The 133,764-nt window shown below is 59.1% G+C and overlaps 10 protein-coding genes across 17 annotated transcripts in view; 5 read left to right on the top strand and 5 right to left on the bottom strand.

Annotated features, from left to right (window-relative positions):
* The window catches only part of LOC106495080 (keratin, type II cytoskeletal 6A-like), a 13,464-nt gene extending 1,041 nt beyond the window's left edge, over positions 1-12,423 (bottom strand). The window contains exons 1-16 of the mRNA XM_067313941.1: positions 11,851-12,423; positions 10,804-11,018; positions 10,548-10,608; positions 10,266-10,361; positions 9,937-10,101; positions 9,309-9,434; positions 8,863-9,083; positions 8,516-8,550; positions 8,331-8,408; positions 2,815-2,954; positions 1,768-1,982; positions 1,512-1,572; positions 1,231-1,326; positions 902-1,066; positions 274-399; positions 1-48 (exon numbers count right to left, since the gene is read on the bottom strand). The exon at positions 1-48 is cut by the window's left edge and continues 173 nt beyond it. Of these exons, the coding sequence (XP_067170042.1) occupies positions 1-48; positions 274-399; positions 902-1,066; positions 1,231-1,326; positions 1,512-1,572; positions 1,768-1,982; positions 2,815-2,954; positions 8,331-8,408; positions 8,516-8,550; positions 8,863-9,083; positions 9,309-9,434; positions 9,937-10,101; positions 10,266-10,361; positions 10,548-10,608; positions 10,804-11,018; positions 11,851-12,423 (2,421 nt within the window). The remainder of the gene's footprint in view (positions 49-273; positions 400-901; positions 1,067-1,230; positions 1,327-1,511; positions 1,573-1,767; positions 1,983-2,814; positions 2,955-8,330; positions 8,409-8,515; positions 8,551-8,862; positions 9,084-9,308; positions 9,435-9,936; positions 10,102-10,265; positions 10,362-10,547; positions 10,609-10,803; positions 11,019-11,850) is intronic.
* A 4,549-nt stretch (positions 12,424-16,972) lies between these two features.
* On the bottom strand, positions 16,973-30,401 carry LOC106495078 (keratin, type II cytoskeletal 5-like). Its single transcript, XM_067313940.1, has 20 exons — positions 30,251-30,401; positions 29,787-30,205; positions 28,904-29,118; positions 28,636-28,696; positions 28,295-28,390; positions 27,966-28,130; positions 27,338-27,463; positions 26,919-27,139; positions 26,572-26,606; positions 26,284-26,463; positions 26,212-26,247; positions 20,887-21,179; positions 19,840-20,054; positions 19,584-19,644; positions 19,303-19,398; positions 18,974-19,138; positions 18,346-18,471; positions 17,900-18,120; positions 17,553-17,587; positions 16,973-17,324 (listed from the first exon to the last, which is right to left on the bottom strand). Exons 1-20 carry the CDS (start codon positions 30,399-30,401, stop codon positions 17,002-17,004), a joined length of 3,240 nt encoding a protein of 1,079 aa, XP_067170041.1. The 3' UTR covers positions 16,973-17,001.
* Positions 30,402-34,974: 4,573 nt separating this feature from the next.
* Positions 34,975-41,317, bottom strand: LOC106495081 (keratin, type II cytoskeletal 4-like). Its single transcript, XM_067313918.1, has 9 exons — positions 40,660-41,317; positions 39,793-40,013; positions 38,549-38,609; positions 37,984-38,079; positions 37,450-37,614; positions 36,865-36,990; positions 36,398-36,618; positions 36,137-36,171; positions 34,975-36,028 (listed from the first exon to the last, which is right to left on the bottom strand). Exons 1-9 carry the CDS (start codon positions 41,200-41,202, stop codon positions 35,745-35,747), a joined length of 1,752 nt encoding a protein of 583 aa, XP_067170019.1. The 5' UTR covers positions 41,203-41,317; the 3' UTR covers positions 34,975-35,744.
* Positions 41,318-55,064: 13,747 nt separating this feature from the next.
* On the bottom strand, positions 55,065-59,969 carry KRT8 (keratin 8). Its single transcript, XM_067314210.1, has 9 exons — positions 59,613-59,969; positions 58,191-58,399; positions 57,492-57,552; positions 57,307-57,402; positions 57,036-57,200; positions 56,508-56,633; positions 55,881-56,101; positions 55,524-55,579; positions 55,065-55,405 (listed from the first exon to the last, which is right to left on the bottom strand). The coding sequence occupies exons 1-9, from the start codon at positions 59,943-59,945 to the stop codon at positions 55,176-55,178; spliced, it is 1,497 nt and encodes a 498-aa protein (XP_067170311.1). The 5' UTR covers positions 59,946-59,969; the 3' UTR covers positions 55,065-55,175.
* Positions 59,970-67,534: 7,565 nt separating this feature from the next.
* On the top strand, positions 67,535-71,332 carry KRT18 (keratin 18). Its single transcript, XM_067314093.1, has 7 exons — positions 67,535-68,111; positions 69,007-69,089; positions 69,469-69,625; positions 69,715-69,879; positions 70,265-70,390; positions 70,628-70,851; positions 71,089-71,332. The coding sequence occupies exons 1-7, from the start codon at positions 67,650-67,652 to the stop codon at positions 71,201-71,203; spliced, it is 1,332 nt and encodes a 443-aa protein (XP_067170194.1). The 5' UTR covers positions 67,535-67,649; the 3' UTR covers positions 71,204-71,332.
* Positions 71,333-74,388: 3,056 nt separating this feature from the next.
* Positions 74,389-95,066, top strand: EIF4B (eukaryotic translation initiation factor 4B). Of its 2 annotated transcripts, none has more exons than XM_067313917.1 (15): positions 74,389-74,437; positions 83,143-83,280; positions 84,361-84,569; positions 87,156-87,272; positions 87,594-87,648; positions 88,246-88,389; positions 89,120-89,230; positions 89,600-89,779; positions 89,897-90,131; positions 90,522-90,640; positions 90,888-91,101; positions 91,326-91,393; positions 91,952-92,039; positions 92,472-92,544; positions 93,039-95,066. In XM_067313917.1, exons 1-15 carry the CDS (start codon positions 74,425-74,427, stop codon positions 93,114-93,116), a joined length of 1,842 nt encoding a protein of 613 aa, XP_067170018.1. In that variant the 5' UTR covers positions 74,389-74,424; the 3' UTR covers positions 93,117-95,066. The 2 variants fall into 2 exon arrangements, with proteins under 2 accessions (XP_067170018.1, XP_067170016.1); XM_067313915.1 differs by having other exon boundaries at positions 93,036-95,066.
* A 4,130-nt stretch (positions 95,067-99,196) lies between these two features.
* TNS2 (tensin 2) lies at positions 99,197-117,447 on the top strand. 4 transcript variants are annotated; one of them, XM_067314211.1, is made up of 27 exons: positions 99,197-99,326; positions 103,908-104,019; positions 104,254-104,291; positions 106,434-106,472; positions 106,663-106,701; positions 106,823-106,872; positions 108,025-108,196; positions 108,337-108,387; positions 108,474-108,596; positions 109,093-109,157; positions 109,930-110,013; positions 110,320-110,432; positions 111,110-111,170; positions 111,254-111,329; positions 111,427-111,556; positions 111,692-111,757; positions 111,846-111,962; positions 112,102-113,049; positions 113,695-114,249; positions 114,342-114,470; positions 114,988-115,080; positions 115,193-115,270; positions 115,586-115,663; positions 115,955-116,123; positions 116,772-116,840; positions 116,939-116,968; positions 117,106-117,447. In XM_067314211.1, exons 1-27 carry the CDS (start codon positions 99,234-99,236, stop codon positions 117,245-117,247), a joined length of 3,720 nt encoding a protein of 1,239 aa, XP_067170312.1. In that variant the 5' UTR covers positions 99,197-99,233; the 3' UTR covers positions 117,248-117,447. The 4 variants fall into 4 exon arrangements, with proteins under 4 accessions (XP_067170312.1, XP_067170314.1, XP_067170315.1 ...); XM_067314214.1 differs by lacking the exon at positions 99,197-99,326 and adding an exon at positions 102,069-102,147; XM_067314212.1 differs by lacking the exon at positions 99,197-99,326 and adding an exon at positions 102,634-102,705.
* Positions 117,448-117,947: 500 nt separating this feature from the next.
* Positions 117,948-127,466, bottom strand: SPRYD3 (SPRY domain containing 3). 4 transcript variants are annotated; one of them, XM_067314215.1, is made up of 11 exons: positions 127,374-127,433; positions 126,247-126,393; positions 125,992-126,067; positions 125,673-125,797; positions 125,262-125,397; positions 124,900-125,088; positions 119,655-119,804; positions 119,493-119,550; positions 118,833-118,952; positions 118,582-118,728; positions 117,948-118,439 (listed from the first exon to the last, which is right to left on the bottom strand). In XM_067314215.1, the coding sequence occupies exons 2-11, from the start codon at positions 126,372-126,374 to the stop codon at positions 118,042-118,044; spliced, it is 1,527 nt and encodes a 508-aa protein (XP_067170316.1). In that variant the 5' UTR covers positions 126,375-126,393; positions 127,374-127,433; the 3' UTR covers positions 117,948-118,041. The 4 variants fall into 4 exon arrangements, with proteins under 4 accessions (XP_067170316.1, XP_067170317.1, XP_067170318.1 ...); XM_067314217.1 differs by lacking the exon at positions 127,374-127,433 and adding an exon at positions 127,448-127,466 and having other exon boundaries at positions 118,249-118,439; positions 118,568-118,728; XM_067314219.1 differs by lacking the exon at positions 127,374-127,433 and adding an exon at positions 127,448-127,466 and having other exon boundaries at positions 118,249-118,439; positions 118,574-118,728.
* Positions 127,467-128,495: 1,029 nt separating this feature from the next.
* On the top strand, positions 128,496-130,958 carry IGFBP6 (insulin like growth factor binding protein 6). Its single transcript, XM_067313939.1, has 4 exons — positions 128,496-128,766; positions 129,868-129,989; positions 130,096-130,215; positions 130,617-130,958. Exons 1-4 carry the CDS (start codon positions 128,496-128,498, stop codon positions 130,737-130,739), a joined length of 636 nt encoding a protein of 211 aa, XP_067170040.1. The 3' UTR covers positions 130,740-130,958.
* Positions 130,959-131,642: 684 nt separating this feature from the next.
* On the top strand, positions 131,643-133,469 carry LOC136994857 (FAS-associated death domain protein-like). Its single transcript, XM_067314223.1, has 3 exons — positions 131,643-131,707; positions 132,599-132,925; positions 133,025-133,469. The coding sequence occupies exons 2-3, from the start codon at positions 132,607-132,609 to the stop codon at positions 133,309-133,311; spliced, it is 606 nt and encodes a 201-aa protein (XP_067170324.1). The 5' UTR covers positions 131,643-131,707; positions 132,599-132,606; the 3' UTR covers positions 133,312-133,469.
* Positions 133,470-133,764: the final 295 nt, after the last annotated feature.

Here is a 133,764-nt window from a genome sequence, read left to right as displayed (position 1 = left end):
CTCACCCCGTTCCTCTGCCTCAGCAATAGCTGCCTGCAGCTGCTGGTTCTGTGAAGGAAGGAAGGCAGTTTCTCAGTTCCCTTCCACACCCCCTCCACTGGAGCAGTCCCCAAGGCACAAACTGGGTGGAGAAGAGGCAGGAACAAGCAAGGTCCTCCAAAAGCATTGCATTTTGGTGACTACGCTTCCATCATGCCATCCTGGCCCCCCGAGGCTGCTCCTCTGGGACACAACCTGATGCCAGTACCCAGTGAGGTGCTCATGAAGCCTTACCTGCTTCTTCACACTCTCGATTTCAGTCCGCAGCCTCTGGACGTTCCTGGTCAGCTCTTGGATCTCTATCTTGGTGTTGCGGAGGTTGTCCCCATGCCTTCCAGCAGTGCTCTGCAGCTGTTCATACTGATGGCACCAAGACAAAGCACAACTTCAGTGAAACATTCCTGGTGCCTAGACAAGATTTGTCAACAGTTTCACTGCTCACATGCTACTACCAGCACTTATGACAGTGGTCAGTATGATGTTGATGCCCAGCTCAATGTAAAAAATGGTTGTGAGACTCAAATATTGCTTACTGCTATGTTTTTGAACTGTGAGATGGGCCTTAATTATACTAATATGCATCCTTTGGCTTCAGAAGAGCTATTTTGGGCTGGCATTTTCCAGTTAGGGTAAGTCTTTGGCCATCTTTATTGAGTATTGTACCTTGCACAAAGCAAGATCCTGGACTCCTTGAAAAATCAGTCAGGTCCCTCAAAAGCAACACACTTCCTTTTGAGACTTCCTTGCATGGATGCCTGTACCACTAGCTTAAAGGGATTCCCTTTAAGATCTCTCATTTTGTCCTAAACCATCTGCAAACTCTAGCCATCAGCCAGACTTCCTTAACTGCTTCAGAACTCACCTGGCTCTGGTACCAAGCCTCAGCCTCAGCTCTGCTGCTCTGAGCAATCTGTTCGTACTGGCGTCGCACTTCCTCAATGATGCTGTCGAGATCCAGGTGCCGGTTGTTATCCATAGACACCACCACGGACAAGTCCCGGCTGATTGTCTGCATCTGAGACAGCTCCTGCAGAGCACCAAAATAAGAAGAGGCACAAATTGGCGATTACAAAACCCTCTATTGCTCCCCGAGTAAACCCACCCAAGGACCCAAATCAGCCTCAAGGTTCCCTTGAAGGAAATTACATTGCCAGAGTCCCAGCTACCTAAGGGGAAGGGAAAGCTCCTTACCTCCTCGTACATGGCCCTCAGGAAGTTGATTTCTTCAGTCAGAGCTCCCACCTTTGCTTCCAACTCTACTTTAGTCATGTAGGCACAGTCCACATCCTAAAGGAAAGATCACACAGGTAAAGAACCTTTTCCTCCGATCCCTGGAGAGCTGCTGGCAGCCAGTGCCTCCTGTTGGAAGCTGCCCTTCCTCATGCTGCCTCCTTCCAGTGCCTTTCCAACCTGTCCCCCCCCACATACACATACACACACACACACTCTCTCGTGGTGCCTCTGTGTCTCACCTTCTTGAGCACCACAAACTCATTCTCGGCGGCGGTGCGCCTGTTGATTTCTTCTTCATACCTGTTGAAGGGGAAAAGACAAGCTGAGTCAGGTGGCGTGCTCACCAGTCAACCAGTCGAACCGCCCACCCTAGAAACCTCTGTCCCTGTTCTGCGGCGCTCCCGAGCAAAGGGAAGAGAATGCTGAAATCTCAGAGCTGGCTTAGCTCTCCTTGCCTTGGTGGTTACTTCTTCCATATTAGATCACTGCACTTACTTGGTTTTGTAATCCTCAACGTACTGCTGCATGCTCTGCAGTTCAGACTCCAGCTCTCCCCTCTGTCCCACAAGAGACTCTAGCTTCCTCCTCAGGTTCTGGATGTAATCTTCAAAGATGACATCGAGGTTCTTCCTTGGCCCAGAAGGCCCTTGCTGTTGCAGGAGCTCCCACTTGGTGGAGAGGACCTTGTTCTGTTGCTCCAGGAAGCGAACCTGAAAGCCCACAAAGGGGAGTTTAAGCTATTCACCCTGGGATCCTGGGAGACGTGACAGTCCTCAAGCATCATGCTTATCTGGGCAGCTAAGAGAATCATTTCTCAAATGGCCACCAGAACTGTGGCTGATTCAAATGTTTATCCAAGGTCCTGAAGTGGATAAGTTTCACAAACATTATTAAAGGTCAAGTTATTCTGAACTTTTCACTTTGGTACATTTAGCAATTGCCAGTAGGAAAGCTGCACCCCCAGTTTCCATGACACAGGTTTTTTTGGGGGTTTTTTTTGTTTTTTCCTGACATGGCTATTTCTTTACAGTCCTGGCGTGAAGAAAACAACGAAATCTTTGTCTAACTGCACATGTATTTTCCTACAAGGGAATCCATGTTTCTTTGGTTTCTCTTTGAAATGAAAGTAATTTGGGACTGCTAGAAAGATATTTAACAGAATGTTTATAGGATCAATTCCGTGAGAAGAAAGTTTTATCAAAAAGGAAAGTACAGTAGCGAGACCTGAGTAGGATAACTAAATATACCAGGATGACTTAACCCTGAATCACTGGAACTTCCACACATTAAGCTGAAGAGATGCCTGGGCAAGAGAATCTTCAGAATGTCCTCCGGATATTGCCTTTGATCTTCTATTAACACGAAACCTTGTCCATTGTTCAGTAGTACTTAATAAGACCTTAATAATAACCTCTTACTAAGGCATCAGTCTTGCTAACTTTAACAAGTACCTGCTGTTGGTGAGAAAAAAATTCCCTTTCCACGGCACAGGAAAGTTGACTCAGGGCCCACCTGCAGGCCAGCATGGTCCTAAATTCTCACCTTATCAATGAAGGAGGCAAACTGATTGTTAAGAGTCTTGATCTGTTCCTTCTCCTGGTTTTTCACTTGCTGGATCTGGGGGTCGATCTCGACATGGACTGGCCGCAGCAGGGCTGAGTCAACCTGCACCGGGTGGATGCCTCCAGGGAATCCAGGGCCACCAAAGCCACCCATTCCTCCGCCACCCATTCCTCCACCAAAGCCACCCATTCCTCCTCCACCACCCATTCCTCCTCCACCAAAGCCACCCATTCCTCCACCATAGCCACCCATTCCTCCTCCGCCACCCATTCCTCCAAAGCCACCACCAAGGCCAGTTCTGCTTCCATATCCTCCACCTCCGTAACATCCACCCATGGCCATCCTTCCGCTGCTGCCTGTATTATGGAGGCTCCTGCTGCTAAACCCTCCGCTACGTCCACCACCTCCAGATCCCCTGGACATGGAGTATGAACTGTAGCTGGTCCTGCTTCTGCTGCCACCTCCTCCAAAGCCACCACCGATGGCAGAGCAAGAGCTGTAGCCCCTTCTACTCCCGCCTCCAAAGCTTCTACAGGCAGACTGCCGAGACATGGTTGTTTCTTCTAAGCAGAGTCAAAACCAAGAAGAGAAGAAAGATCAACAGAGCTGAACAGCAAGGAGATGAGTGCAGAGAGAAGTGTGCACAGTCTTCTCTGGCTCCACAGCTTCAGGCATTCCCTTTTATCCTCTTCAGGAGGTGGGCTGGGACTGCATGGGCGTGAAGGTGGAAACCAATTATTTATTATTTTCATCAGCACGATGTTGCAGACAGATTTTCAATGTAGCTTTACCATATTTGGGCCTGCCTAGTGACACACGCCCTGCAATACAGAAGGGAATAAAAGAACAAGAGCATTGAAACAGGTCTCAATGACTAAGTGGACTCTTGTATCTTTATGACATCTTGGAAACCATCTTTTACAATGATGCACTTCCCTGCAGCCCCTCACTGGCTTCCCAGCCTTTATTAATGGTTCCCAATAATTCCAGATCTAGACCTTTCTATTCAAAGCTCCACTGAAGGGAGAAGTTTTGATGAAATCCCAGCCATAATATGGCTTTCACAATTCCTTACACACACCCTAAATCTCCTCTCTGTGCGTAAAATTGCCTTTGGCACTTTAGAAGAGGTTTCCCAATCTTGAATGGGGATTCATGACAACAAAGTTTGAAGAAAATCAGCATATTCTTCTCCTAGAAAGGAATTACCACTCCTTGGAGCGTGCGTAGCGTCACTTTGGATGGGAGTGTCTTCTCCCAGTGGATTAAATTCCCTCCAACTGTATCTCCCAGATTCTTTGATAACTGACTGCCGGGGACCTTGGACGACACTGGAGCAGAATGAACAAGGCAACATGAACGCTCCTGCTCCTGCTCTGTGCTTTTGCGATGGCAATGGGGAATGACTACCTGCAGAAGATGGAAAGGATACTTCGGACAACTGCTATGGTGATGATGATGGGGACAGAGAGACAAGAAGTGGAAAGATAGTTGAATAATTTGGGGCATGGGGAGTTCCTACTGCTCAGAGGAATGTTGCTGACTGCATATTTACCTGGTTATTTCTAAAGATGAGACAACTAAAGAGCAAAAGAATGTTAAGAAATGGAACGATTTCAGCTTCTAAGGCATTGTATATTTCCTTATTTTCAAATGCTGTGCTGCGTTGTAGAACTGTATTCCGTAGGAAGTCTCTGACATGAAAGAATCCCGTTTTTTTGATTGCATGTGTTTGAACTTTTAAATAATTATTCATAAGGCACCAGCTTAGGGTCCAAAGCACAGAATGATAGCGATGTACAATGTTCTGAAAAAACTAGATGATAGGCACCATTTAAAGACAGAGGTCTGTGAACTCTATTTAAAAGGCATTCTGCAGGTATCCTCCAGCTGAATATTATTCATCAAGCATATCTTTAAGTTAAATATATGAACCAAGGAGTAACTTCCTTTACATTTCCTGTAGTACTTAGCAAGCCCTAAAAACCAGTAAGTGATAGAGGAAATATACATTACAGCCCTTCAAAAGACTTAAAGCAATAAAAAACAGGTACGTAAGGGTATTCAAAAAAAGTACATATGAACATATATGTTCATTAGGAATTTTCAGAATCTCCCATGAGACTGAGGCAACTAAGTGCTGCTTGAAAATACCACAAGGTATCATCCTTTAGCCACAGATGTTTAAAGTCTTGGAAACCCTAGCCCAGAGAACCACTTGCAAAAGCCATTGGAGCAATCAGAAACGTAAACACCACTGACTGTCAGTGAGCCAGAGGCTGCTAGATACCACAGTCGCTTCAAAGAAAGGGGTACAGGAGAGCAGAGCATGGTACCCTTGAGGGTTATCCAGATGCAGGTGGCATGCCCTCTGTGACAGGCTGCAGCTGGGGAATGGGCAGCCGTCTCTACAGCAGGAAGGAGACTCCATCCCTTTCAAAAGCACCTTAAATTAAGAGGTCTTATTTGGTGGTGGTTATCGCCAGCACAGACGATGAAGTGTGCCAGTTCATTCTGCAGTCCAGTGCACCCCCTCCAAAGGTGCAGTCCCTGGGAGGCGCAGGGTAGCTCAGAGTTTTCAGCAGAAAAACCAGGCTGCCTCTTCTCTTGGCCTCCCTCCAGACTGCCAAACACACGGTGGCTGCTTTCCTCAGTAGGCAACGTGAGTTGGTTGTAACATCCCACATGGCAGCTCCACGACCAGGGGAAAGATTTGTTGAGTCAGCCAGATACCTAGGTGCTGACCATGTTCTACACACACAGATTGAGTCACTGTGACATCTTCAGAGAAGATTAGCGGATTATTGCAAACGTGGAGTCGCATCAGCCTCCTCCAGGTAAAACTCGATAGACAGCCTGGGCTCCAGCCATCCCTTCAGATCTCTTATGCAAGGAGCTGTGCACAGCGAAAGCATCGACACTGGGCAAAAGAAACCCTGCAGAAAAAGCAGCTTTAGCAGACCAAGCCAGGTTGCAACTTCGGGTCACACACAGCACAGCGAATCGAGCAAGAAACTCAAAGGACGCCTAGATGAGGGCGCCACAGTGATTCCTCACAGCAATCCCACAAGAGTGTGTTTCAGATTTCAAGGCTAAATATCAGGCCTATGTTTCTTTTAAGAACCAGAGTAGTTGACTCTTCCCCTGAGCCAAACCCCAAAGCACTCTTGGCACACACCCCCTCTTCTGAAGGGCACTGCCTTCTCGTCCTTGCCTGCTCTGGCCAAACAAAGCCGTGCTTCCCAGCTCTGGCACTGCTCTGCTGCCCTCAGAAGCGAGTAGAAGGCCCTCTTCCACGAGCCCCAGCACCATTCCCCTTTGCAAATGCATGCAGCCTTGCCTGCACCTCTTCCTAAGTCCACAGCCTCCTGAGCTGTTACAGGGACACTGGCAATTCACAGCAGGTTGCTGTGGGAGTCCTGAACCACTGCTGAAAGTGGTTTGTGTCTCTTTGATCTCGTCTTGTGGTGGAAGAACTGAAGCAGAGCACAGATCAAACACGTCGGTGCTCCGCTCACATCCTGCTCCCAGGCACCCCCCCCTGGAGCCGGACCAAAACTCTCTCTCACTTGCTCTCAATGTAAAGAAAAACCTTCTGGAGACTTAGGTGACTTTTCAGAGAGCGGATGGGTTCCTGAGCGGGGATGCTGAGACGACCTGTCCCCCCCCCAGTCCCTCGTGTTCCCACTGCCAGTCAATGCAGGGGAGGATGAGTCAGTGCTCCTCAAGCACTCCGGGAGCTCGTAGCATGCTGGGCTTTGCAGCCTGCCCGGCCAAAGCCTTCCTGTGTACCTGCGGAAGGCTGCTTGGCCTACATCCGTACCAATGCCTAGAGGTAGCTGCAGTAAAGGTGCCCTGCCACCACTGCCCACGAGACTTCTGCCACTGCCACCGTCTCCTGACACTAAGCAAAGTCCGCCCTGATGCAGGAAGCTCAGAAGAACTAACAAGAGCAGACTGCTCTGTTGCCTGCTCCCTCCCTAGCCCTGCCAACTTCCATCATCAACATCTCTGGCTCTCCACTGGTGTAGCCCTGACACATTGAAAGTGCTCCTGCACAAGGGCCATAATTTTCTGCATTTGGGCACTAACATGACTGGTAAGAGTCAAGAGGCATCATCAATGCCTAGGCGCTTGCCTAGCTCACCCCACACACCCTTTCCGCTCCCTCCTAACACCATCACAACATGACGGTGTTGAACAGAAGAACAACCCAGAGTTTGCCCTCAAGCGTCTTCCCCAAGGCAAAATCATCTTGCGTAGCAGTGACTTTTAAAACAACGACACATAGGCATGACGTATGTTCTCTGCAATTTATTGAGAATGGCAACATCCCGAGGAAGTAGGACATACCATGAACAGAAGAGGAAGGGAGGTGGGGACAGTACATCCTGCTCCATGTCACAGAGAGCCTAACGCTGAAGAGCATGCTTGAGAAAGAGCATGCTAGAGAAAGGCCATGCATGCATCAGGTGTCACAGAGCAAGGAGAGGTGGAAGTGGTAGCCACTAGTCTAGAGCAAGCTCCTGGAGCTACCAGGTGAGTAAACCTGCCCAGTCGCTCCACCCCAGGGCAATTAATCCCTCTGGCCATCTGCAGAGAAGCTGCTCGCTCCCCAGCTCTGCCGGGACGGAGACCCACTTTCCCCACACCTGCCACGGCTCCTAAGGCTAGCAAATGGAAGAAGCAGGATGTACTACCTGCTGAAGCACCCCAGAGATATGGCCATCTAGGAAGCAACATGAGGGAAAAGGAGCAAAGAGGACTTTTATACACGTTTGCCACTAGGCAGCCAGAAATGTACAACACAGCAAGAAAGGCAGAGCGTTTCCCTCCTTTAAATCAGCTCTCCGTTCTGGGTATCCACAAGTGAGACTTTTCTTTGCTCGGACTTATTTCGTCACTGGGCTTGGGGCTAGCCAGCAGCTTGCCAGGACTCTTAAGAGGGCATGGCCTCACCACGAGACTGCCTTTCTGGGAACAAGCCAGGAAGACAAGCTGGTGTGTGGAGGGCCATGGGGGACACAGTTCGTTTCATGGCAGGATACCAGAGGTGGATTTAAGGAGGCTGTGCTACTGCCAGGAGAAGATAGGAGATGCTTCTTTCATTTTCTGAACTGGCTTCAGGGCTCAGAATCTTACTCCTGAAGATTTGACAGAGGTGGTTGTGACACATCTCCGTACAGAGGAGGATCCCCCACTGGAGCCAAAGTTGCCACCTCCTCCAGAGCTGCACATTCTTCCACTTCCAGAAGAGAAGCCACCGCTGTGCATTCCTCCTCCTATTCCACTGCTGCCTCCGAAGCTTCCACCTCCGTAGCCTCCTCCTATTCCACATACACCTCCTCCCATGCTGCTTCCACCTCCGAAGCCTCCTCCCATGCCGCTGCCACCTCCAAAGCCTCCTCCCATGCCGCTGCTGCCTCCAAAGCCTCCTCCCATGCCGCTGCTGCCTCCGAAGCCGCCTCCCATGCCGCTGCTGCCTCCGAAGCCGCCTCCCATGCCGCTGCTGCCTCCGAAGCCGCCTCCCATGCCTCCTCTGCCTCCAGAGACAGTGGTTCTGCCGACCACAGCTGGAAGAGAAGCACGGGTTACATGTTGTCCAATGAAAAACCTAAAAGAAACTCCTAAAAGACAGAGCTCACCACTACCTCACGATGGAATGAATGCAGATACTTACAGACATTCACGTTGGACATGCCCTCTCCGTACAGCCTGTGAGGGGAAACAGTACCGGTTAATCTTGGAGAAAGTGCAGGCTTCTTCAGCTGAGAATGCCACCTTTTTTTGCTAAGTGTATTTTCTCTATTCTTTCCCCAAATTTCCCAAATTTTGGGGGACCCAGTTAGCAACGCTGAACTATACATTTTTTATAACAGAGATGGGCCAACATTTATAGTGAAGGCAAAGAAGTATATCATGAGGGATTAGGAATAACTCCTCAGAAGTATATGCCAAAGTTTACTCACAGAAACTTAGTATAATCACTTAAGGCTCGATCAAGAAGATACAAAGAAAGAAGGGCACCTGCTCTCCTCTCCTTCCAGCAGCTTCCTGTACATGGCAATCTCAACGTCCAGGGCAATCTTGATGTTCAGCAGCTCCTGGTATTCCTTCAGCAAGCGAGCCAGCTCCTCCTTGTCTTTCTGCAGGGCACATTCCAGCTCTTCCAGTTTCTTCCTAGCATCCTTGAGGGCCATCTCACCCCGCTCCTCTGCCTCAGCAATAGCTGCCTGCAGCTGCTGGTTCTGTGAAGGAAGGAAGGCAGTTTCTCAGTTCCCTTCCACACCCCCTCCACTGGAGCAGTCCCCAAGGCACAAACTGGGTGGAGAAGAGGCAGGAACAAGCAAGGTCCTCCAAAAGCATTGCATTTCGGTGACTACGCTTCCATCATGCCATCCTGGCCCCCCGAGGCTGCTCCTCTGGGACACAACCTGATGCCAGTACCCAGTGAGGTGCTCACGAAGCCTTACCTGCTTCTTCACACTCTCGATTTCAGTCCGCAGCCTCTGCACGTTCCTGGTCAGCTCTTGGATCTCTATCTTGGTGTTGCGGAGGTTGTCCCCATGCCTTCCAGCAGTGCTCTGCAGCTGTTCATACTGATGGCACCAAGACAAAGCACAACTTCAGTGAAACATTCCTGGTGCCTAGACAAGATTTGTCAACAGTTTCACTGCTCACATGCTACTACCAGCACTTATGACAGTGGTCAGTATGATGTTGATGCCCAGCTCAATGTAAAAAATGGTTGTGAGACTCAAATATTGCTTACTGCTATGTTTTTGAACTGTGAGATGGGCCTTAATTATACTAATATGCATCCTTTGGCTTCAGAAGAGCTATTTTGGGCTGGCATTTTCCAGTTAGGGTAAGTCTTTGGCCATCTTTATTGAGTATTGTACCTTGCACAAAGCAAGATCCTGGACTCCTTGAAAAATCAGTCAGGTCCCTCAAAAGCAACACACTTCCTTTTGAGACTTCCTTGCATGGATGCCTGTACCACTAGCTTAAAGGGATTCCCTTTGAGATCTCTCATTTTGTCCTAAACCATCTGCAAACTCTAGCCATCAGCCAGACTTCCTTAACTGCTTCAGAACTCACCTGGCTCTGGTACCAAGCCTCAGCCTCAGCTCTGCTGCTCTGAGCAATCTGTTCGTACTGGCGTCGCACTTCCTCAATGATGCTGTCGAGATCCAGGTGCCGGTTGTTATCCATAGACACCACCACGGACAAGTCCCGGCTGATTGTCTGCATCTGAGACAGCTCCTGCAGAGCACCAAAATAAGAAGAGGCACAAATTGGCGATTACAAAACCCTCTATTGCTCCCCGAGTAAACCCACCCAAGGACCCAAATCAGCCTCAAGGTTCCCTTGAAGGAAATTACATTGCCAGAGTCCCAGCTACCTAAGGGGAAGGGAAAGCTCCTTACCTCCTCGTACATGGCCCTCAGGAAGTTGATTTCTTCAGTCAGAGCTCCCACCTTTGCTTCCAACTCTACTTTAGTCATGTAGGCACAGTCCACATCCTAAAGGAAAGATCACACAGGTAAAGAACCTTTTCCTCCGATCCCTGGAGAGCTGCTGGCAGCCAGTGCCTCCTGTTGGAAGCTGCCCTTCCTCATGCTGCCTCCTTCCAATGCCTTTCCAACCTGTCCCCCCCCCCCACATACACATACACACACACACTCTCTCGTGGTGCCTCTGTGTCTCACCTTCTTGAGCACCACAAACTCATTCTCAGCAGCAGTGCGCCTGTTGATTTCTTCTTCATACCTGTTGAAGGGGAAAAGACAAGCTGAGTCAGGTGGCGTGCTCACCAGTCAACCAGTCGAACCGCCCACCCTAGAAACCTCTGTCCCTGTTCTGCGACGCTCCCGAGCAAAGGGAAGAGAATGCTGAAATCTCAGAGCTGGCTTAGCTCTCCTTGCCTTGGTGGTTACTTCTTCCATATTAGATCACTGCACTTACTTGGTTTTGTAATCCTCAACGTACTGCTGCATGCTCTGCAGTTCAGACTCCAGCTCTCCCCTCTGTCCCACAAGAGACTCTAGCTTCCTCCTCAGGTTCTGGATGTAATCTTCAAAGATGACATCGAGGTTCTTCCTTGGCCCAGAAGGCCCTTGCTGTTGCAGGAGCTCCCACTTGGTGGAGAGGACCTTGTTCTGTTGCTCCAGGAAGCGAACCTGAAAGCCCACAAAGGGGAGTTTAAGCTATTCACCCTGGGATCCTGGGAGACGTGACAGTCCTCAAGCATCATGCTTATCTGGGCAGCTAAGAGAATCATTTCTCAAATGGCCACCAGAACTGTGGCTGATTCAAATGTTTATCCAAGGTCCTGAAGTGGATAAGTTTCACAAGCATTATTAAAGGTCAAGTTATTCTGAACTTTTCACTTTGGTACATTTAGCAATTGCCAGTAGGAAAGCTGCACCCCCAGTTTCCATGACACAGGTTTTTTTGGGGGGTTTTTTTGTTTTTTCCTGACATGGCTATTTCTTTACAGTCCTGGCGTGAAGAAAACAACGAAATCTTTGTCTAACTGCACATGTATTTTCCTACAAGGGAATCCATGTTTCTTTGGTTTCTCTTTGAAATGAAAGTAATTTGGGACTGCTAGAAAGATATTTAACAGAATGTTTATAGGATCAATTCCGTGAGAAGAAAGTTTTATCAAAAAGGAAAGTACAGTAGCGAGACCTGAGTAGGATAACTAAATATACCAGGATGACTTAACCCTGAATCACTGGAACTTCCACACATTAAGCTGAAGAGATGCCTGGGCAAGAGAATCTTCAGAATGTCCTCCGGATATTGCCTTTGATCTTCTATTAACACGAAACCTTGTCCATTGTTCAGTAGTACTTAATAAGACCTTAATAATAACCTCTTACTAAGGCATCAGTCTTGCTAACTTTAACAAGTACCTGCTGTTGGTGAGAAAAAAATTCCCTTTCCACGGCACAGGAAAGTTGACTCAGGGCCCACCTGCAGGCCAGCATGGTCCTAAATTCTCACCTTATCAATGAAGGAGGCAAACTGATTGTTAAGAGTCTTGATCTGTTCCTTCTCCTGGTTTTTCACTTGCTGGATCTGGGGGTCGATCTCGACATGGACTGGCCGCAGCAGGGCTGAGTCAACCTGCACCGGGTGGATGCCTCCAGGGAATCCAGGGCCACCAAAGCCACCCATTCCTCCGCCACCCATTCCTCCACCAAAGCCACCCATTCCTCCTCCACCACCCATTCCTCCTCCACCAAAGCCACCCATTCCTCCACCATAGCCACCCATTCCTCCTCCGCCACCCATTCCTCCAAAGCCACCACCAAGGCCAGTTCTGCTTCCATATCCTCCACCTCCGTAACATCCACCCATGGCCATCCTTCCGCTGCTGCCTGTATTATGGAGGCTCCTGCTGCTAAACCCTCCGCTACGTCCACCACCTCCAGATCCCCTGGACATGGAGTATGAACTGTAGCTGGTCCTGCTTCTGCTGCCACCTCCTCCAAAGCCACCACCGATGGCAGAGCAAGAGCTGTAGCCCCTTCTACTCCCGCCTCCAAAGCTTCTACAGGCAGACTGCCGAGACATGGTTGTTTCTTCTAAGCAGAGTCAAAACCAAGAAGAGAAGAAAGATCAACAGAGCTGAACAGCAAGGAGATGAGTGCAGAGAGAAGTGTGCACAGTCTTCTCTGGCTCCACAGCTTCAGGCATTCCCTTTTATCCTCTTCAGGAGGTGGGCTGGGACTGCATGGGCGTGAAGGTGGAAACCAATTATTTATTATTTTCATCAGCACGATGTTGCAGACAGATTTTCAATGTAGCTTTACCATATTTGGGCCTGCCTAGTGACACACGCCCTGCAATACAGAAGGGAATAAAAGAACAAGAGCATTGAAACAGGTCTCAATGACTAAGTGGACTCTTGTATCTTTATGACATCTTGGAAACCATCTTTTACAATGATGCACTTCCCTGCAGCCCCTCACTGGCTTCCCAGCCTTTATTAATGGTTCCCAATAATTCCAGATCTAGACCTTTCTATTCAAAGCTCCACTGAAGGGAGAAGTTTTGATGAAATCCCAGCCATAATATGGCTTTCACAATTCCTTACACACACCCTAAATCTCCTCTCTGTGCGTAAAATTGCCTTTGGCACTTTAGAAGAGGTTTCCCAATCTTGAATGGGGATTCATGACAACAAAGTTTGAAGAAAATCAGCATATTCTTCTCCTAGAAAGGAATTACCACTCCTTGGAGCGTGCGTAGCGTCACTTTGGATGGGAGTGTCTTCTCCCAGTGGATTAAATTCCCTCCAACTGTATCTCCCAGATTCTTTGATAACTGACTGCCGGGGACCTTGGACGACACTGGAGCAGAATGAACAAGGCAACATGAACGCTCCTGCTCCTGCTCTGTGCTTTTGCGATGGCAATGGGGAATGACTACCTGCAGAAGATGGAAAGGATACTTCGGACAACTGCTATGGTGATGATGATGGGGACAGAGAGACAAGAAGTGGAAAGATAGTTGAATAATTTGGGGCATGGGGAGTTCCTACTGCTCAGAGGAATGTTGCTGACTGCATATTTACCTGGTTATTTCTAAAGATGAGACAACTAAAGAGCAAAAGAATGTTAAGAAATGGAACGATTTCAGCTTCTAAGGCATTGTATATTTCCTTATTTTCAAATGCTGTGCTGCGTTGTAGAACTGTATTCCGTAGGAAGTCTCTGACATGAAAGAATCCCGTTTTTTTGATTGCATGTGTATGAACTTTTAAATAATTATTCATAAGGCACCAGCTTAGGGTCCAAAGCACAGAATGATAGCGATGTACAATGTTCTGAAAAAACTAGATGATAGGCACCATTTAAAGACAGAGGTCTGTGAACTCTATTTAAAAGGCATTCTGCAGGTATCCTCCAGCTGAATATTATTCATCAAGCATATCTTTAAGTTAAATATATGAACCAAGGAGTAACTTCCTTTACATTTCCTGTAGTACTTAGCAAGCCCTAAAAACCAGTAAGTGATAGAGGAAATATACATTACAGCCCTTCAAAAGACTTAAAGCAATAAAAAACAGGTATGTAAGGGTATTCAAAAAAAGTACATATGAACATATATGTTCATTAGGAATTTTCAGAATCTCCCATGAGACTGAGGCAACTAAGTGCTGCTTGAAAATACCACAAGGTATCATCCTTTAGCCACAGATGTTTAAAGTCTTGGAAACCCTAGCCCAGAGAACCACTTGCAAAAGCCATTGGAGCAATCAGAAACGTAAACACCACTGACTGTCAGTGAGCCAGAGGCTGCTAGATACCACAGTCGCTTCAAAGAAAGGGGTACAGGAGAGCAGAGCATGGTACCCTTGAGGGTTATCCAGATGCAGGTGGCATGCCCTCTGTGACAGGCTGCAGCTGGGGAACGGGCAGCCGTCTCTACAGCAGGAAGGAGACTCCATCCCTTTCAAAAGCACCTTAAATTAAGAGGTCTTATTTGGTGGTGGTTATCGCCAGCACAGACGATGAAGTGTGCCAGTTCATTCTGCAGTCCAGTGCACCCCCTCCAAAGGTGCAGTCCCTGGGAGGCGCAGGGTAGCTCAGAGTTTTCAGCAGAAAAACCAGGCTGCCTCTTCTCTTGGCCTCCCTCCAGACTGCCAAACACACGGTGGCTGCTTTCCTCAGTAGGCAACGTGAGTTGGTTGTAACATCCCACATGGCAGCTCCACGACCAGGGGAAAGATTTGTTGAGTCAGCCAGATACCTAGGTGCTGACCATGTTCTACACACACAGATTGAGTCACTGTGACATCTTCAGAGAAGATTAGCGGATTATTGCAAACGTGGAGTCGCATCAGCCTCCTCCAGGTAAAACTCGATAGACAGCCTGGGCTCCAGCCGTCCCTTCAGATCTCTTATGCAAGGAGCTGTGCACAGCGAAAGCATCGACACTGGGCAAAAGAAACCCTGCAGAAAAAGCAGCTTTAGCAGACCAAGCCAGGTTGCAACTTCGGGTCACACACAGCACAGCGAATCGAGCAAGAAACTCAAAGGACGCCTAGATGAGGGCGCCACAGTGATTCCTCACAGCAATCCCACAAGAGTGTGTTTCAGATTTCAAGGCTAAATATCAGGCCTATGTTTCTTTTAAGAACCAGAGTAGTTGACTCTTCCCCTGAGCCAAACCCCAAAGCACTCTTGGCACATACCCCCTCTTCTGAAGGGCACTGCCTTCTCGTCCTTGCCTGCTCTGGCCAAACAAAGCCGTGCTTCCCAGCTCTGGCACTGCTCTGCTGCCCTCAGAAGCGAGTAGAAGGCCCTCTTCCACGAGCCCCAGCACCATTCCCCTTTGCAAATGCATGCAGCCTTGCCTGCACCTCTTCCTAAGTCCACTGCCCCCTGAGCTGTTACAGGGACACTGGCAACTCGCAGCAGGTTGCTGTGGGAGTCCTGAACCACTGTTGAAAGTGGTTTGTGTCTCTTTGATCTCGTCTTGTGGTGGAAGAACTGAAGCAGAGCACAGATCAAACACGTCGGTGCTCCGCTCACATCCTGCTCCCAGGCACCCCCCCCCGGAGCCGGACCAAAACTCTCTCTCACTTGCTCTCAACGTAAAGAAAAACCTTCTGGAGACTTAGGTGACTTTTCAGAGAGCGGATGGGTTCCTGAGCATGGATGCTGAGACGACCTGTCCCCTCCCAGTCCCTCGTGTTCCCACTGCCAGTCAATGCAGGGGAGGATGAGTCAGTGCTCCTCAAGCACTCCGGGAGCTCGTAGCATGCTGGGCTTTGCAGCCTGCCCGGCCAAAGCCTTCCTGTGTACCTGCGGAAGGCTGCTTGGCCTACATCCGTACCAATGCCTAGAGGTAGCTGCAGTAAAGGTGCCCTGCCACCACTGCCCACAAGACTTCTGCCACTGCCACCTTCTCCTGACACTAAGCAAAGTCCGCCCTGATGCAGGAAGCTCAGAAGAACTAACAAGAGCAGACTGATCTGTTGCCTGCTCCCTCCCTAGCCCTGCCAACTTCCATCATCAACATCTCTGGCTCTCCACTGGTGTAGCTCTGACACATTGAAAGTGCTCCTGCACAAGGGCCATAATTTTCTGCATTTGGGCACTAACATGACTGGTAAGAGTCAAGAGGCATCATCAATGCCTAGGCGCTTGCCTAGCTCACCCCACACACCCTTTCCGCTCCCTCCTAACACCATCACAACATGACGGTGTTGAACAGAAGAACAACCCAGAGTTTGCCCTCAAGCGTCTTCCCCAAGGCAAAATCATCTTGCGTAGCAGTGACTTTTAAAACAACGACACATAGGCATGACGTATGTTCTCTGCAATTTATTGAGAATGGCAACATCCCGAGGAAGTAGGACATACCATGAACAGAAGAGGAAGGGAGGTGGGGACAGTACATCCTGCTCCATGTCACAGAGAGCCTAACGCTGAAGAGCATGCTTGAGAAAGAGCATGCTAGAGAAAGGCCATGCATGCATCAGGTGTCACAGAGCAAGGAGAGGTGGAAGTGGTAGCCACTAGTCTAGAGCAAGCTCCTGGAGCTACCAGGTGAGTAAACCTGCCCAGTCGCTCCACCCCAGGGCAATTAATCCCTCTGGCCATCTGCAGAGAAGCTGCTCGCTCCCCAGCTCTGCCGGGGATGGAGACCCACTTTCCCCACACCTGCCACGGCTCCTAAGGCTAGCAAATGGAAGAAGCAGGATGTACTACCTGCTGAAGCACCCCAGAGATATGGCCATCTAGGAAGCAACATGAGGGAAAAGGAGCAAAGAGGACTTTTATACACGTTTGCCACTAGGCAGCCAGAAATGTACAACACAGCAAGAAAGGCAGAGCGTTTCCCTCCTTTAAATCAGCTCTCCGTTCTGGGTATCCACAAGTGAGACTTTTCTTTGCTCGGACTTATTTCGTCACTGGGCTTGGGGCTAGCCAGCAGCTTGCCAGGACTCTTAAGAGGGCATGGCCTTGCCACGAGACTGCCTTTCTGGGAACAAGCCAGGAAGACAAGCTGGTGTGTGGAGGGCCATGGGGGACGCAGTTCGTTTCATGGCAGGATACCAGAGGTGGATTTAAGGAGGCTGTGCTACTGCCAGGAGAAGATAGGAGATGCTTCTTTCATTTTCTGAACTGGCTTCAGGGCTCAGAATCTTACTCCTGAAGATTTGACAGAGGTGGTTGTGACACATCTCCGTACAGAGGAGGATCCCCCACTGGAGCCAAAGTTGCCACCTCCTCCAGAGCTGCACATTCTTCCACTTCCAGAAGAGAAGCCACCGCTGTGCATTCCTCCTCCTATTCCACTGCTGCCTCCGAAGCTTCCACCTCCGTAGCCTCCTCCTATTCCACATACACCTCCTCCCATGCTGCTTCCACCTCCGAAGCCTCCTCCCATGCTGCTTCCGCCTCCAAAGCCTCCTCCCATGCCGCTGCCGCCTCCGAAGCCTCCTCCCATGCCGCTGCTGCCTCCGAAGCCTCCTCCCATGCCGCTGCTGCCTCCGAAGCCGCCTCCCATGCCGCTGCTGCCTCCGAAGCCGCCTCCCATGCCTCCTCTGCCTCCAGAGACAGTGGTCCTGCCGACCACAGCTGGAAGAGAAGCACGGGTTACATGTTGTCCAATGAAAAACCTAAAAGAAACTCCTAAAAGGACAGAGCTCACCACTACCTCACGATGGAATGAATGCAGATACTTACAGACATTCACGTTGGACATGCCCTCTCCGTACAGCCTGTGAGGGGAAACAGTACCGGTTAATCTTAGAGAAAGTGCAGGCTTCTTCAGCTGAGAATGCCACCTTTTTTTGCTAAGTGTATTTTCTCTATTCTTTCCCCAAATTTCCCAAATTTTGGGGGACCCAGTTAGCAACGCTGAACTATACATTTTTTATAACAGAGATGGGCCAACATTTATAGTGAAGGCAAAGAAGTATATCATGAGGGATTAGGAATAAATCCTCAGAAGTATATGCCAAAGTTTACTCACAGAAACTTAGTATAATCACTTAAGGCTCGATCAAGAAGATACAAAGAAAGAAGGGCACCTGCTCTCCTCTCCTTCCAGCAGCTTCCTGTACATGGCAATCTCAACGTCCAGGGCAATCTTGATGTTCAGCAGCTCCTGGTATTCCTTCAGCAAGCGAGCCAGCTCCTCCTTGTCTTTCTGCAGGGCACATTCCAGCTCTTCCAGTTTCTTCCTAGCATCCTTGAGGGCCATCTCACCCCGTTCCTCTGCCTCAGCAATAGCTGCCTGCAGCTGCTGGTTCTGTGAAGGAAGGAAGGCAGTTTCTCAGTTCCCTTCCACACCCCCTCCACTGGAGCAGTCCCCAAGGCACAAACTGGGTGGAGAAGAGGCAGGAACAAGCAAGGTCCTCCAAAAGCATTGCATTTTGGTGACTACGCTTCCATCATGCCATCCTGGCCCCCCGAGGCTGCTCCTCTGGGACACAACCTGATGCCAGTACCCAGTGAGGTGCTCATGAAGCCTTACCTGCTTCTTCACACTCTCGATTTCAGTCCGCAGCCTCTGGACGTTCCTGGTCAGCTCTTGGATCTCTATCTTGGTGTTGCGGAGGTTGTCCCCATGCCTTCCAGCAGTGCTCTGCAGCTGTTCATACTGATGGCACCAAGACAAAGCACAACTTCAGTGAAACATTCCTGGTGCCTAGACAAGATTTGTCAACAGTTTCACTGCTCACATGCTACTACCAGCACTTATGACAGTGGTCAGTATGATGTTGATGCCCAGCTCAATGTAAAAAATGGTTGTGAGACTCAAATATTGCTTACTGCTATGTTTTTGAACTGTGAGATGGGCCTTAATTATACTAATATGCATCCTTTGGCTTCAGAAGAGCTATTTTGGGCTGGCATTTTCCAGTTAGGGTAAGTCTTTGGCCATCTTTATTGAGTATTGTACCTTGCACAAAGCAAGATCCTGGACTCCTTGAAAAATCAGTCAGGTCCCTCAAAAGCAACACACTTCCTTTTGAGACTTCCTTGCATGGATGCCTGTACCACTAGCTTAAAGGGATTCCCTTTGAGATCTCTCATTTTGTCCTAAACCATCTGCAAACTCTAGCCATCAGCCAGACTGCCTTAACTGCTTCAGAACTCACCTGGCTCTGGTACCAAGCCTCAGCCTCAGCTCTGCTGCTCTGAGCAATCTGTTCGTACTGGCGTCGCACTTCCTCAATGATGCTGTCGAGATCCAGGTGCCGGTTGTTATCCATAGACACCACCACGGACAAGTCCCGGCTGATTGTCTGCATCTGAGACAGCTCCTGCAGAGCACCAAAATAAGAAGAGGCACAAATTGGCGATTACAAAACCCTCTATTGCTCCCCGAGTAAACCCACACAAGGACCCAAATCAGCCTCAAGGTTCCCTTGAAGGAAATTACATTGCCAGAGTCCCAGCTACCTAAGGGGAAGGGAAAGCTCCTTACCTCCTCGTACATGGCCCTCAGGAAGTTGATTTCTTCAGTCAGAGCTCCCACCTTTGCTTCCAACTCTACTTTAGTCATGTAGGCACAGTCCACATCCTAAAGGAAAGATCACACAGGTAAAGAACCTTTTCCTCCGATCCCTGGAGAGCTGCTGGCAGCCAGTGCCTCCTGTTGGAAGCTGCCCTTCCTCATGCTGCCTCCTTCCAGTGCCTTTCCAACCTGTCCCCCCCCACATACACATACACACACACACACTCTCTCGTGGTGCCTCTGTGTCTCACCTTCTTGAGCACCACAAACTCATTCTCGGCGGCGGTGCGCCTGTTGATTTCTTCTTCATACCTGTTGAAGGGGAAAAGACAAGCTGAGTCAGGTGGCGTGCTCACCAGTCAACCAGTCGAACCGCCCACCCTAGAAACCTCTGTCCCTGTTCTGCGGCGCTCCCGAGCAAAGGGAAGAGAATGCTGAAATCTCAGAGCTGGCTTAGCTCTCCTTGCCTTGGTGGTTACTTCTTCCATATTAGATCACTGCACTTACTTGGTTTTGTAATCCTCAACGTACTGCTGCATGCTCTGCAGTTCAGACTCCAGCTCTCCCCTCTGTCCCACAAGAGACTCTAGCTTCCTCCTCAGGTTCTGGATGTAATCTTCAAAGATGACATCGAGGTTCTTCCTTGGCCCAGAAGGCCCTTGCTGTTGCAGGAGCTCCCACTTGGTGGAGAGGACCTTGTTCTGTTGCTCCAGGAAGCGAACCTGAAAGCCCACAAAGGGGAGTTTAAGCTATTCACCCTGGGATCCTGGGAGACGTGACAGTCCTCAAGCATCATGCTTATCTGGGCAGCTAAGAGAATCATTTCTCAAATGGCCACCAGAACTGTGGCTGATTCAAATGTTTATCCAAGGTCCTGAAGTGGATAAGTTTCACAAACATTATTAAAGGTCAAGTTATTCTGAACTTTTCACTTTGGTACATTTAGCAATTGCCAGTAGGAAAGCTGCACCCCCAGTTTCCATGACACAGTTTTTTTTGTTTTTTTTTTTGTTTTTTTCCTGACATGGCTATTTCTTTACAGTCCTGGCGTGAAGAAAACAACGAAATCTTTGTCTAACTGCACATGTATTTTCCTACAAGGGAATCCATGTTTCTTTGGTTTCTCTTTGAAATGAAAGTAATTTGGGACTGCTAGAAAGATATTTAACAGAATGTTTATAGGATCAATTCCGTGAGAAGAAAGTTTTATCAAAAAGGAAAGTACAGTAGCGAGACCTGAGTAGGATAACTAAATATACCAGGATGACTTAACCCTGAATCACTGGAACTTCCACACATTAAGCTGAAGAGATGCCTGGGCAAGAGAATCTTCAGAATGTCCTCCGGATATTGCCTTTGATCTTCTATTAACACGAAACCTTGTCCATTGTTCAGTAGTACTTAATAAGACCTTAATAATAACCTCTTACTAAGGCATCAGTCTTGCTAACTTTAACAAGTACCTGCTGTTGGTGAGAAAAAAATTCCCTTTCCACGGCACAGGAAAGTTGACTCAGGGCCCACCTGCAGGCCAGCATGGTCCTAAATTCTCACCTTATCAATGAAGGAGGCAAACTGATTGTTAAGAGTCTTGATCTGTTCCTTCTCCTGGTTTTTCACTTGCTGGATCTGGGGGTCGATCTCGACATGGACCGGCCGCAGCAGGGCTGAGTCAACCTGCACCGGGTGGATGCCTCCAGGGAATCCAGGGCCACCAAAGCCACCCATTCCTCCGCCACCCATTCCTCCACCAAAGCCACCCATTCCTCCTCCACCACCCATTCCTCCTCCACCAAAGCCACCCATTCCTCCACCATAGCCACCCATTCCTCCTCCGCCACCCATTCCTCCAAAGCCACCACCAAGGCCAGTTCTGCTTCCATATCCTCCACCTCCGTAACATCCACCCATGGCCATCCTTCCGCTGCTGCCTGTATTATGGAGGCTCCTGCTGCTAAACCCTCCGCTACGTCCACCACCTCCAGATCCCCTGGACATGGAGTATGAACTGTAGCTGGTCCTGCTTCTGCTGCCACCTCCTCCAAAGCCACCACCGATGGCAGAGCAAGAGCTGTAGCCCCTTCTACTCCCGCCTCCAAAGCTTCTACAGGCAGACTGCCGAGACATGGTTGTTTCTTCTAAGCAGAGTCAAAACCAAGAAGAGAAGAAAGATCAACAGAGCTGAACAGCAAGGAGATGAGTGCAGAGAGAAGTGTGCACAGTCTTCTCTGGCTCCACAGCTTCAGGCATTCCCTTTTATCCTCTTCAGGAGGTGGGCTGGGACTGCATGGGCGTGAAGGTGGAAACCAATTATTTATTATTTTCATCAGCACGATGTTGCAGACAGATTTTCAATGTAGCTTTACCATATTTGGGCCTGCCTAGTGACACACGCCCTGCAATACAGAAGGGAATAAAAGAACAAGAGCATTGAAACAGGTCTCAATGACTAAGTGGACTCTTGTATCTTTATGACATCTTGGAAACCATCTTTTACAATGATGCACTTCCCTGCAGCCCCTCACTGGCTTCCCAGCCTTTATTAATGGTTCCCAATAATTCCAGATCTAGACCTTTCTATTCAAAGCTCCACTGAAGGGAGAAGTTTTGATGAAATCCCAGCCATAATATGGCTTTCACAATTCCTTACACACACCCTAAATCTCCTCTCTGTGCGTAAAATTGCCTTTGGCACTTTAGAAGAGGTTTCCCAATCTTGAATGGGGATTCATGACAACAAAGTTTGAAGAAAATCAGCATATTCTTCTCCTAGAAAGGAATTACCACTCCTTGGAGCGTGCGTAGCGTCACTTTGGATGGGAGTGTCTTCTCCCAGTGGATTAAATTCCCTCCAACTGTATCTCCCAGATTCTTTGATAACTGACTGCCGGGGACCTTGGACGACACTGGAGCAGAATGAACAAGGCAACATGAACGCTCCTGCTCCTGCTCTGTGCTTTTGCGATGGCAATGGGGAATGACTACCTGCAGAAGATGGAAAGGATACTTCGGACAACTGCTATGGTGATGATGATGGGGACAGAGAGACAAGAAGTGGAAAGATAGTTGAATAATTTGGGGCATGGGGAGTTCCTACTGCTCAGAGGAATGTTGCTGACTGCATATTTACCTGGTTATTTCTAAAGATGAGACAACTAAAGAGCAAAAGAATGTTAAGAAATGGAACGATTTCAGCTTCTAAGGCATTGTATATTTCCTTATTTTCAAATGCTGTGCTGCGTTGTAGAACTGTATTCTGTAGGAAGTCTCTGACATGAAAGAATCCCGTTTTTTTGATTGCATGTGTATGAACTTTTAAATAATTATTCATAAGGCACCAGCTTAGGGTCCAAAGCACAGAATGATAGCAATGTACAATGTTCTGAAAAAACTAGATGATAGGCACCATTTAAAGACAGAGGTCTGTGAACTCTATTTAAAAGGCATTCTGCAGGTATCCTCCAGCTGAATATTATTCATCAAGCATATCTTTAAGTTAAATATATGAACCAAGGAGTAACTTCCTTTACATTTCCTGTAGTACTTAGCAAGCCCTAAAAACCAGTAAGTGATAGAGGAAATATACATTACAGCCCTTCAAAAGACTTAAAGCAATAAAAAACAGGTATGTAAGGGTATTCAAAAAAAGTACATATGAACATATATGTTCATTAGGAATTTTCAGAATCTCCCATGAGACTGAGGCAACTAAGTGCTGCTTGAAAATACCACAAGGTATCATCCTTTAGCCACAGATGTTTAAAGTCTTGGAAACCCTAGCCCAGAGAACCACTTGCAAAAGCCATTGGAGCAATCAGAAACATAAACACCACTGACTGTCAGTGAGCCAGAGGCTGCTAGATACCACAGTCGCTTCAAAGAAAGGGGTACAGGAGAGCAGAGAATGGTACCCTTGAGGGTTATCCAGATGCAGGTGGCATGCCCTCTGTGACAGGCTGCAGCTGGGGAATGGGCAGCCGTCTCTACAGCAGGAAGGAGACTCCATCCCTTTCAAAAGCATCTTAAATTAAGAGGTCTTATTTGGTGGTGGTTATCGCCAGCACAGACGATGAAGTGTGCCAGTTCATTCTGCAGTCCAGTGCACCCCCTCCAAAGGTGCAGTCCCTGGGAGGCGCAGGGTAGCTCAGAGTTTTCAGCAGAAAAACCAGGCTGCCTCTTCTCTTGGCCTCCCTCCAGACTGCCAAACACACGGTGGCTGCTTTCCTCAGTAGGCAACGTGAGTTGGTTGTAACATCCCACATGGCAGCTCCACGACCAGGGGAAAGATTTGTTGAGTCAGCCAGATACCTAGGTGCTGACCATGTTCTACACACACAGATAAGACGCTCAGATTGAGTCAGGCTGACGTCTTCAGACAAGATTTGGAGATTATTCCAAACATGGAGTCGCAATAGCCTCCTCCAGGTAAAACTCGATAGACAGCCTGGGCTCCAGCCGTCCCTTCAGATCTCTTATGCAAGGAGCTGTGCACAGCGAAAGCATCGACACTGGGCAAAAGAAACCCTGCAGAAAAAGCAGCTTTAGCAGACCAAGCCAGGTTGCAACTTCGGGTCACACACAGCACAGCGAATCTAGCAAGAAACTCAAAGGACGCCTAGATGAGGGCGCCACAATGATTCCTCACAGCAATCCCACAAGAGCGTGTTTCAGATTTCAAGGCTAAATATCAGGCCTATGTTTCTTTTAAGAACCAGAGTAGTTGACTCTTCCCCTGAGCCAAACCCCAAAGCACTCTTGGCACACACCCCCTCTTCTGAAGGGCACTGCCTTCTCGTCCTTGCCTGCTCTGGCCAAGCAAAGCCATGCTTCCCAGCTCTGGCACTGCTCTGCTGCCCTCAGAAGCGAGTAGAAGGCCCTCTTCCACGAGCCCCAGCACCATTCCCCTTTGCAAATGCATGCAGCCTTGCCTGCACCTCTTCCTAAGTCCACAGCCTCCTGAGCTGTTACAGGGACACTGGCAATTCACAGCAGGTTGCTGTGGGAGTCCTGAACCACTGCTGAAAGTGGTTTGTGTCTCTTTGATCTCGTCTTGTGGTGGAAGAACTGAAGCAGAGCACAGATCAAACACGTCGGTGCTCCGCTCACATCCTGCTCCCAGGCACCCCCCCCTGGAGCCGGACCAAAACTCTCTCTCACTTGCTCTCAACGTAAAGAAAAACCTTCTGGAGACTTAGGTGACTTTTCAGAGAGCGGATGGGTACCTGAGCGGGGATGCTGAGACGACCTGTCCCCCCCCCAGTCCCTCGTGTTCCCACTGCCAGTCAATGCAGGGGAGGATGAGTCAGTGCTCCTCAAGCACTCTGGGAGCTCGTAGCATGCTGGGCTTTGCAGCCTGCCCGGCCAAAGCCTTCCTGTGTACCTGCGGAAGGCTGCTTGGCCTACATCCGTACCAATGCCTAGAGGTAGCTGCAGTAAAGGTGCCCTGCCACCACTGCCCACGAGACTTCTGCCACTGCCACCGTCTCCTGACACTAAGCAAAGTCTGCCCTGATGCAGGAAGCTCAGAAGAACTAACAAGAGCAGACTGATCTGTTGCCTGCTCCCTCCCTAGCCCTGCCAACTTCCATCATCAACATCTCTGGCTCTCCACTGGTGTAGCCCTGACACATTGAAAGTGCTCCTGCACAAGGGCCATAATTTTCTGCATTTGGGCACTAACATGACTGGTAAGAGTCAAGAGGCATCATCAATGCCTAGGCACTTGCCTAGCTCACCCCACACACCCTTTCCGCTCCCTCCTAACACCATCACAACATGACGGTGTTGAACAGAAGAACAACCCAGAGTTTGCCCTCAAGCGTCTTCCCCAAGGCAAAATCATCTTGCGTAGCAGTGACTTTTAAAACAACGACACATAGGCATGACGTATGTTCTCTGCAATTTATTGAGAATGGCAACATCCCGAGGAAGTAGGACATACCATGAACAGAAGAGGAAGGGAGGTGGGGACAGTACATCCTGCTCCATGTCACAGAGAGCCTAACGCTGAAGAGCATGCTTGAGAAAGAGCATGCTAGAGAAAGGCCATGCATGCATCAGGTGTCACAGAGCAAGGAGAGGTGGAAGTGGTAGCCACTAGTCTAGAGCAAGCTCCTGGAGCTACCAGGTGAGTAAACCTGCCCAGTCGCTCCACCCCAGGGCAATTAATCCCTCTGGCCATCTGCAGAGAAGCTGCTCACTCCCCAGCTCTGCCGGGACGGAGACCCACTTTCCCCACACCTGCCACGGCTCCTAAGGCTAGCAAATGGAAGAAGCAGGATGTACTACCTGCTGAAGCACCCCAGAGATATGGCCATCTAGGAAGCAACATGAGGGAAAAGGAGCAAAGAGGACTTTTATACACGTTTGCCACTAGGCAGCCAGAAATGTACAACACAGCAAGAAAGGCAGAGCGTTTCCCTCCTTTAAATCAGCTCTCCGTTCTGGGTATCCACAAGTGAGACTTTTCTTTGCTCGGACTTATTTCGTCACTGGGCTTGGGGCTAGCCAGCAGCTTGCCAGGACTCTTAAGAGGGCATGGCCTTGCCACGAGACTGCCTTTCTGGGAACAAGCCAGGAAGACAAGCTGGTGTGTGGAGGGCCATGGGGGACGCAGTTCGTTTCATGGCAGGATACCAGAGGTGGATTTAAGGAGGCTGTGCTACTGCCAGGAGAAGATAGGAGATGCTTCTTTCATTTTCTGAACTGGCTTCAGGGCTCAGAATCTTACTCCTGAAGATTTGACAGAGGTGGTTGTGACACATCTCCGTACAGAGGAGGATCCCCCACTGGAGCCAAAGTTGCCACCTCCTCCAGAGCTGCACATTCTTCCACTTCCAGAAGAGAAGCCACCGCTGTGCATTCCTCCTCCTATTCCACTGCTGCCTCCGAAGCTTCCACCTCCGTAGCCTCCTCCTATTCCACATACACCTCCTCCCATGCTGCTTCCACCTCCGAAGCCTCCTCCCATGCTGCTTCCGCCTCCAAAGCCTCCTCCCATGCCGCTGCTGCCTCCGAAGCCTCCTCCCATGCCGCTGCTGCCTCCGAAGCCGCCTCCCATGCCGCTGCTGCCTCCGAAGCCGCCTCCCATGCCTCCTCTGCCTCCAGAGACAGTGGTCCTGCCGACCACAGCTGGAAGAGAAACACGGGTTACATGTTGTCCAATGAAAAACCTAAAAGAAACTCCTAAAAGGACAGAGCTCACCACTACCTCACGATGGAAGGAATGCAGATACTTACAGACATTCACGTTGGACATGCCCTCTCCGTACAGCCTGTGAGGGGAAACAGTACCGGTTAATCTTAGAGAAAGTGCAGGCTTCTTCAGCTGAGAATGCCACCTTTTTTTGCTAAGTGTATTTTCTCTATTCTTTCCCCAAATTTCCCAAATTTTGGGGGACCCAGTTAGCAACGCTGAACTATACATTTTTTATAACAGAGATGGGCCAACATTTATAGTGAAGGCAAAGAAGTATATCATGAGGGATTAGGAATAAATCCTCAGAAGTATATGCCAAAGTTTACTCACAGAAACTTAGTATAATCACTTAAGGCTCGATCAAGAAGATACAAAGAAAGAAGGGCACCTGCTCTCCTCTCCTTCCAGCAGCTTCCTGTACATGGCAATCTCAACGTCCAGGGCAATCTTGATGTTCAGCAGCTCCTGGTATTCCTTCAGCAAGCGAGCCAGCTCCTCCTTGTCTTTCTGCAGGGCACATTCCAGCTCTTCCAGTTTGACCCTGGCATCCTTAAGGGCCATCTCACCCCGCTCCTCTGCCTCAGCAATAGCTGCCTGCAGCTGCTGGTTCTGTGAAGGAAGGAAGGCAATTTCTCAGTTTGTCAGCTGTGATCAGCTATCAACCCCCCAAGTGGAGGAGTCAAGAAAAAAAGACAAAATTTTTTGGAGTAAGCAGTAGATAACTGAAGAAGACATTTCTGCCCCACACACCATCATTTGTGCCCCAGCCTCATGCCGGTAACCAGTGAGGCACTAACAAGCTCCTACCTGCTTCTTCACGTTCTCAATTTCGGTGCGCAGCCTCTGGACGTTCCTGGTCAGCTCTTGGATCTCTATCTTGGTGTTGCGGAGGTTGTCCCCATGCCTTCCAGCAGTGCTCTGCAGCTGTTCATACTGATGGCACCAAGACAAAGCACAACTTCAGTGAAACATTCCTGGTGCCTAGACAAGATTTGTCAACAGTTTCACTGCTCACATGCTACTACCAGCACTTATGACAGTGGTCAGTATGATGTTGATGCCCAGCTCAATGTAAAAAATGGTTGTGAGACTCAAATATTGCTTACTGCTATGTTTTTGAACTTTGAGATGGACCTTAATTATACTAATATGCATCCTTTGGCTTCAGAAGAGCTATTTTGGGCTGGCATTTTCCAGTTAGGGTAAGTCTTTGGCCACCTTTATTGAGTATTGTACCTTGCACAAAGCAAGATCCTGGACTCCTTGAAAAATCAGTCAGGTCCCTCAAAAGCAACACACTTCCTTTTGAGACTTCCTTGCATGGATGCCTGTACCACTAGCTTAAAGGGATTCCCTTTGAGATCTCTCATTTTGTCCTAAACCATCTGCAAACTCTAGCCATCAGCCAGACTGCCTTAACTGCTTCAGAACTCACCTGGCTCTGGTACCAAGCCTCAGCCTCAGCTCTGCTGCTCTGAGCAATCTGTTCGTACTGGCGTCGCACTTCCTCAATGATGCTGTCGAGATCCAGGTGCCGGTTGTTATCCATAGACACCACCACGGACAAGTCCCGGCTGATTGTCTGCATCTGAGACAGCTCCTGCAGAGCACCAAAATAAGAAGAGGCACAAATTGGCGATTACAAAACCCTCTATTGCTCCCTGAGTAAACCCACACAAGGACCCAAATCAGCCTCAAGGTTCCCTTGAAGGAAATTACATTGCCAGAGTCCCAGCTACCTAAGGGGAAGGGAAAGCTCCTTACCTCCTCGTAGATGGCCCTCAGGAAGTTGATTTCATCAGTCAGAGCTCCCACCTTTGCTTCCAACTCTACTTTAGTCATGTAGGCACAGTCCACATCCTAAAGGAAAGATCAGAGAATAGTTTCATCTCTTTTTGGAAATCCTTCAGGACAACAGAAACTGTGGGCTCTGCTGAGAGTTATAGCCATGGCACAGTGCCATTCAGTTGCACAAAGAAAAAGCACTCCAGTAGTAGCTCACCAATCCTACAATCTCTGTAGGACTTCCCTTTCAAAGGGAATCCCCTGGAAGCACAGATAAAGCCTAGTATTCAAGTGCTAATTGTGTAGTGTGTGTGACTCACCTTCTTGAGCACCACAAACTCATTTTCAGCACTTGTGCGCCTGTTGATCTCTTCCTCATACCTATGGAGAGTAAAAGCACAAGCTGACATTCCTGAACTTTCCTACCTAAGGCCGCTAAACCAAAATGAAAAAAAAATATTTGGACTGAAAGAGCAATGTCCATAATTGCTATAAAAAGGATGTATGTGAAGAAAAATGACTTGGGAGATAAAGGCTACCACTGTCAGCTGCTTGAGTTGCTTTCTGCGTTACTCTCACTGCACTTACTTGTTTTTGTAATCCTCAACGTATTGCTGCATGCTCTGCAGTTCTGATTCCAGTTGTCCCCTCTGTGCCAAGATTGAGTCCAGCTGCCTCCTCAGGTTCTGGATGTAATTTTCAAAGATGACATCGAGGTTCTTCCTTGGCCCAGAAGGCCCTTGCTGTTGCAGGAGCTCCCACTTGGTGGAGAGGACCTTGTTCTGTTGCTCCAGGAAGCGAACCTGAAACCCAACACATGGAGTATTCACCGTCACATGCAGAATAGCAGCAGCAGCCAAGGCACCCGTTTCAGCACATTGAAAGAGTGCTGATTCTCCTTTGCATGATGATGTGAGAGCCACTTAACATTCTGATAGTTTTATATTGTTGAGTAAATTGCAAGCTCAGGAGAAGGAAGGAGTTTCTAAGACATATTCAAGTCAAAGGAGCTTTTAAATGTTGCACCAACTCTAAATACATTTCCAAAGCAAGCAGTGTAAATATCTTAGATTTCTACTCTAAATAAATTTCTTAAAAGATTTAAAAAAACAGAACAAAATTACGTTAGTGAATACTTAACATAAAGGAGGAAGGTATTTGGAAAGGGAACGGTATAGAAGTGCAAGTTTGTCCATGAAATGCGAAGGTAGACGGAGGCGTTTAACCTGCTTGCAAGAATAATCTATTAACTGAGTCTAGTGCAACAGTCTAGAATAAAGCCCTGAAGATATAGCTTTGATCTCATATGGAAGACTGATTCTCATCTTTTCCCTGGCAGTACTAAATAAAAAACTATTCCCAGGCTTCCTGACCTACTGATATTTAGCTGAAAAGGACAAAATTTCTGCAGCACATGAAAGTTCCTCCAAGTTTTGACCCTTAATTAGACACAATAATCCCATCCTCTCACCTTATCAATGAAGGAGGCAAACTGATTGTTAAGAGTCTTGATCTGTTCCTTCTCCTGGTTTTTCACTTGCTGGATCTGGGGGTCGATCTCGACATGGACTGGCTGTAGGAGGCTTGAGTCAACCTGCACTGGCTGGATTCCAGGGCCACCTCTACCAGGGCCACCAAAGCCAGGGCCACCAAAGCCTGGGCCACCAAAGCCACCCATTCCTCCTCCACCAAAGCCACCCATTCCTCCTCCACCACCCATTCCTCCTCCACCAAAGCCACCCATTCCTCCACCATAGCCACCCATTCCTCCACCATAGCCACCCATTCCTCCTCCACCACCCATTCCTCCAAAGCCACCACCAAAGCTCATTCTGCTTCCATATCCTCCACCTCCGTAACATCCACCCATGGCAATCCTTCCGCTGCTGCCTATATTATGGAGGCTCCTGCTGCTAAACCCTCCACTACGTCCACCACCTCCAAATCCCCTGGACGTGGAGTATGAACTGTAGCTGGTCCTGCTTCTGCTGCCACCTCCTCCAAAGCCACCACCGATGGCAGAGCAAGAGCTGTAGCCCCTTCTACTCCCGCCTCCAAAGCTTCTACAGACAGACTGCCGAGACATGGTTGTTTCTTCTAAGCAGAGCCAAAAAACAGAAAGAGAAGATCAACGCAGTTGTGCTACAGCAGATGAGTACAGAGAGAAGGAAAGTGAGTCCCTCTGACTCGAGGGCAGTAGATGCTCCCTTTTATCTGTTTCTGGAGGTGGGCTGGGTGTGCATGGGCGTGAAGGAGGAGACAGTTATTGTCTTCATCAGCTTGGCATGGTTTACAGATTTTCATCTTCAATTTGCCAAACATTGACCCTACCCAGAAACACACCCTATAATGCAGAAGAGAATTTTAAAAAGATACAACAGTGTCTACCAAACAGTAGTCTTATACTTTTGTGGCATATTAACAGTCTCTCTATGATACACTAGTCTTTTTTTTAACCTTTCTTCCATTGTGGTTTGTTTCTCTGCTTATGTTTATCTTTATTTTGATCTTTCACTCCAAAGCCCCATGGCAGGCAAGCACTGCTGTTCATGCCAAATTGTAGCATGGCTTTCACAATTCCCAAAACACACCTATGTTACACCCTAAGTCTTCTTTTTACGTGGAAAATTGCCTTTGGCTTTGAGAAGTAGTTTCTCAATCTACAGCCAGGGCTCAGCAAATTGCATTTTGATGAGGCTCTGCATCTTTTTGACAAATAAAACTTTACCAGAGAGATGTTTCAGCTGTTCCCATGGCAATGGTTGGTGCTTGAAATTTCTTTTGCTGTTGAACCAAAGTCTTGCTGAAAGTGAATCCTGGAGTCTGCATGCTGAGATGGTCTCTGCACCAGCAGAGAAATGCCACAAATATCACAGATGGAAAATTCCTTTAGGATTTTCTGAAGGCTTCAAGAAATAACTGACCATGAGAAGAGTCAGAGAACACATCAGGCCCTCAGCTGCTGCACTGGGAAGCATGAACAGACAGACAGCTCTGCGAAAAGGCAGAGAGAAGGAGAGAGGAAAAAATCATGCTGACCACATAATAAATATTGCAACTATTTAAATGCAATTAGTTAGGTAGAGGATGCTAGAGAGCTAAACTTGTTTGTAGAGGCATATAAAAAAGGAGAGAACAGAATGCACAATAACGTTCACTCAAGGAAAAGCATGTTTTTTGGCTATCAGGCTTCAGTATTGATATGCAAATGTATTATTGGCAGACAGATACATTTGTAAGCTGTCTTGAGCCCCCCTCAAGACTACGGATAGATAACCTTTTAAAGCTTATTAAAATACTCTAGTTTTGATGCCTTAATGATAAAGAATTAGTTTATGAAATAGACTTGCAACAATAACACTATGAAACATCATGCATTTGTCCTTTTGTTATGTAGAAGCCTGGTTAACAAATAACATTCACTTTTTCATTTTTTACATTTTTACTGACAAACACTTTGAAGTCCAAAAAACTTTCTGGTTATTTAGGCATCTAACTGTGCTGATAGCTGTCTAACAAACTTTTCAAAAGTTTCCATAGGACATAAGCAATTAAGTGCATCTTGAAAATCCACGCTATCAACTCTTGGTATCTTTAGATGTTTAAATACCTCTAAAAATATTGCCCAGACACCCGTTTTCAAAAGTGCCTTGGGCACCCAGGCCACAGCTTAATGTGCAGTTAAACTGGCAATGCCATTGAAAAACACGACTGTCCCTCCGCAGGCTGCTCATCCACACCTGCCTCCACAGCACTGGCATGGCATTTGTGAACATGCAGGGAAGCAGATCAGGAAATAAATCCAGCTGAAAAATATAGGCGATAATAACACAGTCACTGTGAGATAAAAGAGGTTGAAAGAACTGGGGTTTTGGTAGCTGTACAGCATAGTTTAAATATACATTAAACCTGTGGCCTGAGGAAGTCCCATATGGCTTGTTGGTCTTCGGCAAGACCTTGTCTCTTAGATGCCTCAGTTGGGACAAACCCCTAACTTGCTTGGGTGGTTTTGAAATATTACCTCAAGCATCACTGCAAACATTATCCAAAAGACTTGACAAACATTTGAGCATCTCTCCAGGCCAGAACACAACAGCCATCTCTACAACAGGAAAGGGGAGTCCTTCGCATCTAAAGGAGAGGCAAATAGCAAGCGAGACTTGGCAACCCAGTCTCCGCAGATCCGAGCTGTGAACACATTCCACTTTTGATTAATCAGTCAAATGCATTCCATCATTCCCTGCCATACCGCAAGGTTCAGGAGGGTGCTCTAGGTTTATAGCTATTAGAGATATAATTATATATATGCGCACACACAGACGCGCACACATTTAACAAGTGACTTATTTCTTCCCTTGCCTCCCTTTGGATTACCAAATACGTGGTTACGTTTTTTTGTCTGTAGGCAGTACGACACGATCATAAAGTTTCACATTCCCAGCCGCTCTTGACAGGCGGAGATTTGTTAAGTCAGCACAATGCCCAAGTACCAAGTGCACATGTTCAGATAACACGCTCATTGAGTCACTGCTATGTCTCTAGCCAAGTTTAGGAAATCAAACAGGGATTTGAATGTCAACATCATCATCCAGTTCAAACGCAATAGATGGCTTAGACACCAGTGATCTCAAACAACATCCTTGTACCCAAAGCCTAATGAAGGAAAACATACGGGCAGGAATACAGGAAAAGCTACTCAACCCTTGCACACTTGGAGGAAAAGGCTCAGTTCAGTAGCAACACTGCTGTCAGGCTGTCAGTTCATATGCACTGAATTTAGGCGTGTCTTCAACTAGAGACAGGGAAAGCTTCTGGAAGAAAAAAATGTATATATTTCAGGTCAAGTAAAATGTTTCGCTCCTCCAACAAAAGGCAGAAACAGCTATGTCATATCTCAGTCCAACCCAGGAGAATTTTTGCCCAATTGCTGTGGCAATCATAAGAACAAAAGAAAGGGGTTTTTGTCCTCTGATTTTACTGAAGCATTTGTACACATCTCAAAGCCTTTGGTTTCTTCTTCGCGCTGCCCTTATGCCAGTCATTTGCTGGAGGCAAGTTTACACAGAGACAGCTAGATTTGGTTAACTCCAAGGGAAGTAGATGTCTGTTCATTCAACATCATCTCAGGTCACTTTACAACTTACTAGAATATTTACCATTGCCCAGACAATATCCCCATCCAAGTAGTTACATGCCTTCATTGGCAAAGTTGAGACATTCCACAATCACTAGCAGATTTATTTCTTGAACATTTACAAACAGGGAACCCAGCATGGGATAAATGAAATGACTCATCCAGATCACAGAGCAAGTCTGCAGTTGACCAGGGACATGATTCAAAGTCTTCTAAGAAAGCAGTCAAACCACGCCGGTGGCTTTCAATACTTAAATTTACAGGTCATCAAAAATATTCTAAACTCTGCAGAAAGATAGAGCCTTGCAGAGGGCTGGAAGCTAGTTGTTCTCAGTTATCTTTTGCAGGTCCCTTAAAAGCAACCCACAGATCCCCAGGGTTGACTGAAAACCAGGCACAGCACAATGCTTCCTGCCAACCAGATGAGGGAAACCATCAGAGACAGAACATAGCCCGGCACCAAAGCTTGACAGAAATAACACAAGAGCAGAATTGTTGCTCTCTCTGCAGGGCCTGGGACAAATCACTTGTGTTGCCTGGGCCCTAGTGTCTTTCAGCAATCCCTTGGAAATGGGGGATTCTGCATCCACTCACCCTAAGGGATTGAGCAGTGTGCAGAGATAAAAGCAAAGAGAGTAAAAAACCGCAGGGTGGGCTCCAGCATCATGGATACTGAGGAATGTCAGCAATCGCTCTGAAGGAGCTGGAGGTATGACAATCACCCTTCCCTCTTGGGCACCATCTCTTACAGGATGCGTCAAAACCACTTAGTACCACGCACTTTCTTTACCATGACAGCACCAGCTGTGGGCTAGCTAGCTCACCCTGCCATTGGGACAGTAAGTGGGGATAGCACTATTGGAGGTCAGGGAGGATGTGTGGAGGCTGTGCACTGTGTCCAGGGGAGCATGTTGAGACAGTGGTTAGGGAGTCAGAGGAGCCTGAACAGCCCAAGTAGACAAACATGAGCAAGCAAAGAGCTTAGGAGAAAGGGGAAGAGAACAGGCTCCTAACACCAGCCAGCTGGTAGCTGAGTCTAAACAGACTGTTCTGCTCCCTAAAGGGGCCAAATGCCTTTACACCCCCAAGAAGAGGAAAGCAAGAACAATTAAGCTTTTGGGCTTGACCCAGAGCTGGATCATTTTGTCACCCCCCCCCCCCCCGAAAGGAGCTGGTTCCCATGGATGTAGCTCAAGAAAACCCTGCATTTCACAGACTCAGCCCGATCAAACCGCAGCACTGAGCCTAACCCAGCAATTTTGTCAGCCCAACCACTTCAGCTCTCCAAGACCTCCACCCTTTCTGCCAAAGTGACAAACTACACAAGATGTTCAAGAGTTAGGGGGTGGGAGAGGGGTGAGATTTGACAAAGGTGCAGGAAAACAGGCTACAAATTAGCGTTGGTTCCTTTAAATGCAAACTTCAAAGGGCACAGGAAAGTCAGGTAACACTTTCAGATCTCAAGAGGAGTCTTGTTACAACATGAAACTATTCAGTCAGAAAGAAAACCGCACAAACTCGCTGCCTCTAGTGTTTAATAGGATATGCCTTCTGCCAAAGGAGAAAGACTTAAGCAAACAAGCACATATATTCCCATGATCACAATAAAAAAGTAAAACCAGAACAAAACTGAACATTTTACAGTTGCTTCTAAAGAAAATTAGAGAAACTATCAGTATCTTGTTTAGACAAAATCACAGTGGGGTAAGACGTCTTTTCAGCTGAGACTCGTCATCATTAGGAAATTCTTGTTTTGGAGTCAGAGCCTTGGCTGATGTATAGCTGATTACAATTGCACCACATCTGGATCCAGCACAAGGTTTTAAAAGTCAAGCTGTTGCATAGACTTTATGGAACAAGCGTTCTTTGAAGTTTTCTTGGTAGCAGCACATGGACCAGTCCCATCTACCTGTCATTGGTGGAATGTCCCTTATTTGATCCACAGTGCTTTAGACCATTATCCCAGTTGTGTTTGGGGCTTTCCAGTGCATGGGCAGGTCCTGCTTTTCAGATGACTGTGCTCAGCACTCTGATAAATCAGCATTTTTGCAGTGCCTCAAGGGGAGCATCAGAAGTGGGAAGCCATTGTGGAAGGGGGCAAATAAAACCCCACTGTTGAGAATCTCAGTCATTAGCAAGTTGCCTTATTTTACTTTTCTGTGCAGTTTCTAAAGGATGATGGTGCTTGGTTTAAACCAAAATAGATGGTCGTCACCTTGGTGATAGATGGGTAGCAATGGTCACCATGCCAGTTGGCTCCTTTCTCCTTTGGGGGGGATGAGATAGCTCCCTTTCCTAGGCCCTCCGACTCACAGAGCTCGTCGACACAGAGGTGGTAGTTTTCAGGATGGTGCCAGATCCCGCTCCTGAGCCAGACCCTCCAACCGCAGAGCAGATGCCTGCCCCTGAGCTAAAGCCCCCTCCTCCTAAGCTGTACCCCCCACTGGAGCAGAAGCCACCACTGCCTACGTTACAGCTGCCTCTGCCACCTCCAAATCCAATTCCTCCACCTCTTCCTCCTCCAAGGCACAGTCCGCCGCCGAGTCCACCTCCCACAGCGCTGCTGCCACCCACCACAGCTGCAGAGACAAACAGAAGGTGCGGGATTACTTCCAATGCAGACATGCAGTCCTGGAGCACAACCCACAGCCCACCATGCTCCTTCCAGAGCAAGGAATGCTACTTACAGATGCTCACAGCACTCTGACACTCCCCAGACATCCTGCAAGGAAAAGACAGACTGTCAGCTCCAACCAGAGCATCTGCACTGGTACAAATCTGCATGCAGCCAGGCTTGGTCTATCAGACCTTGGGCATAAACAGCAGCTATAGGACCTTAGGCCATAGACAATGGCTATGCCATTAATGTTACTTTAACAGAGGGGACATGTGCTGAATCCTTCCCATTGATTTAGCAGGATGCAAACAAACTCTTATATCCCACTGACCTGCACTCCTCTCCCTCCAGCAGCTTCCTGTAGGTAGCAATCTCAATGTCCAGGGCCAGTTTGACAGTCATGAGCTCTTGGTATTCCCGGAGCTGACGGGTCAGATCTGCCTTGGCTTTCTGCAGGGCTGTTTCCAGCTCAGTCAGTTTTTCCTTGGCATCCTTGAGGGCCACCTCTCCACGTTCTTCAGCATCCACAATAGATGCCTGCAGAGTTTCACACTGGAGGACAAGGCATGGATCTGATGAGTGGGTCATGGACAGCCAGTCATAGATGTTCAGAAGCTGTGGTGCCCAAACATGCAATGCCCTTCTTTGTTTTATGCCTAGATCATTTGGGGTCAGCTGTTCCCAGATGCAACTAGTTCCTTCCTGTTTACACTAACTGTTACTGGAGCATTTGCTTGTAGGGAAGCCCTGAAGGGATTTACCTGTTCACATCCATTTCTCAGAAAATGCAACCCCTACCTGTTTCTTCACATTCTCAATCTCAGCCCGTATCCTCTGGATCATGCGGTTGAGCTCAGAGATCTCAGTCTTTGTGTCCTTAAGACTGTCTCCATGTTTTCCTGCTGTAGCCTGCAGCTCTTCATACTGATGGGCAGAAACAAGATGAGCACTTGATGTCCAACATGAATTGTTCCCCACAACTCTCCACACCACCACACACCAGCCAGGGTAAACATGCACACACTAGCTCAAGTCTAGCATCAGTATCAGCAATATTCCAGCTCCCAGTATAGGCTGCATAAGCCCAGCTAAATCCTAGGCATGGCCTTTAGTTTAGAACCAACTCCTTGTTGCCCATTGCAGCCTGGGATTCCCACTGGGTACACACCCACAAGATCCAAGTTAGCAAAGACACAGCATGAAGCTCCACTCTTCCTCTCTGCAGTTTATACAAGGAACATGAAAAAGCCCTGTCTCTCCTCCAGATCCCCTAAATCAGTGTTAAATATTCTTATCTTTGTTCTCCAAGGCTACTGAAACCAGTGGTAGCTCTTCCACCAACCTCAGCCATCCATGATCATGAGCGACATGTAGAACACTTACCTTGCATTGGTACCAACACTCAGCCTCCATCTGGCTCCTCTTGGCAATCTCCTCATACTGTGCTTTGACCTCTGCAATGATGCTGTTGAGGTCCAGTTTTCGATTATTATCCATGGACAGAACCACAGAAGTGTCAGATACTTGCTGCTGCATCTGGGACAGTTCCTGCAATTCACACCAGCACTGGCTTTACATACTTTCCTTAGAGTATAACACTCCATTCTTATTTAACCCTTCTCTTTTGAGATCCCCCACCCACCCCAGAGACCTAAATGTTTTCAAGTGCCTGGCAATTCTGGTTGAAAACATGAGACATCTAGAAGAAGCCTTTTGCTATTGTCCACCAGTATAAACATGGGGACAGGCTCACCAATATTAGACTGTTTAGTCTAGCAGAGGAAGGCAGAAAGGCAGCTAAAAAAATTGTCCAGGCATGCAAAAAAGGCAAGAAATAGGAGTAGTCATGGTGCAAAGCATGGAGAGAACTCATTTAGAGAAGCATTCTGTGGTGAAGAGAACAGCTGGACCACTTACCGCTTCATAAAGACATTTCAAGAAGTTAATCTCATCTGCCAGAGCATCCACGTTTGCCTGAAGTTCGACCTTGTTCATATAGACTCCATCCACATCCTGCCGCAGAAATTGGAAGTGAGTCTTTCCGCCTGACACATTGCTGTTATCTAATACTGAATTGTGAACCCATTGGTATTGGTGCCAATCTGTTTCTGCATGGAACTTACTTGCAGGGGTCCTGGTTTAGGCCTGGGACTCGCAAGTGATTTCAACATAAATACAAATCAGTGACGAAGTAAGGCACTCTCTGAACAAAGATGGGTCTTTGCATGGGGGAAAACACAGCAGTGTTTTGAACATGCAGATAAAGACAGAATTTACACATTTGGTTATTTCGCTCCAGGTAGCAGGAACACTAGCACCTAACATTTTGCTCATCCTCTGCTCCATTATAAGGTTATCCTGACGTCAGCTCTGTCTTCATGCTCCGCTTGTTCTAATTAGCAACAAGTTCAATTAAAATCTGCCCTCATGATTCCAAGTGCTTTGTGTTCCTCGTTTATGTTTATTCAGCCAAGCACTTTACCTTTTTTAGGAGCACAAAATCGTTCTCTGCAGCTGTCCTTCTGTTTATTTCCTCTTCATACCTGTTGATTATAAAATGAGGGAGACTGAATCTGTCTGCTTATTTTGGCTCTTGCTGCCACTGCTGGCAACCAGACACCGTTGGCCTCAGACTAATGAATGTGGCAAAAATAGACCTGCCGTGAGCAAGATTTATGGACAAGCACCAGCGCTTCACCTTTCCGGATGAGCCACTGACTCCTGCCATCTCAAATACCTTTTTGAAGACAGCATGCAAACAGGAATCTTAGAGCTCCTTAAACCTAGTCCTGGTGGCTCTGGCCACTCCAGCTACTTTCACTGGCCCTAGGGACCTTCAGGCCCCCAGCATAGGCCATCCTGAATATTTCAGACTGCTCAGTTTGGCAGGTAATTGCTGCAGAGCATGGAGTTGTGGAGATGATCTCCAAAACAAAGTCAATTTTCCACCTGCAGCCTCAGTAAAGCAAGGGACATGGCTGATCCTGATGAACCCTGGACCTACTTTCCTGCAATTTTGTCTATCAAATTACTTTTCATATCTCTTTCAGTGGAAAGATTTCTCTAGGCTGTTCTTGCTTTCCTGGCTGAACAAATTAGTCTAGTAATACCAGGAAAAGCATCTCTTTTTCTTTCATTTCTGCTTTCAAAAGAAAGCTCTGCTCTTGAAATGATCCATGAGAAAGTTATAGTAGGATTTAGCAACTGATCTGAGTTAATTAGTTCATTAAATCATAATAACAGATTAAGTGGGAAAGATGAAAAGTAGATAATCCTGCTTTGGTGACAAGCATAACTCAGACAACAAATAATACAGATTGAGAAAAATCTTGAAAAAACCACTGCCTACTGTCAAAATTCACAACTGATGAAAACTTCACCAAAACTTGTGTTGAGGATTAGAAAATATAAAAGACAAGTGAAACATTGAGAATTCTTATAAGTCTTTGAATTTTCTGACTGTTCAAAGTTTAGTTTCTATTTTTCAGCCCTTTCTATGCAAGGAAAGAGGAGCACCAGCAAAAGTTTCAAGTTTTGACCAGCTCCATATGCAGTTTTATACAGCTGGTGAAACAATCAGACTTCATAAGAAATCAGACAGAGCTTAGACACTGTTATAAATTAACTCAGACCGGAATTTAAGCCCACACAGCCTAAGTTTTGGAAAAATTCCCATGAGGTCCTCAGCACAGCTGAACCACCATGACTACACAGAGAACAACATACTTGCTCTTGAAATCCTCCACCAGATCTTGAAAGTTCTTCAGCTCTGCCTCCAGCTGGTGCTTCTCATTTGAGAGGCCATCCAGCTGCTTCCTCAACCCATTGACGTAGGCTTCAAAAAACTGGTCAAGGTTCTTGCTGTTAGGGCCTGTGCCATGGCCTTGTTCCTGCAGGAGTTTCCACTTGGTCTCCAGGACTTTATTCTGCTGTTCTAGGAGTCGGACCTAAATGATTGCAGGGGACAGACAGAAAAAGTCAAACTATTCCCCAAGAGCATCTTCCTACTGACATTTTTTCATGCTGCCTACATCTAGGAAGTTTAACCTTTCTGCTCTTCTCCTCTGGTGAGCAGTGAGTTCCTAACCTGCTTCAGGGTCCCACTGGATAATTGCGAAAAATTTATTCTCATAGCTCTAGACTGAGTGGGCAAAGGTGAGTTGCCTCTCTTCTCTATACTCACAGGGTCCAAGCTGGAGAAACATGCTGAAATTCATAGCTTTGGCATTCTCTCCTTCAAGATGCATTTGGACTACTAACAAGTTGAAAGAAAACACCCAGAAGGTCTTAAGCCCACAGACAGAGCCAATCAGCAGGGACTCCTGTGAGGATGTTCTGCATGTTGGTGCACAGTCCCCTGGTTTAGCACCAGCATCATGGTCTTAAGAACCAGGGATCCTATTCCTGGGTTTCTCTATAACCTTGGGAAAGTCACTTCTCCAGCTACCATCTGCCTCATCTCTGTCTACAGGCAGTCTTTAGGGCTGTCTGTGCAACACCTGACACTTTAGGGTCATCACAGCAACTGCAATTAACAAGCTATGAGAAGATCAAAATCTCCCCAAATTGCAGAGAACATCACCCCCTTCTCACCTTGTCAATGAAGGAGGCAAATTTGTTGTTGAGGGTCTTCATCTCCTCCTGCTCCTGTAATCGCACCTTCTGGATCTCAGGGTCAATTTCAAGGTTGAGTGGGGCCAGCAGGCCCTGATTGATGGTCACTTCCTTGATGCCGCCCGGCGGGCAAACAGGAAAGCCAGGACCTCCCCTCCCATCAAACCCCCCAACCCCACAACCAAAGCCACCAAAGCCACCACCAAGGCCTCCGCCAAAACCACCTCCTGCCCCACCACCATAACCACCACCAAATCTTCCCCCAGCACCACAGCCAAAGCCTCCTTGACTACCAGCCCCAAAACCTCTACAGGCACCACCAGCCCCACCAAATCCCCCCAGAGAGGTACTTTTACTCCCTCCCAAGCTATAGAGGCTCCTGCTACCAAAGCCACCAGCATTCCCAGAAGATCCCCTACATCCTCCATAGGACACAGAGCTGAATGTGACTTTGCTTCCCCCTCCGAAGCAAGCAGAGCTGGAGCTGAATCCCTTGCTGAGACCACATGACTGGCGAGACATGATGAGTCCCCAACAGTAAGCCCGTTAAGAGAGGAGAGCTTAGCAGCGTTATGTCCAGAAGCAAGAGAAGGTAAGTCCTGTAAAAGCAATGCTCAAATTCTCCTTTTTATGTGCTCAGGGAGTTGGCTGGATGACAGGGGAGTGGAGAAAATGTCATTTTTTATTCTATTCATTGTTTTAGGTGTGCTTGGCATGATGCCCTCCCCTCTTTCCTTTGCCACTGTGATGACCTGCCTCAAAACACTCCCTGGAGAGCTAAATAAACAAAGCTATTGTTGGTATTGGAAACACATCTTCAAATCAAATTTCCTTTGCTAGAAACTGTCAACTCATCACATGCTTTTTGAGGTTCTTCTGGCAATGACAAAGCAATACAAACTCCATGACATTTCACACCCAAGGGAGACCCTTCTTTTATGCATATCACTCATTTTGAGCCTTGTGGCAGGTACTCATTTCACTGAATTCCAACAAAAAAAAAGTTGTTTCCCAGTCACACCCTCAGATGCACTCCAGTTCAACCTCCTGCTCAGAGAACATTTGACTTCGTTTGTCCAAAACTGTTTCACAACCGAGGGAGGGAGCCCAAACAGCATCGGTCATTGGCTGGGTTATAAAATTATGTATTCTTTACTTTGAGATAATGCTAAGCTTTAGAATATTTTAAAAGGCATTCCAGAACACTCAGGAAAAGACACAGGAAGCAGCCGGTATTGTGACTGGAAGGACACAAAGGGGTTTGCAGAGACCAAGGTATCTCAGTATTTCTCTGGCTTCACTCCCTTCACTGTACTTCATTAGGATTGAGGTGCTGTTACCAGTCCAGTAAGTTCTGCTCTGTCCTCAACTGCAGGTCCCAATCCCTGCATCATGCTAGTGCCTAGACTGGAAGCTCTTCAGATATTGCTACACTATTTCTGGGTTCCTCTTGTTGATCAAACACAGCCCGTTGGGGATCAAGCAGGGCAAAAAACCTGCCGGCTGTCCTGCAGATCTCCCACCGCAGAGCCAGGACCACAGCCCAGCTCCAGCCTTTGCCTCCTGGACACACAAGTGGCTGCCTATGGAGAGGCTCGGCTGGTTCACCACTCTGAGGCTGCTGGGCAAGGTTAAAAAAAGAAATGAAAGAACAGGGCAATTGCCAAGGCAAATTCCTTCTTCCCCGCTGTGTCTCAAATCTCATCAATGAAGCAGGGATCTGCTTTCACCAGGATCTTCTTTTAATCCGTGGAAGAAAGGATTCTGTGGCTGCTGAAGCAGAAAAGGGAGGGGAGGCAGATGATTTCTAACTGAAATGTGGTTGAAAGTTCAGTTTTGACTGTGAGGAAAATAGAGGATTTTCAGAGCCAGGGCTGGGTTTTCAGGTTTCCCAGATTTTTCCCCTCGACACCCTTGATGGAAAAAAGCCAAATTTAAAATTTTGTTTCCAAACAGGAACGTTCAAAAGTCTCTTCTGCCAGAGAAGACTGCAGTTCAACCCTGTCCTTCCCCTCCTCCCAGGGGCTCCAGCCATGATTGCCCATGCCCAGCACGTGGCACTTCGCAAGGGTGTTGAGTTCAGCCACTTTCCTTCCTTCCACCGCCAAAGCCACCCTGACTCCTGCACTTACCCATTGGTAAACTCATTGTTTAAAAAACAACTTAATTGCTTAACCACTTTTAATTTATATTTTAATTAGCAGAGGTATCTGAAGATGCCTTCAAACTGAGGATCCCAATTTATCCTGCCATAAAAAAAATATACAAGACTTCCCCCAAAACCACAAGCTGCAACTGAAGCCATGACAATAAAAGCCAGCTTAATGCTGTGCACTCTATAATTATCTTTTATTGGAGACGCTTGTGGGAGAGGTTTGGGGGAACCAGTTTCAGCTCTGAGTTTATTCGCTCCTAGCTTTTTGTGCATACATGCAAATCTGAGTCCAGGTAGAGTTAAATCCCTCTTGCAGAGGAATCCAGGGGGTGAGACAGGAAATCACTCCAGGAAGGGAGGGCTATTTCCTCCTGAATCTCATCATGCATTCATTGAACTGCAAGCTTTTCAGCCTAAGGGAATTTGCATAGCAGGGAAAAGTCAGGGAACTTGTGCTCCTCTTCGGCAACAAGCATTTGCAAGTCTCAGCAGTGCAAACTCTCCTGGTCCCATCTAGAAATCCTTTTCCACAGCAGGGCCCCAGGATCCCCGGTTTCCCAGCTCACAAGGGGACCGGCAGGGTCACATCTCCCCGGTGCAAGGAGTGAAGCGTGCAGAAGGCAGCTTGAACTCTGCTCTCACCACTCAAAGGAGGCGGCAGCTGCCTCTTCCTGTCATTATGCAACCAGCAGATCTGCTAAGAAACCAAATGAACCTGTTTGAGCCCAGTTAGCCAACGCAGAGAGAGTAGCTGCCGGGAGTTCCCAGGGTGGCTCCACTATTAATTCCTGGCACACCATACTTATTCACTGCTGTTCGAGACAGTTGCCCAAGAACCTAATCGTTGGGCTCAGCAAAAACCAAGTGCCCTGATGGGCCCAAGACATGTCCTACCCCTTCACAAGGTCCCACCAGTGAAGGGTGGGATGGGAAAACGCAACCAGCACCACAGGGTTTCCCACCCAGGGCTCACTCCTAAGAGCTCAGGTAGAGCTCACCCTCTGCACTCACCTACAGCCGTCGGGGCAAAGGGCTGGTGAGACCAAAGGCTCCTTGCCACCCCCCTCCCACAGGAGCACGTGCGGCCGTGCAGGCTCCCACCATGCCAGGACAAAGTCATCGCAGTCGCAATGGCAAAGTCTTGGGACGAGAGTGCCAGGGTGGTACCGGCTGCGGAGCCGAGCTGCCTCCCAAACCCACAGGGTGGGGAGCGAAAATGAGCCCATGGGACAAGCTGGCCCCTCTTTAATTGCCTGCACATTCATTCCTCCTAGCTCCTCTCTCCTGCCTGCCTCACTGCAGGCAAAGGAGAGGTCGAATTCCAGAAACACCTCTCTCCTTACATGAGCAACCATTGCTGTAAAACTGATGTAGCACACAGCAGAGATTAGAGATTTCCAAAGGCAGGAGACATGAGTCTCCCTCTTAAGGACCAACCCATAGCTGAGACTCCTTTCCTACGCAGAAATCAGGGCGAGATCTCTGGATCAAGTCACCGCCTGGCTTGAAGCCACAGAGCTTCATCACTGGGGACCTCGATCCGCCAAACAGGTCCAGCTGTCGGCTCCCATTGCTCTCCAGCAATGCCCTCGCACACAGGCGCCTTCAAAGGGATTTCGCCTCTGCCTAAAGACAGCGGGCATACTCTCCAAGTTATGCACACATGTAAGAGCTTTGTTAAGCCAGGCCTAAAGGGGAGGCTGCAAAGAAAATAGGCTCTTCCCATGGAAAGATATAAATAACCAATTAAAGGCAATTTCTTTGCATCCTACACATAGCTCAGAGGTAAAACCTGATCCCAAGAGGTTTTGCTGCTCCAGTAACATGCAAAGCTATATTTCTTTAATGAGCTCCTGAGACTTGCTCCAGGCTCTGCAAGGCCACAGCAGAAGCCTGGCATATTTACATCTGCAGACATGCAGCTTTAGCACCTCCAAAAACCCAGCTGTGGCTGCTCCAAGCCCAGAGCCCCACAGCAGTGGAGTTGCAGCAGCAGGGTTGGGACCTACTGCCTCCATCCATGCAGATACCGGGGCAGGTGGCTCACATACAGCAACACACATGCAATGAGTCATCCCTCACTCGCTTTCAGATAGCAGCACCAGGGCAGCTGCCAAACAAGGGTCTTTCAGGTTTGAGAGAGGAGCAGGCACACTTAGGCCATTCATCTGCCCCCATGTAGAAATCTATGTTAGGAGAACCATGGCCTGGATGTGCTCCAAGTGCTGTGTGGTTGGACACCCCCAGTGCTTGGCTGAGTTGGTGCCTGAACAGGAATTGGGATTTTTTCACTGATGGTAGCTGATGGCACTCAGCATCTCCTGTTAGGACCTTTGCAGACCAGCCTTGGGATGCTGGAAGCAACAAGGTTTATACCAAGCAAACACCAGTTCATATTGGGTGAGGAGCATTTCCGATACAAGGAACCTTCTCGCAACCAAAAAAACCTGACACCAAAGGCAGAGTCGCTCCCATGGGCTGCCCGACACATCTGGGCGCTCCCCGGGCCTCAGCCCCAGCAATGCTCTGACTCGAGCGTGACTGCAAGGAGAACTCCATCCAAAGCAAAACATCCCTCACAGAGCAAGACTGGAGAGCCCAGATTTAGCAGGCTTCACCCCAAAGGTGCAACTAGACTGCATTCAATAAAGAAAAACCCCGTTTTGTCAAACAGTAAGAAGCAGCAGACTCACGGCTGCTAAACTCGCATTAACTCAACAGGCAAATTGCAGGGCTGGGGCCTGAGCTGGGAATCATAAAGCAGAAATAACAAGGTGGATCCCAAGAGAGATCAAAGACGCCTATTGCAGAAGGCTGATGGCACACCTAGTCCCGTCAGAGCTGCAATTGCATATAGCAAAGAGCCCTGGGCATTTGCCTGGGACTCTCTCAATGCAATAAATGATTTTGCTAACACATAGCTTACAGGCAACACCTTCTCCTGGGAATCGGTGGCCCTCTGTAAGCAATAATAATAATAGCAATAATTCTTATTATGATGTGATTAAATGCATTTGCTTGATGGAGCATTGGCACAGCCTTTGATTGCCACCTCTCCCGCTGTCCCCTACCCATTACCAGGAATTAAGATCTTGTCATTCTACACTCAAGCCTAATCCCTCTCCGGCCGTGCTCCGTGCAGCGTTGTCGTGGGATGCGCTGGATCTGGCTGCCCAGAGGGCAACGGGTGCACCCAGCAGAGGGTGATGGGGAAAAAGGACTTTTCCCACCCCAGGAAAAAGCCTATTCCCAGCCAGTCCTGCCTCTCGGGTTCCCTCTTGCTAAAGCAGAAGTGGAAACAAGCCTCAGTTCCCACAAAATTAAATATATATTTGCATATGTGTGTGTATATATATATACACACACACTTTCCCCAAAACAGCCACAAGGGGCACCAGCGTGGACTATTCAGCACATGAAAATGGGGTGCAGCCCTCGAGATGACCCACTCTCACCCTACCCCTGGGCCACAACACCCCCAGAAGTACAACCGCATCCTCCCACACCCAGCTCACCCAGGCAAAGGTCATGGGGAAATCACCGCCCAGACCCACCACCTGCTCGCCGTGGCCTCCTCGTGGCACCATGTGTTTTTGCGGAGTCCCAGGTCACCATGCTAAGCAATCCTGGACAAATCACCACTTCCACTCAAGGAAAGGGACTATCCGGGGCAGGATGCGGCTGCAGTGCAGCTGGGCTGGTGGCTCCTTCCAGGAAGGCAATTAAACCTGCAGCATTATTCAGCCCTGGATCCAACCCAGCCATAACCAGAGAAGCAGCATGAACAAGACCAGTCAGAAATGGCATCCTTGGGGGGAAAAATAATCTGGGAGGAGAATTGCCCCTGGAAAACGCGCTGGAGACCAGAGAGGTTCCTCCAAGCAGCAGATGCAGGAGCTTTTGCTGCAGCATCACTGAAACCAAACTCCCTTTGCTTCATGCCTTCTCCAGCTGGGCAAACAGGGACACCAGTATATATGGGGCAATTTTAAAGCTGAAGGGGACATGCTAAACCCACTTAAGCAGGGAACTGCACATTTAAGCGGCTTCGTAACACTGCCCTGCAAGGTTGCAAGGCAGGGAGAAACCACATGAAACACTTCAGGAAGAGCCAGGCACGAGGGCTGTCACCATCACATGCCGGGCCCAGAAACTGGGCACCCCGTTGCCTTCCTGCAGGGCTGTGCCAGCCAACGCACCAGAACTGCCGGAGAGGCATCTGGAAAAAGAGGTTTTTAGGTGCCCAGCCCTGAAAATCTGACAGTCACGGAGGAAAGAAAGGGATTTTGTCCTTATCTACCACTCCTTGGCTTGGTAGCTGGAGGAAGACTAACATTTTGGGGCTTGCTTGGGTGGAGGAGCAGATTTTCAAAGGTCTCCTTATATCTCATAATCCCCTGTTGTCCCTCAAACCAGGGCGTGAAAGTTAGACTTTTAAACTGAGGCTTTTGCATGAAGCAACCAGAGGGAAAGGAGCATTTTGGAAAAATGGGGCAAACCAGAAAGCATGTCCCGCTTTAGCAAGATCCAAGCCCAGGCCCCACAAAACCCGGAGGGCTCGGTTTGCATTTGGGAGCTTCTGCCAGCTCAATGGAGTTAAAGCAATCGGGATTTTGGACAGGATAACCTCCCGGTGTGAATCGGTATAGATCTGGGCTTGAACGCAGCTGCAGTGATTTACAACCTCACACGGAGACAAATTGCTTCTTGGTACCCACGCAAAACCCAAAGTGACCCCATTAAAACCCCTACACGGGGGCAGCGGCTCTCGGAGCATGATCCATGGAAGAGCCCCGCATTGCCTTTCCAGCACGCTCCTGATTATGCCCGTGACTGCATCTTTCTCCCACGACGCCAGCGCCGATGCATCAGCACCGACCGGTTCCCACGGCCGCCCGGGGAGACGGGCAAACACCGCCGGCAACGGGGCGGTGGAGCAACTCGCCCACAAGTGAATCAGCGGGAAGGGAGCCGGTGGCAGGCAGGGACCTGCCAGCAACACCGCGGTCCCTATGAAGGGACGCCTGTCCCCATCGCTCATCCGGGAGGGCGTCCTGCCGCCTTCACCGGCCTGGGGCCAGCGGAGGTTTTCGGCGCTTCCCGATGCCGCGCGGACGGGGGGCAGCAGCATCGCCTTCACCGCGTTATCGCCCGTTGCTAGATTTGCCCTGGGATTAGCTGGGGGAAACTGCAAACTCCCCAAACCGGCTGGTTGCAGCTGAGCCGGGTGAGGGAAGAGCTTTGATGCGCCATAACTCCCGGGAGAAGCGCCAAGCCAGGAGGAAATTCTGTGCAGCCCCCGGACTCGGCACTGGGGCAAAAAAGGAAAAAAACACAGCCCCAGCAATTTTGCCGCGTGCCCTGCTTGCGGGGATGGAGCCGGGCTGCTTCTGGAGGGGATGAACCCGGATCCGTCCCTGGCCTGCCCAGGGACAGGATGGTGGGATAAACCCTGGCGCACGGCAATGCGTGCCCTGCATCACTGCCCCTGTGCTGTCCCCATCAGAGTCATCGATGTCTCCCCTCCTGCGCATCCCTCGAAAGCACCCCGGGGACGTGGCCGATGTTGCAAAAACGTAAGCGATGGCTGCTGGAGGTGGCAACGCATCTCCCACCCACGTTCCCCACGTCCCAGAGGAAGGCGCTTGCCTTTGCCTTGCAAAGAGGGAAAATCTCCCTCCCTGCTGCCCCGGGAATAGCACCCGCGGGGGCAGCTCCCACCCTGGGGATGGGGTTACGCAGAGCACGAGCTCCCTTCCTGCCCGTATTCACCCCAAAACAGGAGGAGGAACTGCCATCTGGGTCTGCCCTCTGCAAGACTGCCCAAGATGGGTCAAAATAGGCTAAAATAAGGACCGACTGCCCTGGCTGCCAAGTCACCTTGCTTTGCACTCTCTCTCCCAGATAAATCAGCTCCTGGGCAGCTCCATAAAGCAACAAGAGCCAAAACGCCCTGATGGGACCCAAAGGGCCCCAGAAAGCCCTTTGGGTTTGGTCCCCAGGGTGGTGCCACTGCAAACGCTGCGGGGAGGAAGACGGGAGCTAATAGTGCCGCTCTGCAGCCCACAGGGACGTCCCCGCATCCGTGCATCCTTCCGCGCCTGCCATTCCCGGGATCCCGGGGACACGCAGCCGAGGAATACAAATCCAGAGCACCCTCTAAGGGCAGAGGTGCGCACTGGAGCCGAGGCACCCAACGCAACCCCCATCAGCAGGGTGCAGCCCTCCCCAGGATTTCGCTCCCCTCCCCAGCTTTCCCAGCCCGCGCTTCCCCTCGGATGCTCCCAGGGGGACACCGGCTGGGCCCCCCTGCAAAGGCAGCTCCCTGCCCCAAAGCTGCTGCACCCGGGAAGCCTCAGCTCCATGAGAGGTCAGGAGAGGCCGGAGGGGAGGCAGGGAGAGGGGAAGCTTTGGGGCGACCAGCGGGTGCTGCCGGGCTTGGGGCGAAAGGGCGCTCGGCGGCGGCCCGGAGGGGCCCGAAAGGCAGCGAGGGGTGTGCGTGCGAAAATATGAAGAGACAAGCTTTGGGCGGCTCCTGCCTCGGCGCTAATTACAGGCGAAAACTCCCCGGCAAGCTGAGTCTTGCTGCTGGGCTCGTGCCCCAAACCACACCTGGGCCCCGGCAGCGAGCGGGGCCAGAGGAGCCCAGCGCCCCGGCCAAGGGGCCCCCCTTGCACACGCGTGTGTGTGTGCACAGCCACGGAGGAGGGAGCCAGCTCCAAGCCCGTGGCCAGCTGCCTCCTGCTGACCCCCCGGTCGGGGCTACATGGGGTCAAGGAGGGAGGGAAGCAGCTCAAATTGCTGAAACGCCAAGGCCGGGTCCCGTGGGAGCACCCAGGTTTTGGATGCCCAAGCAGATAGAAAACCCACACGATCCCCCCCCTGGCTCTGCTAGTCTCCAAACAGCCGCATCGGTTTGCAAGCGGGACCCCAGACACACTTATGCTTTCGGCAAGAAAACCCCAGGCACGGCGGTTTGGGGTGCAGGAGCTGAGTCCTGCTGCAGAGGGGCTCAGGGAGGCAGAAACGGGGGTGTTGGGAAGCCCAGGGAGGTGCAAAGCACCGTCACTTGCACCCAACCCAAACCCCCTGCTCAGCCCCAGGCACCCAAGATGCCCCAGGACGCCTGGGTCCTGGCCCCCGCCCCAAATCTGGGCTGGGAATGGCTCTGCCAGGCAAGGGATGGAGACACCCCAAAGGGAGCAGGACCCCCCCCAATCCCAAAGAGCCCGGGCTGCCGGGGCCCCTCCTGCCCGTGGGCCGCACACGGAGCCCCAGCACGTCTGCGCCGGTGAGTCACGGGCTCCTCCCAGCCCATCACCCATGCAACGAGCTGAGTCAGGCATCAGCCTGCCCTGGCACTGCCAGGGCCCCGCACCATGGCACAGCTGACTCTGGGGGCACACGGCTGCCCTGATTCACCGCCCCGAGCCCCCAGGGGTGGTTTTTAGGGTCAAATCCTGCCAAACAGGGACCGGAGCCCAAGGGAGCCTGAAGCCCAAGCTGCATCCCCACATCCAAGCCTCAGTTTCCCCAGCTGGGAGGCAGAAACCACCACTTGCTCCAGGCTCAGCCCAGGGTGATGCAGCTTTTTGGAGGCAGTGGATGATTTCGAGCTGCTGGGGATGCCGGGACCAAGCCCTCCATCCTGGCGAGACACCCAGCACCCCGGTTTGCTTAAAATACAGCCAGAAAACAACCAATGCATCCCAAACACAGGGCTCTTTGCTCCTGTTCGGGTTCTCCAGGGTCCCTTTTCCCAGCAAGGAGCAAAACCAGAAAAGCTTTAGTGCAGCGAGCCGGGATGCAGGGAGCAGGGCCAGCGTCGGAGCCGGGGCTCGGACTGGGGGCAGCACTTTTTTTTGCCACCAGCCTGGCGAGAAAGGGAAGAGGTGGGAACGGCGGGTCCCAGCACAGCAGCAAAGGGGGTTTCGGCAGGAAGCAAGCGGGAAGTGCCACGATGCCGGGGCCACCGGCTCCCCCCCGGCACGGGGTAACACTGAAACCTCTTATCGCGGCAGGCCCCAGGCGGCACCGCACCCTGCCCACACCAAAGCGCTGCCTCCTTCCCAACGCCATCTGTGCCCGCCCCGGCGGGCGCCTGCTCTGCCAGGGCCTGTCCGGGTGCCGCCAGGCCATGCCTGCCGGAACCGGCTGCGCCAGCACCCACAGGCTCCTGCCACTCTGCAGGAGGCAGAGGAGGCTTTTTGGGGTGTCCCCCCCTGGAAAGGGGGTTATTTGGGGCATGGGTATCAGGACTGAGCTGAGGTTGTGCTTTTGGAGGGGTTGGAGGTTTTGCACCAACTCTCCAACCCCTGCAGCTTGCAAACCGCCTCCCCAAGCTCTCAGATCGAGCCCGGCAGCAACGCCAGGGCTCAGCCTCCAGCCCCTGCCTCAGTTTCCCCACTGTGGTGCAGGAAGGCACCAATTTGTGTCCGTTGCTGAGATTTACAGCCCAAACCCATGGGGATCCCAGGATTCCATCTCCCCCATCCCCACCACGTCCATCTCTGGGGGCAAATCCCCCCCAGCTGCCACCCCCAGCTCCCCACGGGGAGGCCGGGACATCCCCGAGCCTGGCAGCCCCACGCACACGCTCCTCCCTGTGGCCGACAGTGGGAGGCAGCCGGGATTAAATCACACCGTTCATTAAAAGCGATCGCACACCAGGGATCCCGCAGGCAGCAGCACTGCCCGGCCTCAGCGCGTCCCACCCAGGACCAGAGCATCCCCCGGGTCCAGCAGCATTGCTACGGGCAGCCAGCCCCTGCCTCAGTTTCCCCTGCAAGGCAGGCTGGCACCGCGTCGACTCCATATATCCAACGCCTCCGCTCGCCCCAGCCTCTTTGCCCCGTGCAAACACCAGCCCTGGGCCCCAAAAGGGGATTTTAGAGGTTTGACCCTGCTGCTGCCCCACGGCTCTGTGCAAGCGTCATTTCACCCCCCAGCCCCAGCTGGAACCATGGGGCAAGATCCAGGCGTCCTGGCTCCTTCCCTGCCCCCCACCCCAGCCAGATCCCCCCAGGGCCCCAAGGGGACCCAGGCGTCCAGCACCCCCGGGATGATGGTCCCAGGAGCATCCTGCATCCAGAGGATGAGGATGGCCCTGCCCGAGGAAGGCAAGAGCCGTCACTCTGCCTTGTTCAGGGTGCGCAGCCCGGACGGAGCCAAGTGCACCGTTCCTGCTCCTCTGCCGCCCTCCAGCGTTGCCTGGCCACTGGCAGGAGGCCTGGGGGGGGTTTGGGAGCAGGGCACCAGCCCCCAGGGCCAGCACCAGCCCCCGCTGCAGCCAGGCCCCCAGCACAAACCTCCCCAGGGCGCCTGCTGCCCCACAGTACTCACAAAACCTCCCAAAAGCACCACCAAGCCCCCACCACCACCCCAAAAACAGGGTGACCCAGGTGGTCCCATCCCTCCAGCAGCCTCTCTGCAGCTCTGGGGGGTGACAAGCAGCACCCAGCACATCCTGGGGGCAAAGCCGAGCCCTGAGCTGCTTCGTGCAGCCAAAAATCCCACCCCAGAGCAGGGGGCAGGTCTGTGCCAGGGCTTGATTCCTCCCCCCAACATCTCAGCTGCACCCCAAGTATTTCCAACCCAATGCAAAACAGGGTAAAACCTGCAACCCACCACCCAGACCCCCATTTCGGACAGCCCCAACCAAGCAACACCGGTACCGTGAGCCCCAAGGAGACACAGCAGGAGCTGGGAGCAGAGCCAGGACCCCAGAGCAGGGCTGAGGAGCCAGGAAAGGGGCTGGGAGGGGGCAGCGGGGGCAGCTAAATACCCAGCCCGGGGCTCCCGCAGCTGCTCCCACTCAGCCCCGCGGGGTGGATGCGATGGGGCTCAGCTGGGCTCAGCCCTGGCCTCTGCCGCGGTACCCGGAGATGCTGGGTCCCCCCAGGCCGACCTGCAAGGCATCCGTGGGACGTGGCACCGCGGCTCTCGGGGAACCTCTGGTGGCCACCGAGGCTCCCAAATTCCTCTTTTATTTTGCACGAAACCCCAGGGTCCCCCCGGCCGGGCCGGCGGGGCGGAGGCCTCGAAGCCCGGCGGCGGCTGGTCTGGGGGCATCTTCGCTGCCCCACGGGGGTGGGGGGGGGACACGGGGCATCAGGGTCCCTGCGGCCGCCGGGATCCCGTCAATTAGCCGCAAGCGCTAATTGCAGCGGTGCTTTATGGTGCAGACGCCAGGTGTCACCTCCGTACCGGGAATCGCAGCTCGGAGCCGGGCCGGGAGGTTTCGCCTCGTCCCCCAGGTCCCGGCCCCCCTGCTCCCCTGCGTGGCCCCGGCCCAGGCCCTGGATTTGCAGCCCCTGCACTTAAAGGAAAGGACCCAGGAGTGCCGGAAGAGCCGAAGGCGCCAGGCCCAGGCGAGCCGGCGGCTAATCATTAACCGAAGGGCAAAGTCCCCAGGGGCTGGGCAGCCACAGTCTCCAGGGACTCCCGGGGTCTCCAGCCTCCGTTGCACCCTGCTCGCACACGTATCTCCACCACCGATGTCTCCAACGTCCCTGGTCAAATCCCCTGACATCGCGGGGACCCAAGTTGCAGCTCTCCGAGGGGCTCGGTGGGGGGAAATCCCGTTAAATATCACCCACTGCTGCCATAGAGGGATTTTGCGACGCTGCTGGGAAAAGGGAGGTGCCGGTGGCAGAAATGGGTGCAAACGCGGCATCCTGGGCTGCGGGACAGTCCCCAGTGTCCCCCCGGCCCTGCTCCCCCACCGGCACCTTGGCGGCTCCAGCCTTGGCCAACGCTCCTGCTGCCTGGGGACCCCGAAAGCGTTCCAGGCCCTGGGGGAGAGGAAGGGGAGAAAAGACCCACCCCAACCCTCCCCAGGGTGCAGCATCTTTATGCAACGTGAGATTATTTTTAATGGGGAGATAGGATGGGAAAGGGACTCCGGCAGGGGATGAAGAGACCGGGAAGGAAGGATGGGGGGGACGGGGTGTTGGGGGGCAGCCTCAGCAGCGGGGAGACACGGGGCCAGCCTCGGAGAGGGGATATCTGTGTCCCAGCACCGGTGGAAGGAGCCTGCCAGGACACCTGGGCTCCTCCCCAGCCCGTCGCTCTCTGGGCCAGGGGGTTTCGTTGCTGCGCTGTCTCCCGAGGACACACATTTCACCCGTCCGTCCATCCATCCATCATGCCACCCATCGTCCCCTCCTCCCTAGCTAAACCGGGACCTCGCCGGCTGAGCCGTCCCCATTTGGCAGAGCAGGAGTCACAGGTGCGGCGGCCCCACGGCTTTTCAGCAGCCAAAGGAAAAGGCTCCCACTATTTTCCTCCCTCGAAAGGCTCAGGCTCAACCCTCCTACTAGACACTAGAGAATCCCCAGGGGTGGCGGTGAGGCCGTACCCCCGGGGCCGGGGCTCGCTGGCAGCTCCCCGACATGGGTGTTTCCACCACGGGAAGCGCTGCCGGCTCCCCTGGCCACGGCCGAGCCCGTCCCCAAGCTGGGAGCCCCAGGGCAGGTTCCCGGCGGGGACGGAGCTCGTGGTTTTAGGAAAATAGGACAGAATTGACCCGGTTTGACTTAAAACTCCCAGCGATGCAGAAGGCAGGGGGTCAGTGCCCCTTCCCAGCGGGTCGTTGCCTTTTCTCGGTAAAACACCTGCCTGTGCCGCCTTTCCACCCCCCGGCTCTGCCCAACGCGGGAGCTTTTCGCTAGCGGGAGCGTCTCCTCCTTGGCAGTGCCGGCAAACTTCCCCGGCAGGGAAATAACCCGTGGGAGCAGCGCCAGTCCCAAATTCCCTCGCTGAGATGATCCGGAAATAGCTGACGCCTCTAAAATCCATCCCAACTAACCCCAACGGGGCATTTCGCGGCCCTTTTTGCCCTCGAGGCTCGACTCTCTGCTGGATTTTTTCATCCTGGTTTTCATTAGGGATCTTTTCTCCGGCCCCGGGGCTCAAGCCCCCGGCAGCGAACCCAGCCCGAGTCCCACCAGCCGCAGGCTCCGGCTTTGCCACAGCTTAATCCTCCATCCTGGCGGGGCCCGAGCGAGCACCGTTGCCCCCCGGGACGTTTCCCAAGCCGCCTGTGGTCCCCGCCGGCTCTTTGCAGGCAATGGGGGAAAATAGGAATTTTTAAATACTGGCTTGGATGGAAAAGCCCGTTTTGGCAGAATTCTTCTGCAACCCACTTCGAACCAGCCCGGAAGCCCCCCCACACCCCATTTCGCCCCCCGCGGCGCGGCGCCCCCGGAGAAGAGGAGCACGGCGGACGCCCGACGGACGGAGCGGTTTATTGACCGCGGACACGGAGGCAGAGGAGGCGGCCGGCGGCGCCCCACACCGGGGGGGTCTGGGGGCCGCGGCCGGAGCTGCCGGCGGGCGCTCAGTTGGGCAGCACGTCCGACGACTCGGACACCAGCTTGCCGTCCCGCGTCTCGATCTTCTTGATGACGATGGCTCGCGACTTGGTGGCAGCCGAGCTCTCCAGGGCCGAGGGAGGCCCCGAGTAGCTGGTGCTGGAGAAGGAGCTGCCGAAGCCGCCGCTGAAGCTGCCGCCGTAGCCGCTGTCGAAGCCGCTGCGGAAGCCGCTGCTGAAGCCGCCGCCGTAGCCGCCTGCGAGAGGAGCAGCGGGGCCGGCACTGAGCACCCACCTCTGTCCCCCCCGAGCCTGGCGGCGCCAGCAGCACCGGGTGACAGGGGGAGCCCAGGTGTCCCCCCCCACCAGCCTTACCCGAGTAGCCCGTCGTCTTGGTCTGGATGCTCAGGTTCTGCATGCCGGACTCCAGCCTGCAGGGGCAAAGCGGCAACGGGGAGGTTAGAGGACATGACCAAGGCCGTGTGGCGAGGCGGTGGCGGAGGATGGTGAGGCGCCCGGGGCTCCTTGCTGCACGGGGGTTATATCCTCGGCTCTGTTCCCCGGATGCCACCCCTATCCCTGTTTTAGGGTCTGGGGGATGCTGCGTGCCCGATGCAGGCGGTCATCCCATCCCCAGGCCAGCAACCCCCCCCAGTCCCTTGCTGCCGGCAGCACCCACGAGGTGACACCAGCATCACGGCCTGAGCCCCGGCACGATCCTTGGGGTCCCACCTGCTCTCCTCTCCCTCCAGCAGCTTCCTGTAGGTCGCGATCTCGATGTCCAGGGCCAGCTTGACATTCATGAGCTCCTGGTACTCGCGGAGCTGCCGGGCCATGTCGGCTTTGGCCTTCTGCAGCGCCGCCTCCAGCTCGGCCAGCTTCCCCTTGGCGTCCTTGAGGGCCATCTCGCCCCGCTCCTCCGCCTCCGCGATGGCTGTCTCCAGGCTGGCCCGCTGCAAGGCGCCGCCGTGGGGGTTAATCCCCCTGCGAAAGGGGGTTTGGGGGGGGTATCCCCTGCCCCCGGGAGCTGCAAAACCCTCCCAGCACCCAAGCAGGCTCCTAGGGGCATCACTGGACATGGCTCAGCTGGGAATCCCCCCCCCAGCACCCGTGCCCTGCTCGCACCGGAGCTCAGAGTGGGGATATAGGGATGCATCTCCGGGGAGGAGAGCAGGGACCTGTCTTTGCTCCCGTACAGGGGCTGCAAAAGGGGCTTGGACATGATCCAAGGTGGTCCGAGCCTGGGGATGCTCACGGGATGGAGGGGACGAGGTGGCGGAGGGAGGAGCGGGCGTCCTGCCGCACCGCCAGCGACGGGACCCCCCCAGCCTCATTCTGCACGCCGAGAGCCTCGCGGACCTGGTTCTTCAGCGCCTCGATCTCCGCCTGGATCCTCTGGATCATCCTGTTGAGCTCGTTGATCTCGGTGCGGGTGTTGCGCAGGTCGTCGCCGTGCTTCCCCGCCGTCGTCTTCAGTTCCTCGTACTGCACAGACGGGGAAGGCAGGATGGAGCTGCGGAAGCCCGTTTCATCCGGCTCCGGCTGCTGGAACGAGCCCCGGCAGCCCAGCCGGCGCCACGGGGGCCACCGCGGGCCGGACTCGCAGCCGCTGTCGCTGCTCCGGACGGTTCAGTTTTAAGGCAGGGTATAATCAAGCGGGGCCGGGCTCTCCCACGCCTGGGAGCGGAGGGACCCGCCGGCCCCAGGGCAGGGAGGGGTTTGCAAAGCCGGGTTCAAGGGTGCAGGCTGCCGGGGCAGGAGGAAGGCGCCGGCGCTTCCATCGCCCGCCTTTGCGCTGCGTTTGCAAGGAGCTCGCCGAGGCCGGGCCATTCCCGAGGATGCGGCAACCCGGCCCAGCCCACGGCAGGATCATTCTTGCTTCCTTACCTTGATCTGGTACATGCTCTCGGCCTCTGCCCGGCTCCGGCTGGCGATCTCCTCGTACTGCGCCTTCACCTCCGCGATGATGCTGTCCAGGTCCAGGCTGCGGTTGTTGTCCATGGAGAGGACGACAGAGGTGTCGGAGATCTGCGACTGCAGCTCGCGGAGCTCCTGCGGCGGGACGGGGCACGGCTGAGCATGGGCAGCTCGCCGCACGTGTGGGCCCAGCTCTGTGCCACAGCGCCTTCGGACACCCCAGCCCCCGGCGGCCCCGTACCTCCTCGTACAGCTGCCGCAGGAAGTTGATCTCATCCGTCAAACTCTCCAGCCGGGACTCCAGCTCCACCTTGTTCATGTAGGCTTCGTCCACGTCCTGGGGGGGCGAGAGCGCGGAGCCCGTCAGCCCGCGGCTGCTGCCACCGTGGCTGGGCTCCGGCCGGCCCCCCGAGCCCACCGCCTCACCTTCTTGAGCAGCACGAACTCGTTCTCCTTCTCCGTGCGGTGGTTGATCTCCTCCTCGTACCTGTGGGGCAAGAGGGGGGGGTTGGCTGGTGGCCGCCGGCCCGTGGGAACCCCATGGGAACCTCATGGGAACCTCATGGGAACCTTGTGGGAACCCCGTGGGAACCCCGTGGGAACCCTGTGGGAACAGCAAAGCCACGCTGGTGGGGAAGGGGACAAGGATGGACAGATGGACACCACTGGCCCATCTCCAGCATCCATGGCCACCAGGGAAGCCCTTGGGGACAAGGAGTCACGCTGCACCCCAAGGCGGGTCAGGGGCCCCCGGACGGGCGGGGGGGGGGGCCCAACCATGGGATGTGCCCAAAGGGTCCAAGAGGTCCGCAAGGGGGTCAGGATGTCCCCAAGGTGACCAGGACATCCCTGATGGGGCAGGAAGCTCCCCAAGGGTGTCAGGACATCTCCAATGGGACCAGGAGGTCCCTGATGGGGTCAGGATGTGCCCAAAGGGGCCAAGAGGTCTGCAAGGGGGTCAGGATGTCCCCAAGATGACCAGGACATCCCTGATGAGGCCAGGAGGTCCCCAAGGAGGTCAGAACATCTCTGATGGGGCCAGGAGGTCCCTGGTGGGGCAAGGACGCGCCCAAAGGGGCAGGGAGGTGCCCGAAGGAGTTAAGGTGTTGAGCGGCGCGCCCTCACTTGCTCTTGAACTCCTCCACCAAGCCCTGCATGTTGCCCAGCTCGGCCTCGAGCCGCAGCTTCTCCTGGCCGAGGCCGTCGAGCTGCCGCCGCAGCGTGCCGATGTAGGCCTCGAAGAGGCCGCCGGCGTGGCCCCGCGGGCTCCGCTGGCTCTGCAGCAGGTTCCACTTGGTCTCCAGCATCTTGTTCTGCTGCTCCAGGAAGCGGACCTGGCGGCGAGCGGCGGCTCAGCCCCGGCCGTCGTGTCCCCCCCACCCCCGTCCCCCGTCCCCCGTCCCCTCCCCGTGCCGCCCGCCGGGAGGATTCCCCTTGGGATCGTGCCCGGAAACCCGCCGCTGAGGGAGGAGAAGCCCAGGTTTCAGGGGGGGGAACCTGCTAGTTGATGCTCTCGTTAATTATCTCCTCCAGCAGCAGCTTGTCCGGGGGGGAGACGGAGGGACACCCGCAGGGACCGCACTCGCCCACCACCGCCAGATCCCGTTCCACCACCGCTCCCTGCCTGCAGGCTCTGCTGCCACCTCCTCCACGGCGCCGGGGGGGGGGGGGGGCGGGCAGCATGTCCCCAAGGCCATCTGGATGTCACCGAGAGGGGCAGGACCTCCCCACGGGAGCTGAAATGTGCCCAAAGGGGGCAGGATGTCCCCAAGGCGGGGGGCACGATGTCCCCGAGGGGGGCAGGATGTCCCTGATGGGACCAGGATGTGCCCAAAGGGGCCACAATGTCCCCAAGGGGGTTGGGACATCCCCAAGATGACCAAGACATCCCTGATGGGGCCAGAAGCTCCCCAATGGTGTCAGGACATCTCCGATGGGACCAGGAGGTCCCTGATGGGGTCAGGATGTGCCCAAAGGGGCCAAGAGGTCCACAAGGGGGTCAGGATGTCCCCAAGATGGCCAGGACATCCCTGATGGGGCCAGGAGGTCCCCAAGGAGGTCAGGACATCTCTGGTGGGGCCAGGAGGTCCCTGGTGGGACCAGGATGTGCCCAAAGAGTCCAGCAGATCCCCAAGGGAGTTAAGATGTCCCCAAGGGGGCCAGGAGGTCCCTGAGGGGATCAGATGTCCCCAAGGGGGCCAAGGATGTCCCCAGAGGGCCCAGGCATCCCCCTTTCCCAGGACGGTGACCAGTAAATCCGTGCATCCCTCCATGTCCCCCTTCCCCATCGGGCTTCGCCCATCTCCCAGCCCGCCGCAGGAGCAGGTTTGGGCTGAGCAGAGGCAGAAAAGGGACCGAACTCTGCAAAACACCTCCGAGAGCTTTGCAAGGAAAGAAGCTCCGGGCCGGGGGGGTTTCTCCGCCGGGGACCGGCCCCCTCGGGCTTGGCACAGGGCCGGCGGCGAGGAGGAGGTGGCCAGGTGCCACCCCACAGCGCGGCGCCGGGACGAGGCGGCTCTCGCCGCCTCCGGCCGTGCCTGGCCTCACCTTGTCGATGAAGGTGGCGAACTTGTTGTTGAGCGTCTTGATCTGCTCCTTCTCCTCCTTGCGCACCCGCTGGATGTTGGGGTCGATCTCCAGGTTGAGGGGCGTCAGCAGGCTCTGGTTGACGCTCACGGCCGTGATGGAGCCCCCCATGCTGGGCACCGCGGCCGGACCCCGGTACAGACCTGCTCCGTAGCGGCTGCCACCGTAGGCGCCAAAGACTGAGGCCGTGCTCATCCTTACGCTGGGGCTGGGGGTGTAGGAGTGGGAGCTGAAGGAGCGCCCGGACACGATCGGGGTGCTTCTCATGGTCTTCCTGGTGACGGTGACAGACATGGTGGAGGCAGGAGACGGGGAGGACGGACAGGAGGGCTGCAAGACGGACAGGAGCGTTGCAAGACGAGCAAGAAGGTTGCAAGACGGGCAAGAAGGTTGCAAGACGGGCAAGAAGGTTGCAAGACGGGCAAGAAGGTTGCAGAAGAGGGTGGAGGGTTGCAAGAGGGGCAGGAGGAGGGACAGGACAGGCCGGAGGACAGACAGGACGGGCCGGATGAGCAGGCAGGAGCCCCACAGATCCAGGGCGGGGTTGGGCTCCGGGTTTATATCCCGGGAGCTGGGGGGAGGAGAGCAGGAAGGGAGGGCCGAGCCCGAGCCCAGGAACGTAGCACCTGCATCTCTTTAACCCCTTCGGAGCGGCCTGGATCCACCAAGGATCCATCGGGATCCGCAACGCCCAGACCCGGCCCCTCTTGGCCGGCGTTTTGGGGGCTTGTGGAGGCACCAGGTTTTCCCCGGGGGAGCAGAGGGGCGGACGGCACCAGGCGCCCGGATCCTCACCTGGGCCCGACGGGCCGCGCGCTCACCCGGAAATTAGGCTGCCGATGCCTCCCTCTTCCCATGCCCATCCAGCACCGCGGGCTGGCAAAATGTGCGGCATGTTTAGACAACAGAGAAGGAAAAGGCAGGGTGTTCCCTGAGCAGCTGGGCCAAGGAGGCCAAATTCCCCCTGTTTTTCTCTCTCCGGGCGATGTGGATTCTCCGGGGTCTAATAAGGGCTGTGCTCACGCAGGGTTTTCCATCCGGCCGGACGTTAGTGGTGGCTCCCCGTTGCCACCGGGCCCTGAAAGCGCAGGGACTCACCGCCCCGGAGACCGTTTCCCTCTGCCGCGTTTGCCTGAGATTGGGCAAGAGCTTCGAAAGCGGCCGGGGAAAATTGCACGAGGCCGATCTCCAAAGGAAACGGGGCTGCCACGGTGCCGGCTCCTCCCGGCAAAGTCCGGAGAAGTGCACGGCCCTGGCACCGCACTCTCGCCCTGCGCCCAAGCATCCCGCAGGGATCCTTCCCTGGTGCCGGTGCTCGTGGGGCCGCAGGATGAGGCCACCTGCATCCCGTGTGGAGAGCGCAAAGTCCAGCACTCAGGTGTGCTCCAGCTGCTTCCCGAGTGGCTTTTCAGCTCTCTCGGCAGGTGCTGGGAGCCGAGGTGCGGTCGGGAGCGCTAACGAGGGAGGCTCGTCAGGACCGGACTTGCCCCGCGCGGGGAGTGGCGGGCGCCGGGCCGAGACAGCACGCGAGGCGCTCGGCACCTGCAGGCAGGGATTTGTGGGTTTTGCACTTTCTTTTTTTTCGGTCGGTTTCCTCGAAGCAGCAGCGGTGCCGGCTCCGGGTCACCGCCAGGGACGGGGCAGGGACAGGGCAGAGCCGGGGAGTCCAGCCAGGTCTCTGGCTGATACCAGATGAAACTCATCCATCCATCTGCTCCTCCGCCTCCTCTGCCTATGTGGGTCCATCCATCCATCCATCTCTGGCCAGACCCATCCCTCCAGGTACCCTCCTAGGTAGCCATCCATCTGTCCATCCATCCCTCCATCCCTTGCCAGACCCAGCCATCAACCCATCCTTCTAGATATCCATCCATCCATCCATCCATCCATCTCTGGCCAGACACAGCCATCCACGTACCCTCCTAGATAGACATCCATCTGTCCATCCGTCCATCCATTCCCAGCCAGATCCAGGCATCCACCTATCCTTCTGGATATCTGTCCACCCGTCCATCCATCCATCCTTGGCCAAACCTAGCTATCCACCCAACTTTCTAGATAATCCATCCATCCACCTGTCCATCCGTCCACCCATCCATCCATCCATCCATCCATCCATCCCTGGCCAAACCCAGCCAACCACTCTTCCTTCTAGATATCCACCCATCTCTCTGTCCATCCATCCCTGCACAGATCCATCCACCCATCCCTTCATCCACTCACTCATCCCTGGACAGACCCACCTTTATGGACTTATCCGTGCCTCCCTCCTCTGTAGCCTTGTCCCCCAGTCCATCCCTCTGTCCCTGCACAGCCACATCCACCCGTCATCCCTCCATCCGCCCTCCATCATCCCTCCATCCGCCCTCCGTGCCAAGACGGCCCCATGTGCCGCCTGGCTCAGCTCGCTGCTGATCCCTGCCTGTCGCCCCGGGGCAGGGGGGCAGAAAGGGGTCGATCCTGCCAGCAGGGGGGCAAAAAAATCGGAGGGGGGAAGACGCACATTTCGCCACCCCCTCGTGCTCCTCGGGAGCCGAAAGCGGCCCCGGCGCGGCGCGAGGAGCTGCCTCCCGCCGGGAGCCTCTCCCGCCCGCCCAGCCTCTCTTATCGCGAAGGAATTTGCAATCCAGGCAAATACTTTGCTCCCCACCGAGATACCGCTGGCAGGGAGGGAGTGGGGCCCTGGGCGCACGCCAGCGCCCGGCACGGGGCGCGCGGGACCCCCGCCCGGCCCCCCAGGGCCACTCTGCGCAACCCGAGGAGGCGGCGGGGACGTCGCAGCCGCCCCCGTTACAGCCGCCCTCCCGCCGCTGGGGAAACTGAGGCACGGCGGGGAGGGGGGGACAGTGCCGAGCGCCCGGGGGGGACACCTGCGGGCTTGCAACCGGGGAGCGAAGCGACGTCTCCAGGCTCTCGGCCCCCCCCGAATCCCTCGAGTCCGGGCAGCCGGACACCTGGGTCCTTCCCAGCCCGGAGCGGTGGCCAAGCGCCCCGGTCCCCACCGAGCGTCGCAGCATCATGGCCCCGTGCCAGGAGCTGCCTGGCTGTAAATCCCCAACCCGCCTGTCCCCTCCCGTCGGCCGGGCTCCGCTCCACCCCGGTTGCCCGAGCGACGACCGATTTTTCCCCGTCACCCGAGCCGCGGCCGAGGGACGGAGCCGGCCGAGCCGGGGTCCCGCCAACCCGCCCCGGACCCCAGCGCCTGCCCGCAGCGCCCGCCCCGAAGCCCCCCGAGCCCCCCGTTGCCCCTCGGTGGCTCTTCCCCAAGGGATGGGGAGACGGGAGAGGGGGATTGGGGCAAGGACCCGGCTTGGGCCGTATCCAGCCGCCTGCCTGAGCCTTTGTTTGCCGTGGGTTGGGCTCGGCGGTTTCGGAGGCAGGTGCCGGGCACGGCAGGGCCACGGGGAAGGCGCTCATGGGCTGGCGCCCGCCCAGCCTTGGCTCGGTGCCACCGGCTCTCCCAGTGCCGAGCGCAGCTGCCGGAGAAGGGTGCCGGGGCCCTGGAGCGATGCACCCCCTTCCTCGCGGCCGGCTCGGCCCCGTGGGTGCTGCAAGGGTGAAAAGCAGCCTTGTGGGTGGTGCAAGGGTGAAATGCAGCTCTGTGGGTGCTGCAAGGGTGAAATGCAGCCTCGTGGGTGCTGCAAGGGTGAAATGCAGCCTCGTGGGTGGTGCAAGGGTGAAAAGCAGCCCCGTGGGTGGTGCAAGGGTGAAATGCAGCCCCATGGGTGGTGCAAGGGTGAAATGCAGCCTCGTGGGTGCTGCAAGGGTGAAATGCAGCCCCATGGGTGGTGCAAGGGTGAAATGCAGCCCCATGGGTGGTGCAAGGGTGAAATGCAGCCTCGTGGGTGCTGCAAGGGTGAAATGCAGCCTCGTGGGTGGTGCAAGGGTGAAATGCAGCCCCGTGGCGGTGCAAAGGAAAGGAAATCTGTGGGGCTGAACGCAGTTTGGGTGGCACCCAAGGATGGCACCCTCCCCGCTGCACATCACCCTAGGGGGACAGAGGACCTGTGCTGGGGGTCGGCAGTGAGGGCCCGAGCCACAGCAGCTGAATCCCAACCAGAGCTGGAAAATTGGGGTTTTCCCATTATGTCAGGGCCGGCACAGGGCGATCGGGGCCAGTGTGAAGGAATCGGGGCCGGGCCAGCGGGATCGGGGATGGCACCGAGGGATCGGGGATATCACCAAGGGATCGGGGATGGCACAAGGGATCGGGAGCTTTTCAGGCGGACCCAAAAGGCCAAGGAGGCTCCTTGCGCGTGGGACCAAGCCCCCAAAAGTGACTCTCGCAGGGGGCAGGTGGCGGGAGACGCCGTCCAGATCCCGGCGGGCGGAGGTGCTTCGCCGGCTCCCGCCGCGCTGCCTTTCCCGTGCCCCACCACAACGCTGTTTTCAATCTAAACGGTGGGCTGTTTTCGGAAGCGAGCTTTTGCGCCTCTTCCCAACAGGAGGGAGGGGAAATTCCCGCAGCGGTGGAGATGGTACCGGCTACGGCTTCATCGCTCAGGAATGCAGCGGGACTTCGGGGCTGCCGTGCTTTAACCCTTGGGGAGCCGGACAGCCCCGGCCGGTCCCCATGACATGGCAGAGCCCGGGGGCACCGGACCCCCGGTGCGGTCTCAGGGTCGCATCCAGCAGCCATCCCGGGATGGGGAGCCCCTGGCATCTGCTCTAGCCCCTGCAAACAGCCGGAGATCGGGGCTGGGGCGTGGGGAGGCCACGGCAGGGTCTTATCAGTGGCAGGGCTTTAATCTCCGGCTTATGGCCCCGCTGGGAGCCCTGGTGGCCTTCGGGAGCTGGGGGGGGACGTGCCGGGGGTCAGGGCTGTGTCTGTTTGCAGATCCTCAATCAGCCCACGTCGTGCGGGGAGGAATGTGCCCGATAAGGTGGCCAGGGTGGTGCAACGCCCCGGAGAGGAGCCGAGAGGCGGAAAGGCTTGGCCAGGCCCCCGGCGCCATCGGAGCAGCCCCCCAGCCCGGCCGAGCGGCATCACCCTGCCACAGTGCCGACCGGGTGCCGAGGCCGGCGAGGGGGTGTCAGGGCAGCCCTGGGGTCGGATACTGCTGGGACCCTGGGGCTGGTCGGCATTGGGATCCCAGAGTTGGATGCTGCTGGAACCCTGGGGTCAAACACCTCTTGGACTCCGAGGTCAGCCAGCACCCGGATCCCAGGATTAGACACTGCTTGGACCCTGGGGCTGGCCAGCACTGGGATCCCAGGATTAGACACTGCTGGGATCCCAGGGTCACTCAGCATACAGATCCCAGGATTAGACACTGCTGGGACCCCAGGGTCTGCCAGCACCGGGATCCCAGGGCTGGATACTGCCGGGACCCCGGGATCAGACACTGCTGGGACCCTGGGATCAGCCAGCACCAGGACCCCAGAGCACCACCGAGAGCCCGGTCAGACACGGCCGGGAGCACCGGGTCGGACACAGCCGGGAGCGTGGCCCTGCGTTCCAGCCGAGCCCCCTCTCCTCCCGCCCGGAGCGGAGGCTCTGCCGGCGCATTCAAATCACAATCCAATGGCGCAGGCTGGGCAGAGAAACAAACCCGTCAGCCCGGTGCAGCGTAATCCTGCCGGCGGGGAGGAACGGAGAGGGAAACCGGCTCAGGCAAAGCAGGTGTCAGGCAGGGCAGGGCCGGGGAGAAAGAAAGAAAGGGAGAGAAAGAAAGAAAGAAAGAAAGAAAGAAAGAAAGAAAGAAAGAAAGAAAGAAAGAAAGGAAGAGAAAGAAAGAAAGAAAGAAGGAAGGAAAGAAAGAAAGAAAGAAGAAAGAATGAGGTTGGAGGCGGCTGGCCGGGAGCTCCTGGCCCATGCACCCTCGGAGAGATCTGTAGGGAAAAAGCTTACAGGGATAAAATTTCTAGGGATAAAATGATGCATTTTGCTGGGATTGCAGCTCCCGGCAGGGGAGGCGGGGGGCTGGCACCCCACACCATCCATCGCCCCGCGATCGGCACCGCAGGTCCGCCCTGCGCTGGCTGCCGCTTGCAGCCGGTCCCCGCCGGCGGCAGCCTCGGCGCGGGGTGCGGCACGGCCTCGGCACACGGGAAGGGCCGAGGCTGCTGCTGCGGGGGGCCGTGGGCAGGGCCGGGAACGGCCTCGCACCCAAGCGGGCCGTGACTCACCCGTTTACGGCCCGGCCAGAGCAAACACAGCACGCGCACTGCGGAAATGCATCACCCCAGGGATATTTTGGGAGTGCTTCGGTGGAAATTCGGCAACGAGTTCACAAGAAACCCGCTCCACCCTTGCACATTCCCCAGACGGGCTCCTTCGCTGCTGAGCCCGTGCATTCCCCCGGTATGTGTGCATGCACCTCCTCATGTGCTAAAGTGCACGTTGGTGCAAAAGTGCATGTTCCTGCAAAGGGGCATTTTCGTGCAAAAGTGCATTTTCGTGCAAAAGTGCATTTTCGTGCAACGGTGAGTGTTTCCACAAAGGTGCCTATCCATGCAAAAAGTGTGTACTTAGGCAAAGGTGGGTGCTTGCACAAAGGTGCGTGTTCCTGCAAAGACATGTTGGCCTGCCTGGAGCAGGGGGATACCGGTTCCCATTGGCGGGACCCCCAGGATGCCCCAGAGCCCGGAAAAGCCTTTGCCCCCCTCTTCGCCCCCAAGGAGCGGGACGTGGCGACGTGTCCTGCAACATGCCCCACGTCCGGGGTGGGCCGAAGCCTGGGGGCTGCCGCTGCCAGGACACACAAGCATCTCCGTGCACGTCTGCCCATCCCCACAGAGCAAACAAGTCTGATGCTCCCGCAGATAAAAGCTGGAATGTGCCGCCCGGCGATGCTGCGGCCGCCGGAGCCACCATAAATCACCCCAAAGCCAGATAAGGGCCAGGCCAGGCGTCTCTGGGGGGCTGGGGGTGGCTGCGGCGGGGGAGCCAGGCACGGAGAGCGGGGGGCCCACGCGGAGCAGGCATGTCCCCCCCACCCCCAGCCCCCTGCCGCCGTGCCCTCCGCTCCTCCGGCTCGGGAGCTGAGGGGGAATCGTGCCTCGCCGCGGGCTGGGACGTCCCCGGGGTCCCCCCGGGTGCAGAGTCCCGCGCTGAGATTGCAGCTCGGGGCGGGAGGGTGGATGCCATCGCCCGGACGCCTGGGTGCTCCCCCCACCTGCCGGGGGGGGGTTGGGGGGGAAGGAAGGGGACAGGCAGGATTCCTGGAGCCGGTTCGGCAGGGCGATCCCCCTCCCAGCACGCCTTCCCCCGTGCCGAAAGCGCCCCAGGACCGTCCCGGCGAGGGCACCCGCGTGCCCCCCCCCCCAAACCCGGTTCCGGCATCCCTGCAGCCCTCCCAGCCCCAGCTGTGAAGCCCCCCAGCTCCTGGGGGTGAAGCGTGGGGGGTCCCCGCCGCCCCCCAGGGTGGGGGTCTCCCGTGGGTGGGTGGGGGCCGGCCACGGCGGAAGGGCAACGCAGGGCCGGTGTGCGCTGGCGGGGAGACCCGGCGGCGCGGGGCTGCTCGGACCCCAGGGTCCCCAAATGCGTGGGGCTGAGCCACCCCAGCCCCCTGCCCCGGACTCCCATGGGCGTGTGGGGCTGAGCCACCCCAGGACCCCCATGGGCGTGTGGGGCTGAGCCACCCCAGGACCCCCATGGACGTGTGGGGCTGAGCCACCCAGGACCCCCATGGGCGTGTGGGGCTGAGCCACCCCAGGACCCCCATGGGCGTGTGGGGCTGAGCCACCCCAGGACTCCCATGGGCGTGTGGGGCTGAGCCACCCCAGGACCCCCATGGGCGTGTGGGCTGAGCCGCCCCGTCCCTGTGCCCGGGGCCCCCGGGGCGAGCGAGGCCCCTCGGCACCGAACAAAAGCCGCAGGCTGGATCCGGCCCCACCTTCCCGGGTGCGGAGAGGGCCCTGGCCCGGAGGTGGGGCCGCCCGGGCGCCCTCCCCGCCTCTGCCCGCTCCCGGCTATAAATCCTGCCCGCAGCCCGCCTGCGGTGTCCGTCCCCTGCGGCTCCATCATTCCCGCGCTCCTCCGCTCCCGCCGGCACCATGAGTTTCTCCCGGAGCACCGTCTACTCCAGCAGCTACCGGCCCGTCAGCAGCCAGAGCATCGTCAGCACCCGCAGGTTCCCACCCCTGAGCAGCGCGGCCAGCGTCTATGCCGGCGCCGGTGGCTCGGGCTCCAGGATCTCCATCTCCAGGACCAGCAGCCTGGGGAGCTCTGGAGGCATCTATGAAGCCAGGATAGGTGGCTATGGAGCCGGGATAGGTGGCTACGGAGCCAGGATGAGCAGCAGCCTGCTGCTCTCGGGCTCCGGCGTGGTGCAGAACGAGAAGGAGACCATGCAGGACCTCAACGACCGCCTGGCCACCTACCTGGACAAGGTGCGGAGCCTGGAGCAGGAGAACCACAAGCTGGAGATCCAGATCCGTGACTTCATGCAGAAGAAGGGCCCCAGCTCCCACGACTGGAGCCACTACTGGGAGGTCATCGAGGACCTGCGCAGCAAGGTGAAGCCCTGCTCAACGCCCGCCGGCTCCTCCGGCAGGCCCATGGTCCCATGCACGGGGTGGGGGCCCAATGTGGGGTGTTTAACGGTTGGTGCCCCAAAACCGCAGGGGCACGTGGGCACGGCAGCCGTTGGCCCTTCCCACCCGGCGTTAGGCATTAACCCAAGCGGCAGCGTGGCAGAGAGATCTTTGCACCGCGCGGGGCCTGGCCACGGGAAGGGAGCATTTTCCCTGGGAGCCTGTGCCGAGGCGGGTTCAGGCCGTGCTCGGAGCTGGATGTAGCCGGGGCAGTTTGCACCGTGAGCAGGCGAAGGGACATGCCCAAGGCCATGGGGCACGTCAGTGTCGGAGCTCACCGTAACCTGGTGTTTAGCCGCCCAGAACACTTGTGCATGGGGGGTTTAAGACACCCTTCGTTAGGTAAATGAGCCCCACACGCCAGCTCTGATCCTCCTCCGGTGCCGGACGCAGGTGTCCCCCGATACCGTCCCCTGTGTCCTTGGGTAGCCCCATGTTTTAGACTACGTTTGACCTATCCCGCTGGCTCAAGGTCATTCGGGAAAAGCTAAGCCCGCCCGGACGCCTGGGCTCCCTCGGGACTAAGCATACGTCTGTCCCACCCTAGAGGGCCCAGGTGTCCCGGCTCCCCCCTCCCACCCAACAGGGCCCCAGGGTTTATCACCGCTTTTCCAGGGTGAGGTGCCGCAAATCCGGCAAATCCGGCGGGCGCCGTGTGCCGTCCCCCCCCCCAACCCCCCCGTGCCGCTGCTGTGGGAACTGCACCTGCCCAGGGTGACGTGGCTGGCGGGCGCCCAGCAGCGCCGCGGCGGCCCGGCCATGCCGTGCCGGGGGGGTCCCCGCTGCCCCGCGGCCCCTAACCCTCCCTCCCCGGCAGATCTTCGACGCCACGGTGGATAACGCCCGCACCGTGCTGCAGATCGACAACGCTCGCCTGGCCGCCGACGACTTCAGGGTCAAGTGAGAGCACGGGGACAGGGATGGGCACGGGGACAGGGACAGGGATGGGACAGGGACAAGGATGGGATGGGGACAGGGACAGGGATGGGAATTGGGACAAGGATGGGGCTGGGCAGAAGAATGGAGATGAGGATGGGATGGGGATGGAGATCAGGATGGGATGGGGACAAGGACGGGGATAGGGATGGCAATGGGGACGGGGATGGGAATTAGAACAGAGATGGGAATGGTGACGGTGATGGGGACAGGATGGGGACATGGATAAGGACAGACATGGGGATGGGGATGGAGATGGGTTGGGGACAGGGACAAGGATGAGGACAGCAGCAGGCTGGACGGGGACACTGCGCAGGCACCCGCTCACCGCCTTGCCCCCCAGGTACGAGGCCGAGCTGGCCATCCGCCTCTCGGTGGAGAACGACATCATGGGGCTCCGCAAGGTCATCGACGACACCAACATGGCCCGGCTGCAGCTGGAGGGCGAGATCGAGTCCCTCAAGGAGGAGCTCATCTTCATGAAGAAGAACCACGACGACGTACGTGGGGGGCCGGGGCGGGCGCCGGGGCAGGGAGCTGTGGCTTGGTGGGGACCCGGCCCTCATGTCACCTGCTCTCTGTCCCCCAGGAGGTGAAGAGCCTGCAGGCGCAGATCGCCAACTCAGTCCTCACAGTGGAGGTGGACGCACCCAAGAGCCAGGACCTGGGCAAGATCATGGCGGAGATCCGGGCGCAGTACGATGCACTGGCCCAGAAGAACCTGGAGGACCTGGAAAAGCAATGGGGCCAGCAGGTGGGTCCGGCGCCCCACCGTTCCCCCCAAAATCTGCCCTTGGGGATGTTCCTAGGGGGTCTTGGCCTGGTGGAGGGGACATCAGTCCAAGGTGGGGGACAGTCCCCAATTCAGTAGGGGGATGTTCACCTGAGGGGTCCTGAGCCAATGGGGGGACCCCAATCTGAGGGGGCATTCACCTGGGAGACCCCAATCTGACATGGGGATGTTCCCCGTTGGGGCCCGATGCCGTGAGGGCACTTTCCCCAAGGGGGTCCTGGTCCAGCATCGGAGACGATCCCGGGGGGACGCCTCTCCCACGGGGGGACCCCAATCCCCTGAGGCTGGGCTCTGCCTCGGGGGGTGTCCGTGACCCCTCGAGCCGTGTCCCCCCCCCCACACTCAGATCACCGAGAGCACCATCGAGATCACGCAGAGCAGCAAGGAAGTGGACACGGCCCACAGCACCGCGGTCGAACTCCGCCGCACTGTCCAGACCCTGGAGATCGACCTGGAGTCCCTCCGCAACCAGGTAGGCAGCAGCAGCAGCCCCCCGAAACCACCCCTCCAGGCCCTACGGGGCCGCGCAAGCCACCATCTACTGCCGCGGAGGTGAGCTCCAGCAACGTGGCAGTGAGAAAAACCCCAGTGGGGCTTTGCCATCCCCAAAAGAGGGGCAGAAACTGCAAAAACGGGTCCCCGTTGAGTGAGAAACGGCACCCGTGGGGGAGTCTCGGGCACTCACCCGCCCCCGGGGGTCTCCTTGCAGAGAGGCGGCTTGGAGGCCAGCCTGCTGGAGGTGGAGAACCGCTACGCCATGCAGATGGAGCAGCTCAACGGGCTCATCCTGCGGGTCGAGGCGGAGCTGACGCAGGTGCGGGGCGAGCTGCAGCGCCAGGCCGAGGAGTACCAGGCGCTGCTCAACATCAAGGACAAGCTGGAGGCGGAAATCGCGACCTACCGGAAGCTGATCGAGGGTGGAGAGGAGTTCAGGTACCGGCGAGCGGGACCCAGCAGGATTTAGCCCCGAAAGCTGGGATGGGGCTGGGCAGCTCTCAGCATGTCCATGATGCTCCAGCTCCATCATCGCTTGGATCTGGACTTCCTCAGGGTGGCAGAGGGGAAAGGAGGGAGGTTGGGATGTCTGGCGGGTGCAAGCTTGGAGAAGCACCCATCTTGCCCCCAAGGGTGCCCTTCTCTGCCCTGACCCGGCCTCTCCTCGCCCCACAGCCTGCGGGACGCCCTGGAGAAGGAGACCACGTCCACCGTGCAGAGGTCCACGCAGAAGATAGTGGACGGCAAGGTGGTGTCGGAGACCAAGGAGTTGAAGGTGCGAACGTACTGAGCGACCCGGCACGCAGAGAAGACGCACCGGACATCCCGTCCCGCACGCGGCCGGCGGGGAGCCTCCCGCACCTCCCGCCTAACGCCCCTGGCTTCGCCGTCACGGCAATAAAATGTCATTTTATCCTCATGTCTCTTTGGGTTTGGGATGGAGGGGGACAACCCGGGGTTTGGGATGGTGTGGAAGCTTCTCCAAACTGGGGAAACTGAGGCACGGGAGGTTGGCAAGAGGCAGGAGCGCCTGTGTGGGCTCCCGTGTGCGTCTGGGCACGGATGCGCCTGCGTGTGTGTGTGTGTGCACACGTGTGTGCGTGTGCGTTTGGGCATGGGGGAATGGCTGCGATGGGAACGTGTCCGTGTTCGGGCCGTGTCCGTGCCTGGGCAGGGCGCTGGGACGCTCCAAGGGGGACCCATCCTGCCAAGCGATGCTCCGCGGTACCAAACCACCCGGGTCCCGAGCCGCCCCCCGGAGCGGAGGGCAGCCAGGCCAGCACCCTCCCGCAGAGCCTTGGGGTCCCCAACAGAGCCCCAGGGTGTCCCCTAGAGCCCCAGGGTGCCCTGCAGAGCCCTGGGGGTCCCAAAGAGCCCCAAGGTGCCCCACAGAGCCCTGGGGTGTCCTAGAGATCCCCAGGGTGCCCCACATAGCCCTGGAGGGTCCCAGAGAGCCCCAGGGTGTCCTGTAGAGCACTGGGGGTCCCAAAGAGTCCCAGGGTGTCCCAGAGAGCCCCAGGGTGTCCTGCAGAGCCCTGGGGGTCCCAAAGAGCCCCAAGGTGCCCCACAGAGCCCTGGGGTGTCCTAGAGATCCCCAGGGTGTCCTGTAGAGCACTGGGGGTCCCAAAGAGTCCCAGGGTGTCCCAGAGAGCCCCAGGGTGTCCTAGAGAGCCTCGGGGTGCCCCACATAGCCCTGGAGGGTCCCAGAGAGCCCCAGGGTGCCCTGCAGAGCCCTGGGGTGCCCCACATAGCCCTGGGGGCCACAAAGAGCCACAGGGTGCCCTGCAGAGCTGCAAGGTGACCCAGAGAGCCCCAGGGTGTCCTAAAGAGCCTCGGGGTGCCCCACAGAGCCCTGGAGGGTCCCAGAAAGTCCCAGGGTGTCCCAGAGAGCCCCAGGGTGTCCTAGAGAGCCTCGGGGTGCCCCACAGAGCCCTGGAGGGTCCCAGAAAGTCCCAGGGTGTCCCAGAGAGCCCCAGGGTGTCCTAGAGAGCCTTGGGGTGCCCCACAGAGCCCTGGAGGGTCCCAGAGAGCCCCAGGGTGCCCTGCAGAGCCTTGGGGGTCACAAGGACCCACAGGGTGCCCTGCAGAGCTGCAAGGTGATCCAGCAAGCCCCAGGGTGTCCTGTAGAGCACTGGGGGTCCTACAGAGCCCCAAGGTGTCCCGAAGAGTCCCAGGGTGCCCCACAGAGCCCTGGAGGGTCCCAGAGAGCCCCAGGATGCCCTGCAGAGCTCTGGGGTGCTCTGCAGAGCCTCGGGGTGCTCAAGAGAGCCCTGGGGTGCCCCACAAAGCCCTGGGGGTCCCAAAGAGCCCCGGGGTGTCCTGCCGAGCCCTGGAGGGTCCCAGAGAGTGCCGGGGTGTCCTGCAGAGCCTCGGGGTGTCCCACAGAGCCCTGTGGTGCCCCGCAGAGCCCCAGGGTGTCCCAGAGAGCCCCAGGGTGCCCTGCAGAGCCCTAGGGTGCCCCCGAGAGCCCCAGGGTGTCCCTGAGAGCTCTGGGGTCTCCCAAAGAGCCTCGGGGTGCCCCACAGAGCCCCCAAAGAGCCACAAGGTGTCCTGGAGAGCCCCGGGGTGCTCAGAAGGGCTCTGGGGTGTTCTGCAGAGCCCTGGGGGGGCAGAGAACCCCAGGGTGCCCCGCAGAGCCCCGAGGTGCCCTGTGCCCACCAAGCAGGGAGGCAGCAGGCCCAGGCCAGGGACACGCAGCCGGACTGGGTGACACGGGGTGGCCTGCCACGTTCCCACTCGCCCAGTGCCCCCGGCCAACAGATCGAGGCGGATCTGCACACGGGGGCGGCGCATCCGACCCGTTGACACCGTCGCCCCGGGACAGGCACCAAACCGCCCTGTGCTGGTCCCAGCACGCTGCCATGGGGTGCGTGGGGTGGCGAAGACGGAGTCGGCGTCTCCCACCCCCGGGCGAATGCACCAGGGTGCCAAGTGACGTGGGCTCCCGGCCTTCGCCGTCTCGGCTCTGCCGCCGCGCCACGCTGCGACAGCGCCAGGAATTCATTCCCGAGCTCCGGTCGCCATCCCGTGGCTGAGCCGCGCTTCCTGCTCCCCTTCCAGCCTATGGATGGACAGATGGACAGATGAATGGAGAGGGCTGCATTGCCCTCCTGCAGTGAGGGATGGGGATCTTGCCTCTGAGTGCCGGTGCTGCACAGGGAAGGCTTGCACATTGCTCTAGTGCTGGTGGTGAAAAAGGGGGTGATTGTGCATTGCACGAGGGCCAGCAGTACATAACGGGGGCTCATGCATCGTGCAAGGGCTGGCGGTACGTGGGGGAGCTCATGCATTGCACGAGGGCCAGCAGGGCACAGGGGGATGCTTGTGCATTGCACGAGGGCCAGTGGTGCATGGGAAGGGGTGACCGTGCACTGCATGAGGGTCAGGACTGCCCAGGAGGGATGATCCTTCATTGCACGAGAGCTGGTAGTGCACAGGGAGGGCAATTATGCATTGCACGAGGGCTGATGGTGCACTGAAAGCGGTGATCCTACATTGCACAAGGGCCAGTGGTGCACAGGAGGGTGATGGTGCATTGCACGAGGGCCAGCAGTGTCTGGGAGTGATGATGGTGCATTGCACAAGGGCCGGCAGTGCCTGGGGGTGGTGATGGTGCCTTGCACGAGGGTCGGCAGTGCTCGGGGGAGGGTGATGGTGCATTGCACGAGGGTCAGCAGTGCACGGAGGGTGATGGTGCATTGCACGAGGGTCGGCAGTGTCCGGGGGTGGTGATGGTGCCTTGCACGAGGGTCGGCAGTGCACGGAGGATGATGGTGCCTTGCACGAGGGCCGACGGAAGCCGCGCAGAGGCGCTGCGGCCGATCGCGGCGCGGGCGGCGACGCCAACTACAGAATCAGCCACGCGGCGCCGCCGCCCGCCCGCGCGGCGCGCGGAACCCAACCCGCTCCGCGCCGCGCCGCGCCCCGCCCCCGCCGGGGGAGGGGGCGGGGTCGCTCATAATCACGTGACGGCTCCATCCGGGTCCTTTGCCTTCTCTGCCTCTTCCCAACATGGCGGCTTCAGGTGAGCGGTGCGCGGCGGTGGCGGCCGCCCGGCGGGCCCCGCGGGGCGCGGCGGCGCCGATGGGTATCCCGCCACCGCGCCGGGTGCCGCCGCTTCGCGGGAGGCGGGCGGCGGGAGAGGCAGCGGCGAAAGGCGGGGGGGGGGGGGAAGAAGGCGGCGGCGGCGGACCGGTCGCTTCCCCCCCGCCGCCTCCTCCCCTCAGGGACGGCGCGCGCGCGGCGCAGCCCCCCCCCTTTCCCGCGCCCGCGTGCTATTGGTGGGGGGGCGCGCGCGCGGCCGCGCGAGGGGGGGGGGGTGGTGGCTCGCGCCGCCGCCGGTGATTGACGGATCGCGGGGCGGGCGGGGGGGGGAAGGGAGGGAGGGAGCGAGCCAGATGGAACCTTCGGCCGCGTCACTGCGCAGGCGCGGGGTTGGCCGGCCGGGTGGGGGGGGGGGGCAGGGCAGGGCAGGGCGGCACCCACGTGGGTGCGCGGCTCGCACGCGGTCGGGCAGGGCTCGGGGCTGCGGGGGGGGCCGGTACCGGGCCCGGCCTCGCCGCCGCCTCCTACGAGCCTGAGCCGCCCCGGGCCCGGCCCGCCCGCCCGCCTGGGGCCTGCTCTCTTCAGGCTGTGAAGCGTGGCCGTGCAGCGGGCTGCAGCAAATGGTGGCGGGCGTCGCTCTGCGGGAGCAGCCTACCCTTGAGTCTCCTTGCAGGCTCCGGCCTCTCCCTCGCCCGCTCCGGCTGCACGGCGCTTCCTTGGCAAACGCCGTCCGCAGGGGCCCATTTTTGTTTTGCCTCCGTGAGCGAACAGCTGGCAGGGCGCACTGGGCAGAGTGCTGTTGTCTCGCCATCCCTAAGGGGTGGCAGGATGTTAACAGACACGCTGAGGGTGCAGTCTTGACCCTGGATGGGTCTTTAACAGCAATTAAGGCCCTTTATTCTGTGGGATGCTTTCTAGCAGGCAGACAGTACTGACACATGAGGTGTGGAGCTGAAGTCGTTTCATTTGGGGGTTATATGGAGGTTTCATAATGGACCAGCCTAAGACCTTTTTTAAAAAAAAAAAAAGTGGGGAGTGGGACAGCTTATTTTTCACCTATTCCTCTGCTTATGCCTCTAATCACAGTGATAGCAAGAGCCCCAGCTGTGTAGGGAACCCCTTGGTGCTAGTTCAGTTGGCTTTGTTCCACATGGTTCCCAAGAGAAGAGGCAGCAGAGCATGCATGCTTTTTGTTGCATTTATTTTTCATAAGATGGTGGTAGTGTAGTGTTTGATGTATATAAGATCAAGGCACCAGTCTAAAGAGGCAGGGTTTTTTTTTCCCCTTTCCCAAATAGTAATGTTCTCCAAACCAAGCAATATTTCATCCCTTTCCTTTTTTGAATAAAATACACGCTGCTAAATTCACCACATGTTTACTGCAAGAACATTGCTTTCACTGTAGACTTAAAATATCAGGGGCACGGATTGGAACTGCAGTCCTCCAAAACTGAGACACTCTGTTCGATTTGCAGACGCCATTTGGAGTCCCACCAGCAGAACTGTAAGGTCCTGTATTTCGTAGCAAAGCAGCAGGAGAAGGAAATGCTGAAATCGCTTGCTTTTTTTCCTCCCTTCTGTGGCTTCCCAAGCCAGTGTGTTTGTGGCTGACTGAAACCTGGCACCAGAATATGCATGTGCCTGGCAAGACTCTTACAAGTAAAATAAGGAAAACCTAAACCAGCCTAGTGCATTTAAATGTAAGAGGAAATGTTGGTTGTACCTGATCGATCTTCCTTAAATTGCTTATTTGTGACTGCATTAAGTACTGTTCACTTACAGCCTACTCATTATTTTTGCCTTTGCTTGGGGAAGTACTCTTAATGAGCAAGTGCGATGCAGCCTGTTCACTGGTGAAAGATTCTGGCTTGCAAAGCTGCAACAGTAATAAAATGACCCTTTATGCTTTGAACGAGAAGGGTTAATAACAAATGCCTTTGCGTTTCTCGGTAACCGAGGGTGGGCTTGTAGGGAATTGCTCCAGTTCCTTATCTGACACCAAACAGACGTGTTCCTAGCCCACAAGCCTGTCTTCAAGCCCAAAACAAAAGCAGCCCTGCAGTATCTCAGGGGCTCTGAGCTAGAGCAGCGGTATGGGATTTTGTTTGTCGCAGATAGCAGCCGGAGAACTCTTTGCAGGATTTCGTATGACCCAGTTCCTTAACCGGTAGGTGTCAAAAACCTCCTTGCAGCTCTTGGCAGTTGACGGGAGGACCGGTGCCTGGCGGAGGGATGGCTGCCCTTCGACGGGGTTAAAAGCTAACAAGAAGGGCAGCTTTTGTCCAGGTAGATTTTCCCTGCATTGTTTCCCAGAGCCGCGCGAGGCTTTGACGGATTTAGCGATGCAGAAGCGCGGCGCTGTTATTCTGCAACAGAAGTTGCTTCACACTGTCAGCTCCTGCCTGGGACTTGTCAGCCATTTGATGCAAATTGAGCAAACAGCCAGCCTGCAGGTTTTTGGAGACCAGTGGCTGCTAGTTAGTGGATCTGTTGTCATTTAGAAGGCATCATTGACACCACGGGAGCGGCGGTGGGGAGGGCTGCCTGGCTGTAAAACATACTGTTAGCCTCCTTTCGTTGTGAATGACACTTGTCTCTGGCAGCAGGGCATTTCTGCTTCGTTTTTGCAGGCAGTCACCGCAGTAGGTCGCTGCTGCTGATCTCCCAGCATTTTTATCCGTGGCTGACATCATATTTCCATGAGTTTACCCTTGGCAAATGGAACTTTAACCATTCCGAAGGGCTAAGCAGACTGAAATTCGCAGTTCCTATAGCTTCTGGCACATGCATATAGATTAGACCTTAAAGAGGAGACTTAAAATCTGCATCAAAACCCGGGGGTCCGGCCAGCCATGCTTGCAGCTGGTGGTGAAAAGGCAGCGCCCTGGCGCTGCGAGGCTCCCGGGGCTGGGTGTTGGGGAAGGACCCTGAACAGTGCCGCTAGCGCTACAGTGCTCGGGAGCAATCGCCGTCGAAATACAGCCGCTAACGCAGCGCTGGGGAGCTTGAGGGTGTCACCCGCTGAGGTCAGACAGCTCCCAGCTGGATGTGAACTCCCTCACCATCCTGTGCTGTGTTTTCCATAGTTCCTGGGGTGCTGGTCTCTCGCCGAGGTGTGTCGGGAGCTGGTGCTTCGGGGCAAGAGGCATTGATGTGGGAAGGGAGCTTTCCATTGAAGCAAAGGGATCCAAGGGGCCGAGGTGGGAAGTGGCTACAAGGCTTGATTTTTCTGTATGCGGAAATTCAGATTCTAAGACCTGCGCACTAAATACATTTCTGACAGATTTAGCCTGTAGCGTCTGCTCTGCGACCCACCCGGAACAGCTCCTGGAAGAATTTCAGTGCCTCGGTAACCCAGCAATAGCCCTCGTTTCTTCAGGGCCTGGGTCCGGTTGCTCCGCGACCTCCCTTGCTGACCTGCGAGCCGTGGGAGGTTGCCCAGGGGAGTTCAGCCCGGTCATTGCTCGTGCAGACCCTGGAAAAGGGGGGTTTGGGGGGGATATGAGGTGCATAAGGAAGGTGTAAAGGGAGCTGGGGGGTAAGTCAGCCGTCGTGGAGGTGTGGGCGGCCGATCGTCCGCGGGGCGGCGTGCCTCTCGAACGGCAACCTGCGCCTGTGTGACACGCAGCTGGCGGCTGGAGTTGCAGGAGGATTGTGCTTTCGGCGCCCGTGTTGTGACTGGACAAAAACTGCTTGTGTTTCCAGGCATTTTTCTCCTCTTAACACAGCCATGAAGTCACAGTGCTGAGTCTGTGATTTCACTGCTGTTTCCACGGCAACCGAATGAGGCTGTAAAAAAAGGAAAACCCCTAGGACTGTGCGACTTAACTGCAGGGTTTGGGGTGGGGGGGGCGGGGAGGACGAGCAGTTAGAGCAAATTCCCCCTTCCCGTGCTCTGGCGCTGCCCGTTTCCCATGCAGGCAGCAGAGGAAGGTACGTACGTTTGTTTGGAGGAGTCGCCACGTTGAAGCCCCGCGCACCGAATGCGTCCGGCTCCTTCGCTGCGCTGCCTGTTCACACATGCCAGAGCTGGAGCAGGGAGGGTTTCCTGGGCGCTTCACTACAGCGCTTGGTTAGATGCTTTACTGAGCTCTGCTAGGAATCGTTTCAGTGGGAACAGCCAGGCATAAGTGCCTTCACGTTATGCTTTTGATGGTGGACATTGCGGAGGTGCCCCAGGCTCAGACTTGCTTTGCAGAGGTGCCGCTCGCAGTGAGCAAGGTGGCTTCGTGACGCTACCGGCTGCTGCTCAGCAAGGGCTCGTTCAGGGGTGATGAGGGGTGTAGGTGGCACTGGGTTCACCCTCTGAAGCTGGTCTCTCCCCAGAGCATCTGGGTAAGCGTTGGGCTCCGAAATGGAAGTTTCTGCAATCACGTTGAATCCTAAAATCTGGTTTGTGATGTCTGTGAGAGCAGGAAGTGAATGGGAAGTGGCCTGAGATGTGGGAAGAAAAGCAAGCACTGAAAAAGTTTTCTCCAGAGCATTATCAAGATCTTGCCACCCCCAAGGAAGAGGCTGAATTAAAGAGGAAAGACAGAAGCCAAGAACTAGTTCCTCTAGCAGTGGCTGGGATGCATCAAGTGGGGCTGTCCTTGAGCTCTGGTGGGAGCTGGGGTCTTGGGGAGGGGTAGGTTTGGCTCTTGCTCCGGTATTTTGACCCTCGCTGATCAGCGTTCAGATTTCCTTCAGCAGTGAGATCAGCGGAGAACCACATCGCAGGAGCGCGCCCACCTCTGAATGAGCTTGCCTCGGAAGAAGAGCACAGTGCAATGCTTGCAGCTCTGAAGAGGTGTAGGGCCGTTGGCCCAACGCATGGTCAAAGCCACAAGGGCGACAGCCAGAGGGACCAGTAGGACCCAGGGAGAGCAGATACACATTTTTTAATTGCTGTTCGTCATTCCATGCTGCTCAGCAGTCACAACCTTAACGTAACCACCACCTGGAACAGAGCCGTAGTCTAGCAGTGGGGCCGAGCGCAGCTCAAAGACGCGAGCAGATGTAAGCTTGTACGATCCTCCTCAGCCCTGTAGGAGCGCCTGGTGATGAGTAAAGCTCCGCAGGACTCCTCAGCCCGCATACCAGGAGTGCGAAGGATGCATCCGAGGACGTGGCCGCCCTGCTGAGAGTTGACCTGTGCTTAGCAGGGTGCCACAGGAGCTGGGCTGGGACACCGCGTGCCTGAGATAAGGCTGGGCAACAGGATGGAGGTCACCCTATCTGTTGCATGCTGTTATCTCTAGGGCCTGGCTACCTGGGAGGCTGCAGTCTTGTTGACTGTGTGATGGGTGGAAACGCAGGCGTTCGTCTGCTGGGTGATTGATGTGTAGTGGCTAAAAACTGGTATTGGCTCAGTACAACCTGCCACTGGATTTCCCTTCAGCCGAAACGGAGCGCTAATAGTTTCTCCTTTGACTTGTGTAGTTACAGTGCAGGCAGCTCTGAGCAAAAAGCCTTCCAGTTTGCTGCTGTTTAAGATGAGAGGGAGGCTCATAGTAGGGCTCGGTAACAGGCCTGGGGCAAAGACCAAACTGCAGGGTAAAAATAAACTTTTAGGTTTAACTGTTCTCTGCTTCTCCTGGGATCTTGATAGGAGATGTTGGAAACGAAGGTCTGGGGACAGTGTGTTGGAGAACGTGAGCTCTCTGCTAGCGTTTCCAGACAGTGATTTTTCTTGTCAGGTATTTGAGATGCTCAGAGTGTGTTCAGGAGGGTGGAACGGCTGCATCTCCGCAATACCCAGCTGACATAGCAGGGTAAGGTTTCTTGCTGTGCTAAACCCTGAACTTGAGGACAAAAGGAAAGAGAGTAACACACGCAATTAGGAGGTCTAAGGGCTAGGAATCAGGACTGGTGTCGCAAACAGGCAGTCGCTGTGTACCTGCAGCTTTTCACCGTTTTATTTCCAAGCCAAGTTTGTGCAGAAGATACTTGCAATCGTTACACTGATGCTCATGGAGAAACGTTTGTGGAAGGACCAGTTTAACTGCTGTTCGGAGACCAAATCCTCGCTCTTCCAGCTCTGAGCAAAGCGAATGGCAGGCAAGTGTTGGCTAATTAGAGACGGCAAGTTGGTAGCCTGTAAAACTCCAAGTCTGTCACTTTTATGTTTGTTAAGGGTGCTGCGACCTCTTTACCGATTAATTCTCACACTCCCCTGCCAGGAGGCTGGTAAGAGATATCTGTGTGGTGTCCAAGAGTGCCAAAGTTTATTATTTGTTCTTACCAAAGATAAGAGCGTATGTTTTCCAAAGCAATTAGTGGTTTGGGTTGCTTGCCTTGTAGTATCTTTTAAAGTGGCCTGGCTTTACTTTCTTGGAGAAGATGAGTGCTGAAGTACTTTTAAAAACCCTGCAGACTGGGTATCCAAAGTCACAGCGTGCTCCTGAAAAAGCTCAGCTAAGGTTGCTCTGAGAGCTTCCTTAATTGCCTGAAATCCTGCCCCGGTCTTCCACGCTCAGCCCTAAGGCAACGCTTCGAAACGAAGACCGCTTCCTGCTTTTCTGAATCGTGTGAGAGTGTAAATGTGTGTTTTGATGCAGTTTAAACAAAAGGTGGGGGAACTGGCCGTGTACGAGGCTCCGACTTATGGGCTGTAGCTGAAAAGCATGATTGTACTGATGGGCCTGTCTTGAGCACGGAGGGGCTGGGAAGGAAGGGTAACTTTGCTCTGCTCTTGCCCTGCTGGTTCAGGGAATGTTGCTGCTGGATATGCAGGGACATCTTAGTGGCATGAGGATGTAGTTTTGTATCGTTCCTTATGGCTGTGGCGTGCTGCAGTGCAGTCTGTCCACAACCAAAAGCATCGGGTTAGGTAGTGCTTTGCTTTCCCTTTTATGTTACATTAAATATGCAGGCGTTGCTGAGCCGTAACATCAGGCTACAGTCGTAAAATAGCCCAGGCAAATGCAGGCTTGTGGAGCTGGGTAATTTCTGGCCCCTCTGGTAGTTTCTGGAACGTGAACATTTGCGTGTCCCATGCAGAAACGTTGCTGACGCACTTAATTACCTCTTGCGCGTCTGGGTTTTTGTGTGGCCAAAATGACCCTTGTGTTACATTCCAGTGAGATCCTCTTTGCTCGTGTCTCCGAGGAGGTTGTTTTGGTTTTCGGCAGTGCCCTCTGTGCTCTGCCTGTCAATACTTTTCACAGGTAAATGTGCTTTCGGCCCGTGCTCCAGCTGCGTGGGGCCGCAGGGGGGCAGTAATGCTTCCCATAAGGAAAAACACTGAATTTTGTAACTGCATCACACCCGTCTTCCTAAAAATAGTCTGGATTCTCTGGAGCTGTTCGGAGTTGTTGGAACCCGTCGCGGCACACGTCTTTTGTCAGATGGTTGCAAAGCCTTGACCAAAAAACACGTACAGAGCCACAGTCACTTGCAGTTGCTCCTTGGAGAGCCAGAATATCCCAAATCGCCAGCCTGCAGGAATTAGGAAAGCAGTTCAGCGAAGCAGCTTGCTTCTGATCCGTAATGGCTTTCTGCCGTGTAAACAGAGTTTTCTTTTCAGCCCCAGAGAGTTCGTTAAGATGTCGGCTAGGACAGCCAGCCAGCTTTTGGCTCCGCAGCCAGCTCAGTTGGCACTGGCCGTGGGATCGCTGTGCTGTGCTTCACCGCATCTCTGGTTCTTGCTGCTTGGAGCCTGAGAAGCGTTGGTTGAAGCTCTCCCTGCAAAGGCTGCTCTTCTGCCTTTATCGCCTCCTCCCTGAAAATAGACAGCCGATTGCCACAGGGAGACTTGTGCGTACAGTTGTCCAGCAAAATGTGAGCGCGCTTCAAGTGACAGGAGCCCTGAGTATGAACTTGTCTTGTGCTCAATTTGAGACTGTTGTCCCCTCAGAAATTAAAAATGAGAAGGATCAGGTGGTGTTTTCCTGCCATGCTCACCCATTCTCCGAGTGTGGATCGGGTGACCTGTGTGTTTGTCGATGAGCATTTTGGCCACACAGCGATGGCTCAGATCTTGGCTGGAGTCTGGAGACTTCTGTGCAGGCAGAGGCTGGTGCTCTGGGCTTTCCTACAAAAGACGCATAGGATTTACCTTAGCCCAGGAAGATCGGGCTGGTAGATGTGTTTGAGCCTAGTGCCCTTTTAGGGCCGAGGACTGAGCGCTGTTTTGGGCTGAGGAAAGGAATAAAGGTGAGAGGGCCGGGGAGGAGAGCTGGGAAAGGTCATGGTGTTTGGCAAGGAGCAGGCGCCTCTGCTGGAAGATCCTGCTCCAACTCGGGATTTTGCAGAATGTGGTGAAATGAATCTCTTGCGTGTCATGTCCCTGCTGAACATGGCCAGGCTGAAGCAAAAGCCAGGACTTCCTAATTAATGGTGTGGGAGTGTTGGGAGGTGAACATCCGACAGGAATTACAGGGGGGGTTCACAGAAAGGGCCTTCCGGTCTCACGGGGCAGGCGGAGTTAGGCTAACGCTGCTTGGCAAAGGGGCAGATTTCATGGCGCTCTGGGTGTGGTGTTGCGTGTCTGACTTTGCGATGAGCTGTCTGATCTCTTCCTGTGCCTTCTGCTTTTGGGATGTTCTCAGTCTAAGATGACAGGACGCCCCAGAGCAGCTCAAAGCTGTGTCCCCCACCAGCACCCGTAAGCTGTTCAGACTAGTCCTTGTTCCCTCACCGAAACACAGCGAGGCTGTTCCAGGATGTTACTTACTCTGGTCCTTCTCTTTTTCTCTCTGACAGCTAAGAAGAAGAACAAGAAGGGCAAGACCCTCACTCTGACGGACTTTCTGGCAGAGGATGGTGGTGGTGGCGGTGGACCTACCTATATTCCCAAACCAGTCAGCTGGGCCGACGAGACAGATGACCTGGAAGGAGATGGTACTGTCATTTCCCAGCTCTCAGGAGTACGCGGCTCCCAAACAGCTTTTTAACAGTAAAACGCTGAAAAGGCTCTTGGCTTGCAGCATAAAAGGAAGAAGTTCTCCACTTCTGGCTTCCTTGCTGTGTTTGGCAGCGCTATGCGGAGTCAGTTTGCCCACAGATAGATTCTCCCCCTGTCTCTTATACAGCTGGGGGAGAAGACGGGGTGTGAAGTGTTGGTAACTACACCACTAATGACTTCTGCTTTGTCAACTTGACATTGAGTCAGTTGACCATATCCTTTAACAGCTGATGATCCAAAATAAAACATTGAAGCATTATGAAATTTGCTAGTTGTTTCTTTTCTGGGTGGTAATTAAGCTCAGAGAATGAACCAAGTTCTCGCTGTGACTGGGGCTCACAATCTAGAGAAGGTGACGGGGAGGGAGATTTGACCGTGGCCTTCAGCACTCATGTGGGGAACAGAAATTGGATAAAGAGCTTTTTATTAGCATAACAGCCAAAGATGTAGCACGAACTGGCAGCTGGAAGTGGAGGCTGGGCAAATTCACACGAGAAGCAAAGCAGAGAAGTTAATAGAGAGAGAGAGGGTGATGACCCACTGGAACAGGTCAGCAGTGAAGTTTCCCTCCGAAAACATTAATATCAAGCCGTGGTATTTTTCCACAAAACGTGCTGTAATTTAAACAAGAGTTAATCCTGGGAAGACTTAATACTTTGTTAAGCAGGTCATCAGTCTAAATGATCGTTCTCCCTTGCAGTTTTAGTCTGTCTCAGTTTCTCCTTGGTGGCTAGCTCTTGGCTGCGCCTTCTTGTGCCTTTTGTGCAGTTTTCTTCTCGCATGCATTGTGGAAAAGTCACATTAGCGCATCGAGAACTGTTGCATTCTCGTTACTGGACTGTCAAACAGTTCAGCCATATCAGATTAACTTCAGGGCTTTAACATGGAGCTCCTTAGTTGTAAAGTAGGTGGGTTGCTGCTGCTTGCACCTTGCGGGACGGTGAGGATGTGGCATTTACCGGTAACCGGTCTCTAGTTGTGTTTTGTTTGGGTGACTTGCAAAATTTCTCTCTTAGTTTCCACCACTTGGCATAGTAACGATGATGATGTGTACCGGGCCCCTCCGATCGACCGCTCCATCCTGCCCACTGCCCCACGGGCTGCTCGGGAACCCAATATAGACAGAAGCCGCCTCCCAAAGTCACCCCCCTATACCGCCTTTCTGGGAAACCTGCCCTATGACGTGACGGAAGAATCCATCAAGGACTTCTTCAGAGGACTCAATGTGAGTAACGGCTTAGAGCATGGCTTGCAGAGCTCTCTGCCAGTCTGGGCTGCGTGGCAGGGTGGTGCTGTGGGTGCAGCAGTGAGCTGCGGACCATAAATCCCATAATTTGGATGCTGCAATCGCTGTTCCTACCCCACTGGGTCGGGTAGTGAGGACACACAGGTTTGCAGACTGAATTGACTAGCCCAACCCAGTCTTAAAGCAAATGTGACAGCAGATGCTCCAGAAGTGTTCTTGCAGTACTTCTTGGCTCTCAGCTCCTGTGCCATCGCTCCTCAGGCTCATCGTGTAACATATGCTGGTACCTACTGCTCTGTGATGTATTGCTGCGGATCAGCCGAGACAGCTCCCGGCTCCAAAAGGCATGTTTGTGTCTGGAGTCGGCTGTGAAGGGGGTTTTCCAGGCCTGCCTTCAGAGGGAGTGTTTCCCTGCTGTGGCTGTCGGATTGCTTGGGGCTCCTCTCCCCTCTTCTGGAGGAAGCTCCTTTGCTGGGACCTCTCTCTTGCTGCTTTCTTACCTGAAGCAGAAGGGCAAGTTGGCAGCAGAGCTTTTAGTCCGGCTTTCTTAAAGGCTGGGCTGCAGGGATTGAATCAGTGTAGGCTGACACCTCCTGTGAGCATGTGTTGGATGTGAGTGAGTCTGAAGGAGTTTCCCAGTTGGGGCTCACTCAAGATGCTTCCTGCCCCATGGCTGAGAATAGAAGATGCTCCCAGGGAGACTGGACTTTTTTTTCCAGCTTTAACAATGTTTGAGCCCTTGGATTATTCAGGAAGGAGATAGGGAGGGTGAAGGAGAGAGAGCAAGTAGCAATGAGAAATGGTCACTTCCCTTCCTCTGAAGGTCAGTGTGTGAAATGCAGCTCGTCGCGTCACTGGGTCTCGAATCCAGCATTACCCGCACGACAGCGTGCTGCGCTGATCGCAGCAGAATGTTCCTCACAGGCAGAGTGACACTGCTTACCTTTATCTTCTATTTTCAGCTTGTTTTTCTAACCTTTTGTGCCTGCTGAGGCAGCATCCACTCCTCCTTGGGAAGTAATAGCATGGGTGAAACTCCTGCACAGGAGCTGTGAGTAGGAGGGAACTGAGAAGCCACAGTCCCAGCCAACTCTAGGCAAATGTTTTCCTCATGCTACGTAGTCGGGTCAGGTGCTACGCAGGAAAGCAAGAGGCAACATGCAGTGGGCCTGGGACGTTGAGGCTGTGCTGCGTCTTGCTCGCAGCTGAGCAGTGCCCAGAACAGAGCAGGCGGGTGCCCAGCTGCTGGGGAGGAAGAAGGCATCTTCCTTGCGGAGTCATCTCTGATGACAACGTGCAGCTGCGTCGCCTGCTGGTGTCTGAGGCATGGCTGCTCTGGAGACAGCCCTGTGCCGTCCTGCTGGATGGTGACTGACTGGCCTGGCGCTGGGGGTGTTAGGAGACAGCTCGAGCTCTGTTGTGATGGTCTGAGCAGCACAGCCGGACTTCCCTGGCTGCTCGGGTGTTCGCCGCAGCAGGAAGCGAACTGCCTTGCTGCCCCCTCGGAGTCCGAGCTGTCTTGCTGCAGCGACGTTGTGTGGAGTGGCAGGGGGTTGCAGCGAAATGATAAATACGGATTTTGCTCCTGGGCTTTGCCTTCACGCTTGCAGAACAGTCATTTGCTCCACATCAGTCGCTTTAAGCTCTGTGCCCAGCCACTCCTGTTGCTTGTCTGAGTGATGGCGCCTCACATGTGGCTCATCTGAATGCGATTTGTGCTTTTCCTTTACCAGAACATAATGAGCTCCATGGTCTGCTGCTTCCAGGCCTCTGAGCAGGAAGTGACCTGGGAGCAACCGTGCTTTGGAAACTTAACTCAGATGAGGAAAAACTGGAGACGGCATTAGTGCAAGAGACATCTGATGGGGCCTGGAGGTGGTGCTGAGAGCTTAAAGCTTACAGTACTGTGTGACCAGAGATGTACATATCCCCCTGCAACACACAACCCAGCCTAACCTTCTCTTTCTGCCCAGCAAGTTCCCCTTGCAGCTGGGAATAAAAGGGCAGAGGACCTGTACTGTGTGGCACGAAGGATCTTTGCTGGGCAGATCAGAAACTGACCTTAAACAACTCTCTCAGGAGCCTGAAATGAGCTGTGAAAGTTGGCAGGGTGCAAGGGCTTGAGGAGCCCACGTCTCATCGGGTTGTTAAACATTGTACTGGGGGCACAGACTAGCTAGATGTACAGCCTGCTGCTGCTGCTCCGCACCCCCTGCTGCCCTCTGAACAGAGCTGTTCTAGCTCTTCAAAATTCATTTCTCACTGGAGCTATTGGAAATCTGCGCTTACCAAGGCTGACAGCTGGAAACCTCTTGCCAGTACCAAATTCCTCTCTCCAAACAAATATCAGACAGTAGCGCTTCTAAAGGGAACCTGTTGTGTGTTTGAAGGAGGAGTTAATCCTCCCTTTCCCTGCTCATTTTTGAGAGGATTAATTCAGGCCATTGATTGTAATGTGTTGTGTGGTCTCCAATAACTTGATCCTTTTCCAGTGGACTCAAAGCATCATATTAACACCAAGGAGCCAGAGTCTAATGAAAACTTTCCCCTTCTATTTGTCTGCAGATAAGTGCTGTACGTTTGCCACGGGAGCCTACCAATCCAGAGAGGTTGAAAGGGTTTGGATATGCTGAATTTGAAGACATAGACTCCTTGCTCCAGGCTCTGAGCCTCAATGAAGAGGTGAGTTGAAACCTGATGAAATAGGACTGGTGTGTGCAAGTCCCCAAACGTCATCCTTTGGCCTCCAGTGCTGTGTAACCCTGTGCGCTAAAGATGCATTATGAAGTATCCTCTTGTAGAGAGGGTGCTATCACTGCTTGAGAAAGACTTAAGTGGGGAAGAAAGCTCTTTTCAGGGCCATCAAGTCCCCAGGAGAACCCCCTGTGCTGTAAAGCTGTCTGCTGTGTGTGCTGTCCGTGTTCAGGCATCATGCCAGTATCAGCTGTTCTCCCCCCTCTGCATCTTCAGGCTGCAAGGCTGATTTCTCGGTGTTGTTTTCAGTCTCTAGGGAACAGAAGAATACGAGTGGATGTTGCTGATCAAGCTCAGGATAAAGGTGAATATCGTACTAGGTCGCAATCTTCTCTTCACATCGGCTGACTCAGTGACCACGTCTTGCGCTGAATTTTTGAGCAGCCTGATTAAAGGAAGACGAATCACTGTCGTCATGAACAATCTGCCATATGCTCGAGATACGGAGGCACAGGTGGCTAGCTGGCAGCCTTACCTTTCTGACCCAGCAAACGTGTATGCGATCCGGAGTCCTTCAGGCTGAACGCTGGGTCTGAATCTTGCTTTAGGCCAGTGCCTAGGCTCAGATCCTGCCTGCTTTGCCAAAGGACCCAGCTGGGATGTTTTGCCTGCTGGCACTTATCTAATAATGTTGTGTTGGTCCCTCCCACACCCGTGTACTGTCCGTATCTCTCTAATTGAATCAGCCGAGGGTTGTTGTCTTTTCAAAGCGTTGGCGGTTCCTACTGATACATCAATAGGGAAGCAAAGTAGTGAATTCAGAGAGGCTGGATTGTCCTCGGTGTGTTTTAAATCACTGTTTTTTGCCCACGCTGATCTTGAACTGTGCTCTCACTCAATTCACCAGTTACAGCCGCTCTCAACTGCCTGCAGGCTTAAATTTCTTTCCCTTCCCATGCAGATCGGGACGATCGCTGCTTTGGCAGGGATCGTGATCGCTTCCGTGACTCGGAGAGATTCGAGAGCGACTGGAGGGCCCGTCCTGCCACTACCGATAGTTTTGATGATTACCCGCCACGCAGGGGCGACGACAGCTTTGGAGATAGTGAGTTGGCAGAAAACTGTGTGTTTGTTCTGTTGCTGTCCTAACACAACAGTTTTTAACCTGAGGCTCTTTGGTCCATCTTGAGAGGATCTGAAAGATAATGAATTCAGCTTGTCACCAGAGAAGGGTGATGTGAGCTGCTACTGTGCAGGAATTTACATCCCCTGTGGAGAACTCCTAAGGTTTCTGCATCAAAAAATGGGTTCCAGTCTCTCCTGTCTGGTGTCTGATCAGGTCATCCATAATCACAGACACTTCCCTCCACTTCTTCCCTGGCAAGCAGATTTCCTGCGGGACTTCATGGTTGCTTCCCCTGCATCTGCAGACCAGAGCTCTCTCCAGAGCCAAATCTGCTATATTTTTCTATATGGCTAGTTCTTCCTCATTTCCATCGTTTCCCCTGAAAATCAGCATTATCTTGATGTCCAAGTGTGCTTTATTGTGCTCTGTGTGTGACTGGACACTAGCAGAGCAGCCACTCACTGCGAATTCTCTGGAGAGATTATTGTAAGGGCAAATGGGTCAGTTCTGCTGTCGACCTTCAGGAGAAGAGAAGTGAGACTTTTCTGCTTTGCAAGGGATTTGTGGCTATTACAGGAGTGAACACAGGAAAATCCTTGCCAGTATCTGCCATCTGAGCTCTTAGATAACATGTTGGGACGGTGTGTTAGAAGTGCCCGGCTCTCCAGAGCCGCCTTGCTCATCCTGTACCCTCTTCTCCTGCCTCTAGGGTATCGGGATCGCTATGATGATCGGTATCGTGATGGCCCACGGAGGGATATGGACCGTGGCTTTGGGGGCAGGGATCGTTACGATGACCGCAGTAGAGATTATGACCGAGGTAAGGTGTTTTAGAAAGACTGCCGGGGAGGAGAGGGTGAGGATGAGCTTCTGCCCTCACAGTTTGAATTCCACTGGTGACACACCAGCTACGTTGACAAGCTGTCCAACGTGGCACAATTCCCCTCTCATAATTGGGGGAAGGGGTGTGGAAGATGAACTGTTGCTTTTCTCCTTCAGGCAACTTTAATCTCTGGTGTGCCTAGCCCTGCCCTAGTCCTTATCAGAGCCCTGGTGTGGTCCAAACTTCAAGGTCTTTGTGTGTAGAAGACACTAGGCTGCAGGGAAGGCCTCCTCCTCTGCACCCCAGCTGGCCTCGGGGGCAGCACAGCATCAGGAGTAACCGGGCACGGTTTCCTCTCCCCTGCAGGCTATGATTCCAGGATAGGCAGTGGCAGGAGGGCCTTTGGCAGCGGGTATCGCCGGGATGATGACTACCGAGGGGGCGGTGACCGCTACGAAGACCGCTATGACCGGCGGGATGACCGGATGGACAGGTGGAATTCACGGGATGATTACGGCCGGGATGATTTCCGGCGTGAGGACAGAGGTAACGGCTTTGCTTGGGAGGGCAGAGGGAAGCTGAGATCCAACAGCCTTACAGCTCTGCTGAGAGCTGTTTGGGGTGGGTTTCATGCTCGCTCACCCTGATCTCCCTCCCTCCCAGGTCCCACTCAGAGGCCAAAACTGAACCTGAAGCCCAGGAGTGCACCCAAGGAGGAGGAGACCTCCGTGGCCCCTGCGCCCCAGTCCAGCCGGGCTGCCTCCATCTTCGGGGGGGCCAAGCCTGTGGACACGGCTGCCAGGGAGCGCGAAGTGGAGGAGCGACTACAGAAGGAGCAAGAGAAGCTGCAACGCCAGCTGGAGGATGACAAGAGGATAGAAAGACGGCCCCGAGAGAGGTGAGCAGGGAGCAGGGTTGCGGCAGAGGGAGGCTTTGCCAGGGACATGCTGCCCTAGGGGATGTGGCTGCCCTGAGGTCGGCTTCTGGGCTTAAAATCTGTCCTGTGGGTAAAAGGAGCCATCCAGGTGCTTCAGATGATGCCCAGGGAGTTGGGTGGTCCCTTGGACAGCCTGGGAAGCGAAAGGTTGATCCTGCTACGGGCTTGTTTCTGCCTTTCCGTTTTTTTTTTTTTCCTCCTGGGGATGGTGCTGGTAAAGTCTCCCAGGGTGCTCTAAACCCACTTGCAAATCCTCTCCCCCACCTGGGTCCTGTCCGTGCGCGTGCTCCTCCCCACATTGCCCCAGCGGCTCCCTAGCACGCGGTCAGACCTCCTCTCCCTCCGGCACAGGCATCCCAGCTGGCGAAGCGAAGAGAACCAGGAGCGATCGCGGACAGGGAGCGAGTCCTCGCAGACTGGCAACTCTGGTCCCCCCGGCACCTCTGTGGGAACTGGCCCAACAGGCAGAAGTAAGTCGGGGGCACGGTGGCCCTGAGCCCAGCCCTGCCTGTCACATAGCGGCAGCTTATGGCTGAAAGCCACGTCCACGGGACATACTGTACATGGGTGCTCTTTCCAACTAATCCTACATTCATATGTGTCTGTTGTGGATAAGTGGGTGACCAGGAGTGGCTGGGAGTGTTTGTGCATCTGTCACAAAGCCTACACACTGTCCCCGTCCTGCTGCTCTGCTCACTGCCTCCGTCTTCCCTGCAGCCACACGAAGGAGGGAGAGCGAGAAATCTTTGGAGAATGAAACCTTCACTAAAGAGGACGATGCCCCATCTCCTACCTCCAAACCTCGAGAGGAGAAGCAGCCTCTGAAGGTGATGCCTGCACCACCACCGAAGGAGAACGCCTGGGTGAAGCGAAGCAGTAACCCCCCTGGCCGCTCGCAGAGCTCTGATTCGGAGCAGCACTCTCCTACAAGGTTAGTGCCAGGACTGAAGAGGCTCTGGAGTGCGTCCTGGGCCTTAGCCCTCTAGATCCCCTGTGCCAGGAGGCTGTTAAAGCCACCACAGTCTGGTCTGTCCTGATGGTAGTTAGTGTTCCTATTGCCCAGGGATCAAGCCTCCCCAGGCAGCAAATGGCTCTCCCTGGTATCAGCCATCTCATTCTCTAGATCTTCACATTTGTGTTTTTTTTATTCCCCAGTGGCAGCCAGACAGCACCAAGCCTGCAGTTGGAAGATGGGGCACCCCCGAAGAATGCTCACAGGAAAGGTAAGACAGGGTTGATGCTGGCCCTCAGGGTTGAGGGCAGTGTGCCAGCTCACTGCCTTGTGAGAGAAGAGAGTTTGCAGCACTCAGCTATAGGAATGGGAGATGTTCCTGGCTCTAGGAGTAGCTGGTACGTGACTTGAAACTCTGTAAGCAAAAGCGATCTTAAAACTTCGTCCAGGGACCAGCTCGGGGTTCGTTTCTATCCATTGAAGTGTGTGGGTAGGATGAGGAAGGCAATTCTAGGGAACTGCCAAATAAGTAAGAACTTCAGAGCTGGCAAAACTGTCTCCTGTATGGGGAAGTCACGGACATCAGACGTTGACCTGGGGGCTTAGAGCTGCCAGCGCTCTCGGGAGCGGAACCAGGATGTGAGGCCGGAGGCAGGGTGGTGTGCAGGAGGATCGGGCGAAGGTGAGGCAGGATGGAGCAGCGTTCCTCTCGTGGCATCCAGCAGCCCCCAGTTCTCGCAGCTTGTGGTGGCACATCTGAGGACTCTGGGCGGTCAACATGGTGGGTTGAGGGGATGATGTGAGACCTCCTGGCCTTTCTCCCCTTCAGGAGACGAGAACAAACCGGACGGTGGGAAGGAAGGTGGTTTGAAGGTCCGAAGCGGGAGCTCCAGCCGTGGACCAGGAGATTCAGATAGGTAGGTGGCCCTGGGCTCTCACTGCAGCATCCGCACAGGCTTTTGGCAAAAAGCCCGGCTCCTGAGCAGTCGGCATGTTAGCCCTGAGTTCGGAAAGCAGGATATCACCAAACCCAACCCCGTCTGCAGTTCATCCAGTCACTGAGGCAGGTCTGCACTTAGACTTGCCCCCCCTTCCACTCAGTACTGCAAACTGTGAGACTCCGCTCCTCTGTGAGGAGATACGTGCCGTGTTTGGGCACAGATCAGGGTTGGATTAAGACCTGGGCTACATAAAAACCTACTGATCTACCTGCTGGGAGGCGCAGGCTGTTTCCTCTTGCCCTCAACGCAGATGCCTTGCACCGGACTGATCCGAGTGCAGCTATAGCCTGGTAGCAAGCTTACGGCCTCCAACAGCACCTCAACCTAACTGGACTCCAATTCTTGCAGGAAAGAAAGCAGAAAGGATCATGACTCAAGACCTGCATCTGAGCCAAAGAAACTTGATGAGAACCCAGCCTCCGTAAGCATCTCGCCCGCTAGCCGCGGCTTTAAAATGGTGGTGTTGGCAGAGGAGTGCTGGGCTGGGTTGGGACTTAAAATACCTGGGTTCAGTTCCCAGCTTAAAGGGCCTTAAAGCCCCTGTGTGCAAATTATTCCTGTTTGCATCTGGGATCTGTAAATCTTGGATGGCAGGAAGCATGAAGGGAAAGAGGAAGGTGGGAGAGCTGTGGAAATAACGAGTCTGACCAGACTTCAGCACCTCTGATTCCTCTTTCAGTGATGCGCTGGAATATGCCCGGTGTGACATGTTGACCTGTGCTTGGGCTGAGTCCTGGTCTTAGATCACCAGAGGGGCAAGATGGGTCCCTTCTAGTTGGAGACCTGATTTTTTTCACTTGATAGTGAGGCAGGGGCCTGACCGCCCTTTCACAAAGACTCCATAGAATAACTGGCTGAATGCTTTGCCTGGTGTCTAGCATAACACATCTTTCTTGTACCCCTCTCTTTCAGCAGTTCAGCCATGCTAGCAAGTATGCTGCTCTGTCAGTAGATGGCGAAGATGATGGCGAAGATGAAGAATGCGCTGAATAAAATCTCCAGGCCCTGCGCTGTCTCCTAACCAGTTGCCACCCGGGATCATTCGGAGAGTAAAACCAAACCTCTATCCAGACAAGACAGAAATAAAACCTAAAACTCAACATCTCCTGGAGACCTTTCTTAAACTTTTTTTAAAAGAAAAAAAACAAAACAAAAAACAAATGCAAAGTACAAAAAAGGAAACAATCTCTTGCATGCTGCTGCAGCCTTTAAAGTATTGAACTAACTGGAGAAACCTCTGCAAAGAGTAGCGAGAGAAGTGCAGGTTTTTCAAAGGAAAGCACCTCTGGCTTGTCCCAGAGCCGAGGACTCGGAGCAGCTTCCGGTGTGGCTAGAGCCTAGGTCCCGTCAGATAGTGCGGACGTAGAACGCGGTAGCCAGGGACTCTGGAGAGGCGTGAGCGCTTTGAGCAATAGGGCAGCTAAGGAAGAACTGGCTTTTCTCCCTCATCTTCTTGCTAGCCTAAAATGGATGAATTCTGCAACGCTACCTTAAATAAAAGATCACCTTGAAGGTAGGGATATGTAGTCTGAGGTTCTTCTAGCTTTCTTTGAGGGGCTGTCTCCTCTCCAGTGCAACGCCGAGCATTGCCCCGGGCAGCCAGGGAGGAGGCTGCCGTGCCGGCACGGGGGGTGAGGTCTCTGCTTGGGGATGGGGAGTGTTGGATCGAGCCTGTCTCTGCGCATTGGAAAGCCCTTGGGTGCCTCAGCTGTGACTGGGCTCTCATAGTTGTTGGATGCCTCAACTGGGGCCAACCCATCCTGAAAGGAACCAGACAGGTTTTCCCTGGGGTGAGGGAAGTGTCCGATACCTTGTTCAGGAATGACTGGAGCACCGCGAGTCCTGTGCATGCAACCAAGCTGATGGAGGCTCTGCCGGTATTTTGGAGCGTGGACTCAATACCCTTCCTCCAGCTTGGCAGGGAGCAACATGGCAGCGGGTGGAGGTGTCAGCTCCTGCAAGGTATCGGCATCCCCTTGGGCACCTTCTCTTCTCCCTCTTCTTCCTTCCTCCTTGTTTATCCTGGGCATGAGGAGCTAGCGCTGTGCTCGGGAGTTTCACCTTCCCTCACCCAACATCTGCTTTTCCAGTGTCCCTTTCTTTGGACAAGCAGATGCTGGCAGCCCCTTGGCGGGAGCAACACTCCCCAAGTCCTGAACCGCTTGTAGTGAAATAGCCTGGAATTGGCATGATCTCGAAATTTGAAATGTTTTAGCAGAATTTCTCACCTTCACCAGCTCTCCGAGCTGACGGCCAGCTCAGCGCCTACACATGACGCAAGGCTTGTGCGGGCCCCAGGGGGACGTGGGGTCCAAAACGTAGTCGGCGGTGTAGATATCGGCGTTGTGATGTGGCCAACGCTCCAAAGCACGTGCGCACAAGGCGACTGTCCCCCTTTTATTTGGGGAGAGGGGAGGAGGAGAGACCTGCGTGCTTTCTTGCCTCTCTCCCATCAGAGTCACCGGCACATCTCTCCCCGGTGTCGGCTTCGTGCCGCTGAGCGGCTGCGGTGGCTGCTGCTCGGTTATTTCGGCAACGTGGGGTTTTTTAGCTAGTTCAAGAAAACATGACATCAAGGGGACAGCATGTACTGAAGGCAGGAGATGGAGACTGTGCTTCAAAATCTGCCCCGAGAGCAGAGCTGGGCTCCCACCGCAGTATTGCCGTAGGTCTCGGTCACTCAGAGATGGTCGTTGGTCTAAATCACACCGGGGAGGGGGCCAGCACCCCGCTCCCACCCCTTTGCTGTCAGGACAAGTTCACTCATTGCATTTTACACGTTCTGAAGATAACATGTAAAATTTGTACAAAATATCTTCTATGAAAATGATTTGTAATCTGTAGTGGACTTCCTGGGAGATGTCTTTTATTATGTAAACCCCCCCCACCTTGATTTGTTTTTTTTTTGTTTTGTTTCCTCCAATAAAACTAATCTTTAAAATACCCTTTAATGCCCAAATCATTTGCAAGTCTCTTGCTCCGGTGCCGCGTGGCAGCAGGCTGGGCCCGAACTCTCGACTCGCTCCTCTCCTGGCCGCTGCCGAAAGCGGGAGACCCTCGGAGCTTCTTTTTAAGCCCCTTTACCCTGTCCTAAAGGAAGGTTTGCTGGGCCCTGGAGGCGGCAGGTCCCTTGTCTCTGCTGTCAGCACCGATTTCTTGCTGCCACCAGAGGGTGGCCTTAATCCAGCCTGGCCTGTCCTTAACCCTCCCTCTGCTCCTTGCAGATCCTGCCGGGATCCGGCCACAGGCCTTCATCGGTAGCAGCTCCCGGGCTCCAGTTAAGGAAGGTGACTCCGGCAAACCCACCTGGGCCAGAGAAGGATCTTGGCAGCCAGGTCTGGCATTGCAAGCAGCTTTGGTGCAAGCTAAGTAACATCCTTTTCTCTTCCAGGGCTGGCGGTGTCCCCTCAGTCCTGGAAATAATCCTCAAGCAGAGGCTGGGATGGAGAGCAGGCTCTGCCCTCCTGCCTCCCAAAGGGGATGTTGGTCCAAAACATCTCCAAAGCCTTCTGGCTCCGACTGCAGGCAGGGGAGGAGCAGAGGGGAAACCCAACAGCCGCTGGGTAAGATGCTCTGTGCAGAGCCCCAACTCCCAGCTCCAGTCTCCTCTCCGTGGCACTGAACCCTTCATCCTTCAGCGACCGGCTCCCTGCAGACCAGTGAGATTCGTTAGCAGCTCTGTCAGGCTCCTCTGGGCGCGTTTCTGGTCTGTGCTTGCTCCTGCCAGAAATGCCCCTGTAGACCGTGGCGGTTCTCCTGGGCTGGGCGAAGAGCGCAGGCGTCGCTGGTCCTCTCCCCTCCCAGGCGCCTGTATCTGCTCCTCTCCGCCAGCCCCGAGCACGGCGACTTGTCTCCCAGTCAGCTGCTGCCTCTCGCTGCTGTCTCCTCCTCTATCCGCTGAGACGCTCCCACGCTGAGCCCAGACCACCCCATCTCCTGGTCCGCAGTGTCCCTACATCCAGTCCGGACTTCTCTTGAGCTCTGAAGTTGCAATGCTGAGCTGGCACTTGGGTGCAGAGCATCCAGGGACCGTAGTGACCCCCGAGAGACTCATTCCACCTGGTAACAGGCCTGCTTTTAGGCAAATGCTTAATTAACCCTGGGAGCAGGGAACTATTTGATGGTTTAGCTGGTTCCTGACTGTGCTGGATGGAACTATCCGAAGCTGCTCGGTGCCCTCAGTCTGGCACAGGAGGGAATTGCTTGCGGCGATTCCTGCTGCGCAACCGCAAAGCCTCCCCCTCCCGGGCTATCACGACTGCTTGCGTTTCCGTGTGCTCACGGTGCTGCGAAAGGTCCCTCGGGGTGCTGCGGAGACAGGCCCGGGCTCGGGGGCCTCTGACGGGTTCGTGTCGGCGCGTTCGCCCTGCGGCTGTTTATCTCGAGCGCTCGAGCCTGAGCTCCTACCCCCTCGTGCAAACCTCTCCGCCTCTGCAAGCAGAACCGCGGTCTGAGCAGCTGATCTCATTCCTGGCTCCCTGCTCGAAAACTGATGGGATTAAGTACCTGTATCCGGCCTCTGTCTGGGCTTCCTATCTATAAACTGGAGATGATAACGATCCCCTTGCCGAGGGGGCTCCAGCTCCTTCAGCGGTCGCCCTTTCTCGCTCTTGCAGGGCACAGGGTGCAAAACCGTGGGCGGAGGTGGTGTCGGTGCAGGATCTACCCCAGCCGGGCTGGAAACCATCCCTGGGGCCGCTGCCTCCCTCCTTGCGCTGCTACGCTCGCAGGAGAACACCGTGCGCCTTGTTGAGCCTGTTTCTTTTAAAAAAAAAAAAAAAAAAAGAAAAAAGAAAAACCACCTTGGGCCCAATTTCAGGCCATATTTTTGCAGAAGAAACCAACACTATCTCGGCGCGTACAATTAAGGCTCTGTGCTCGCTCCTCGGGCTTGGATGGCTGCTGTGATGTTCGGGCCAAGTCTCATTCCGGCCTCCCCAGTTTGCGAGCGGGCTGGCAGCGGGGCGAACAGGGCTCCCTTCGCGGGGCGGCTCGGCCCGGCTGCAAAGGCATCGGTGTGAGCTCCGGCCGGGCTGCCCCGCTCCCGGTGCCGGCTTCGGGGCCAGGATGAGCTGGACCCGCTGCCCATCCCGGGACTGCACTTTCCTCCTGCTTCCCCGGTCCGGTTCAGAGGGGGGATTTTGCACGGTTGCCGTAGCAGAGCATTGCTCCGGGCTCGGCTCCAAGGAGGATTTGAGGACTGAGAGGTGAACGGCCTTTGGGTTGAGCTTGAGTGTTGATGAGTGCAAGGGCAGCCGAGGAGGAGGAGGAGGGCGCCGAAGCAGGCAGGGAGCTGCCTGGTCCCCCCTGTGCTCACACATCTCCCTGGCTTCAGGACCTGGCTGGCTTGGAAAGAGCCACCAGGAGGGACAAGACCAGCCGAGCCCGGGGTGCAAAGCGGCGCAGGGACGAGACGCAGAGCAACCTGGGCCCCCTCGTGCCGGCCGCCTGCGTCCCGGCCCCCCTCCTGGGGCCTTAAAGGCCTTTTTTGTCGGCCTCGGGCCCACCTGGGAGGTTTGGGGTCACGCAAGTGTCCAGACACTGGCTCCTCATCCAAAGCCACTCGTGGTCGGAAACCTGGAGCAGGTTCCCCAGGCCACCTCGGCCTCTCCGGGTAGGAAATTTGGCCGCGGTGCGCGGGGAGGTGACGGCGCTGCTCCGAGCCATCCGGAGGAGGGCGATCCGTCGGCCCTGTTGCCCCTGGTCCCCATGTCCCTGTCCCCCTGGTCATCCTCCCAGGCTTTCCCAGCCTCCCGCGGATGCCCGAGGACATTAGGGTGCCTGGGGGGGATCCCTAAATCTCCCCACTCCCAGGAGGGGCTCGGGTGTCCCAGCAAGGCTCCAGGCCACAGGGGGATTCAGCTCCGGGGAGCTGTGCCCAAGGCTGCGAGCTTCCCCCCACAGTGCCCTCAGCCCACAGGGGTGGATATGCCCGTACTCCGGGTTTGTGTTGCTCCGAACCAGCTGCGATCGGCACCGGATTTTCTCTGGCCCCTCCGTGACCCCCCTTTCGCAGGGAGGCTGGGGCTGGGCATGGCCGTTTTCTCCTCATTTCCTACACCTGGAGCAGGGGCCATGCTGCCCCGGTGGGCGGCAGGGAAGAGTCCTGCAACCAAACGCTTCCAGCCTTTCCCTCCCGGGTGCTGGGGACGGATGTCCCGCAGAGCTGGGACAGGCTGGCGGAGGACCGGCCCTGCTCAGGGAGCTCGGATGTGGCTCCGCAGCAGCTCGCAAGCCATGGAAAAGAGCCGCGACGGGCAGGAGGAACCAGCTCAGCCGAGAGCGCGGCTGCCCCGGGCTTGAGCCCCGACAAACTCGAGCCATCCCAGGAGCTGGGGGCAGGATGCCGGCTGTGCCACTGTCGAGCGCGGATGTGGCAGGAGGCCAGCCCCGAAGACGGACAGATGGACGGCAAATCCCCCATCCGGACACTGCTCCCGAGGTACCGTCTGGTTCGCCCCCCCGTGCCGGGACCTGGGGGGGTCGGGCAGGGCTGGGGCACTCGCCGTGGGGCTGGGAGGCGCCGGCAGGGACGTCACCCCCGGGGTGGGCACCCGTCTGCACCCCCCCGTCTCGGGGGCACCATTAATAACCCCCCGGCCCCTCCGCCGCCACCCTGCCGAGGGGGAAAGACCCGTCCCCGTTTTGGGTACCGCGGGGCCGTCATCACTCCAGGCCCCCATCGTGGGGGGGGGGGGTGGCCAGGAGCCACCCAAGCTTGGGGACAGGGACGGCGGGCCATCTCCTGCAGCGGGGGCCCGGCCGAGCCGAAACGTGTGTCCGATTATCCCCGCTCCCAAATTCCGATTATCCTCCTCCTCCCAAATGCCCCCCTTTGCCACCGGGCGCTGCCCCCCGCCGGCACCTGCGCCGGGCACCGGCCGCGGCACTGGCACAGCTCCGGGCACCCTGGCAGCCTCGGCCGCCGCTGCCGGAGGAGGAGGAGGAGGAGGGCGCGGGAGGAGGTGGAGTTTTTTACGGCAGTTTCCAAGATCCGCAAGAAGAAGGAGGAAAGGAAAGGAAAAAAAAAAAAAAAAAAAGCGCTGGGAGGGAGGGAAAAGAAGGGAAAAATAATAAAGCCGGAGGCGGCGGCGGCGGCGGCAGAACCCCATGGGCCGGGGAGGAGGCGCCCGGTGCTGGGCCCGGCCCTGCTGCTCTCTGCCCCCCGCGAGCCGGGCCGGGGGGCCGCCGCGGCCGCCCAAGGTGCGTCACCCGCGGGGGCGAGCGAGGAGGGCGCCCGAGCGGCGCAGGGGGGGGCCCCGAGGCCAGGGGGATGGTCGCACAGACTGCCCCCCCCCCCCCACGGAGCGAGGCGCCCGGGGGGGGGAGTTTTGGGGTGCCCGGTGTACTGCCTCCCCCCCCAAACCTGGCCCCCTTCACGCAGCGGGGAGTTCCCCAGCTCCCCCAAACTGCCGGCGGGGGGGGCCAACGAGGGTCCCCCCCCCTGTTCCCGGGATATCCGCCCCGCTCCCGGGATACCCCCTGCTCCCCCCAGGCTCGGAGGACGTTCGTTGCGTTTTTGGATGTTGGAACCCGATGGGGGGGGGGGTTCGCTGTAATGGGATGGGGGGAGGCACCATTTCAGGCCCCCCCCCCCCCGGGATGTGGCCGGCTGGAGGAGGGATGTCAGGGATAGGGAAGAGCCAGGCTCTGCCCCGCTGCGATTTCGGTAAGGCCGATCTCCTGGCGAGAGCCGGAACCAGGAAGCCGTGTGGGAGCGAGGCCGGGCGCCGGGGCCCGGACGCCTGGGTCCTCCCGCCTGGAGTCGCCGGCGCCTCGCTTCCCTGCTCCGTGCCTCGGTTTCCCCCGCTCTGCCCGCTGGCATCGCCAGGCGAGGGGGGGCCAGGCGGCTCCGGAGCCCCCGGCCCCGCGCTCAGGGCCACCGACGGCGGCACTGCTCCGGCTCCTCCCCGGGATGTGGTGGGGAAAGGGGGAAATTCCCCCGGGAAAGCTGAGGGCAGGTGCAAAGCCCCGTCCCCCTGCGATACCCCAGCCCAGTGCCTCCATCCCAAACCCTATCCCTCCACCCTTTCCCTCCATCCCAAACCCCATTCCTTCATCCCATACCCCATCCCTCCATCCCATACCCTGTCCCTGCATCCTAAACCCCATCCCTCCACTCTTTCCCTCCATCCTATACCCTTTCCCTCCATCCTATACCCTTTCCCTCCATCCTATACCCTTTCCCTCCATCCCATACCCTTTCCCTCCATCCCAAACCCCATCCTTCCCTCTTATACCCTGTTCCTGAATCCTAAACCTCATCCCATACTCCATCCCTCCATCCCAAACCCTATCCCTCTATCCCTAAACATGTCCCTTCATCTCATCCCCTGTTCCTGCATCCTAAGCCCCATCCCTTCACCCCATCCCTCCATCCCAAACCCCACCCCATACCCTCTCCCTGCCTCCTAACTCCAGCCTGTACCTCATCCTTCCAGTCTGTACTCCATCCCTCCATCCCATACACTATTCCTCCATCCTATATCCCATCCTTCCATCCTGTGCTGTCCCCAGAGCGAGGACTCCCCAGGGCAGCCGCAAGCCAGCAGGACCCCAGGGGCCCGGCTGCCCCCCCAGGTGTCTCAGCCCCCCCCCCCCGTCACCGAGGAGGGATGCCAGGGGGATGGGCTCCAGGCCTGGCCCCCCCGTCCCATGTGGCACCCGGGCACGGCTGCTTCTGGCTCCGGGCCCTTCCCCTGCGGCCCCCGGAAAGCCCCGGTCACTGTCCCCTTCGGGAAGCCCTTCCCCAGCCGCCTCCTCCCTCCACTAAATCCCCCCTGTCCGGGCAGGCTGGTGCCCCCCGGCGCTGGGCTGAGCCCCGGCAAACTCAGCCCACTGGCTGTGCCGGGGGGGGGGGGGGGGGGGGACGACACGGCCCCTGGTGGCGCTGTGTGGCCCAGGCCTGGGAGCGGCGTTGGGGGCTGCGGAGCTATAGGGCCCCCGGGACCGGGCACTTACTGCGTGGAGCGTGCGAGTACCAGGGCTATATGGGCCAGGTCGTGGCTGTCACTGCGCTATATGGCCCAGGGCCGTAGGGAGCTATATGGTGCCTGTAGAGCCTAGGCTGGATGGCGCAGGGCTGTAGGAGCTGTGTGGTACCTATAGAGCCCAGGCTGGATGTTCCAGGGCAGTATGGAGCTATACAGTGCCTATAGAGCCCAGGCTTGGATGTTCCAGGGCAGTATGGAGCTATACGGTGCCTATAGAGCCCAGGCTGGATGTTCCAGGGCAGTATGGAGCTATACAGTGCCTACAGAGCCCAGGCTGGATGTTCCAGGGCAGTATGGAGCTATATGGTGCCTATAGAGCCCAGGCTGGATGGCGCAGGGCCGTAGGAGCTGTGTGGTACCTATAGAGCCCAGGCTGGATGTTCCAGGGCAGTATGGAGCTATACAGTGCCTATAGAGCCCAGGCTGGATGTTCCAGGGCAGTATGGAGCTATACGGTGCCTATAGAGCCCAGGCTTGGATGTTCCAGGGCAGTATGGAGCTATACGGTGCCTACAGAGCCCAGGCTGGATGCTCCAGGGCAGTATGGAGCTATACGGTGCCTATAGAGCCCAGGCTTGGATGTTCCAGGGCAGTATGGAGCTATACGGTGCCTATAGAGCCCAGGCTTGGATGTTCCAGGGCAGTATGGAGCTATACGGTGCCTATAGAGCCCAGGCTGGATGTTCCAGGGCAGTGTGGAGCTATATGGTGCCTATAGAGCCCAGGCTGGACGGCGCAGGGCAGGGGACCCGGTCCCCCTCGCTGGCAGCAGCCCCCCCGTGCCGGCCCCCTCCCGTTAACCCCGTCCTGCCCGGGGCCGCAGGGGTTAACGGGCCGCCGGTGCCCCCGGGGCGGCGGCAGGAGGGGCCGAGAGCGGGAGGGAGGGAGGGAAGGAGGGAGGGAAGGGGAAGGGGGGAAGGAGGAGGAGGAGGAGGAGGAGGAGGAAGCAGCGGCAGCCTCGCCGCTCCGCCGGGCCGCTCCGCCGCCGCACCGGGGCCGCCCCGGCGCCGGGGGGTCCCGCCGCCATGAAGGTACGAGCGGGGGCTCCGGGCCCGGTGGGGGGGGAGGGCAGCGGCCCGGACGCCTGGGCCCCTCGGCCCGGACGCCGCCGCGGCTCCCCCGGGGGGGATTTTTAGGCGGGGGGGGGGGGGGTGATGCGGATGGATGGGGAAACTGAGGCAGGGGCGGGGGGGGGGGGGGGAGGCGCCCGCAAGGCTCGGCGGCCGGCGGGGAAACCGAGGCAGCGCCGTCACCGGTGTCACGACGGCGCCCGGCCTCAGCCGGCCGCGGTGCGCTAGGGGGGGGCGGCGCGGCCCCGCCCGGCCCCCCGCCCTGCCGGTGCCCCCCCCACACACCCCCGGCGGCCCCCCCCGCACGGGAAGCGGCTATTGTGTGTGCGGAAAGCGGGGCCGACCCGGCCGCCCGCCCCCGCCCGGTGCCGCCGCCGCGCTGCGCTCCGCTCCCGGCCCCGCTGCGCTCCGCTCCCGGGGCGGCGGCCGCGGCTCGGCCCCGCCGCCATGAAGCCCCGCGGCGCCGTGGGGACGCTGCTGCGGGCGCTCGGCCGCCGCGACGGCACCGGCACCGCCACGGTACGGGACGGGACGGGACGGCGGCGGGGGATCCCCGGGGGCGGTGACGTAGGGCATCCCCGGGGGGGAGGGGGTTCCCCGGGGGGCGGTGACGTAGGGCCCCGTGGGGTGGGGTGGGGGGGAGTCCCCGTGGGGCCACGCCGGGGGGCTCGACGGGACCCACCCCCGGTATTGCCCCCTCCCCCGGGGTGGGGGTCTCCCAAAGGACCCCCGCCGCTTCGGGAGGGGGGGAGGTTCTGCGCCTCCCCCCCCCGGGGTGTCCGGCCCCGGCCCGCCAGGGGGCGCCCTCACCTAACTGCCCCCCACACGCGACACGAGTTGGCTGGGTCTCAGCCGGCTCCGTCCCGCGCTGGGGACCCCCCTGGGGAGGGGGGGGGGGGAGTTGTGTGAGCATGTGGGGAGGGGGCTGCCGGGGGGGTGTCGCTGGGTTGCGTGTGTGTGTCCCCCCCCCCCCCTTTCCCCAGCCGTTTTCCCACGCTGCCCCTTTTCCCACAGGCCCCTTTCCCAGGCTCGGCGGGGCCGTGGGAACCCGGCGGGGCTGCGGCCGGGGGCGGGGGGGGGGGGAGTGGGGGCAGGTCCTGCCCCCGGGGCCCCGTTTCCTGGGCTGGCCCGGGCCCCCCCCCCCCCCCGGGCCTGGCCCTGGCCCTGCTTCCTGCAGCGGGACACGGCGTCCTGGACAGGGGACAGGGCCGGGATGGGCCAGGCGCGCCGGGGGGGGCAGGGACGCGGCACCCAGGGGACAGCGTGCGCGTAGCGGGGGAGGCTATTTATAACCCCCCCGGCCCCCCCCCCGCCAGCCCTGTCCCCGTCGCCTGCCTCAGTTTCCCTCGCCCCGCGGGTCAGCGCGTGCAGCGCCGAGCGCGGCGTGGGGCTGGACGGGGCGTGAGCCGTGCGGGTGCCGGCGGGTGCGTCCGTGCGTCCAGCGTGTGTCCGTGCGTCCCCGGCTCCGTGCATCCCCGGCCCACGCGCCTGCGTCTGTGGCTCTGGGCACCCAAGGGTGCAACGTTCGTTTCCGCGGCTCTGTGCGCCCATGGGTGCAGCGTGCATCCGCGTGTCCGTGCATCCGTGTGTCTGTGCATCCGCGTGCACCCATGGCTCCGTGCACCCCCGGACATCGCGCGTGCACCCACGTGCCGGTAGCTGCGTGGCAGAGCCCCGGGCACCCGTGGGTGCTCCGCGCCCACCCGCTCCCGTCTCCGCAGCCCGGGAAGGCGCCGGAGCCGCACAGCTTCAGGGAGAAGGTGTTCAAGAAGAAGAAGAAGGCGTGCGCCGCCTGCAAGGAGGCCATCGACGCCCAGGGCCTGGTCTGCAGAGGTGACGCCCCCCCCCCCCGCGGCCCCCCCCGCGGCCCCCCCCCACTGCCCCCCCCCCGCTGCCTCCTACCAGCCAAACTGGCTGCTCCCGCGTGGGCAAAGGGAGGGGTCCTGCGGGGGGGGGAAGGGTCCTGGGGGGGGTCCTGGGGAGGGGTGTCACTGGGGGGGGGGGCAGGGGGACTGGTGTGCACCGGGGGGGTCGTGACATCCCTTTCGTCCCCCCCCCCCCCCGCAGTGTGCAAGATCGCCAGCCACAAGCGATGCGAGGCCAAGGTAGGGGGCTGGCGGGGGGGTGGGGCAGGGGGGGGGGGTTGCTTGCCCAGGGGGGGAGGTTGGTAGCCCAGGGGGTGACCAGTCGTCCGCCCCCCCCCCCCGGTGTCCCCACCAGCTCCCAGGCTGGTCCCGGGGTCACCGGGCTCGTGGGAACCTGGGGGGGGGAGGGGAGTGGCACCGTCCCGGGGAAGCTCGCAACGCCAGGGTGGGACAACCAGGGGTGTGCACGGGGGACGGACAGACGGACCCCATGTGTCCCCCCCCCCCGGATGATCCCGAGCCCCCAGGGTGGGGGGGGGACACACACGCAGTGCCCCCCGCGTGGCGCCCCCCCCCCCCCCCCCCAGCCCACGGCGCTTGTGCAACGTTTGCCTTGGCCACCGGCCAGCGGCTGCAGCTGGACAAACCGCGGGGACGGACGGATGGACGGGGGGGGGGGGGGACAGACGGACGGACGGGGGGTGGGGGGACGGGGTCAGTGTCCGCCCAGGCAGGGCAGGAGAGAGGGAGTGCGAAGGTCCCGGGACGGAGGAGTGTCCCTTCCCACCCCCCCCAGGTAAAGCGAGGGGTCCTGCTTTTTGGGGGGGGGGGGACACAGAGCAGGGGGTGGCACATTTGTCCCCTCCAGCAGGGGACAGCGCTGGGGGGGGGGAGGGGCGGCTCCCGGACGCCTGGGCTCCTCAGCTCCCTGCCACCTCCGTGCCTCAGTTTCCCCACCCGGCGGCGGGGGGGGGGGGGGGGGGGGGCCAGGTGAAAGGCGCCCTGTGCCGCCCGCCGGCCCCGCGCTATATTTAGCCCCGTCCCCCCCCCGCCCGCCCCCGCCGCCATCAATCGCCGCCTGTGTGCGGCCGGGCCCCGGCGCCAACGTCCCCCCCCCCGCGGCGGCCTGCGCGCACAGAGCCCCTCTGTGCCCCCGGCGGGCTCCTGCCGCGGGGCCTGCTGGGGCGCCGGGGTCCCGCTCGGGGTATGGGGCTGGGGGCCTGCTGGGGGGTCCCTCTCTGGGGCTGGGGTCCTGCTATGGGGCTGGGATCCTGCTCAGGGGTCCCTCTCTGGGGCTGGGGTCCTGCTATGGGGCTGGGGGCCTGCTCAGGGGTCCCTCTCTGGGGCTGGGGTCCTGCTATGGGGCTGGGGTCCCACTATGGGGTCCCTCTCTGGGGCTGGGGTCCTGCTATGGGGCTGGGGTCCTGCTCAGGGGTCCCTCTCTGGGGCTGGGGTCCTGCTATGGGGCTGGGGTCTTGTTATGGGGCTAGGGTCCCACTATGGGGTCTCACTATGGGGCTGGGGTCTTGCTATGGGGCTGGGGTCCTGCTCAGGGGTCCCTTCCTGGGGCTGGGGTCCCGCTATGGGGTGCTGGTGCTGGGGCCAGGGTCCCCCTCCAGGTATGGTGTCAGGGTCCCACTATGGGGCTGGGGTCTCGCTATGGGGCTGGGGTCCTGCTCAGGGGTCCCTCCCTGGGGCTGGGGTCCTGCTATGGGGTGCTGGTGCTGGGGCCAGGGTCCCCCTCCAGGTACGGTGTCAGGGTCCTACTATGGGGCTGGGGTCTTGTTATGGGGCTGGGGGCCTGCTATGGGGTCTCTCTCTGGGGCTGGGGTCCTGCTCAGGGGTCTCTCTCTGGGGCTGAGGTCCTGCTATGGGGTCTCACTATGGGGCTGGGGTCTCACTATTGGGCTGGGGTCTCGCTATGGGGCTGGGGTCCTGCTTAGGGGTCCCTCTCTGGGGCTGGGGTCCTGCTCAGGGGGCTGGGGTCCCGCTATAGGGTCCTGCTATGGGTCTGGGGTCCTGCTTAGGGGTCCCTCTCTGGGGCTGGGGTCCCGCTATGGGGCTGGGGTCCCGCTATGGGGTGCTGGTGCTGGGGCCAGGGTCCCCCTCCAGGTACGGTGTCAGGGTCCCACTATGGGGCTGGGGTCTTGTTTTGGGTCTGGGGTCCTGCTGTGGGGTCCCACTATGGGGCCGGGGTCCCACTCTGGGGTCCCACTGTGGGGCCGGGGTCCCGCTATGGGGTCCCACTATGGGGCTGAGGTCCCACTCTGGGGTCCCACTGTGGGGCCGGGGTCCCGCTATGGGGTCCCACCCAGCGCAGGGGGCCGGGGTCCCACTTTGGGGTCCCGCTCGGGGTGACCCCCCCCCCACCCCCCTTTGCAGGTGGCGTTGCCGTGCCAAGCGCTGCCCCCCCCTGAGCTGGTAAGTGCTGGGGGGTCTCTTCTGGGGGGGCGGGGGGATGCCCCCCCCCCCCCGCCACGGGGTCCCCTTGGGCGTGGGGACACCCCCCCCCGTGGCGGGGGGAGCGCGGGGTCCCCCTGCGCTCGGAGCTGCACAGTGCCGGGGGGGGGAAACTGAGGCACGGCCGCTCTCCCCCCCCCCCCCCCCCCAGAGGAGGAACACGGCCCCGGTGCGGCGCAGCGAGAACCTGGTGAGTCCCCCCCAAACCCCCCCCCCACACCCCCCCCTTAGGGACGGGGACACGGGACCCCCCCCCCAGGGGCCGGGACCACCCCCCCCGTGACCCCCCCCCCCCCCGCTCTGCCCCCCAGGGCTCCACCAAGTCCCTCAACTCCACCAGGCAGCGCAGCACCCTGCCCAGGTAGGGTGGCACCGGGGGGGGGGGGGAGGATGGGGGGGGACCCTGGGGGTCACGGGGTGCCGTAGGGGGGGGGCGGTGCCGGGTGCGAGGGACGCTCCGGTGGGGGCCATGGCCGTGGGGCGGGTGCGATGCCCCAGGGTGGGTGCTGTGGTCCTGGATGGGTGCCGGGACCCAGGGTGGGTGCTGCAGCCCCACAGCGCGTGCAATGCCCCAGGGTGGGTGCTCCGCTCCCAGAGCGGGTGCCCAAACCCCAGGGTGGGTGCTGTGGTCCCGGGGGGGGTGCTGTGGCCCCAAGGTGGGTGCAATGTCCCTGGCATGGGTGCTGTGGCCCCAGGGTGGGTGCTGTGGCCCCACCGTGTGTGCAACGCCCCTGGGGTGGTTGCAACGGTCCAAGGTTGGGTGCTGCGCCCCGGGGTGGGTGCTGTGGCCCCAGGAGGGGTGCTCGGGCCCCAGGGCTGGGTGCCACGGCCCATGATGGGTGCTCTGGCCCCACGGTGGGTGCAATGCCCCAGGGTGGGTGCTGTGGCCCCAGGGGGGGTGCTGTGGTCCCAAGGTGGGTGCAATGTCCCTGGGGTGGTTGCAATGGTCCAAGGTTGGGTGCTGCGCCCCGAGGTGGGTGCTGTGGCCCCAGGAGGGGTGCTCGGGCCCCAGGGCTGGGTGCCACGGCCCATGATGGGTGCTCTGGCCCCACGGTGGGTGCAATGCCCCAGGGTGGGTGCTGTGGTCCCTGGGGTGGGTGCAGCGCCCCAGGGCTGGATATTATGGCCCCAGGGCTGGGTGCCATGGTCCAAGGTGGGTGCTACAACCCCGGGGGGGGGGGGTTGTGCAATGCCCCAGGGTGGGTGCTATGGCCCTGGGGCTAAGTGTTGTGTCCCGGGGTGGGTGCCCAAACCCCAGGGTGGGTGCAATGCCCCAGGGTGGGTGCTCTGCTCCCAGAGTGGGTGCCCAAACCCCAGGGTGGGTGCAATGCCCCTGGGGCGGTTGCAACGTGCCAGCGCCGGGTGCTGCGGCCCCAAGGTGGGTGCAACGTCCCTGGCATGGGTGCTGTGGCCCTGGGGAGGTGCACAACGCCCTAGGGTGGGTGCTACAACCCCGGGGTGCAGAGGACCAGGTAGGGCCCCCCGTGACCCCCCCCCCTTCACCCCCCCATAGGAGCTTCAGCCTGGACCAGGTGATGGAGCGCAAGTTCGACTTCGACCTCACCTACATCACGGAGCGCATCATCTCCGTGTTCTTCCCCGCGGCGCTGGAGCAGGGCCGCTACCGCGCGCACCTCCGCGAGGTGGCCCACATGCTCACCTCCAAGCACCAGGACAAGTACACGGTGCGCCCCGGGGCCACGCAGGACGCCTGGGCCCCCCCCACCCCACCCCACCCCACCCCGCGGCGGCGGCGGGGGGGCAGTCGGGGCTGTGCCTCAGTTTCCCCTCCCGAGCCCTCGCTGACCCCCCGGCTGCCCCACAGCTCTTCAACCTGTCGGAGAAGCGTCGCGACATCGCCCGCCTGAATCCCAAGGTGAGGGTGTGGGGGGGGGGGGGGTCCGTGGGGGGGGGGGGTCCACCCACGGGGAGGGGGCTCCCGGCGCTGACTCCGGCCCCCAGGTCCAGGATTTCGGCTGGCCGGACCTGCACGCGCCGCCCCTGGACAAGCTCTGCTCCATCTGCAAGGCCATGGAGGGCTGGCTGCGGGCGCACCCCCAGCACGTCGCCGTGCTGCACTGCAAGGTGGGCGCCGGGGGGGGGGCCGGGGGGGCTGGGGGCTGCCGGGGGTGCTGGGGGAAACTGGGGTGCTGGGGGGACTGGGGTGCTGGGGGCAATGGGGAGACAGAGGCGGTTGGGGGGGGACTGGGGTGCTGGGAGACCCAGGGTGCAGGGGGCACTGGGGACACAGGATGGGACTGGGGGTGCTGGGGGGAGGTACAGGGGTTTTGGGGGTCCCTGAGTGGTGCTGGGGGGCACCCGGAGGGTGCTGGGGGTACTGGGGGCACTGGGGGCACTGGGAGGCCAGGCAATCTGGGGGGCACTGGGGGATGCTGGGGGCACTGGGGGGCACTGGGGGATGCTGGGGGCACTGGGGGGCCAGGCAGCCTGGGATGCACTGGGGGGATGCTGGGGCACTGGGGGGGATGCTGGGGGCACTGGGAGGCACCCAGAGGGGGCAGGATATGGCTGGGGGCATGGGGGGGGGCCCTGACACCCCCTTGTGCCCCCCCCTCCCCAGGGCAGCAAGGGCAAGACGGGCGTCATCGTGGCAGCCTACATGCACTACAGCAAGATCTCGGCCAGGTACGGGGGGCCGGGGGGGGTCGTGGGGGGCACGGGCTGGGTGCGGGGGGCAGAGGGGTTATGGGGGCATGGGGGGGCGCAGGCAGAGGGTATGGGGGGCAGAGGGGGGTCTGGGACGGGTGGGGGGGTCAGAAGGAGCTATGGGATGGGTATGGGGGCAGAGGGTATGGGGGGCTCTGGGATGGGGGGGGTCGGAAGGGACTATGGGGGGGCCTGGGATGGGAATGGGGGGTCAGAGGGGGCGATGGGGTGGGTATGGGGGCAGAAGGGGGCATGGGGGGGGATATGGGATGGGTGGGGGGTCAGGGGGGATATAGGGTGGCTATGGGGGGGCCTGGGATGGGAATGGGGGGTCAGAGGGGGCGATGGGGTGGGTATGGGGGCAGAAGGGGGCATGGGGGGGGATATGGGATGGGTGGGGGGTCAGGGGGGATATAGGGTGGCTATGGGGGGGCCTGGGATGGGAATGGGGGGTCAGAGGGGGCGATGGGGTGGGTATGGGGGCAGAAGGGGGCGTGGGGGGGGATATGGGATGGGTGGGGGGTCAGGGGGGATATAGGGTGGCTGTGGGGGGGCCTGGGATGGGAATGGGGGGTCAGAGGGGACGATGGGGTGGGTATGGGGGCAGAAGGGGATATGGGGGGGTCTGGGGTGGGTGGGGGGGCAGAGAGGGCTATGGGGGGCCCAGGGGGGTGTGGGGTGGCTGCGGGGGCCCAGGGGGGCGCAGGGGCCCGGTGCTGGGTGCCCTGACGCCCCCCCCCGCCCCCCCCAGCGCCGACCAGGCCCTGGGCACCCTCACCATGAGGAAGTTCTGCGAGGAGAAGGTGGCCTCGGCCCTGCAGCCCTCGCAGAGGAGGTGGGTGACGGGGGCACCCGGGGGGACACCGCCGGGGGGGGGGCGTGGGCAGCATCTCCAGGTAGGGGGGATCCCCTTTGGGTGGGGGGACCCCCCCATAGGGGACCCGGAGGGCAGGTGGGGTGGCAATGGGGGGCCGGTCCCCACGTCCCTGGGTGCTGGGGGTGCCACGGTGGTTGGGGGTTGCAGGGCGCTGGGGTGGTTGGATGAGGGGGCGATGCTGGGAAAGGGGGGGGGGTGCAGGGTGCTGGCGGGGGGGGTGCAGGGTGCTCAGCTCCCCCCCCTCCCCCTCCCCCCGGCCCCCAGGTACATCAACTACTTCAGCGGGCTGCTCTCGGGGAGCATCAAGATGAACAGCAACACCCTGTTCCTGCACCACGTCCTGGTGCCCGCCCTGCCCGCCTTCGAGCCCGGCGCCGGTGAGGGCCTCGCACGGCGGCCCCCAATTGCAAGGGTGCTCGTGCAAGGCCATGTGCTCGTGCAAGGCTGCTCGCGCTGCACCGTGCTCGTGCGCAGCTGTATGCTCGTGCAAGGGTGCTCGTGCAAGGCCACGTGCTCGTGCAAGGCTGCTCGCGCTGCACCGTGCTCGTGCGCAGCCATACTCTTGTGCAAAGCTGCTCGTGCAAGACCATACACCTGTGCAAGGGTGCTCATGCAAGGCTGCTCGTGCAAAGCTGTTGGCTTGTGCAAGGCTGCTCGTGCAGGACCGTATGCTCATGCAAGGCTGCTCGTGCAAGGCCATATGCTCGTGCAAGGGTGCTCGTGCAAGACCGTACGCTCGTGCAAGGGTGCTCATGCAAGGCTGCTCATGCAAGGCTGTCGGCTCGTGCAAGGCTGCTCGTGCAGGACCGTATGCTCGTGCAAGGCTGCTCGTGCAAGGCTGTTTGTGCAAGGCTGTAGGCTTGTGCAAGGATTCTCGTGTGAGACCGTGTGCTTGCACAAGGCTGCTCATGCAAGGCTGCTCGTGCAAGGCCGTGCACTCGTGCACGGGTGCTCGTGCAGCACCGTGCTCGTGCGCAGCCATATGCTCGTGCAAGGGTGCTCGGGGGGGCAGATTCGGCCCCCGTGCGAGGCTGACACCCGGCCCCCTTCCCAGCCTACCAGCCCTTCCTGAAGATCTACCAGTCCATGCAGCTCGTCTACACGTCGGGCGTCTAGTGAGTACGGCCCCGGGGCCCGGCCGGGGGTCGCTGGGGCCCCCCCCAGCCCTCAATCCCCCCCCCCATCCCTGCACCCGCAGCAGCACCTCCGGCGCCGGCACCCAGAGCCTCTGCATCACCCTGGAGCCCGCCCTGCTGCTGAAGGGGGACGTGATGGTGAGCGGGGGGCGCGTGCGGGGGGGGGGGGGGGGCGGCTCTGCGCACGGCGGTGCACATGCGTGTGCGCTCACACGCACCTTCCCCCCCCCCCCAGGTGAAATGCTACCACAAGCAGAGCCGCGGCGCCGACCGCGACGTGGTTTTCCGGGTCCAGTTCCACACCTGCACCATCCACGGCTCCCAGCTCTGGTTCGGCAAGGACGAGCTCGACGAGGCCTGGCGAGGTGGGGGGCGCCCGGGGGGAGGGGGGGGCGCGCAAGGGCCGAGGCGGGAGTATGACGGGGTGCAGGGGGGACGTGGTGGGGGGCACAGCTGCCCCCTTGCTGCCCCCCAGCTCCCCATCGCCCCCCCCCATCCAGACGAGCGCTTCCCCTTCGAAGCCAGCGTGGAGTTCGTCTTCTCCTCCGGCCCCGAGAAGATCAAAGGTGAGGGGGGGGCACACGGGACCGGGCACCCCGAACCGGGCACCCAGGGGCTCCCCGTCCATCCGTCCCCCCCCCCCTCCATCCCCAGGCTGGGACACCCTCCGCAACAGCCCGTCCGTCACCGTCGACTACAGCATCTCGGACCCCGCCGTGCGCTGGGACTCCTACGAGGGCTTCAACGTGCACCACGAGGACAGCCTGGAAGGTACGCCCGGACGCCTGGGCCCCCCGCACCCTTTCGGGAGGGGTAGGGGGGGCGTTGCAAGGCGAGCAGCGCCGCCGGGCTTGCGACGGGCAAGCGGCCGGCGGCGTCAGCCCCAGGGTGGCCCCGTCCTCGCCCGCAGAGCTCTCGCACACCCGGGGGCCGCTGGACGGCAGCCCCTACGCCCGGGTGCAGAAGAAGCGGGCGCCCAGTCCCTGGGGGGCCGAGGAGCCGCCGGCCACCGGCTCCCCCCTGTCGCCCCCCACCGCCGCCACCGCCACCGAGGCGGGGGACGACGGGACACCGGGACGCCCGCCGCCCACCGCCGCCGAGCGCCGGGAGCTGGAGCGCTTGCTGGGCGGCTTCGGCGTGCGCCCCGCCGAGGACGAGCGCTCGGCGCCCTGCGCCGCCCCGGCGCCTTCGCCCTGCCGCCGGGCCGCCCCGGCGCCCCAGTGCTCCTGCCGCTTGGGCTACCGGCCCGCCGGTGCCGCTAGCCCCGAGGGTCCCCGGCGCCGCGCCGACGGCACCCTGGAGCGCCGGCGGCCGGGCTACGAGGTGCCGCGGGCGGGCGAGGGCTGCCCCTGCGGCGAGGCGGGCGCCGGCGAGAAGCGGCGAGTGTACCGCTCGCTCTCGGAGGGTTTCCAGCCCTGCGGCTACGGCCGGGAGGCTCTGGGCTACCAGCCGCCGGGCTACCGGGAGGTGGTGGTGCTGGAGGAGCTGGCGCCGCTGTGCCCGTGCCAGGACTGCCAGGGCCGCGGCGAGGAGCTGGCGGCCGCCGCCGCCGCTTTCTACGGGCTGCGCCTCGAGCGGGGCGCCGAGGCCTGGGGGGCCGGTGGCCGCCTGCCGCCGCCGCCGCCGGTGGCCCCCAGCGAGGGGCTCGAGGCCTTCGCTTGCCCCCGCTGCGGCCGCCCCGGGCCTCTGGGCTTGGGGCCGGGCCGGGCCCCCCGGGCGCTGCTGGCCCCCCGCGACGTCCGCCTCGTTCCCCCCGACTGCTCCGCCGCCTACGGCAAGCTGGGCTACGAGGCCCTCGGCTTGGAGGCCCGCGACGGCTACCGCATCCCCGGCCAGCCGGACCCCCACGCGCCCAGCGGTGAGGGGCGCCCGGGGGCTACGGGCCATGGGGGGGGGCTTAGGGGGGGCTAGTGGCCATAAAGGGGCTAATAGGGGGTCTGGGGGGTGGCTGGTGGCCACAGAGGGGCTAATAAGGGTCTGGGGGGGCTAGTGGCCGCAGAGGGGCTAATAGGGGGTCTGGGGGGTGGCTAGTGGCCACAAAGGGGCTAATGGGGGTTCTGGAGGTGGCTAGTGGTCATAGAGAGACTAATAGGAGTCTGGGGAGGCTAGTGGCCACAAAAGGGCTATTGGGGGCATCTAGTGGCCATAGAGGGGTTAATGGGGGCCTGGGGGGGCTAGTGGCCTCAGAGGGGTTAATGGTGGGCTTAATGGGGGGTAACGGGCCATAGTGGGGCTAGTGGGGGCTTATTGGAGGGCTAGTGGCTGCAAAGGGTTTAATGGGAGTTTGGGGGGGGCTAGTGGCCACAGAAGGGCAATGGGGGGTCCAGGAGGGGCTAGTGGCCAAAAAGGGACTCATTACGGGGGGGCTCGTGGGCCCGGAGGAGCTAATAGGGGCCCCACGCAGCTAGTGCAGGTTGGGGGTGGCTAGTGGGGTGGGAAGGATGTGGCCAGCGTAGGGTGGCGGGTGGCTAGCGGCGCCCCGACCCTGCCTCTCTGCCCGCAGAGCGGAGGAGCCCGGGCGAGGGGGGCCCGTGGCGCGGGACCCCCGAAGCCCCCGGCTCGCTGCGCCGGCCCCCGCCGCGGGATCCGGGTGCCGGCGGCAGCCCCGAGGCGCCGGAGCCGCCGGGCACCCTGCGCCGCGGCAGCCCGGCCCGCAGCCCCCCCGGGGGTCCCGCCAGCCCCGGCCCCCCGTCGCCCGGCCCCGGCAGCCGCTCGGCCCCGCTCAGCGCCTCGGGCACCCAAGGGAGCCCCGACGGCGGGGTGTCGCCGGGCTCCCCGACACCCGCTTTCCCGCTGGCCACGGCGTACTACGAGCCGCCCGCCCCGCAGCCCCCCCTGCCCGAGAAGCGGCACCCGCCGCCGGCCCCCGGCGGCCTCTGGGACCGGCCTTCGCCCCCCGCCGCCCCCCAGCACGTCTCCTTCGCCCCCGAGCTGGGCGACGGGGGCACCCAGGGGGGCCGGGGGCTGCCGGACCCCCAGCTGGAGGCGCCCGGGAACGTCAAGTTTGTGCAGGACACGTCCAAGTTCTGGTACAAGCCCGGTCTCTCGCGGGACCAAGGTATGGGATTTTTTTTGGGGGGGGGGGGTGGGGGGGGCGGAGGGGCCCAGGCGTCCGGGCTCACGGCCCCCCCCCCATCTTGCTCCCCGCAGCCATCGCCCTGCTCAAGGCCAAGGAGCCGGGGTCCTTCCTCATCCGCGACAGCAACTCCTTCCAGGGCGCCTACGGGCTGGCGCTGAAGGTGGCCACGCCGCCCCCCAACTGCGTCACCCACAGCAAGGGTAAGGGACACCCCCCCCCAACCCCAGCACCCTTGGGTGCTCGTGTCCCGTCCTCCCCCGCGTGGCCCCGAACACCCCGGTGCACCCAGACCCTCCCCGAGCCCTGGACACCCCCCTGGGCATCACCCTGGTGCACCCAGACTGTCCCCAAGCCCTGGGCACCCCCCCGGGCACCCCGATGCCCCCAGACCCTCTCCAGGCCCCCCCGTGTCCCCCAGCATCTCCCTGAGCCCCCTGGCACCCCTGAGCCAACATCCCCTGCACCCGGGTGTCCCTGAGCCCCCCCCATGTCCCCAGACACCTCCCCTTGGGCCCCCCCCACGTTCCCCCCCCCCTTGAGCCCAGGGCATCCTGGTGCCCCCCCCAGGCACCCCGTGTCCCCCAGCACCCCTGGGCACCCCAAAGGCAGGGCTGGGGTGGCAGAGGCAGAGCCCAGCAGGGACCCAGGTGTCCGGGCCCGGGGGGGCAGGGGGGGGGCGGCTGTCGCTGAGTCCTGCCCCCCCTTTGCCCCCCCCAGGGGACCCCCAGGAGCAGCTGGTCCGACACTTCCTCATCGAGACGGGGCCGCGGGGCGTGAAGATCAAGGGGTGCCAGAACGAGCCCCACTTCGGTGAGGGGGGGGGCCTGGAGCCGGGGGGACAAGGAGGGCCGGTTGGGGGGGGCTCAGGGGGTGCCCAGGGTTTGGGGAGCCCCCTGACACCCCCCCCCACCCCCCCCCGCAGGGAGCCTGCCCGCCCTGGTGCTGCAGCACTCCATCACCCCCATCTCCCTGCCCTGCGCCCTCCGCATCCCCAGCAAAGGTAGGTGTTGGGGGGGCCCAGCCCCCCCCCCCGGTGGGGGGCACCCGACACCCCCCCCCCGGTGCAAGGTGCATGACCCCCTTGGAAGGGAACACCTGACCCCCCCCCCCCCCACGTAGGGTGCCCCCCCCCACCCCAGCACCCTTCCCTTGGGGGCACGGGGATCCCACGTGTCCTGTCACCCCCCCCCCATCTCCCTCCTCTTGGGGGGTTTCCCTCTGCCCCCCATCCTGGCCATGCCCTCCCCAAACTCCGGGGGGGCCCAGGCGTCCTGGCAGGGGGGGGGCCCAGCCTGTCTCCCCCCACACGGCACAGACCCGCTGGAGGAGAGCCTGGAGGTGCCTGTGCCCCCCAACATGAGCACGGCCGCTGACCTGCTGCGCCAGGGAGCCGGTGGGTACCGGGACGGGGGTACCGGGACGGGGGTACCGGGATGGGGGTACTGGGAGGGGGGGAAACCAGGCTGGAGGTACTGGGATGGGCTACTGGGAGAGGGATACTGAGATGGGGGTCCTGGGTGGGTACCAGGATGGTGGTACCAGGGAGAGGGTGATGGGCTGAGCCCTGGTGTCACGAGGTGAAAGGGGGGGGGGGGGGCAGGGGGCTGTGCCATGGGTTTGGGGTACCTGGGGGGGGCACGGGCACAGCCCCCCCCCCCCGGTGCCAGCCCGCGCCCGGTGCCAGCCTGCAGCGTGCTGTACCTGAGCTCGGTGGAGACGGAGTCGCTGACGGGGCCCCAGGCGGTGGCCAAGGCCGCCGGCACCGTGCTGGCCGCCAGCCCGCGCCCGCCCGCCTGCACCGTCCACTTCAAGGTGTCCGCGCAGGGCATCACCCTCACCGACAGCCAGCGCAAGTGAGTGACACCCCCGCCCCCCCCCCCCCCAAAAACCCTGCCCGGCCCCTCCCGCCACCCCGGGCATCACCCCGCCGTGGCCACCGGCTCCCGGGGACCAGCCCTTGGGTATCAACCCCCCCCCCACGCTGGGCATCACCCCCTCTGGGTACCACCCTCCTGCAGGCACCAGCATCCCTGGTACCATCATCCCTAGGTACCATCAGCCTCTGGGCCCCGAACCCCCCAATCCCAGCATCACCCCCCCCCCCCCCCGGGTACCATCATCCCTGGGTACCGTCATCCTCTGGACCCTGAACCCCCCAATCCCAGCATCACCCCCCCCCCGGGTACCATCATCCTCTGGACCCTGAACCCCCCCCCAATCCCAGCATCACCCCCCTGGGTACCATCATCCCCGGGTACCATCATCCTCTGGACCCTGAACCCCCCAATCCCAGCATCACCCCCCCCGGGTACCATCATCCTCTGGACCCTGAACCCCCCCAATCCCAGCATCACCCCCCTGGGTACCATCATCCCTAGGTACCATCGTCCTCTGGGCCCCGAACCCCCCCAATTCCAGCATCACCCCCAGGTCCCATCGTCCTGGGGGGGGGGGGCCCCCCACCTGCCCCCTGCTCAGCCTGTTCCCCCCCCCCCCCCCAGGCTCTTCTTCCGGCGTCACTACCCCGTCAGCAACGTCACCTACTGCAGCACGGACCCCCAGGACCGCAGGTACCATGGGGGGCGGGGGGGGACACAGTGGGGGGGGGAAGGGGGTGCCCGGCTAATTAGCGCCCCGCTAACGAGCCTCCGCGTCTCTGTGCCGGCAGGTGGGCGAACCCGGACGGCACCACGTCCAAGTAAGTACAGGAGGGCCCCCCCCCCCCCCCCGCCTGGCTGCCCGCCCCTGGGGGAGGGGGGGGGCGGTCCCTGGGTTGGGGGGGCCAGTGCCAAGGTCCCCACTGCCACCTGTGTGTCCCCCCCCCACCCCCGCCAGGATCTTCGGCTTCGTGGCCAAGAAGCCGGGCGGCCCCTGCGAGAACGCCTGCCACCTCTTCGCCGAGCTCGACCCCGAGCAGCCGGCCGCCGCCATCGTCAACTTCATCACCAAGGTCATGCTGGGCACCCACCGCAAGTGAGCGGCCCCCCCCCGGGTGCCCGGCCGGGGGGGGTCCCGGGTGCCACCAGCACCCCCCCCCCCCCCCCGGGGCTGCTCCTGCCCACCCAGCCTCCGGGCTGGGACACGTAGGCAGCGTGCGGAGGGGGCCAGGATAAATTAGGGAGGGGGGGATGCAGGGCTGCCGGGATGCCTGGGCTGGGTGCCCAGGGGATGGGGTGCCTGCTGCCCCCCCCCCCAGCACCCCGAATCGCCCCCTAAGGGGGGGGGCAGCACCCAGGGCCGTGCCCCCCCCCCCCAGCGCCGAGGCTGGGCATCGCCTCCCAGCCGGGCGCTAATAAAGCAGAGAGTCTATTTTTGTCTAAGAAAGGATTTATATGAGCTTTAGTCAGACGTCTCTAATATATATATATTATATATGGGGGGGGCACCGAGCTATATCGCGATGTGGGGGGGGGACACGGGACCCCCCTGTCTCCTCCTTGTCCGACCATGTGCAAATGCCAACAGAGAAAACAACCGTCTCGGAGCCTCCTTCTTTCAGCGCCCGCCCCGGGGGGGGGGTGGGGGGGGGGCGGCCCTGCCGTCTGCTGCCCCCCAGCGCGGGCACAGCGGGGCCGGGGGGGCCCAGGCAGGGTCCCCCCCACCCCGCGGGGGCAGCGGCTGGTGCCCAGGGGAAGGTGATGGGGGGGGGCACTGCCCCGTGGGGTGGGGTGGGGGGGGCCCAGAGGGGCACTTTACATTCACAAAATTGGGGGGGGGGTAACAGTGACACCGTGAACGGGGCGGTGGGGGGGGGGGGGCAAATTGGGACCCTTAACTCTGCCCCGTGCTCCAAGGTGGGGGCACCGTGGGGTAACCGTAGCTGGGGGGGGACCCTGCCCTTCCAAAGGGGCACCAAGGACCCCGGGGGGGGGGATTGGCCCCCCCCGCAATAACACAGGGGGAAAAGAGGGAGCCCCAACGCCGGGGGACACGGGGCAGAGGCGTTAAAGTGCAAGGGGTTGGTGGGGGGCACCGGGGGGGGGCAAGCAGGGCCATGGGGCGCCCGCTTAATTCCCCCCCCCGCCCCCCCCGGCCTAGCCGCTGAGCGGGTGCAAGTCCACCTTGACCTTCTCGCCGCTGCTCAGCATGCCCACGGTGGGGAAGTACCCGCCGGCGGGCACCACCGCGTCCTTCTTGCCGATGATCTTCCCGTTGCGGGTGAAGAACACCTGGAAGAGGGGGGGGAAAAACAGAGCCGGGGGTATTTGGGGGTGAATGGGGGCTTCGCTGCCTCCCCCCGGGGTGGGGAATTAGCACCACGGTGCCCCCCCCCCCCGGGCCACGGCCGAGCTCTTACCACCACCTTCTTGCCTTCGTGCTCCTGCTCCATGTCCTCGCCGTCATCCTCCTCCTCCTCTTCCTCCTCCTCCTCCTCCTCCTGGTGCAGGTACATGACGTTCCTGATGCCGCGCGGCTTGGGTTTCACGTCGGCCGTGTCGCAGGTGTCGTCACTGTCACCTGGAAATGGGGGGGGACGACAGAGAGGGGACTCAGCCGCGGGGGGACCCTCGCGGGGGGGGCAGAGCCGGGCCATGGCCCCCGTCCCCGAAGGCCCCGCGCACCTTCGCTGTCGAGGATGTAGTCGCGGGGGAACATGATGCCGCAGCCCATGATGTCGCCCTTGTAGCAGCGGGGCCCGAAGGGGTCCCCCACGCCGCTGCCGTGGAAGATCTTCCCGTCATCTGCGAGGGAGGAAAAGCTGCCGCGGGATGCGGATGGAGGGGGGGGGGGCCCGGCACCCACCCGGCACCCGCTGCCCGGCGGGGAGGACGCGGCGCGGGGGCGGCGTTGGCTCCCGGGGCCGTGACGCCGAGCCGGGGACAGGGCTGGGGAAGGGTTTCCAGGAAGAGGAGGAGGAGGAGGCTGAAGGGCCGAGCTAGGGGAAGGGAGACGTCCGGCAAGGCAGAGCCGGGCGAGGAAGGGCAGCGCTCTCCCCCCTTTCCCCCCCCCCGGCACCGAGCGCGGGGCGGGCGCCAGCAGACTGACATTTCAGCCTGGGCGGCGGCGGCGGCAGCGACGTCGATGGAGAGCGAAACCAGAACAGAGACAAAAACGCCTCCGTGGGCCGCGGGGAGGTCGGGCCAGCAGCCCGCGACGGCGGCGAGCAGCATCCCCGGGACTGGCCGGGTGATGGGGGGGGGACACGACACTGGGGACCCCCCCACCCGCCAGCACCCGGCCTCTAAACGCCCTTGGGGTTCACGCCGCGGGGCCCCGCTCACCTGCGTGATAGGCCACCGAGCCCCTGCTCCAGCCGGGGTGCCGGTTTTTGGGGTAGTCCTGGGGCAAAGAGAGAGGAAGAGGAGGGTCACGGGGCTCGCCAGCCGGCAGCCCGGACGCCTGGGTCCCCTCGCCCCCCCACCCCCCCCCCCGCGGCTCGTCACCTTGCGGGCCAGGCCGAGGGCGATGTAGCACTTCTCGCCGGGGTCGATGATCTCCACCTCGAAGTAGTGGCTGCGGGTGCTGAGCGGGTGCCGGGCTTGGGCCAGTCCCACGTCGATGATGCTCTTGCCCTTGCCCACATACTCCAGGAGCTGGGGGAAGCAGCGGAGGGGGGTCAGGGAGGGGGGGGCACAGCGTGGCAGCCCCCTGGCTCTCCCCGGGGTGAGAAGGCGGCTTTCGGGCTTCTCAGCCGGATTTAGGGAGCTGGCTCTGCCCCGCGGGACGGCACGAGGCTGCATCCCCTCCATAGCGATGATGGTGGCGGCAGCCCCAGCCCGGACCGCGGGTGCAACCCGGCTCCGAAATACGTGGCCACGGCCCTGGGGATGCCCCGGACCGCCGGGAGGGACGTCAGGCTCCCAGTGCCCAAGGACGGGAGAAGGGAGCTGATCCCAAACTGGGCACGTCCCAGCCGGGCCAGGATGGGGACAAGGGGAACCAAGGAGCGCCGGGACCGCAGGTCCCCAAACCCCCCCCCTGCAGCGACCGAGCACGGGGGCGAGGAAAGTCGCGGGCCGAGGGTGCCACGATCACCCCGCGCCGAGGGGGGAAGCCGCCTCCCCGGGCCGGCGATGCCAGGAACCCGGTGGGAATTTCCGAGCGGGGGTTTTTGGGAGGCCGGGATGTTTACGAGGCTCGGGGCCGGGCGAATTCACGCGGCGAGCCCTGCGTCACGAGGTTTGCTTTGGCCAGCACCCGCATTCCAGCCCGGCCTCGCCGGCAGCAGCTTTTGTTTCCTGCCTCCGCCGGGCTCGGGCTTTTGTCCGCCCCAGCGCAGCTGCGTGGAAAAAAAACACAGCGAGTCCAAGAGCTGCAAAGCACCGCTCGGACGCCCCCCGTCCTCTTCCTCGCCTCCGCTCATGCCCATCGGGGCGCAACATGCCAATCCCCCCCCCACCCCCGTCAAATCACCGAGGATTCGGGGCCGAAGCCAGCCGGGAGCCTCGGCGCCGATTCAGATTCACACGCAGGCCCTCGCCCCGCTCCCACATGTTGAACCAATCTGCCTGGGCTCCGGCTCCGGCGCTGCCGCCGCCGGGGTCAGCGGTTTGCATTTTTCCGCTCGCTCGCCGCGTTCTCGGAACCGCTCGTCCATCGCGAGCGCCCGAATGGAAACCCCGCGCGGCGCTGGAGGAGGCGCCGTGTTTAGACGAGGCCGACGAATGACCTGATCGGACGAGGAACAAACTCGGGAGACGAACGGCCAAAAAAATGTTCCCCCGCCGGAGAAGGGAAAAAAAAACAAAATAGCAAAGGCGTCTTTAAATAAAAATTTTTAAAAAAAGAGGAAACTGGGCCTTACGTAAAGCTCCGGCGATAAGAGCGGGCGATAACGCGAGCCGCCGCACGTCCCGCACACGGGCCGGCCCGCGGGATGAGCTGCTTTCCGCAAGGGGTTCGACCCCGCGAACGGAGCGGGGCCGGGCTGGCACGGTGCAACGCGCCCCAGCGTAAAGCCCCCAGCGCGTCCCTCGCCGAGGGAGCATCGCCCAGGGAAGGGCCGGGAGAGGACGGGACCCTCCGAGCTGATCCGCCGGGGCTGGGGCAGCCCGGAGGCTGCAGCGAGGGCCACGCTGGAGCTGCCCCATTGCCCAAACCCAAAGCGGCCGTTTCCGAGAGGCAGCTTAATCACGCTAACGCACATAACTCGCATTCTTACCCAGACGCTCTCATTTCCTGCCGGGCTGGAGCCGGCCGGGCAGCGGGAAGGGAGGGTTTTGGGGAGGCCCAAGAGTTATAGGATGCCGCTGCAAAGGGACCCCCAGCGACGTTGCCCTCGTCTCTCGGGGCAGGGAGAGCGAGCCCGGCGCGCGCGAGGACGACGTGGGGCCGCTCGCGTCCCTCCCGCCACGCCGGGAGGATCAGCGCAGAGCGGCCAGGCCCGGATGCACCGCGGGGTGACGATCGGTCCCACGGGAGAGCCGTGATTCCCCCCCCCACCCCGGTGCGGCGGTACGGCAAGGGGAGCGCAAAGCGACGGAGGCCCCGCGCGCGGGAAGGGGGGCAGCCGGCCGCTCAGGTCGACTCCGGCATCGCCCCCGTCCAAGCCGGCTCCGCGCAGCTGGATGCGACGACCCGTGAAATCCGGAGCAAACCCAGGCCCTGAGCAGCCCCGGGTTCCCCCCGCTCCTCGCCGAGAGCCGCGCTCCCCCGGGAGCCGGTGCTCGCCGCAATTTATGAGGGCAACGGCTTCAAGCGGCACACGCTGTCCGAACCAAGAAACCTGGGCAACTTTCCTCCCCCGGAGATAAGCCGGGGACGCGGCGTCGGAGCAGGGAAGGGCCCGTTTCTGCAGAGGGGAGCGAGCTCGAGGGCTGGCTGCGCCCACAACGGGCCCCGGTGCCGGATGCCCGACGGAGAGGGGAAGCAGCCGGCCCCAGGGATGGGAACAGTCCTTGCCCTTTCCCCAGCGAAAATACTCCCTGCTTTAAAAGTGGGGAAACTGAGGCACGCAAGCAGGGACGCTCGGCTCCCGGAGCGGCCTGGGGATGCGGCGCCGGGCCGCCATGCCGCGCAGCATCCAATGCCGCCCTGCGAGCCAGAGGGGGGGGCGAGCCGAGGGGGGCAGCTGCCAGGAACGCGCGAGCCTCTATTTATAACCCCGTAACGTCAGCCCGCGCCGCTCCCTCGCCGACGTTAGCGCCGGCATCGTTCAACAGCCACGGGCGGCACCGGAGCCGGGGGGATCGGCGCGAGAAGGGGGGGGAAGCGAGGGGCTGGGGCCGGGCCGAGCAAAGGCAGGGCCCTCCCGCGGCATCGCCGCGCGCTCGGCGCTGCCCGCGAAGGCCAGCGAGGCCCTCGCCCGTCTCTCCGGCCCTTCCTCCGCAGCCAGATGTCGGCCGCGGCGAGCGGGGGAGGATGGAAAAGGGCCCCGGGCCCAGGATTGCAGATTGGTCCCAGGCGCGGCGCCGGGATCAAAGAGTTCAGGCCAGGCCGGGCTGCGGCGCGGTTCGGCTCAGCTCGGCTCGGCTCGCTGCACCCCCTCGTGCGGAGCCGGCCCTCGCCGCCAGGCCCCGGCCCTGCTCACAGCTGCAACCTCTTAAGACTTGGAGGGGTTGCGAGGTTGGGGTTTGCTTTCGCAAAGGGCTCGGCTGCATGGAAGGGGCTGTCGGAGGCAGAGCAGGCTCCCGGGGGGGGCCGCCGAGCTGTCACCAGCCCTCGGGCGAAGCCTGCGCCTCCTCGGCGCTCCGGGCGCCCGCTGCCCTCTTGCGAAAGCACGCGGGGCTCCCGGGAGGCAGCGGCGCGCGTCTCCGCGCCACTTCGGCGCCAAGCGGGGATGAAGACGAGCATCTCGGACCTGGCGAACGCATCCGCCCCCCTGTGAGCCCAGCTCACCCCCTGCCCTCGTCGGGCAGGGAAAAGGCGGGACAGCAGGGACGCGATCAGCCCCGGCCCCATTTTATCCTGCAAAGCGGCTACGGATGTCAGCGCGAGCGGCAGCCCCAGGGGAACAGGTCCCCTCGGGATCCACGCCGGAAAGGGGCACGCTGGCAGGAGGGAGCCGGCTCCAGGGCTCCTTTCCACCACTCGCTACGCGCACGTTGGCCTTCCCCGGGCGCACGTGCGCGGCCGGATGCCGGGCTCGGCCGAGAGGTGGGAAGCAGCTGCTTTCTGTCGCGGGTCCGCACCCTCCCCACGTAACACGGACGTCATCGCGGCCTCCGGCCCCGCAGGGCTCCGGGGATGCGGCGGGGACGCTTCGCCGTTCCCCTGCCCCAGCGGCATCGCAGCGCCCAGGCCCCCAGCCCCGGGGAAGGAGACCCGAGCTCCCGGCCCAGCTTGTCCGTGGAGTCGCAGCTGGGCCAGCGCTGGGTGGAGCGGGAGAACGATGCAATTCCTGGAGCCCTTCCGAGCTCTCTTCCTGCTCGGCCCCAGGGACAGGCGGCCCCGGGAAGGCGGCAGAGATGAGCCAGCAGGCTCACGCACTCCCAGAGCTCCAGTTCAGGCCCGGAGGCATCGGCAGACAGAAGTGTTGTTGGTCCAAGGGAGGGGCAGGCGGGAGCCGAGGAGTCAGGACTCCTGGGTTCGGCTCCCAGCTCCGGGAGGGGGCAGGAAGCTTTCTAGCTAGCGAGGGAAAACACACCAAGATCTGCAGCAGATAAACAAGCAGCAGGCCCCATCACTCAGGGCTGCAGACGCTCCATCCACGGGAAATGACCCATTTTCACCGCTCGGGAGCTCTTCCAAGCGGAGCCGAGCCCAGCACGGGAAGGCAGAGGAGACGCGCTGCTGCGGGACACACGTTTTAGCCTCTTCCTGGCAGAGCCAGGGGCCACGTGAGGTCCCTGATCCAGCCCTGCCTGCCCTCCTTGCCGTCCAGTCACCCCGCTCACGCTTAGACCCTGGAAAACACCTTTGGCATGTCAGGGAAGGGGGGAGCTGGAGCCATCCCAGGGCTTTGACGGGTCTCGGTAAAGGTCAGCACCACCCTGCCCCAAGCAAGGCTAAAAACAAATACACATGGAAACGCTTACAGGACCTTAGAGAAAGGTCACACAAAGCCCTAAATCCCGAGCAACCTCCCGTCTGCTGCGCATTAAAGCGAGAGCTTTTGACCCGCCGATCCAAGAGGACCTCAAGTAGCGACGGAGCAGCGTCGCCTGCCTTAGCTGAGGCCAGGAAGGGCCGAGGCCCCAGCACTCGGCTCCGACCCGGCGCCTCGCTGAGGATGCTCAAGGCCTGTTCTGTGGCCGGCGTTTCCCCGCGGCGCTCTCGCCGCTCGCTCTTTGCTCCGCTCAATAGCACGGCGGGACGCTGGGTTCGAGCGGCGCCTGGCGCAAGGGGCACTGGCTACCGACAGGGACTTTGGCATGACGGCAATAGGGACAGCAGCAAAACAAGTTACCGCAGCTCAGGGGGGGATGACGAGAGACAGATGCGCTCCCCACAGAGCCCAAATGTGTTCCGATTTGGGCTCCGGCAGCACCGCGTAACCCGGCTGCCTCCCAGCCACAGGCTCCAGTAAGGAGACTTCTGATCCCGTCACACTCGAGCGAGCGAGGCCGATCCCACCGAGGGCCCCCGAGTCCTTCCCGGTGCAGGGGAAGACGTGAACCCTGAGTGCGCGCGCAGGGGGTCAGCGAGCTCCCGGCTTTGCGCCGTCTCCCTCGGGGCGGGAGGGCAGAGGGAAAACCATCGCGCGCTGCCCAAAGGGAAGGCTCCAGCGCCGGAGCCCGGCTCACTCACCGTGCCGCACACCTTCACGTCGTGCAGCCTCCCCCACTCGTCCTCGTAGCTGTCCACCATCATGATGCTGTCGTCCTCCTCGGTGCCCAGCTCCGCGTGGAGGTGGAGCCGGACCTCCTCGCCCAGCGAGTGCATGCCCACGGCCGGGAAGAGCCCGTCGGGGGACAGCGGCATTATGGTGGAGCCCACCTGTAGAGGGAAGGCCGGGAGGGTCTGCACCGCGCGGCCAGGGGCATCAAGCCCCGCAGTGCGGGGGCCGTTTCAACATCTCATTTGCTTCTGGGAGCAAACAAACTCCAGCCCCAGCAGACTAAAAACAAACAGAAGGAGAAGGCCCAGCAGAGGAGCCCCGTGGCTCTCACCCTCTTCCCGTTCTTCGTGAAGAAGATCTGGGCCGTCTGCACCTCGAAGGAGACCAGCTCGATGCCGCAGCCGATGCGGTCCCCGGAGCTGCACTTGGTGCCGAACTGGCGGCCCTTGGCTCGGCCGCTGTAAAGCCTGCGGGGGTCAGAAGAGCAGCGTCGCATCGGACACGGCCCGGCCCAGGGGCTGGCACAGCCCCTCCAGGCACGCGGGGGGACGCTGGGTTACGTTTTCCCCCTCCCCTGTTACCCCCGATAACAGCAGCAAGGGCAAGGAGCAGACACAGCCCCCCCCGAGCCTCGCTCGTGCCAGCAAGGGGGCTGCCTAGAGCTATTCCCTGTCCCCAGGCCACTCCAGAGGCCACGGACAACCCCCAACCCGCTCCCCGGGTCACGATGGCCCTCACTCACTTCCCATCGTCGGCGTGGTACGCCACGGAGTCAGGCAGCCAGCCCGGCTGGTGGTCCAGGCTGTAGTACTGAGGCACGAGGCCCACAGCGATGGTCCCACGCACGCCGCTGTCCACGATGGACACCTGCAAGGTGACACCGAGGAAGCTCTTCAGTCTGGCCGCAACGCAGCGGGCGCTTGGGACCGATCGGTCCCCCACCAGCACCTTCAGGCCTTAAATCGGGCGGGAGGTCTAGCAGAGAAGCTCATAGGCAGACGGACGACGTCTCAGCGCAGGCCAGGCGCTGCGGGGTCACTGCCCGCCGCGAGGCGACTCACCTCGAAGTAGTTGTTGTCTCTGGTCAGGGGCCGCGGAGCGACGTAGCAGCCGACTTCGCCCGAGTTCCCATGATAACTGCAGGGGACAAAGCGGGGGCGCCGGTCACCCGCTCCGGCTTGGGGCCGAGCGCTCGCTGCTTCGCGCGGGACGCGAAGGGCGAGGGGAGCCGACAGCCCCGCCGGTCCCACCTCTGCCCGCCCAGTCCAGCCCGTCTTGGCTGCAGGCTCCTTCCCAGCGCGCCAGCGCCAGGTTACCTGAGCGTGTCCCCATCCACGAGGATGTGTTTGAACCTCTCCTGGTAGCGGACAGCTCGCACCTCTCGGATCTCCCGGATCCGTCGCCTCCAGTTCAGGAACCTGTAGTGCAGGTTTAAGTCATCCATCCCGGTCGTGACAGTAAACCTGCCGGAGAGGGGAACAGAGGGAGGGAAACCCTCTCGTCTCCAGGCCTTTCCCCTCCGCTCTCCCGCCAGCCGTTGCCTCCGCGGGCAGCTCCTCCTGCGCCAGCCCCGCATCCGCCCCCCAGCTCAGCCTGGCCCGTCCCAACCCTCCCTGCCAACCCCCCCCAGCACCGCTCTGCCAGCCGGGTCCATCCTCCCCCTCCCCCTCCCCAGCACCCCCAGCTCGACCCCCGGCAGCTCCACGCACCTCCCCGGGCACCCGGACCCATCGCTCCGTCCCTGCACTCTCCTTTCAGGCATCACCCAAATCCCCCTTTCTCCCCGGGCCCGGCCTAGGCGCCCCCCACACTCCCACCCCATCTCCCCTCCCACGTGCACCCCTGGGGCACCCACCCGCCGCTGCCCAAACCAGCCCCCATCACCTCCATCCATCCCCCCCCCCGAATGACCCCCACCCCTCCATGGGCCCCCTTAGGGCACCCCCCGTCTCCACCCCACTCCGGGCTCTCCCTCCCAAAGCCCGGGCCTAACGACCCACTGGCCAGACCTCCATAACTGGGCCACTAACCCCCCCTATCCCATACCTGGGCTCCCCCATAACTAAGCCCCACCAGCCCCCTACACCCAGGCTCCCACATGACCCCCCCCCCCCCCGCCAGGGCCCCCATTCCCCATATCCACCCCCCCCATAACTGTCCCCATAGACTGCTCCCCCATAACCGCCCCCCCCTATAACTACTAACCCCATAACCAGCCCCCCCATAAGCAGGCCCCCAGCTGCCCCATAACTGAGCCCCCACCCCATAACAGGCCCCCCCATAACCAGCTCCCCAGCCCCCCCCCATAACCGCCCCCACCCCATATCAGCCCCCCACCCCATAACCGGGCCCCCAGCTGCCCCATAACCGCCCCCACCCCATAACCGGGCCCCGGCTGCCCCCACAACCGACCCCACACACGGGCCCCCGGCGCGGCCCTCACCGGCGCGGCCCCGCCCGCCCCCTCCATGGACGCCCGCGCTCCCGGCCGGCTCCCGGCCCCGCCGCCCCACTCACATCCGGGACCTCGCGCCGCGCTTCCTCCTCCTCCTTCTCCTCCTCCTCCTCCCCCCGCCCCCGCCGCGAGGCTCCGCCAATCGCGCTCCGCCGCGCTCCGACTGACGGCCCGCCGCGCCAATCGCAACCCGGCAGAGCGGGCGGGGAGGCGGGGCACGCCGGGGTGGGCGGGGGGGTGTGGCGTCGGGGAGGGGGCGGGGCCGGGGCGCGGCGGGTGCGGGCGCCCCCTAGGGCGGGGGCGGGGCTGTGCAGGGGCCTGGCGGGGGGACCCGGGGGGGGTCCTGGGGCATTTCCCGGGGGGCACTGGGGTGTGCACTGGGGACACGGGGACATTGCACTGGGAGGACTGGGGCATGCACTGGGGGATCTGGGAGTATTGCACTGGGGGGACCGGGACATTGCACTGGGGTACGCACTGGGGGATCTAGGAGCATTGTACTGGGGGGACTGGGGGGCTGTACACTGGGGGGAACTGGGACTGTGCACTGGGGGCACTGGGGTACTGCACTGGGGACACTGGGGCTGTGTACTGAGGGAACTGGGGCATTGCACTGGGGGCACTGGGGTGGGCACTGGGGGAACCGGGGCATTGCACTGGGGACACTGGGGTGTGCACCGGGTCTGGGATGCATCCGGGCGCACCGGGATGGGGGCCCGGGGGGTCCGCGGGATGGGGGCAGGGGGCAGCGGGTGGCGTGGGGCAGGGTGGCACCGGGTCGGGGACAGCGATATGTGGGGCAGGGGGAGCACCGGGCTGCGGCTCCGGGGGCGCAGCGCCGGGGTCCCGGAGCCTCCCCCCTCCCCGGTATCCCGGAGCTCCCCCGGGCCCCCCCGGGCCCCCCCGGGCCGGGCGCACCTGGCGGGGCGGCCCGGGGCAGGTCGGGGGCCGGGCGCGGTACTTAAGGAGGCGGCGGGGCCAGGCGCGGGCAGAGCGGGCGGCGGCGGGGCCCTGGTGCGCTCCGGTCCCGGTCCCGGTCCCGGTCCCGGTCCCGGTCCCGGTCCCGGTCCCGGTCCCGGTCCCGGTCCCGGTCCCGGTCCCGGTGCCGCCATGCACGCGGGCTGCTGGCTCGTGTCGGCGCTGCTGCTGCTGGCGCCGGCGCCCTGGGCCGCGGCGGCTGCCGCCGGTGCCGGTGGCGGCGGCGAGGCGGCCCGCGGCCCCGGGGAGCCGTGCGGGGTTTACACGCCGGGCTGCGCCCGCGGGCTCCGTTGCATCCCCCGCGCCGGCGAGCGCGCCCCGCTCCGCGCCCTGCTCCGCGGCACCGGCGTCTGCCGCGCCCTGGCTGCCCGCGCCCGCGCCGCCGCCACCGACCCCCCCGCAGGTGAGCGCCCCCGGCCCGTCGGGGCACCGGCCCCGGAGGGAGGGAGGGAGGGGGGGGGAGAGGGAGCAGGGAGCCCCAGGGGACCCTCCGTACCCCCGGGGAGGGACCGGGTGGGGTCCGTCGGGGAGGGATGGGGGCACCGGCGGGAGCGCCAGACCGGCGGGGGAGGCACCGGGGGGAGCCCGTCGGGGAGGGCTGGGAGCACCGGGGGAGCCCCGTACCCCGGGGAGGGAGCGGGGGACACCCATGCCCCGGGGGAAGGACCGGGCGGGGCCCGTCGGGGCGGGATGGGGGCACCGGGGATTCCCGTACCCCCGGGGAAGGCCCGGGCGGGGCCCGTCGGGGCGGGATTGGGGCACCGGAGACCCTCGTACCCCGGGGGGAAGGGAGAGGGGGGGCTCGGGGACCCGCCGCCACCCCCCCCCCCCGGGAGGGCCCGGGACACCACCGTCGGGAGAGAGACGGGGCCACCGGGGCATCCTTGTACCCCCGGGAGGGACCGGGGGGGCCCGTCGGGTAGGGATGGGGGTACCCGGTATTCCCGGACAGCCCCACACGTTCGGGCAACCCCATCCCGGGGGGGACCGGGGACTCGGCCCCCCCCGACGCCGGGGACGGGGGGTCCTGGCCGTGTCCCAGGATGGACCCGGGGGGGGGGGTCCCCGTATCCCCGGGGGAAGGGACGGGGAACCCCATATACCAGGGGGACCCCGAGGGTGGACTGGGGGAGGGAAATGGGGGGGGGACTTGGGGACCCCCATGTCCCCAGGGTGGGGGGGGCAGGGGATCCCCAAATCCCTGCGGTCCGGAGACCACGGCGGAGGGGCTGAGCAGTGGGGAGGGGGGGTCTGCTTTGCCGCTGCCCCCCCCCCCATGAGACGCCCCCCCTTCCCCCCCCATCCCGGCTGCACCGGGGCGGGGGGAGGCTCGGGGCAGCCCCGGCGGTGCTCGGCGCTGCGCACGGCGCCTGGGACGCCCTCGTGTGGCAGCGGGAGGGGCTGCAGCGGGGGGGGGCACCCCCAGCTCTGCCCCCCCCCCATTAAAGGGGTCAGGTCTGATTTCCCCCCCCCTCCATGTCCCCCCCCTCTTCCTACCCCATAGGGGACGGTGCCAAGGAAGGGCGCAAGCTGCCCCCCGCCACGTCGGAGCCGCGGCCCCCCCCGGCCCCCCCCGGGGCTCGCGAGCGGCCCCCGCACGCTGACAGCCGGCCGGACCTGGAGACGGTGGGTGCCCTGGGTGGGACGGGGACAAGTTGGGGACAACGGGGGGACGGTCCTGTCCTGTCCCGTCCCCCCCCCCGGCTCACACACCCCCCCCCCCCCCCCGCAGGCGCCCTGCCGCATGCACCTGGCCGCCGTCATGCAGGAGCTGAAGGCCTCGCTGTACCTGAGCGCCGAGGACATCTTCATCCCCAACTGCGACACCAAGGGCTTCTACCGCACCAAGCAGGTGGGGGGGCCCCGGGGGGGCACCCTGCGCCCCGCTGTCCCCCATGCCTCAGTTTCCCCAGGTTGGGTGTCCTGGTGGGTGGAGCACCCAGGGATCCTCCCCGTGCCTCAGTTTCCCCAGGTTGGGTGTCCTGGCGGGTGGAGCACCCAGGGATCCTCCCCGTGCCTCAGTTTCCCTGGATTGGGTGTCCTGGCGGGTGGAGCACCCAGGGATCCTCCCCGTGCCTCAGTTTCCCCAGGTGGGGTGTCCTGGCGGGTGGAGCACCCAGGGCCCCCCCGTGCCTCAGTTTCCCTGTGCCTCAGTTTCCCTGGAGCTGGGCGCCCACGTGGGGGGTCTGCATCCCCCCCCCCCCGTGGGTCTGTGTTCCCCCCCCCCCCCACTGATGGCAACTCCCCCCGCAGTGCCGGGCCTCCAAGGGGCCGAAGCGCGGGCAGTGCTGGTGCGTGGACAGGACGGGGCACCCGCTGGCAGGCACCGAAGGGCAGGAGGGGGGCACCCGCTGCCCCCCCGGCGGCCCGGCCTGAGGGGCGCCCCGGGCGCCGGGCCGCAGCGAGGGGGGGGGGGCCGCCGCCGAGCCCCCCCCGCACCGGGGCAGGCTGCGCGCTGCCCCCATCGAACCGGACTGGGGGGGGGGGGCACCCTGAGTTCCCCCCCCCGATGGGGCTGCTGTGGGGCCCCCCAAAATCACGGGGAGACCCCGAAACCTGGGGACACGGTGGGGCCCGGCCCCCAAAGGAGGTGGGATCGGGGGGGGGGCCCGGGGGGGGCCCGCCGCGGCCCCCCCCATTGCGCCGGGCCGGGGGGCTGGGACTCCGCAATACAGCTCGACTTTCGGAAACGCACGGCTGGAGGGTTTTTTTTGCCGAGGGCTGCGGGTTCGAGGCTGCTCCCTGCCTCGTTGGGACCCTCCCCCCCCCCCCACCCCGTAACTGCCCCATGTGCCCAAACTGCCCCTGTGCCCCGTTATTGCCCCCCACGGCCCCCCAGGGCTGCCTCATGCACCTCCTAACTGCCCCCCACAGCCGCGAACTTCCCCCACAGTCCCACAGAATTGCCCCTGTGTCCCTTAACAGCCCCGAACTGCCCCCACAGCCCCCCAGACTGCCTCATGCACCCCCTAACTGCCCCCTACAGCCCCCCAGAACTGCCCCTGTGCCCCCAACTGCCCCCACATCCCCCAAACTACCCCTGCACCCCCTAACTGCCCCCCAAAGCCCCAAACTGCCCCCCACACCCTCCAGAACTGCCCCTGTGCCCCCTAACTGCCCCCACATCCCCCCAATCTACCCCTGCACCCTCCCGAACTGCCCCAGGTGCCCCCCCTGGCAAGAACTGCCCCCGTTCACCCCGCCCCCTGTTCATCAGACCACGCCCCCTTCCCTCGGGCCACGCCCCGGTTCTCCTGGCCCCGCCCCCGGCCCCGCCCCGGCTTTCTGGCGGGCAGCGGGAGGCCCCGCCCCTGGGAGCGGGAGCGGAGACGGCGCGGAGCGCGGTGAGGGGCGGCGGGGCCGGGGGGCACCGGGGGGGCGGATGGGGGCAGCGGGCGCCGCCGGGCTCCACGGCGGCCTGGGGGCACCGAAGGGCACCGGAGGAGCCCGGACCCCGTGATGAGCCGTGGGGGGGGGGAGGGGGAACCAGGGGGACCAGGCCCCATGGCAGGTTGGGGGGCACTAGGGGGATCGGACCCCATGGCAGACTGGGGGGGGCACTGGGAGGGGGGACCGGGCCCCATAGCGGGCCAGGGTGGTGGTGCTGATGGGGGGGGGGAACCAGGCCCCATAGCAGGCTGGGGAGCACCAGGGGGGCCGGGGGGCAACAGGGGGGTCCAGAGGGTCTGGGTCCCATAGTGGGCTGGGGGTGGGGGAACACCTGGGGACTGGCCCCATAGCAGGCTGGGGGGGCACCAGGGGGTTTGGGCCCCATAGCAGACTGGGGGGGGACACCTAGGGCCTGGCCCCATAGCAGGCTGGGGGGGGCACCAGGAGGGTCTGGGCCCCATAGCAGACTGGGGGGGACACCTAGGGCCTGGCCCCATAGCAGGCTGGGGGGGACACCTAGGGCCTGGCCCCATAGCAGGCTGGGGGGGCACCAGGGGGTTTGGGCCCCATAGCAGACTGGGGGGACACCCAGGGACTGGCCCCATAGCAGGCTGGGGGGGCACCGGGGGGGGGTTGGGCCCCATAGCAGACTGGGGGGGACACCTAGGGCCTGGCCCCATAGCAGGCTGGGGGGGAACCAGGTGGGTCTAGGCCCCAAAGCAAGCTGGGGGACACCCAGAGACTGGCCCGATGGCAGCTCGGGGGGCACGGGGGGGGGGGGTCGGGGGCCCCACGGCAGGGCATGGGGCAGGCGCCGAGCCGGCTCGCTGCGGGCGCCCCTGCAGGGCCGGCGATGGCGGTGGCGGCGGCGGGGGAGCGCGAGACCCTGCTGGCCCTGCAGTGCGCCCTCCCCGACGAGCAGTTCCAGGCCTTCAAGTACCTCCTGGAAGGGCAGATCCCGCTGAGCCAGCTGCGTCCCGCCACCCGGCCCGACCTCTGCAGCCTCCTGCTCCAGCACTTCCCCGGCCAGGCCCTGCGCAAGGCCGGCGTCATCCTCCGCCAGCTTTCCCGCCTCGACCTCGTCCAGCGGTTCCAGCTCCCGGGCGCGGAGGACGTCCTGGGCTCCTCTGCGCTGCCCGGGGTCGCCGCGGGCTTCTCCGGCATGAGCGCCGGTGAGGACGCGGCCGGAGCTGGCGAGGGCGCGGGGTGGGCTCTGCCCTCCCACGCCGGGCGTCCTTACGGCCGCGGCACCCCGTGTTTCTCCCCGGCAGGCGAGCGGCGCCTGCTGACGGAGAGGGACCTCATGCAGGTGGCCCAAAAAACGGGCAGGGAGTGGCAGGAGGTGGGGATCCAGTGCCTGGGGCTGGAGAAGAGCCGCCTGGAGCAGATCCGAGAGGACAACCCCAACAACGTCGTGATGCAGGTCTTCGAGATGCTCCGGGAATGGCTCCGGAGGGAGAAGCAGCACGCCACGGCCCTGCACCTCCACGCCTGCCTGGCCCAAGCCAACGTGAACCCCGAGGTGCTCACCTTCCTCCAGAGCATCGGGGGCGTCTGAGGGGCGCCGGAGCGGGGTGCGGCGGGGAGCTGAGCTGCAGTCGGAGGGTCTCGGGGCAAAGCCGAGATCTCACCGAGGCAGTGAGATTTCTGGCCCCGGCCTCCCCCTCCTGGCCCTTCCATATTGAAAACGGAGCAGTAAAAGTGTGTTTTTCCCTACTCGTGTAGCCCAGCGAGACATTTTTGGGGTCAGGCCCCACCACACAGCCCCACGCGGGTGGTTCAACACAAGCCCAGGGCCCCAGAGGTGGCTGGGGGGACAGCAGGGTACCCAGAGCCAAGTCCCACCCTGACACCCCTCATCAATGAGGGGAGAGGGAGAACAAAAGGCACTGGGGTAATTCCTGCTCACCTTTCCCGGGAGCCCCATCATTCCCCACGGATGCTGCCCGTAACACCTCTTCCCCTGGAGCCGAACAGCCTGGCGGGCGGGAGAGCCGTTGCTACGTTTACT

Source organism: Apteryx mantelli, chromosome 33 (assembly GCF_036417845.1).
Source record: "Apteryx mantelli isolate bAptMan1 chromosome 33, bAptMan1.hap1, whole genome shotgun sequence".
Classification (NCBI taxonomy): Eukaryota; Metazoa; Chordata; class Aves; order Apterygiformes; family Apterygidae; genus Apteryx; species Apteryx mantelli.
This window is presented reverse-complemented; position numbering and strand designations above follow the sequence as displayed.

Coding starts and splice junctions, on each gene's coding strand:
- LOC106495078 (XM_067313940.1), bottom strand. CDS start 30,401: ATGTCTCGGCAGTCTGTCTGTAGAAGCTTTGGAGGCGGGAGTAGAAGG. Junction 29,119..29,786: donor TTGCCTCCTTCATTGATAAG/GTGAGAGGATGG, acceptor GTTGGGTTTCAG/GTTCGCTTCCTGGAGCAACA. Junction 18,121..18,345: donor TCGAGAGTGTGAAGAAGCAG/GTAAGGCTTCAT, acceptor CTTCCTTCACAG/AACCAGCAGCTGCAGGCAGC.
- LOC106495081 (XM_067313918.1), bottom strand. CDS start 41,202: ATGTCTCGCCAGTCATGTGGTCTCAGCAAGGGATTCAGCTCCAGCTCT. Junction 36,619..36,864: donor TTGAGAATGTGAAGAAACAG/GTAGGGGTTGCA, acceptor CTTGTCCTCCAG/TGTGAAACTCTGCAGGCATC. Junction 36,172..36,397: donor CTGGAGGGAGAGGAGTGCAG/GTCAGTGGGATA, acceptor TTTTCCTTGCAG/GATGTCTGGGGAGTGTCAGA.
- KRT8 (XM_067314210.1), bottom strand. CDS start 59,945: ATGTCTGTCACCGTCACCAGGAAGACCATGAGAAGCACCCCGATCGTG. Junction 58,400..59,612: donor TCGCCACCTTCATCGACAAG/GTGAGGCCAGGC, acceptor GCTCGCCGCCAG/GTCCGCTTCCTGGAGCAGCA. Junction 55,580..55,880: donor CTGGAGGGAGAGGAGAGCAG/GTGGGACCCCAA, acceptor TTGCCCCTGCAG/GCTGGAGTCCGGCATGCAGA.
- KRT18 (XM_067314093.1), top strand. CDS start 67,650: ATGAGTTTCTCCCGGAGCACCGTCTACTCCAGCAGCTACCGGCCCGTC. Junction 69,090..69,468: donor GCCGACGACTTCAGGGTCAA/GTGAGAGCACGG, acceptor CTTGCCCCCCAG/GTACGAGGCCGAGCTGGCCA. Junction 70,391..70,627: donor TGGAGTCCCTCCGCAACCAG/GTAGGCAGCAGC, acceptor GTCTCCTTGCAG/AGAGGCGGCTTGGAGGCCAG.
- EIF4B (XM_067313915.1), top strand. Junction 87,649..88,245: donor TGATCAAGCTCAGGATAAAG/GTGAATATCGTA, acceptor CTTCCCATGCAG/ATCGGGACGATCGCTGCTTT. Junction 89,231..89,599: donor CAGTAGAGATTATGACCGAG/GTAAGGTGTTTT, acceptor TCTCCCCTGCAG/GCTATGATTCCAGGATAGGC.
- TNS2 (XM_067314211.1), top strand. CDS start 99,234: ATGGGCCGGGGAGGAGGCGCCCGGTGCTGGGCCCGGCCCTGCTGCTCT. Junction 116,124..116,771: donor CTCACCGACAGCCAGCGCAA/GTGAGTGACACC, acceptor CCCCCCCCCCAG/GCTCTTCTTCCGGCGTCACT. Junction 116,841..116,938: donor ACGGACCCCCAGGACCGCAG/GTACCATGGGGG, acceptor CTGTGCCGGCAG/GTGGGCGAACCCGGACGGCA.
- SPRYD3 (XM_067314215.1), bottom strand. CDS start 126,374: ATGGATGACTTAAACCTGCACTACAGGTTCCTGAACTGGAGGCGACGG. Junction 125,398..125,672: donor TACCACGCCGACGATGGGAA/GTGAGTGAGGGC, acceptor TGACCCCCGCAG/GCTTTACAGCGGCCGAGCCA. Junction 118,440..118,581: donor CATGGAGCAGGAGCACGAAG/GCAAGAAGGTGG, acceptor CCCCTCTTCCAG/GTGTTCTTCACCCGCAACGG.
- IGFBP6 (XM_067313939.1), top strand. CDS start 128,496: ATGCACGCGGGCTGCTGGCTCGTGTCGGCGCTGCTGCTGCTGGCGCCG. Junction 128,767..129,867: donor CGCCACCGACCCCCCCGCAG/GTGAGCGCCCCC, acceptor CCTACCCCATAG/GGGACGGTGCCAAGGAAGGG. Junction 130,216..130,616: donor GCTTCTACCGCACCAAGCAG/GTGGGGGGGCCC, acceptor CTCCCCCCGCAG/TGCCGGGCCTCCAAGGGGCC.
- LOC136994857 (XM_067314223.1), top strand. CDS start 132,607: ATGGCGGTGGCGGCGGCGGGGGAGCGCGAGACCCTGCTGGCCCTGCAG. Junction 132,926..133,024: donor CTTCTCCGGCATGAGCGCCG/GTGAGGACGCGG, acceptor TCTCCCCGGCAG/GCGAGCGGCGCCTGCTGACG.